The 121,896-nt window shown below is 41.9% G+C and overlaps 1 protein-coding gene across 1 annotated transcript; it reads left to right on the top strand.

Annotated features, from left to right (window-relative positions):
• Nucleotides 1-1,767: 1,767 nt before the first annotated feature.
• Nucleotides 1,768-110,335, top strand: opn7d (opsin 7, group member d). The gene is made up of 7 exons (XM_079826877.1): nucleotides 1,768-2,299; nucleotides 81,162-81,249; nucleotides 85,428-85,590; nucleotides 87,431-87,558; nucleotides 97,977-98,115; nucleotides 101,954-102,149; nucleotides 107,309-110,335. The coding sequence occupies exons 2-7, from the start codon at nucleotides 81,162-81,164 to the stop codon at nucleotides 107,804-107,806; spliced, it is 1,212 nt and encodes a 403-aa protein (XP_079683003.1). The 5' UTR covers nucleotides 1,768-2,299; the 3' UTR covers nucleotides 107,807-110,335.
• The last annotated feature ends 11,561 nt before the right edge of the window (nucleotides 110,336-121,896 follow it).

Genomic DNA, 121,896 nt, shown 5'->3' with positions numbered 1-121,896 from the left:
GACTTACTCATGATTTCTCTCAAAATGAGGACAGGAGAGCTGTCAGTCAATACATGGGAAAGCAGAGTAACTTGTATTACTCATTTGCAAAAGTAACTCAGATATTTTGTTGTAAATTAAAAAGTAATGTGTTACTTTACTAGTTACTTAAAAGTAATCTGATTACGTAACTCGCGTTTGTCTGGTGTTTTGTCTCTGCAAAAGGATTTGAAGATAGAAACATCATGTGCAGCTGCATAAATGAAGAAGTGCTCAAGGATATTCTTAAATTCATCTCTGTTGTCAACAACGACATGCACCATCTTCACAATGTTCACAGAACTACAACAACCAGCTCTTGCAAGCTAAAACCCTAGTAATGTACTGTTAAAACTGCCTATGCAGTTTAATGCCCGAAACACTAGATGGAGACAAAATATTTAAGACAAACAAACGCCACCAATTTTGCTGTCTGCCAAAGGTAGCCAGATATGAGAATTAATTAAGCACATGTATGTGGGTTTCTGGTCAAATTATTTTACAAAATAATAGCAATATGAATGTTGGCATGAATAAAATGGACAGCTCAGATCTAACAATGCTTTGATGTAGGAACATGAAGAGTCAGCTGTCTTATATTTCATGTATCATCCCTGCAGAAATGCATATTGAAGGCAGAATTATTGAGGGTTATAAACTAGAGCATGTCATTGTGCCGTTGGTCATGTGAAACATGTCTGGTTCTGTCCACCTTTGAACATTTTAATGCGTATATTGATATCTTAAGATTAACAAGTTATATTGCAAAATACCAACAATCAAAAGAAAGTAAGAATTAATAGTAGTCTGCAGTAAAGCAAAAATATTCATTCTCTTTATTTTATTGTATATAAAACAATTATATATTGTCAAAATTATAAATTAAATTGTGGTTAATTGTCATTAAATAATGTCACAAAATAAACGATTAAAATGTATATATTAATGATAAAAAAAATAATTATATATACACTACCATTTAAAAGTTTGGGGTCAGTGCCATTTTTCTTGACACCGAAGACTGGATAATGATGCTGGAAATTCAGCTTTGCATCACAGGAATAAATTATATTTACAAATATATTCAAATTAAATTGTAATAATTTTCACAATATTTTACTGTATTTTTGATCAAGTAAATATAGCCTTAATGGGATTTCTTTTTAAAACATTTAAAAAACTTACCAACCCCCAACTTTTGAGCATTAGTGTCATTTTGTGTTCTTTATTTTTTTTTTTAGATTGGAATAGAATAAATTAGAATAGAATAGAATAGAATAGAATAGAATAGAATAGAATAGAATAGAATAGAATAGAATAGAATAGAATAGAATAGAATAGAATAGACTGTATGTCCCATTTCTAGGAAATTTATCTTGGACAACCATGACATGGCCAGTGCACAACAATAGACTCATATAACATAACATATATAATACATACCATAACACACAATAAACTGAAGAAAATAATGCAACAATCCAAACAGTTTTGGAATTGTCTATTTAATAATTTAACCCGAGTTGGCCCAAAATAATGTTTATAATGATTTGATTTACACATCAATATGTTTATATATGGAATATGTCCATACTCATGTTAAACATAGTGTGGCAGAAAAGGTGGAGCGAAGAAAAAAAAGATTTGTGCTAGGTAAAGTACAGGGAAATTGTCTCTAAACCCAGTAGAAGAGAGTAAATCAGAGAGACAGGAAAAGGAGAACGGTAGAAAAAAGGGGGTGGACCTGGAGAGACATGTATGATACATCTAGGATGAAAGATACAGAGGAGGAGGGAAAACAGAGAGCGAGAGAGTAAGATTGAAAGTGAGAGAGACCATGCTGTTAGGTAGACAACAAGCCTCAGTTTCTTTCTTGCCATGCTTGGACTGTCAGCGTTCTGGACTGAGCCACTCTTCATACCATACGGGAAAACATTTGAGAGAGAGAGAGAGAGAGAGAGAGAGAGAGAGAGAGAGTGTTTGTGTGTGCAGCCTGAATGAGTGAGTCAAACCCAATGCACATCACACCTCTGCAATTGTCTGTCCGAACTGTCCTTACTCCTGTGTGGATGTGTGTGTGAGCGCACATTTCTCCATCAGTGTGTCTGTATGCGTGCCAGACGCTGGCTTGCTCTGCGCAGTCTCTCCGAGCTCCAGTCTAGCGCTCTTTCTGCCTCAGTCTGAGGACCGACACATCCTCTCCCCTCTCGCTGCTGCTTTGCCCTGGATCACCTTTGGCCTCCATGAGTGCAGCTGAGGAAATCCAGCCTCTCCCTGAAAGGTAAGCCAAACCTGGAGTGTCCGAAGAGCAGGCATGTGGGAATGTTTTATCTTATGCTTGATTTATGCGTTTCCACTCAAAGTTCCTCTGGGACAAATTTCGGGATGCATTGGAGAGCCGGACACTTCCACGACCTTCTAGAGTTTCCCTGATGCACATTTGTTTCATGTGCAAAGCAAAAATAACATAAAATGTAAGAGCTTGAACTGGTATTGCATTGAATATTGAATATATTTGATACAAAAATACAGTCAAAACAGTAATATTGTTACAATTTAAAATAACTTTTTTTTATTTGAAAAATGTAATTTATTCCTGTGATGGTAAAGCTGAATTTTTCAGCAGCTATTACTCCAGTCTTTAGTGTTATTGTATGGTACAGATAAGGTAGTATAAATATAGAGTGTGTACAAGTGATTTATAACACGCATGAATAATTCTAAATTAATTGCTACTGTGTGAAGCCGAATCATTTTGGCCTTGTTTGGAGCTTTCAAAAAAAATGTGTTTAGTGTGAAAAGTTATTGATAAAAAGGCATTGTAAAACATCTATGTTGTGTTTAATTCCCTAGACAAATGTTGTAGCTTGTCTCGTTAGTTTTTTTTTTTTGTGTGCAATGACTTCCACATGACATGCTCCTTCAGATGAATGGACATTTTGGCATCTAGCCTGGACGTTGTGACAAACAATGATAGCAAACTGCTTCCTGACTGCTGACATGCGTCACCATCTCCTATAGCAATATACTTTGCGGGCTTTATATTTAGCTAACCATTTCAGAGCACAAAACCCTACTTATATCCTGATCTAAATGTTATTGAGTGTGAAGATTATGGGTATTTGCAAAGCAAATCTCTCTTTTCAAAAGTAATTGCTGAAGTGGCTCTTCTGGAATCTATTGTCTTCCATTCAGTATTAGATAGGCAACATTGCAACACACTTGTTTTGAAATACAAGCAACATGTGAATTTTCATACAAGTATACAATATAGGCTTTCAAATAATCTAATTTAACTGCGGACCCTATACAGGGTCCGGAATTACATCATCAAGTATATACTTTAAATTTTAAATGTCTGTGGTGGAGTTCTGACCTCATATGTGGTACCATTTGAAAGCTTAGAGTCTCTACTTTCTGGATATGCATCACTTTTACACTTTTTACACACATTTGTTTTACACAAAGTAATTTATTTACACTAATTTACACTGGGACCATTTCCACCTGTATTTTGTCCTCCCTTCAGATCCATTTGAGTAAATCTTGCAAACAACATGATACAGACAACATTCTTTTTTCCACTATTTTCTGGAATCTAGTGGAAACAGCCCAAACTGTCTGCAGGGTGCTAGAGCACACAGGGCCTGAGTTACACACTTTCAAAAGTTGTATTAAGACCATTGTATGTGGGTATGGGAAGCTTTTCAATTTGGGTAGACCAAATCCAGACGGAAATCCCAAAAATGGTCGCAGAGCTTAAGAGGTTAATACAAATCCCATTTAAAATGTCGTCTGTTAAAGATTACTTTTTTTAAAGCATTTAATCTCCAAAGAAATTACTGTAATGTGATATTTTGTTACAAAATATTTGTAACTATCATTTTAAAAATGCCATTTGAAAAAGCAAAAGCAATTAATTTTACATTAATAATGTAAATATGCTGTTTGCTTTTGGGATACAGTAATATTGTGAATATTATTACAATTTAAAATTTGTATTTGTATTTCTATTTTAATAAATGTAATTGTAATGTAACGTAAAATGTTTTTATTATAATGGCAAAGCTGAATTTTCTTTTTTGTTGATTTGTTGCTCAAGAAACATTTCTTATTATCAGAGTTGAAAATAGTGCCCTATCTGACGTGGTGTTGAATGCTGACACTAAGGGTCGCACTTGGAGCCCCAAACACCTCTGATACTTCACAAAACTAGAATTGGCGAGTGGAATTTGCAAGTAGTGCTCACTGCAGAGCATCTGAAGCTCAAGGGTGGAGCTTAACTTCTTTAATGGATGGAGAGATGGAGGGTTATGGGTAGGGTCAGGGTGTGGTTAGGGGACGCAGCTACACCCATCATGCCCACAGTAGGTCAAGAGAGGGGGGAGCTGGAGGTAATGGCTCTGCAGTGAGTAGCTTCTCGGAATTTGTTCCTCCGGATATACAGGTATAAATGGAGCTGGCGTTTATCCATTAATTCAGATTTGTTCTTTGCAGCAGAGCGGTGTTGATGCATTTGCTCTGCCATTTCACCTCTGCAAGGAAGCTGATTCGCCTGGTCATATGGCGCATCACAGCGGTCTCTCCCACACTGACATAGATAAGTGCAGAGAGTTTATCTGCAGAGAGTGCAGATAAGCTTTCGTGGATGGATCATGTTGAGTGAACATGGCGATGTTGCGGTCGTTACTCTCCTTTCTGGTTAGAAAGGGAAACACCTCAGCCACTCCCCTCACTGGTCCTTCTGGCATCCACAAGGTGGCAACAGATAGAGCTGAGGGCGATATGAGGGCAACAAGGGTAATGTTTTGGCTGGGTTAATAACCCACGGGCCTCCCATTCCTGGTCACGCACGTTGTGCCCGGTGGAGCTTCTGGATGAGTTTGGCATTGCGTCATATGATGCACCTGATTTCTCATTCAGGGCTCCGGATGAGGATGAGTTATCAGATTAGGATGAGATGTAAAGTCACTGGAGACGGACATCCCAGGAGAGCTAAATCGTGCTGTCGACACACTGTCACAGCAAGTGGAGACTCCACCCCCCAGGTCCAGATGATCTGGAGTCGATTCGGCGAAGCACAGTCCGCTTCCCAGGAATCCTCCCATTGACCTCTATGGTATTCCCTTACCGAGGCCCCCCTCAATGCGGACGCACTGACACACAGCTGGCCCCGGGGTCTGCGCAAATATGTGTTTCCCCCAGTAAGCCTGCTTGCAGAGACATTGTGCAAGGTCAGAGAGGACAAAGAACAGGTCATGTTGGTTGCACCATATTGGCCCACCCGGACTTGGTTCTCAGAGCTCATGCTCCTGAAGACATCCCCTAGCTGGCAGATCCCTCTGAGGTAGGACCTCTTTTCTCAGGGATGGGGCACAATTTTTTACCTGCTCCCTGACCTCTGGAACCTCCACGTCTGGCCACTGGATGGGATATGGAAGACTTAAGTGGGCTATCAACAGCAGTGATAGACACCATCACTTTATGAGGCAGGCCTATGTTTTGAAGTGGAGTCTGTTTGCTTACTGGTGTTCATCCCGAGGGGAATATCCACAGAGATGAGCAGTCGTGTCAGTGCTCTCCTTCCTGCAGGAGAGCTTGGAGGGTCGGCTGCCCCCCTCCACCCTGAAAGTTTTTGTGGCCACCATAGCGGCACATCACAATGCAGTGGATGGTAAGTCTTTTGGGAAGCCCTTAGAGCCCTGGCCATGCCTTATTCCCTCATTGGATCTCTCTGTTGTCTTGCTGGTACTAAAGAGAGCTCCCTTTGAGCCGTTGGAGTCAGTAGAGCTAAGGGCCCTCTCATTAAAGACTGCGCTCCTGACCACACTCACTTCCATCAAGAGGGTGGGGGACCTGCAGGCGTTCTCTGTCAACAAAAACTGCCTTGAGTTAGGTCCGGCATACTCGTTATCCTGAGACCCGACCTGGCTACGTGCCCAAATTCCCCACTACCCCTTTCAGGGATCAAGTGGTGAACTTGCAAGCGATGCCTCAAGACGAGGCAGACCCAGTCTTACTTTTGCTGTGTCCATTACGCTTCCTGCATATTTACTTGGACCGCACACAGAGGTTTAGAGACTCTAAGCAGCTCTTTGTTTGGTTTGGGGGACAGCAGAAGGGGAAGGCTGTCTCCAATAGTGTTGTCACAATACCAAAATTATTACTTCGATACGATACCAGACTAAAATACCTTGATACCGAATCGATACCACGGCAAAAAACAGTAAAAGTAATTGAATAATATGACAGACCTTACTATTCATTGTTTTATAACACAGACAGCACCTGCTAACGTTGTACTTAAGAAGGTATACCTTAAGCAACCTCCTAAGATATAGTTCGGGGAACACGCCTAGAAATGGAATACCTTTAGTTAAGTTATACCTTTAGAGTCTTTGTAGCGCACTAAGAGACAACGTTATCGGGAAATTTAGCCCTGGTCTGCATCAGCTATAGATCCAACATCCACCTAAATAAAAATTAAAAACAGAAAAGGTCAAAGAAGTCCGGTCTACAATTCCCACTGTAAGTACAATCCTTCAGTCCCCAAATGGTACAAAGGAATATGCGCCGTACGTAGGGTGCTAGTTAGGTTACGATTTCACAAGTGCACTTGTTACCCGGCACACGGTGGTTTGCCGACATATGCATCGCCAGAACCTTGTAACTCACTTCAGCAGTTGTGCCATTTTCCATAGGGACCCCTAATGTCAGCATTTGGCACCACAAAGTCTCGGTTAATATTGTAACCTCCATCTGATTGAGGGAACGAGACATGGTGTCCCTTCTGCCACACCACTGAACTACCCGCTCTCGGCTCCTCTGCACAAACCTAAAGTAGTGGATGCACGCCAGCTCCTTTTTTACCTGTATGTCCAGGGAAGTGGCACATGCAAATTCCACTCACCAATTCTCATTGGCCTTTTCTGAAGTATCAAGGATGTTAGGGGCTCCCGAGTGCGATTCCTAGTGTCAGAATTCGACACCACGTCTCATTCCCTCCATCAGGGAATGGAGGTTACAATAGTAACTGAGATGTTTTCCTGCTTGAGATTGAGTTTTCAGGATTCTTTGATGAACAGAAACTTCAAAAGAACAACATTTATTTGAAATAGAAATCTTTTGTAATATTATAATGTCCTTACTGTCACTTTTGATCAATTTAATGTGCCATTGCTGATTTATTAATTAGTATTAATTTCTTTAAACACACTTAATTACACTTTTGTAATATAATGTATTTCCACATGACCAGGGCTGCTGTTGTTTCTGCGGTTTCATGTGATGTCACCACAGAATGACGCTATGAGCTTATTACAAGGACAGGCCCCCTGGAATAACCCGGGGTTGAGTGCCCTGCTCAAGGGCACAATGGTGTTGACTTATGGCTCACTTCTTGGGGGCATTGATCCAGAAACCTTCCAGTTTCCAGCCCTGAGCATTAAGCACATCTACGCACCACCCCATTAGATGCCATATTAGATCCCTCAATTGTACTGAGATCAGTTTAATTTAGCCTTGACCACTGTCCACAGTTGATTAAAACTGGATGTAGATTGTCACCACACATATTGCTTAAAATTTATGATGAAAACCGCGTTCTCTCATATAGTCACACAATATTTTCCTAAATAAGTCATTATTATGCTATTTGGCAAACATCAGATATGATTATTTTGAATAAAATGTTTATTGTGCGATCCTCTCTGACTACTGGTGCATCTTTATTCTGTTCTCTGCTATTGAACTCTGTGGACTTGAAAAAAAAGGCTCCAAAAGTGAGTCATGCAAAGCAAAAAAAAAAAAAGATGCAATTGAAGATTCATTTTAAGTTTCTCCAAAAAAAATCAGTAAGGAGTTCTTAAAATAACTATTTTCTAGAACATTTTAATTATCTAAAGAACCTTATGCAATGGATAGAATCCATGGATGTCAAACGCTCTTCATTGAACCAAGGATGCCAGTAAAAAAAACTTTATTTTTAAAAGCGTAGCTTCTTCAAAATGATTGTCAGTCTCTCTGTGGTTTCTCTCAGAAGACTTCCTCTTGTTTGTGTAGAAAAGTCTAAAGGACAACCTCTTAAGGCATTGTCTATATGTGATGTAGCTTCCACATCAATTTGAACCAATTAACTCATTCTATGAACTGAAATTGACATTATTTACGGAAAAACCCTGACTGAACACCAATGCAAACTGAGATTCATGTTTAATAATAATATAAATAATAATAATAATAATAATAATAATAATAATAATACAAAAAATTTAGTTTGAGATCATATTTAAAAAAAAGACTGAGAACATGGTGAACAAAAAAAAAAAAAACCTGATCTGATCTCCAACAAGCCAAATGACTGTTCCGGTTCAGTGGTGTGTGGAGACAAGGAGAACACTGTCCACTGACAAACAGACAAACACATGCTGGGGTACCTCTGGATGTTTATGGATGAAATATGATTCTTACAGGCAGTGTGTGGGAGCAATATTTGTTGTAATGCAATTGTGAAAAACAAAACAATTAAAAACAATTGTGGGCTTCTGGGTACAACTTACTATGTTTTGAATGGGATACAATAATGCTTTCTGCACAGTATAAACAGTATATACTATACTGTTTTTTGATTACAGTTTATTTTAAGGTGTCTTTGTTACACTGTAATTATACATTTAAATACTGAGTAATATTGAGTAACTACTGTACATGTACTTACTATAGGGTTAGGATTAGGGTTTGGTTAAGGTTTAGTGTTACCTGTCTTTTTTTTAATTTTTTTATTTCATGTGAAGCTGAACCCAATATGCTACAATGAACATTTCAAACAATATACTGTAGCTAAATTATTAATAAAGCAGTGGCTTCAGCTCCAGCATGTCCAACGCTATCTCACGACCAATTCGTTAACAGTTTTGGGACACCCCTCCAATTCATTGAATTCAGGGGTTCCAATCACTTCCATTGCCATGTCACAGTTATGTTCTGTTTTGTCCTTGGACTTTCAACTTGTTTTCATTTGTCACATGCCTGTCAGTTTGTGTTGTAGTTCTGTTTCCTGATCACATGTTACTTTGTTCCAGTTTCCCGCCACTCATCTGTCACCATGGTAACCCTCGTTAGTTAGTTCTATTCAGCTGTGTCTTGTCTGTTATCTCATTTGTGTTCCCTATTTAAGTTCTGCTGTTTCCCTTAGTCTTTGTCCGATCTCCGTTGTGTATGTGTGTTTTGCTACCTTCCTGTATGATTCACCTGAGAATCTTCGACATTAAAACTTCCTTTGAAATTATATCTGCCTGTCTTCATCCTCCTGCCTGCAAATACTGTGAGAAGCCACAGTTGTATAAAATCAAGCACCCTAGGCATGCAGACGCTTCTACAAACATTTGTGAAAGATTGGGTTGCTCTCAGGAGCTCAGTGAATTCAAGCGTGGTACCGTGATAGGTTGCCACCTGTGCAATAAGTCCATTCGTGAAATTTCCTCGCAACTAAATATTATACTGTATACTATACTGTTAGTGGTATTATAACAAAGCGGAAGCAATAGACCCTTTTCACAGACTGTGATGACGCGTTTTAACGGTCATCAATATCGTAAAACCTGCAACGTTTTTTGTATTTTCATTTAAAAAAAATATCTGTACATTTATAACACTAATACTTTGTATTTTATTACTTTTGCATCAAATTACAATAAAAATTGTTTTTAAGGGGGTTGGCTTGGCCCCTTAGTTCCAGTGAAAGGAACTCTTAATGCTTCAGAACACCAAGACATTTTGGACAATTTCAGCCTCCCAACTTTGTGGGAACAGTTTTGGCCCCTTCCTGTTCCAACATGACTGCGCACCAGTGCACAAAGCAAGGTCCATAAAGACAGGGATGAGCGAGTTTGGTGTGGAGGAACTTGATTGGCCTGCACAGAGTCCTGACCTCAATCCGATAGAACACCTTTCGGATGAATTCGAGCGGAGACTGCGAGCCAGGCCTTTTCGTCCAACATCAGTGCCTGACCTCACAAATGCGCTTCTAGAGCAATGGTCAAAAATTGCCATAAACACACTCCTAAACCTTGTGGAAAGCCTTCCCAGAAGAGTTGAAGCTGTTATAGCAGCAAAGGGTGGGAAAACTCCATATTAAGCCCTACAGATGTCATTAAAGTTCATGTGCATGTAAAGGTAGGCATCCCAAAACTTTTGGCATTATAGTGTATTTTACGAGGTGGCTAATCCGTACAAATTCATATGATTTGTTTAGGTTTAGGGTTTTGGGGTAGGTCAATCATACTAATTCATACAAACTCGTAAAATATGTGCAATTTAGCAAAAATCATACGGATTCGTATGATTTGCTGTGAGATCGGGTTGGCATGCCACAATGACCACAAAAAATTTTGAGATGCTTTGTGATGATATTGGTCCTACTATATATATATATATAGTGAGGAAAATAAGTATTTGAACACCCTGCTATTTTGCACGTTCTCCCACTTAGAAATCATGGAGGGGTCTGAAATTGTCATCGTAGGTGCATGCCCACTGTGAGAGACATAATCTAAAAAAAAAAAATCCAGAAATCACAATGTATGATTTTTTAACTATTTATTTGTATGATACAGCTGCAAATAAGTATTTGAACACCTGAGAAAATCAATGTTAATATTTGGTACAGTAGCCTTTGTTTATAATTACAGAGGTCAAACGTTTCCTGTAGTTTTTCACCAGGTTTGCACACACTGCAGGAGGGATTTTGGCCCACTCCTCCACACAGATCTTCTCTAGATCAGTCAGGTTTCTGGCCTGTCGCTGAGAAACACGGAGTTTGAGCTCCCTCCAAAGATTCTCTATTGGGTTTAGGTCTGGAGACTGTCTAGGCCACGCCAGAACCTTGATATGCTTCTTACAGAGCCACTCCTTGGTTATCCTGGCTGTGTGCTTCGGGTCATTGTCATGTTGGAAGACCCAGCCTCGACCCATCTCATGCTTCACAGTAGGGATGGTGTTCTTGGGATGGTACTCATCATTCTTCTTCCTTTAAACACGTTTAGTGGAATTTGAACTTTTTGGTCATAATTCCACTAAACGTGTTTGGAGGAAGAAGAATGATGAGTACCATCCCAAGAACACCATCCCTACTGTGAAGCATGGGGGTGGTAGCATCATGCTTTGGGGGTGTTTTTCTGCACATGGGACAGGGCGACTGCACTGTATTAAGGAGAGGATGACCGGGGCCATGTATTGCGAGATTTTGGGGAACAACCTCCTTCCCTCAGTTAGAGCATTGAAGATGGGTCGAGGCTGGGTCTTCCAACATGACAATGACCCGAAGCACACAGCCAGGATAACCAAGGAGTGGCTCTGTAAGAAGCATATCAAGGTTCTGGCGTGGCCCAGACAGTCTCCAGACCTAAACCCAAGAGAGAATCTTTTGAGGGAGCACAAACTCCGTGTTTCTCAGCGACAGGCCAGAAACCTGACTGATCTAGAGAAGATCTGTGTGGAGGAGTGGGCCAAAATCCCTACTGCAGTGTGTGCAAACCTGGTGAAAATCTACAGGAAACGTTTGACCTCTGTAATTGCAAACAAAGGCTACTGTACCAAATATTAACATTGATTTTCTCAGGTGTTCAAATACTTATTTGCAGCTGTATCATACAAATAAATAGTTAAAAAATCATACATTGTGATTTCTGGATTTTTTTTTAGATTATGTCTCTCACAGTGGACATGCACCTACGATGACAATTTCAGACCCCTCCATGATTTCTAAGTGGGAGAACTTGCAAAATAGCAGGGTGTTCAAATACTTATTTTCCTCACTGTATATATTTCAAATTTACAAAAAACACTCTACATACAGAACAAATTGTATCATGACAGTATGCTATTTTGAATGTAGCCTTTCGGAATATGAACTCTAGAAATACGTCTCCAAGAGACCTACTAATACTTTCAATTGTACAGTATATTTAAACAACTGTAAATGTCATATGATTATGATTCACTGCAACCTAATGCATGTTCCCTTCAGAAATTCAAATAAAGATAAAAAGTCAATAAACAAAGATAGGATTCACTGGGAAGGCCCCCAGGCTGAACAGTTCTGGTTGAGTGTGCTCATCTTTATAACAATTCCAGGCTTGGTTTGGTAAGATCAGGAGATAGTAGGGTTCAGAGATCTGTAAACATCCACAGGGCTCGATTTGACGGGGGATTTAAAAAAAATTACAACAAGTATTCCCTCTGTAAAAGCACCATCCCCATTAGTTTAATAGTTTTGAGTAGTTCCCTTTCAGTCGGTCACGTTCGACGTACGTCGGAACTGACCGACGAATTGGGATCTGTCTTCAGAGACCAATCTACTTCGAGTGTATAGAAACAAGCCAATAAACATTGGCATGCGGTTCACGCACCGCCCCGCAGCGCGGGTATAAAACACGGACGTGAACAACGCATACCGCTTTTTAACTTCGGAGCCGAACGGTTTGCTGTATCAAGCTGTTTCTACGAAGAGTGTTTAAACGAGTCTCGAGGAGGATCGCTCTCTTACCTGGGTGCTGGTGTGACGGCGCGAGTCAGCGAGTGGCCGCTGCAACATACACTTGTTCCTGTGTTGGTTGGCTGGGCGTTCCGTTCATGAGTGCTCACACGCAGGCTTGCATTCGGACTGCTGTGAGCCGCGGTCATCTCCCTGAGTGCTTCAGCACTTCTAAAAGAGCATTTCCTTCTAAAAAGAGCAACACGGTTTGACTGTGTCTTTTTCAAGATGTCATTCAAACCGTTTGTTTCTGGATGCGGTTGTTTCCTGTCCTCATTTGACGGCCACGATCTCTCTCGCATGTAAACATGTGAGATTAAGTTTGTGGGTGATCCGTGTTCTCTCAGGAGGGCGTGGTCACGTCGGCGCGTTGTTCGTCTCAGGCCTTTCTCGTAAGGGCTTGAGTGTTCAGCGCGCCGTGTGCCGTCTGGCGCGGCTGACAGCGGGGGTTGCCACGGCAACTCAGCGCGTCACTCGCGCTCTGGTGCGTGGTCGAGACTGTGAAACCTCTAACGGGGTTGAGTCCCATTGCTTATTCCCCGATATAGTTCCTTTTCTGGTGCACCAGAAAATGACTGTTTTGGCTAATAAGTCTTGGTGACCTGAGGATTTCAGTGGGGCTTCCCCGCCGGGTAACCATTCCCCGTGGGCCCCCACTCCTCTATCGCATCAGCGTGCTGAGACTTTGTTCGTGGGTGGTTCATGTTCCCTTATGAGAACATGACCACGTCGGCGCGTTGTTCACCGTGCTGCCTTCTTAGGGGCTTGTGTGTTCAGCGCGCCGTGTGCCGTCGAGTCTGGCGGCCACGCCCACTGTCTCTCATGCCTGCTGGTAGCCCAGATGGGATTGCTGGTCCTTTTTTGAAAAAAGGGGGGACCTAGCATTTCATTTGTGTCTCTGGCAGAGGACAGATGTCAATTGCTGCATCGGAGAGAGGGCTGTTATGCACTGGAGATGATGACGCTGAGTTTCCCACTAATAGTGTGTGTGCTCATGCTGAATCAGATTCAGTGTTGACAGCCATGCCTTCCAGGGTGGCTGCCTGGATGTGCATTGGAAAAATTTAACAGTGTGGAACTATTTGGTGTCAAAATATGGAACGCCAAAAGGGCCATAATCTGTATAAATTTTTTCGCTCTCTCACTACCCTCTCTCCTGCATGCACGAGGGTAGTCCCGACTCAGGGGTTATGCAGGAACTGCGTGCAGTGATGGACCTCGCTCACCGGGTGACGGAAGTCACTGCACGCTCCCTGGGTCAGGCGATGTCCACATTAGTGGTCCAGAAAGCTGGGGTTAAACCTGGCAGATATGCGTTAGCCCGACAAAGTTCGGTTCCTCAACGCCCCTGTCTGTCAGGCTGGCCTCTTCGGCGACGCTGTCGAGAACTCGCCCAGCAGTTCTTGATGGCCCAGAAGCAGATGGAGGTGGTAAAAAAAAAAAAAAATCCTGCCCTGACGACCAGCTGCTGCCTCCACCCAGTCGTCGGCCGCAATGCCTCCATCTGCTTGTCGCCGAGGGCATCTCCCTGCGTCCGCCCCTGCTAGCCAAGCAGCAGCCTCCACCCAGGCAGCAGGTGGCCAGACGCAAGGGAGACGCCCAACCCGTCCAGGGTCCCGCGAGTCCGCTAGCAAGCACAAGGGCAAGCGGCCCTGAAACGGGCAGTCCAGCAGGAGGGGAACTGCTCAGGGAGACGGTGTCCGCACCCCTCCCTCCCCCGGAGGAGGACCGGGGGGGAGAATATTTTTTGGTTTCGGTTCTGCCGCTGGCTCTCCGGAGTCCAGCGGTACCCACATTCTCAGAGCAGTTTTCTTCCTCCCTGGGCCAGAGAGGCTAAAGCCGGCTGTGTGCGACGCCCACAGGCCTTGCCACTCCTGGCTTCCCCTCTCTTCTTCGCCAGTGGGCGGTGTGAGGCTAGAGGACGCCCCCGGGCCTTCTCTCCCACACACTGCCCCACCCTGGAACGCTCAGACAACACTTCGGGTCGCCTCCGGGCCGTCCGGGTTGGGTCTGAATGTTCCACCTCGCTGCCCCACCCCGGGTACGTCTGTGGTGCCGTTGGTCCGGCTGGTTCAGTCTGAGAGCCTGGCTAGCGCTCCCGGACTGTCTCGCTGGCTCTTCCGTACTATCAGTCTCGGCTATGCGATTCAGTTGCGTACCGGCTTCCCAAGTACAGGGGCATCCTTTTTCACCTCCGTGTGGAGCTGCGATGCCCATGTCTTGCGGTCAGAGATCGATGTCCTACTGGCGAAGGACGCGGTCGAGCCGGTTCCTCCAGCCGATATGAAGTCGGGGTTCTACTGCCCCCACTTCATTGTACCCAAGAAAGGCGGTGGGTTATGGCCAATCTTGGACCTGCGTGTTCTGTATCGGGCCCTGCACAAGCTTCCGTTCAGAATGTTAACGCAGAAACGCATTTTTGAATGCATCCGTCCCCAAGATTGGTTTGCAGCGATCGACCTGAAGGACGCGTACTTTCATGTCTCTATCCTTCCTCGACACAGACCGTTCCTACGCTTTGTGTTCGAGGGGAAGGCATATCCGTACAAGTCCTGCCCTTCGGGCTGTCCCTGTCGCCCCGCGTCTTCACGGAAGTCGCTGAGGCGGCCATTGTTCCACTCCGAGAACGCGGCATTCGTTATCAACTATCTCTAAGACTGGCTTATTCTCGCCCAGTCTCGAGAGCAGTTGTGCGAACACAGGGACCTGGTGCTCAGCCACCTCAGCCTGTTGGGCCTTCGGGTCAACCGAGAGGAGAGCAACTCTGTTCCACGCAGAGGATCTCTTATCTCGGTATGGAGCTGGATTCGGTCAACCGGACTGCGCGCCTCTCAGAGGAACGAGTCCAGTCAGTGTTGAACTGCTTGAATACATTCAAGAGCAGGACGGCGGTCCCACTGAAATTTTCAGAGGCTCCTGGGGCATATGGCATCTGCAGCCGCGGTAACGCCGCTCTGATTGCTTCATATGAGACCGCTTCAACGCTGGCTACACGACCGAGTCCTGAGGTGGGCGTGGCAGAGCGGTCAGTATCGGGTCTCAGTTACCCCGTACTGTCGCCAAACCTTCAACCCTTGGTCCGACCCCTTGTTCTTACGGGCCCGAGCGCCCTTAAGACAGGTGTCCAGGCATGTTGTGGTATTCACAGATGCCTCAGCCACGGGTTGGGGGGCCACGTACAACGGGCATGCAGTCTCGGGTCTGTGGACGGGGCCCCAGCTGCATTGGCATATCAATTGCCTGGAGTTAATGGCAGTGCGTCTTACGCTAAGTCGCTTCAAGAAGCTGCTTCAGCACAAACACGTACTGGTCCGCACGGACAGCACTGCGGCCGTTGCGTACATCAACCGTCAGGGTGGTCTGCGCTCCCGTCGCATGCTCCAACTCGCCCGCCACCTCCTCCTGTGGAGTCAGAAGCATCTGAGGTCGCTTCGTGCCATTCACATCCCTGGTGCGCTGAACCAGACAGCCGACAAGCTCTCTCGTCAGTGTCCACTTCCGGGAGAGTGGCGACTCCACCCCCGGAGCGTCCAGCTGATATGGGACCTTTTCGGAGCCGCACAGGTAGACCTGTTTGCCACTCCGGACTCGTCCCATTGCCAGTGGTACTATTCCCTGAACGGGGGTACCCTCGGCACAGATGCACTGGCGCACAGCTGGCCCCGGGACCTACGCAAATATGCGTTTCCCCCAGTGAGCCTTCTAGCACAGACTCTGTGCAAGGTCAGGGAGGACGAGGAGCAGGTCTTGCTAGTTGCGCCCTACTGGCCCAACCGGACCTGGTTCGCCGAACTTACTCTCCTCGCGACAGCCCCACCCTGGCCGATTCCCCTGAGGAAGGACCTTCTTTCTCAGGGAGGGGGCACTCTATGGCACCCGCGTCCAGACCTCTGGAAACTCCATGTCTGGTCCCTGGACGGGACGCGGAGGTTCTAGGTGGCCTGCCACAGGCAGTGGTAGACACCATCACTTCAGCTAGAGCCCCCTCTACAAGGCGCCTCTATGCCCTGAAGTGGAACCTGTTCGTTGACTGGTGTTCTTCTCGCCGCGAAGACCCCCGGAAGTGTTCGATTAATGTTGTGCTTTCTTTCCTACAAGATGGGTTGGAGCGAAGGCTGTCTCCCTCCACCCTGAAAGTGTACGTTGCAGCAATAGCGGCGTATCACGATGTAGTGGAAGGTAAATCCTTAGGGAAGCATGACTTAATCGTCAGGTTCCTCAGGGGTGCGAGGAGACTAAATCCTCCTCGTTCTATCTCGCTACCCTCTTGGGACTTAGCCCTGGTGCTCAGCACTTCAGGGCCCTCCTTTTGAGCCTTTGCAGTCCGTTGAGTTAAAAATCCTGTCTATGAAGACGGTACTCCTGACTGCATTGGCCTCAATCAAGAGGGTGGGGGACCTGCATGCGCTTTCGGTCAACGAATCGTGCCTAGAATTCGGGCCCGGTAACTCTCACGTCATCCTGAGACCCCGGCCCGGATACGTGCCCAAGGTTCCTACCACTCCCTTTCGGGACCAGGTGGTGAACCTGCAAGCGCTGCCCTCGGAGGAAGCAGACCCAGCCCTGGCTTTGTTATGTCCCGTCCGCGGTCTTCGCGCTTACGTTGACCGGACACAAAGCTTTAGGACCTCAGAGCAGCTCTTCGTCTGTTACGGAGGCCAGCAGAAGGGAAAGGCTGTCTCCAAGCAGAGGTTAGCCCACTGGATAGTGGATGCTATAGTCTTAGCGTACCAATCGCAAGACGTGCCTTGCCCGTTCGGGTTGCGAGCGCACTCCACAAGGAGTGTTGCCTCCTCCTGGGCGCTGGCTCAAGGCGCCTCGCTGACAGACATCTGTAGAGCTGCGGGCTGGGCGACACCTAACACGTTCGCTAGATTCTATAGCCTCCGTGTGGAGCCGGTTTCTTCCCGTGTACTCGCCTCCAACGGCCGGTAAACGCGAAGTGCCCGTTCCTGTGTCGGCTTGCTACGCCACTCCCGCCTATGGCCGGATACGTGCGTTTTTTTTTTCTCCAGTTGTGTTCCCCAGAAATGGTGAACCCTGTCGAGCTCCTCCGTCACCCCTTCGGTGTCAAGACGTGGCGGCCGTCTGACACCAGGCCTGCACCCGTATGCTTGTGGAACGTGTGTGTTAGGCTGGGTCCATATGTAGCGGTTCCCTCACGGTGACCCCATATGTGTATTCCACGGTACCTGCTACCCTACTCGGCTAGCCCCGTGTCTTTCCCTTGACAGAGCCCGCTCTGTCGTCTCTGGGTGTGTTCTTTCCCCCCTGGGACCAGGTTGGATCCACCCCAGAGACTGCCATATGTAGTTGCTACCCAGTCAGGCTAGTCCATATGAGTATTTCCACCTCTCCTCCGGAGGAGGACGTGGCTCCGCAGCGTACCATCTCCCGAGACGGGCACGCTTTCCCAGCGTTATCCAATAGTCACACTGAGTGGGTCTTGCAGAAACAGCAGTGTCGGACCTCCCTGCCTTAAGCCCTGTCTGCTGCTCTAATGGGAGCACCCAGTGAGCTTAAGCAGGGCGCTGGAAGGGCCAGCACCCTGGCGTTTTTCTAGGGATCCCAATTCGTCGGTCAGTTCCGACGTACGTCGAACGTGACCGACTGAAAGGGAACGTCTCGGTTACGTATGTAACCCTCGTTCCCTGAAGGAGGGAACGGAGACGTACGTCCCGTCGCCAGGCGCTGTGCTTCAGCTGCAGGCCCGAGTCACATCTCGGCTCCTCAGTTGTAAAAGCGGTATGCGTTGTTCACGTCCGTGTTTTATACCCGCGCTGCGGGGCGGTGCGTGAACCGCATGCCAATGTTTATTGGCTTGTTTCTATACACTCGAAGTAGATTGGTCTCTGAAGACAGATCCCAATTCGTCGGTCAGTTCCGACGTACGTCTCCGTTCCCTCCTTCAGGGAACGAGGGTTACATACGTAACCGAGACGTTATTATGTAAAACTTATCATGCAAATGAAATATAAATATTCTCTATGTATGATAAATAACGAACTATAGACACCAGCAAGTTCAAAATGGCCAAGAGAATGGTTCAAGGCAAGCGCATCTTTTGACGTTCTTTAAAAAAAAAAAGAAAGCAGAAGGTATGATATTTCTTTGATGCCAAGGACCCCCAAATATGACAAACCTTTATGAGGGACCCCCTTCCTAAAATCCATTTATATATTTTTATGGATGAAAAAAACATTTAAACTGTTAGATAAATGTGTCACATTATAAATACAACATATTGTTTCTAAACATAAATTGGCTATACTCAATGTTGGATGTATAAACCTGAAGAAGAACATTTTTCAATGACAAATAATTTGTATAAGCAACTTTCACAATAAATGTATGTAAGCAGCGTATGTACTGTGTTAAGAATATTGCCTTACAACCCCAGTGAGCAAGATAAAGGGGACTATAGTGAAAAAAACTCACTAAAGATACAAAGCAAACATATACATTTCTGGAAAGTATGCATACGGCAAGAAAGTAGAGAAACATTTAGAACTGAAACAGTTTGAATGTTCTGTAGACTTGAACCATTTTTGCTTTGTCTTTTTATTCTCTGATAATGTCTGGAGACCCCTTAAAACCTTCTGGAGGAAAACCCCTGTTTTAGGACATTCCCTGCTTGACATAACATTACAAAGAATAACAAACATAGCTAAAGTGTGTTGATTGTAAGGAATCGTTGTCAAAGTTGCATTGAACAAACACATTTATCCAGTTTTTAACGTATTACAAATTTGATTTAATAAAATAGTAACATATTTTAAAAGCAACATTTTACCATCGAAAATATGGAGCCATGTGACCTGTGCACATGCTGAACCAGGACACAAAATGGACCCCTATGGGTCATGTGACCACATTTCTGCACTTTCATTGATTAGTATTTGAGTTCTTCTCCCATGAGATAAGTTTGACAAATAAATTGGTGCTTCATTAATAAAAGTAAACTAAAATAGACTATGATGCCTGGAGGCAACACCGTACCATACATGCACAGGAACCATTCAAGCCACAGCTAACAAAGACTGTAGCCTACCGCTTATAGCTTGACATAAGCACTCAAGCAGCCGGCCGCTAATAGCTCGAAATTGGCACTTTTGATGCAGTTTTTGGCTGTTTCTATCCAGTTATTTATAATAAAAGGATGTGTGCTGTACATGAGTCAGTGAGGGAGAAGAGACAATTCTTAGAGAAAGCACATTCAAAAATGTTCACCCAATTCTTTTCATCTTTACCATCCACTGTTAGAGCTTAATTGTCATTTGAAACTTATTTATAGAGTTATTTAAATTTTGTCTAAAAATCTGTTGATAATTGTTAGGCTATAATCACTTCAGTGCCTGTGTGTGTGTGTGTGTGTGTGTGTGTGTGTGTGTGTGTGTGTGTGTGTGTGTGTGTGTGTGTGTGTGTGTGTGTGTGTGTGTGTGTGTGTGTGTGTGTGTGTGTGTGTGTGTGTGTGTGTGTGTGTGTGTGTGTGTGTGTGGGCATGTTTTCGTGAAATATCAGGACACAAATGTGTATAATGACATGGGTATGACACAGGTATTACAAAAAGAGGGTGAAATATGAGGACGTTCCCCATGTCCTCACTTTTCAAAATGCTTATAAATCACACAGAACAAGGTTTTTTTCACAGAAAGTGAACTGCACAGTCTCCTGTGAGGGTTAGGTTTAGCGGCAGGGGCAGTGTAAGGGGATAGAAAATACGGTTTGTACGGTATAAAAACCATTACGCCTATGGAATGTCCTCACATTTCACAAAAACAAACATGTGTGTGTGTGTGTGTGTGTGTGTGTGAGAGAGAGAGAGAGAGAGAGAGAGAGAGAGAGAGAGAGAGAGAGAGAGAGAGAGAGAGAGAGAGAGAGAGAGAGAGAGAATTACACATTTACATTAAACATTAATTCAAAAATTAAACATTTTATTGTGTAAGGTTAGCTTTATTTGATCAAAAATACAGTAAAACACAGTGATATTGTGAAACATTATTACAGTTTAAAATAACTGTTTTATATTAAAAATGTAATTGATTACTGTGATGAAAAAACATTTTCAGCATCATTACTCCAGTCTTCAGTCACATGGTCCTTCGGAAATCATTCTAATATGCTGATTTGCTGCTCAATTATTATTTAGTGCACAGTAATTAATAATGGTTCTTATTATTATCAATGTTGCTGGTATCATGTGACACTGAAGACTGGAGTAATGATGCTGAACATTCAGCTTTGATCACAGGAATAAATTACATTTTAAATATACTCGAATAGAAAACATTTCTGTTAAATTGAAATAATATTTAACAGTATTAGTGTTTTTACTGTGCTTTTGATCACATAAATGCAGCCTCATAAGACACTTCTTTCAAAAACATAAATAAATCTTAATTATTCCCATTTTTTGACCAGTAAAGTAAGTCTAAATATTTGTTATATTTTTATGGACAGACTCTATATACTCAGATATTCTCTCTTTCCACAGTCATACGTCAGGAGTTTTTCGGACAGCCCTTTTGGGATTATTTACAGGGATTTGAGCACACACACACACACCACACACACACCACACACACCACACACACCACACACACACACACACGCACGCACGCACGCACGCACGCACGCACGCACGCACACACACACACACACACACACAATTGTAGTGACATTGCGTAAGTGTAATGGTTTTTGTACTGTACAAACCGTATTTTCTATCCCCCTACACCCCCTACACTTCCCCTAAACCTACCCATCACAGGAAACTGCGCAGTTCACTTTCTGTGAAAAAAAAACTCATCCTGTGTGATTTATAAGCATTTTGAAAAGTGAGGACATGGGGAACGTCCTCATATTTCACCCTCTTTTTGTAATACCTATGTCATACCCATGTCATTATACACATTTGTGTCCTGATATTTCACAAAAACATGCCCACACACGTTTTATGAGGACTTTCCATAGATATGATGATTTATCCCCTCACACTAACCCCACCTTTAAACCTACCCATCACACAAAACATTCTGCAGGTTTACATTTCCAAAAAACATCACTTAGGATGATTTATAAGCTGCTTTCCTCATGGGGACCAAAAGATGTCCCCACAAGGTCAAATATTTCTGGTATTGTCATTCATGTGGTATTACACACACACACACACACACACCTACCTTACATCATATAACTTTGTAATGCTAATCTCAAACTTTCATTCAAAATCCTAGTAATTAAAGTACCGTCTTAACATTTACTCTGTCAGACATAAATATGACACCCAGAAAAGAGCAAAAAGAGAACAAAATGTCAATACCTCCCCATGATCTCACACAAGGTCTGCTTGGGATTAAACAGAGCCCATTTTGGATACAAATTAAATCTGTTAGTCCCTCTTAATCTTGACCATGACAGTCTCTGAGTGTCAGGATTCAGTTTTTTTTTCTTCATGACTCATCAAGTTTCTGTGCTTGATCGGCTTTAGTAAACTTCATTTTCTGAAGTGTAGAGGCGGCTGACATGATTCTGATGTTTCATGTGGCGCTGGTGCTAATAATTGTGTGGTTATGTAACTCAGAGCGTCTCATTGAGAAGCCTAAAGCATGGTGCTTTGAGAGCAAAAGAGAACTTCCATAGCAAAGATCCAAAGGCTTAGAAATCAAACAGAAGGCCCTGCTATCTGGAGAGGATGTCTGCGAATGTTGCAATTCTAGCTTCTATCATTCGTGATATTCTTTCTCAAATGATGCATATCTTTTCAATAGCCGTCTGTGTGGTCAACCTGCCACAATAACATAAATGACTCATCTGTAACTGGTAATCATCCCATAAGCACTTTGATGCATTGCACTCAGCAATGATAATTAGCTGATTTTTGAAATACACTTGATGGCTCATTTGTCAGAACTGGAGAGTTTAGTATTAGATATGACAGAGTAGAACTTTGGCTAATTTGCTTATTGTTATGAATAAGCATGTTGTGCTTTGGTGTTAAGACAGTTGTGCTAGTGTTAGTTGACAGCATCTGCCATCTCAGCTAAATGTCAAGTGCATTTCCAAGAGAGTGCTTCATGCATGCAAGATGAAGATTTTTTTCCTTGTGACTTAATACAAAACACTGTAAGACAAATCATTACAAATATAAACTGTGAAATATTAAGGACATACTTTTAACCCTATAAAGCCTACTGGATAATTTTTGATACACAAAATACTTAGGCCTCTACATTTTCAACACGATCAAACACACAATCTACTACATGCCTTGTGTCGTAGCATGTAAAAAATGTTTTTTAAATAATTGTAAAAATGTCCCCCTTCGGGACGTGGTTCACGTGTAAAAATAACTTTTATATCATTACTAATATTGGACCCACTTTATGTAGGAGGCCTTAACTACTATTTACTAACATTTCAATTAATCATTTGATACAATGCACTTATTGTGTACATACATGCTTTTACATGCTTACATACTTACATTTGAAAAATTACTTGCATTTAATTACATCTGTAATTATTTTCTGTATTTACATATATAATTACACTGTTGACACTTCCCTTACACTTAACCTTACCCAAAAGTTCACCCAAAAATGAAAATGATCCCATGATTTACTCACCATAAAGTCATAGGTGTATATGACATTCTTCTTTCAGACGAATGAAATCGGAATTATATTAAAAATGTCCTGGCTCTTCAAGCTTTATAATAACAGTGACTGTTGGGTCTTTTTTTAAGTCCATAAAAGTGCATCTGTCCATCATAAAAGTGCTTCACACGGCTCCGGAGGGTTAATAAAGGCCTTCTGAAGCAAAGTGATGTGTTTGTGTAAGAAAAATATTCATATTTAAAACTTTATAAGGTAAATTTTCTAGCTTCCGGCGAATCGCCTTCCGTATTATACTTAAGGAAAAAGTGTAGTGCCTCTCGCAGTTCAAAATGCTTACGCTATGTCTGGCTCTGCTTACGCTACTACATTGTGTTACCGGCCTCAGACCTATAGGGGATATCCAGGCCGGCAGCAAATGGTACACACGCAGTGTGCACTGTGCATCGGGGAATAAACTGTGAAAAACACAAGAGGACAGAAGTTATGTCTTTCCACAGCGGCAGTCAGTTTATTACTGAAATAATTTCTCTTTAAATCCTTTAACTTCTGAAAAAGATTCAACATTTCAAAACTTAAACACTCTCAAAGTGCATTTGGTGGAATAGAATTTAACAATCAACAAATCCATTAAAATACTTGACAAGCGTATGCAAAATATACCTTTGTACATAATATTTGTATATGAAAACATACATATAAGTTTATATGCATGTCCGCATTATATGCATTTAGAATCTTACATAGATTTACAATAATAATCAAATACTGTACAATACAAAAAGTGTGTCAAAAATGCACATTTATCAAGAGACCAGAAAGTGTTCAAGACCAGGGGAAAGTAAATCTCTCGCGTCTTTCATCTGGTGGTGTGGTGGCGTAGTGCCACAAAGATGTTTAACCCGGAAAAATTCTCCTTTTGTGGAAAGGAAAAAAAAGAAAACATAAGGAAATGTGTGCATATTAATGGGGGGGAAATTAACTTATAAATTACATTTTCTCAACCCATTACAATTGCACACCAGTTGCGCTCGTCAGATGTAGCTTAAGTATTTTTAACTGCTTACACAAACGCATCACTTCAGAAGGCCTTTATTAACCCCCGAGCCGTGTGGAGCACTTTTATGATGGACAGATGCACTTTTATGCACTTCAAAAATGACCCAACAGTCACTGCCATTAAAAAACTTGGAAGAGCCAGGACATTTTTAATATAACTCTAATTGTATTCGTGTGAAAGAAGAATGTCATATACATTCAAGCCTAGGATGGCTTGAGGGTGAGTAAATCATGGGATAATTTCATTTTGGGTGAACTAACCCTTTAAACCTACCCATACCACCACAACTGTCCCTAACTTTACCCGTATACACATCAATATCAGCAAAAGTATTTTGCAATACATGAACACAATGAGTACATTGTACTTATATTTTGATGTAAGTACATAGTAGTTAAGGCCACCTAAAATAAAGTGGGACCGTAATATTTTAAGTTGAACATTTGCTGTAGTGAAGCAACTTAGATTTACTTGATTATCCATACATCATATTTGAGATAAATCATGTTTAAATCTGGGCAATGCACAGAAATCTGTGCACCAAGCCAAACTTTATGAGACCGCCCATAGATTTCCTTTTCCTTTTCATTTATTTTGATTGCATAGAACATTTGGATTAAATGTTATCATACTTGCCCTAATAATGGTCAAATCCTAACCGTAATTAGCAATGCTGATATGGTCGTCTAAAGCAATTACAGGCCAATCTTGATAAAATTTCATGATTTCATAATTAATGACTTCCCTTCTTTAATATCTTCCCACATTGACTCTCTTCTCCCTGACCACATGAGGCCGAGGAGAGTTTCAGGAAATCAGCACATGTTTATAAGCACTATAATATGTTCCCTGAGAGTTTGTATGGGAATAATGAAGCGATTCTAGAGAGATTAACTGAGTTAGGAAGGATTAAAGAGAAAGGTCGGACGATATTATCTCTGGAACTCTTGAAACAAATCATGTGTCCATTTGAAAGTAGCTCATAATTTAATACAAAGACCTTCATATAAAGACACTGATGACCTTTCAAAAGATTAAATGACACGAAGACAGACAATGACATGAAAGATTATTAAATACAGATTATTAAATACAGATACTTAAAAATGGGTAGTAGAAAAACCAGAGGGATACAGAAAGAGTGGAAGAAAGATGAATCCGGAAAGTGTTCATTTATTTGAAGTAGAGGTTTTACTTTTTGTACTTCCAGGGGTTTCGGTACCACTTAAATATATGGGATTCAGGGGTGCATTTGTCTTATGTTTGCTCTAGACAGCAGCACTTTGCAGGAAGGGAACAAAATAGGACTTTAACCCTCTGGAGTCTGAGCTCTTTTGGGGCCCTTTAGAAGTTTTGACATGCTCTGACATTTGTGTTTTTTTTTTCAGTTGCTTATAAACACATTGATGGCAAAAGTGTAATTACACTGTATTCAGCACAAACTGGGCTACCATAATATGTGAGCAACATGTATGTACATGCTTGTATTTTTGAGAGAAAAATGTTTATGCATGATTTTTGAAAAAACAAAAAATTTTGTTTTAAAATTAAGGCCTCAAAACACACAATAGATATGTGTTCACAAGACTTTTGACTCCAGGATGTTTTTGCATAGAGTTTTTTCTTTAAACTAATGTAAGAATCATTGAGCCTACTCATTCACATAAAACAATATATTCATTTACAATTTGTAAGACAGATTTTCTTCACAAAGCCAATATGCGAGAAGGCGTGATAGCTAATGAATAATGCTGGAGATCACCTGAGAGGACAAAGGACATAATAGCCTGCATAATAAACTGCACAATGAATGAGCTTCAGGTAGGCCTATGTGACAGAGAGCAACAGAGCAAAGGAAATATTTTTTTTGTAGTTTCTTTTATTTGGAATGTAGTCAACAAAGGCCTATTATATTTTAAATGATCAAAAGATTTAACTACACTGCAAAAAATGCTCTTCTTATTTGGCAGCCTATTTTTTCTTGTTTCCAGTCCAAATATTTAAAATTCTTAAATCAAGATTAATTTACTAGATAAGTAAAAATTTCTGGGGGGGGAAATCAAAATGATTAAAACAATCTATATTATCTGCCACAACAATTGTTTTATATTATCTGCCACAAACAAGTCAAATGTTTTAAATAACCTTATGTGATCTCATTTGGCTTTGGATCAAAAAATCAGACAGAAATTATATCATTTTACAATAATCTGTATAATTATAAAAGCTTGAATAGCATTGCGTTATAAATATAATCTATTATGAAAACACCCAACATGGTATAAATAACCCAGATAAGCCATATATTGTCGCGATTGTGTGTTTATTATCTTCAAACGTGTCTATATGCATGTTATAGCAATTTCTGGAAGCTATTTATGGAAGGGAGAATGTCACATGGTATCTTCTTCGTCTCCCGTATATGGACTACATGTGCACCTCCGGCTGCCAGTATGAACTGAAAACACAACACATTAGAGTATCCAGCGCTCATAATGATTACATCTGCAATTTAATAAATAACACTTCTCTGTACAGAAATTTGACACAGACATATGAGAATTTATCAATATTTCTCCTCATCTGCACACTTTTGAACTGTTTTGAACAGTCTTCATGAGGAGTTTTTTATGAATGAGATCAGCTGACGCTCATATTACAATCTAAGGTAGGCTACCGATGCGGTTTTCATATTCATAACTCCTGACACATATTAACAAATTACGGTCACTATATGACTTTGAGAATAAAACAGATCAAAAATGGAAGCTTGAGTCTTAGATCTTTTTAATGATGTATAGTTTGTCAAGGTAATTACTTACATCTGACAGTAATTTTGAGCTAATTTAAACAAAGAAAGCTTCAGTGCGTCCTCGCGCAGCTTTTTGCGTTTAATATTCACAGATGCTTATAGAGTAAACATAGCCTACCAACACAGCGGTGGAATCCGTTGCTTTCAGAAATGAAGTTGAAGTTTTTGGTAATGCAAAATGGCTCGATAGCACCACCTACAACATTTCAACGAAGTGCCCCTCCCGCTACGTTTCACGTACAGGTATGAAATTCGGTACACACATGTAACGGCCCAATACCTAAAAAAAATCTCTTGGTACAAAATCAACAACACAGAGGGAAGATAGTGAGGGAAGGGCATGAAAAAGTGAATTGAAACAGTCATTCGTTTTTGTCCACTTGCCCTCAGCTTCTTATTCTTTAACATCAGGAGTTTATGCAACTGGCCACAGACCTACATTGTCTCAAATTTCCCCCCAAAATGTCTCTAGGAAAAATGTGTGATGCAAGAAGAGTTAACAGGACCAAGTCTGAAGTTAATGATGGCACACTAAAATGGACAAATATCATTGAACTGTTTATTTCACAAACCAAATACACCAACATTTAGCTCTTCAAACCAGTTTTAATATAATTAAAATGGGATGAATTTCCTTGACAGCATGAATACTAGTCAAATTGCCTTCGACGTTCTGTTTTTAATGGTGCAACAAGCAGCACAGCCAGGTAAACAAAGTAGCTTATTGTCCAAATCTACACAAGCGACATGGTTTAGATGGTTAATGTCATGCTCTGGAAATTGTTTATAAAGACCCCTTTCATGAATGAAGTTTAAAACATTTTAGTCCCCATTTACACCTGTATTTGACAGTCCACTTGTGATTGGACTGATAAATGCTTTAGGACCAGGTGTAAACAGGCCCTCAGACAGCAACCCAGGTGGGATACACCAGTTAAGGGACTAAACCAGCTTTTATTAATGCACCAGTCAACTTTTCAATAAATATTGGTGCTAGCCTAAAGAAAAGTCACAATTTGGGATTAAAAAGGACAAAGCAGGTTGATACTGATTTTATTGCAGACGCAATGCTGTACTTGCATGATGTCAGGGGGCTTTCAAATAGCATTACCAAAAACTTACCAGGGACTTGTCATGCTTGAATATCAAGACAAGGAGTTATGTTAGTCCAGCCATAAAGCCACAAGTAGAGACCAAAACAGATTAAACAAACCCTAATTTGATACCATTAAGAACAGGGACCTAGGTTAGCAACTGAAACTTGGCAAAGGTCAGGTTTTGGGCAGAAACTTGGGTCTAGTTCAAGTCGAGCACAACCTTGAAGCAAAAAAAGGGAACTCTGGTTTAGTAGTGTGGCCCAAAAAAAAAAAAACTGAAAACAGTCATGAAAGATCAATCCCAAAGAGACAGTTGAGTTAAGTTTATTAAAACTACTAAAGTCACATGACCAGGTTAACTTCTCCACTAGACACCACAGTTTGCCCACTAGAGATGGTCTTGATGTTGGCATCTCTTCCTGGAAAAGAAATGGTAGAATTGTGAGGCATTTAAAAAACAAATTCTCTTGGTCCCTGAAGTCAGTTTACAACAAGCACTCACTTTTCCTAGTGCAGCCTTGCTCACAGGAGCCAGAAGAGGGATGGCACACTGCTGTACTACAGTGGATGAAGATCTAACAGAGGGGGAAAGGGTTAAGCCATAGACAAAAACGCTGTTTAAGAAAAAAAAGATTCAGGTAAGGCTGCATACGGTTTCCTGTAGAGGAGCCAGTGATGCTGGATCCACAAATGTGAACATCTTCACAACAAAGCGCTTGTATTTGTCATATTGAAGACAAATAAAAAGGTTCATGCTCAGGTTTGCTACTGAAATTTTTGCTACAAAATGATTCCTAAGTTTTTCTTGTGGTGTTCAGTTGTGTAGGTGTTTGGTTACACCTAGTTTCTTTTATTTTTTTTTCATTCAGAATATATCAATACGGTATTACTGTAAAAAAAATTTTTTTTTTGCAAATCTCTGTCTTATTAGGGCCCGAGCACCAATGGTGTGAGGACCCTATTAAAATTGCTCTGTCTATTCTTCTTCTCCGAAATTAATCGCATTTTTGAGGGCCTAAACATGCTCGAAATGAAACTTTGCACACGCATCAAAAGTGGTGGAAATCTACATCTGATATGGGTTTCAGAATTAGGTGTGGCAAAATGGCTCCACCTGCAAAATTTCAATTAAGCGTAATTCGCACTACATTTCATACAATTTCACACAAAAATTACCTACAAAAATGTCCCTGAAAGCAAAATCTGAAAACCCAACAGGAAATTAGATATTTTGGATTTTCTCTGCAAACTTTTTGCAGTTTTTCCCATTTCCAGACGTAGTACTTTAACAAACTCCTCCAAGAGATTATATCAGATCGACATCATATTTGGTCAGTCTAATCTAAAGGCCTTGGTGATGTTAAATTGTGAAGATCTTGAGTTTTCGCTGAAGGGCGTGTCCGTGGCTGGACAAAGTCTGATGTTTCGCCATGACACAGGAAGCTGTTGTAAGTCAGGCATGCAATGTCCGATCTGCCCTAAACTTCACATGTTTGATAAGAGTCCTGGCCTGAAGACATCTACATGCCAATATTCAGTTACTTATAGCACCACCTGCTGACAACAGGAAATGGCATGCTTGACACTGTATTCACTCCCGGGAACACATTTAAATATGCCACGAAGTACCAAATATGAATATAAAAACACGTTAAATCATGCATCACTTGGTTCAGTGCTAATATATGCGATTAACGCCACAAAACAGCAAATTGTTGTAACTCAGGCATACAATGTCTGATCTCAGGCATTCACATGTTTGATAAAAGAGCTGGCCTGAAGACATCTACAAGCCAATATTCAGTTATAGTCAAAGCTGGCAGCAGGAAGTGTTGCACATTGAAGTGACTTTGCCATATTTCTCCTATATTTACCACTATTCACTATTTTCCCAAGGCCACCGGGTGGCGGTGGCCCCAGTTGCGAGGGCCCTTTCAGTGCTGCTTGTTTCTTATTTTATTCTTCCGTTGCTGTGGGACATTTGGCTCTGCAAAGTTGTCACTGATGTTGTGTTTACATTCAGTAACTGAAAATCATGCATAGTGCACTTTAAAGAAGTAGTACAGACATTAATTGAGTTCAAAACAACCTACGTTTTAGTTGTATATTAGATAATAGCTTACAGTGTTGGGGGTAAGGCGTTACAAGTTATGTAATCAGATTACTTTTTTCAGATAACTAGTAAAGTAACGCATTACTTTTAAATTTACTTTTTCAAATGAGTAATGCAAGTTACTCTGCTTTCCCATTTATTGATTGACAGCTCTCCTGTCCTCATGTTGAGAGAAATCAGGAGTAAGCGCTGAGTCGTTGTGTGCGCTGTGTGAACATGATGGCTATTGTAGTTTTAGACTAAATGTGAGCATTTACTCATCTCACTTACTAAATAGATTCAGTATTCCTCAAAATGAATAAAAACAGTGAAATGCAAATTTGGAATATTACGCAAACCTGCAATAATTAAATGTTGAATTACACAAACATACTTTATGGATTTAATCTCACTTTATTAACCAATGTCTGCGCTGCTGACCTTCAATGATCCAATTCAACCATACTAAAAAGCAAAAACTATTCTTCTGTAGTTGAGAATGGCAGCACAGCTGAAAGGTTTAAGCTGTGCCATCTACTGTACAGGCATAACTTTATATTTACTTCTGCCTGAGGCTCATTCATTCCCCTTTTGTATTGAAATGGTCTTTACATTTGCCAAAATATAACTTTTTTTGTTTATTAAAAAACAAACAGGCAAGCCCAGCCCAGGTGAGAAAAAGTAACGCAAAAGTATAACGCATACTTGCCATAAAAAGTAACTAAGTAACGCAATTAGTTACTATTGTAGGGAGTAATGCAGTATTGTAATGCATTACTTTTAAAATAAACTTTTCCCAACACTGATAACTTATCTAACATATTTAGTTATCTCTCTCCAAATATCATTAGATTTGTTTCTTTACAGCTTTAATGTATTGAAACACCAATTTGTACCCTAGTTGTGGAAAGTGACTCTTGCTTTCCAGACTCACATGCACTAGAGTTTCAGAAAATATCTCAACAATGTCTCAAACTGTGCTCAGATTTGCTGAGATACAAAGTCTGCAATCAAATGTCAGAGATCCTAATAAGAACTGAGGCATATTGCAAATGAAATAAAATGCTATCCAAATTCATTACACTTGTACAGTAAATGAAAACAACTGGCTCATTTGTTTTTATCTTACCTCTCTGATACAATTATTATTTAATAAAGTAGAGATCTTTATTAAGTCTTTTGAGTTGTGAAGGAGCAACCTCTGAGCAATTAAACCATCCTCCCTAAGGATGGTACTTCAGTCTAGCCCAGTAGGCAACACACTGTAGTGTTTAGCACAGTAGCATATACTCTTAGCAAGAGGCACCGAAGGCAATTACAGAAAATTACAGTAACAGCTCAAAAAGCAAATGATCATTCCCAGGGAGGCAGTGATTGCAACAATCCTTCCAAACCCTGCATGGGAGCCAACAGAACCGAGACAAAGATGCAGAGATGGTTATAATAATTACTCTTGAATGTTTATGGATTAGCTCTCAGAGAAAAAAATGGTGACACCATATTGATAATTTTCTAATCCACATGCAAAAGCTAATTGCTCGACATTCTGCCCTCAAAGGAAAAGAAAACAGTGTTTTGAGCAGACATAAACAGACAGTCACTGTCAACAATCATATTTTCAAATTGCAGTCTTTAAACTCTATTTTGGCACACTTTTAATGTTAAAGGTGTAACTCTTCCAGTTAAATATTCAAAGATGGTCATTTGTAGGTTGATTTCCCAGAAGGGTGTAAATACTGTATCAAAACATTGCACTGTCTTTGAGTCAAGGAGGTCTAGATCAAGGGTTTTCAAAATGTATGATGCCAAGGACCCCATGATGAACCTTTTATGAGGGACCCCCTTCCTAAAATCCATCTATATATTTTTATGTATATTTTTATGTAAATGTAAAAACATTTAAACTGTTAGATAGTAAGTGTGACATTATAAATACAACATATTGTTTCCAAACTTAAATTGGTTATACTTAATGTTGGATGTATAAACCTTAAAAATGATTTGTATAAGCAACTTTCACAATAAATGTATGTAAGCAGCTTGCGTACTGCGTTAAGAATACTGCCTTACAACCCCAGTGAGCAAGATAAAGGGGACTATAGTGAGAAAAGCTCACTAGAAAGATATGTTTGGACAGAAGATGAGACAGAGTTCTTTATATTTTGCCCTATTGCATTGCACAACTCAAAAAAGGTTGATCTGATCACCCGGAAATTCTGAATCCAAAGTTCCTCTGTGAAATCATGTAGTGATAATTTAGACCTATGTCACTTTCGAGTTGTAGTCTATGTTTACCACTACAATGACATGTGGCCTGTTGCAAATTTAAGGCAGCTGAAAGAAAATATTTGACTATATCAATCCAAATGAATCAAATTTAATTATTGATTTATACAGGTTCACAAAGTGCTTAAAGAAAACACGCTTAAAGGGGACCTATTTCACTTCTATAAGGTGTTTGAACACAGACGTGTGTCCACAGTGTGTGTAAACAATCAGGCTAAAATCCACTCAATATTTTTTATAATCCCCATCAATCATTATCAATCTCTCATAATGCGCTGTTTCATATTTCCACCCAACTCCTATATAAGATCAACCTCCTATATAAGAGTAGGGAAACCCCGCCCATGACTGGTGATGATCTGCTCTTTTAGCATAGACACACCCCTGAGTGAGAAACTCTCCATCTGTGTAATTCATAAATGCACATTTATTATGCATTGTATGGTCGGTTGACGGATGTGTTACTTTCCCACACGACCTATACAACAATTTATAGATTAACATGACGGTACATGCTAGTCGCTGAGTTGAATCAACATAACTATGTTACATAAATGTATCCACTAACCATTCAGAAACGTCCAGGTGCAGTCTAAAAGTTGTAACCTCTTCCTGAGTCTCTCATCTGTGTCCGACTCGGGTTAAAACATGTAGGGCTGCCCTCCACAACTGGTTATTTCTGACATTTTGGCTGAGTGAGATTAATTTTGTTGTTGGCATTGTTTCCGAAGCTCATGTAAAGGATTGGCCTTCTCCTGGAAGGGGGGCAGGGAGCAGCAGCTCATTTGCATTTAAAGGGACACACACAAAAACGGTGCGTTTTTTCTCACACCCAAATAGGGGCAAATTTGAAAAGCTATAATAAATGATCTGGGGGGGTATTTTGAGCTGAAACTTCACAGGCACATTCTGGGGACACCAGAGCTTATATATTACATCTTGTGAAAAGGGGCATATTATGTCCCCTTTTAAACAAGCTTAGACATTTTAAAAACTTAATTTCAATCATGACAACTATCTAAATATTTTAGCATGTTAATGAATAAGGAAATGTTAATGTATTAGGCTTGGTGGACTGGATCTACTATGCTGCTGCTACTGTTGATTATTGCAGTTGCTCATATAAATAAATATAATCAATAATTAGGAGGAAAAAAGTTACTACTACTAACTACAAGTTAACAATGATTTAAAGTTACCAAAGAAATCATAAGTTACTTATAATAAAAAAATTATAACTGTACACTCTGAAAAATGGCGGGTTATTTTTTTTCAACCCAGTGAAATGTACAGGTAGGTGGAATTCCTGCTAGGCATTGCTGCCGGTCGCACCTCCTCTGGTGCCCATGGGTCAGCTGCAGGGTCATCAGCCAGGAACCACCGTTCACCAACGTTTCGCTCCTTTAATCCTGGAACGTCTCCTGGTGGCAGAGCAATGACAGGGACGTCTCCCTGTCACCCCCTGCAGCTGATAGGTGTTACCCTCTGCGGCTGTTGTCGGGGTTAGTTGTTCTTTCCCCAGCTCTTGTCTTTCCTCCTCAGCCAGAGCCAAAAGCTTCCCTTCTCTGCCTCCTCCGCTAGCTCTTTGGTTGCCTTCTTTCGGTTCCTTCCGGTCAATCCTACGTCCCTCAGAAGGCGTGTGGTTGACAGCCCCGTGTAGCCTTGGCATCCAACCTCCACTGGATAGATGGTGGTCTTCCAGCCAGCCTCTCTGCACTCAGCTCAGCCAGCTCTGAGTACTTGGCCATTTTGCGTTCGTAGGCGGCCTCCATGCCCCCCTCCGCTGGTATTGTGAGCTCAATGAGGAGCACAGACTTTGCCTTGGTAGACCAAACCACTATGTCAGGGCGGAGAGATGTAGCTGTGATCTCTGCTGGGAAACGGAGCTGTCTGTCGAGGTCCACTCTCATGTTCCACTCCTGGTCAGGGGAAAACGGCCTAGATATTTCTCTTGGCCTGATTTTTCTTCTCCCCCCGTCTTCCGTGACGAAGCTGATGTGGTTGTAGTTCTCTGCTGATGGTACCCCTTTGCTGCCCTGTCGACACCCCTCCAGCACCTCGGCTAGCTTTCTCAGGACCTGGTCGTGGCGCAATCTTACAGCCTGACAAGATGTGCTGGAGGCTTGCGTTAGGGGTATTGCAGAGTGTGCAGCCTTCCTCACTCCCAAACCACTGGTGAAGGTTGCGAGGACAGGGAAGCGTGTCGTAGGTTGAGCGAATGAGGAAGCTGAGCCTTGCCTGCGGGATCTTCCACAGGTCTGCCCAGGTGATGTTTCGGTTGACAACTCCCTCCCAGGTTGTCCAGCTTCCCTGTCGGCCCTGTGACACAGCCTTGATCTTGTAGCGCTCTTCCTCCATTCTTGTAACCTCCGACACCACCATCTCCTTCCTCTCCTTGTTATTGGCCTTAGACCAGAAGCGTGGCGCTTCTCCCCACCCTAGCCCTGTCTGGGCATTCCACTTCCGGCCTGTCAGAACCTTGGGGTTCGCGTTCCTTACAGCCTGGTCAGCAGACTCTTTCAACTCGAGGACAAGCCTGGTCTTTTCCTGCTTGTAACCCAAAGTGATTGATTGAAATGGCAGCTGGAGGATGTTCCTTCCAAAGAGGCCCGTTTCAGAAAGGCACCGTGGCAACCCCAACCACTTTCGGATGAAAGCGTTGGCTTTTGCATCCATCTTACTTCCAGTGGATGAGGGGATCTCACTCATTTTCAGTGGCCACATCACCCTCATGTAGAGTGTAAATTGGTGGCACCAGACCTTATACTTCCCTGGGAGTTGGCTTTGATCGATCTTTGCCAGGCCTTCTGAGAGCTGTTTCATCACGGTTCTCCCCATCTGTTTGTCCGTAAGCTCTGCCGTGTACTGCCTCCCCAGGCTTTTAATGGGTTTCTCAGAGAGTAGTGGGATATTCTCTCCCCCTACGACGAAAGTGGTACTGTCATTTCTGACTCCTTTTCTGAGAGAAAGGCTCCGTGATTTTGATGGCTTGATCTTCATTCGTGCCCACAACATCAACCTGTCCATCCTTTTCAGGAGTCTTGATGTACATGCTGCTGTCTGAAGTAGGCTGGTGACGTTGTCCATGTACACCCTCACTGGGGGTAGTCTCTGCCCAGATGGTAACTTGGTCCCTCCGACCACCTGTCTTGCTCCGATGAGAATTACTTCAAAGGCTGACACGAACAGGATGGGAGAGATGGCGCACCCCATGGCGATTCCTACTTCTAACCGCTGCCACCCAGTGGTGAAATCTTGGAGGGCAAAGCACATCTGCAGGTCATTGAAGTAGGATGCAACCATGTTCTTTATGCAGGAGGGCATATGGAAGAACTCCATGGCATAGTTTATCAGCTGGTGTGGGACTGATCCATATGCATTAGCAAGATCGAGCCAGACAACGTGCAGGTCTAGCTTCTCCCGCTTGGCTTTCTTTTTTGGCTTACTTTTAGGTTAGGAACTTTGGTTGATTTGACCCAATCTTGATAACTGTTCGTAATCAGTAACTCAACAGTACTGGCTTGTTAATTGAGATGCAAAAGAGAGCAAGCATCACACAAGTTCACCTTTTTGCCTAGCCGTATTTTCATTACATGAATATGTATGGAAAATACAAGAAAATTAATCAAACAGAGAGAGAACATTGAAGCTGACTGCAGTGAGGAACATATTCTTTTAAAACTCTGCATGTTTTCTCTCACAACAAAATTGAGCAGTGACTCAGCAGGAACTGAAAAAGCCGGAATGGTACTTGAGAGGAGTGATTAAAAACACTTTAATCTTGTTGATTTAGTTTAATACACAGTTTATTTCCAACTTTCAGTGTTTATTAAAGCCTTTGAGTCCATGTGTTTCTTGACGGCACTCAAAGCTCTCAAAGCTTTAGTCATAGTGGGACTATTTTCATTGGTGAAAGAAAAATAATATTCCATATTTATTTAACAATATGTTCAGTGAATGTTCACATTTAGATTATTACTGTAGCCTATGTTGAAGTGATTTTATTTTACAACCCATTTTGGGTTCATTTTAAAGCTTTTCTATCCTTTTTCTACCTTTCTATAAAATCAACATTGTAAGTGTTTAAATAGTGTATCAAAACAACCTACAATAAATTGAATCAAGCTTTCAGCTGTGGTATATGCTGCTGTAGTGGCGTGCACATCCACAGGCTGTTGGCTGCGGATGAGATTCTGATATTGCACAGGGAGATTAAAACTACTGACGTTCAAACAACTGCCCCCTCTAAGAGCAGAAATCTACATGCAAATCATAAACATGTGGCTGCTTATTTTTCCAAGCTTCCACCTCCAGCAGTGCAGAGAGTGTTATTTTCTACAGAAAGAAAACATCTAGTGTTACGTAGGAACCCTGGTTCCTTGAGAAAGGGAACGAGACGCTGCGTCAGCTGCTGACATTATGGGGACGCGTCCTCACGGAACCCAGTGTCTGAGGCACGTGTACAAACATGTCACACAATGGTCAACGCAGTGAGATTGCGGTACAAGGTACACCCCAGCGTAAAAGAAGGGCGCCTGAGAACACTGCATCATATTCGTATTGTCTGAAGGAAGAAGTGTAGGAATGCCTGAAGCATGGCAGCGCGACCCAGTGTCTCGTTCCCTTTCTGAGGGAATCAGGGGTTGCATGCGTAACCCTAGACATTCCCTTTTGAGGGAACTTCTATGCTGCATCATCTGCTGATGCTATGGGGACACCATACCAACTACGCCATGCTGACAAATGCCTGCTTGTTGTTCTCGAACTAACAATCTAAGCACTAAAGTTTAGAGTACTCAGCCCGAGCCATTAGTGTGTTGGTGGGCGAGCGGGCCTTGCAACCAAAAGGTTTTCAGGTTACAGAAAGCATTATAGCTCACTCTTCGGGTAAGGAGTGGGCCCAACCTCAGTTTAGACCGTCCCCGTCCTACTAACAGACACAAGAGCCAGGCAACCAAACCCTACTTTAAATTCCCTCTAAAAACAACTTCTTGTACCCCAACACCCTCTTAAGAGGGGGAGGGAGGGGACAGGGTAGACTAGAAGAAAGGAAGAAGGAAAAGAATGAAAAAGTAACCCGTCTCTTCTTTTTTTATCAGCACCCAAAAACTTGTGACTTGATTCGCTTCACCCCGGCCTGGTTCCTCAGAAGGAGTGCTAGCTTTAGCCACACTCGCCTTTTTGCCCTTCTCCCCAGGAACTCATTCCTGGAAAGGGCACAGACGATTTATGAGGAGCTGAAGGAAATGAAAAAAGGGAGCAAGAGCTTAGGCTGCTCAACCATTCTCCTCTTTCTTCACCACACCCACAGCTCCCCGATCTGTGTACGGCTTTCTCTTATTGCGCCACCTTTGCCCCCCACTCCTTGGAGGGGGAGGCCAAGCAACCACACTCCTCTTCTTCTCTTCTCCCCAAGGACTCGTTCCTGGAAAGGGCACAGACGACTTAGGGGTCTGAACCCGGGGTCTGAACCTGGGGTCTGAACCCGGCAAGCGATATACTTCCCAAAGACAGCAGACTACATTCTCACCTCTCTAAACCTGTTCACAACCGTCTCAAAGGCAGTGCCAAATAGCCCTGAGGGAAAGACAGGGGCATCAAGGAGGACAGCTTTATCTGACTCCTTGATCCCTGACAAATTAAGCCATGGACCGGCCAATAGAGTGGGCCGCCTGCTTGGTGGCATGGAGAGCTAGATCTGTGGCCATATGCAGTTCAGAGACTGCCTCAGGAGATAAACCCTCCCCCTGATCCAGGTCTTGAGCAGATCTGCCTGGTAAGCATGCAGTATTGCCATAGTGTGAAGAGCTCCACCAGTCTGTTTGCTCTGCCTACAAAACTTGATGTTGTGTGACATGGTTTAGAGTGCAAATTGGCAGCCTTGAGAATGAGGATGTCCCCGGGAAAAGTTAATTCCCTAAATTCCTTTCCACCCGAGGCATCCACCCATAACCCTGCTCGCTCAGCCCCTCTATATTCAAACAACTCAAAGCCAACTGGAACATGCAGGCAGAGTATGGATGTATCCACGCACCTAACACCTCAGTGTGCAGGTCTGGGAGAAAGGGAAGACTCACTGGAACTGCAGACCGTGAGGGTGCGTCCCCATAGAGTCAGCAGCTGACGCAGTGTCTCGTTCCCTTTCTCAAGGAACTGGGGTTACATACGTAACACTAGACATTTTTATTTCTGTAGAAAATAACACTCTCTGCACTGCTGGAGGTGGAAGCTTGGAAAAATAAGCAGCCAAATGTTTATGATTTGCATGTGGACGCAGCGTAGAAGTTCCCTTGAATAGGAACAACTAATCTGGGCTTATGCAAACTCAACTGAGCTGACAATAATTGGAAGACATATTACATTATTTGTGACACTTCAGTTTCAAATTCTGCCGGGGTGTACTCCGTCTGCGTGTAGTTGAATGATTGCAATTACTTTGCCATTCACGAACATCTAATCAAAATAAGCATGGTGAACTCTGAGCAATTGTGAAGTACATCAAATGCACAATAATTTTCTGAAAAATAGCAATGTTCTGTGAAGTTGGTAATGTCATGCTAACAATCATGATCCAATTTTCTGTGGATCACAAAAGAAGAACGTATAGAAAATACATACACAATCCTTTCCAACAACACCATGAATGTGATGTATTATAAGTCATATAAATTGTGTGAGGAACAGATTCAAAGAGTCGTTATTATAATTATTTTTGTATTTTAATCTTTTTTATGGCAAGCATGTACAGTATGCAATTCAAAATCACTAAGGACTTAAATGAGTTAAGGATTTAATCTTAAAAATTATATATATTTTTTGCACTAAAACAAACAAACAAATATTTAGAAAAAATAATAATAATTACAATTCTTAATTATTCTTTATCAGTATCTTGTCTACGGCAGAACATGTTCGATAAATGGTTCCCATGGGATAATTTAATGAATTTAATTAAATTAAATTATTTTTATTCATTCATTTTTAATTTTAACAAAATTTTATTAACTAAAATGCTTGTAAACATACTTTACCACAAAAATAATCCAATAAAAACAAAAGCATTATGCAATAATTTAAAGGATTAGTTCACTTTAAAATTAAATTTTCCTGATATTTTACTCACTCCCATCTCATCCAAGATGTTCATGTCTTTCTTTCTTTCTGGTCTGTCACGGTGGATCTAAAGAGGACACATACTTCCATGTTCCATCCTTCTGTGTCACGGGGGATTCCTGAGGTTCGCTTTCGGGGGCGAAGCGTATCATTATCAGGTTCCTCCATTCGGGCATCACTGTACAGCAGTTTAGGACTGCTGGGACTTGCGGCAGCTGCGTCCAACAGAATTTCTCTTGGCCTGCTGCACGAGACCCCTACAGTGATGGCTGGGAACCAGGGAGGTTTTCCTTGAGGGGAAGACCATTCTGTATGATCAGGGTAATGCGCAGATGCCTTCGTTCCCTCGTCATATGGAAGAGACCTTGGTTCCTGTCCCGGGGGCCAGTGCTGGGAGCATCATGTTGCTGGGAAACCGTTTCAACAGACGCATCCCTCACTGGTTGGGACAAGGTCATGGAAGGCCGCTTTTTCAGAGGTCTGTGGGAGACCCGGCATTCTTCCTGGCACATCTACTGCCTGGAAATGCTGGCGGTCTACGAAGCTCTGAGGAGCTTCCTCCCGGACCTCCGCGGCCACCATGTCCTGATGCGGAAGTGAACCAGGGGGCTTTCCTTGAGGGGAAATTCATTCTGTATGATCAGGGTAACGCGCAGATGCCTTCGTTCCCTCGTCATATGGAAGAGACCTGGGTTCCTGTCCCGGGGGCCAGTGCTGGGAGCATCATGTTGCCGGGAAACCGTTTCAACAGACGCATCCCTCACTGGTTGGGACACGGTCATGGAAGGCCGCTTTTTCAGAGGTCTGTGGGAGACCCGGCATTATTCCTGGCACATCAACTGCCTGGGAATGTTGGCGGTCTACTAAGCTCTGAGGAGCTTCCTCCCGGACCTCCGCGGCCACCATGTCCTGATGCGTAAGTGAACCAGGGGGCTTTCCTTGAGGGGAAAATCATTCTGTATGATCAGGGTAACGCGCAGATGCCTTCGTTCCCTTGTCATATGGAAGAGACCTTGGTTCCTGTCCCGGGGGCCGGTGCTGGGAGCATCATGTTGTCGGGAAACCGTTTCAACAGACGCATCCCTCACTGGTTGGGACACGGTCATGGAAGGCCGCTTTTTCAGAGGTCTGTGGGAGACCCGGCATTTTCCTGGCACATCAACTGCCTGGAAATGCTGGTGGTCTACAAAGCTCTGAGGAGCTTTCTCCCGGACCTCCGCGGCCACCATGTCCTGATACGATCCGACAATATGTCGGCAGTATCGTATCTAAACCACCAGGGGGGCCTGAGGTCGCGCCCTCTTTGCAGACTGGCGCATCAGGTTCTCCTGTGGTCCCAGGGGAGGTTGTCATCCCTCAGGGCGATGTACATCCCCGGGGACCAAAACTAGGGAGCAGACATCCTGTCGAGGCAGGGGCTGAGGCCCGGGGAATGGCGACTCCACCCCGAGGTGGTGGAGGCTATGTGCGAGCGGTTGGGCCCGGTGGAAGTGGATCTATTCGCGTCTCAAGAGACGTCCCACTGCCCGCTGTGGTTCTCCCTCACTCATCCGGCCCTGCTGGGGCTGGATGCCATGGCACAGATGTGGCCGAGGCTACGTCTGTACGCTTTTCCCCCGATCACTCTGCTCCCGGGAGTACTGGAGCGTGTCCGCCGGGAGGGCATCAGCCTTCCCTTAGTAGCACCCCGGTGGCCCACTTTAGTATGGTTCTCCGACATCATCTACCTGCGGGACGGTCCCCCATGGCAGGTCTCTCTGAGGAGGGACCTGCTATCTCAGGCCGAGGGCACGATTTAAGCCTACCCCCGGCCAGAGGTGTGGGGTCTCTGGGTCTGGCCCTTGAGGGGGCCCAGTACCTAGTAGAGGGCCTGTCGGCGGGTGTCGGAGAGACCCTACTCAGCTCCAGAGCTCCTTCCAGCAGGAGGTTGTACAGCCTGAAGTGGAATATTTTCCACTTGGCGTAGAGAGCGGGAGGTGAACCCAGTTATCTGCCCGGTGGCTTCAGTGCTGGAGTTCCGTCAAGACCGCTTCTCCGCCGGTCTTTCCCCGTCCACACTTAAGGCGTATGTGGCTGCCATTTGGGCTTTCCACGCACCTCTAAGTGATGGGCCGTTGGGAAGGCACTATCTGGTTGTACGATTCCTCCGTGGGGCTCGGAGGATGAGGCCTGCGGCTCATTCCAGGGTCCCAACCTGGGACCTGGCAGTGGTGCTCGAGGGTTTGGCTGAGGCCCCCTTTGAGCCGCCGGAGTCGGCTGAGGCGAGAATACTGACCTTCAAGGTGGCTTTTTTCCTTGCCATCACTTCTCTGAGGAGAGTGGGGGACCTCCAGGCCTTGGCTATCACGCCGACTTGCCTGGAGTTTGCCCCTGGCATGGTAAAGGCCATCTTGCATCCCAGTCAGGGCTACGTGCCCAAGGTGCCATCTATTGTGGCACGGTCAGTGGTTCTCCAGGTTTTTCATCCTCCACCTCACGTGACGGCGGAAGAGAGCAGACTTCACCTCCTCTGCCCCGTGCGGGCATTGAGGATTTACTTGGAGAAGTCTGCTCAGTGGAGAAAGTCAGACCAGCTGTTGGTGTGTTTTGGTTCACCCAAGAAAGGGCTGCCTGCGTCAAAGCAGACGATCAGTAACTGGATTATCCAGACTATAGCCATGGCTTATCGGGTGCGCAACTTGCCTTCACCTTTAGCCGTGAGGGCCCATTCTACCAGGAGCATGTCCTCCTCGGTGGCCCTCCTTTCTGGAGCCTCTATGCAAAAGATCTGCGAGGCGGCTGGGAGGCCACCCCTCACACCTTCATTCGTTATTATAGTCTGCATCTCCCTGAGACGCCTGGCGCGAGAGTGCTCGCCCCCTAGTTGTGCCTGGTTTCCAGCTTCACACTGGGATGGGTATGATTGGTGCGGGATAGTTGGTACTCGTTCCCCGAAGTGTCATCACGATGACGCAGTTCGAGTTCCCTCGAAGGGGAACGTCTCGGGTTATGACTATAACCCTTGTTCCCCGAGAAGGGAACGAGACACTGCGTCTCGTGTCCACCCAATCATCAGAGCGCTCGCTTCATCGCAAAGAATGCTATCTCTGTTACGTTCAGACGTCTCTTTGTATCTTCCGGGTATGCCGTCACATACTACGTCATCACGCAACACCAATCGTATTGGGCTGATTCTACAGTTTCTTCAGACGCTTTACGCGAGGGGCGTTCCCCGAAGTGTCATCACGATGACGCAGTGTCTCGTTCCCTTCTCGGGGAACAAGGGTTATAGTCATAACGCGAGACGTTTCTATGTGGGAGACAAAGAAGTCAAGAAGTATTTTCTCCTAGACTCTTTTCACATTTTGGAAAGCGTAAGTTACCGCAAAAATACAATAAAATGTCTAACAGTGTACCTCTGCCTACGTCTAGCGTGACCTTTCAGACGTGATTACACAATACATGGCGCGCCGCAGAGCAGCACAAGATGAGCAATTTAGGTTAAAAAGTATATTATTATTATTTTTTTTTTTAGAAAATGACCGATGGTTTCAATAGATAAGACCCTATTCCTCGTCTGGGATCGTGCATAGCCCTCTGAAGCCATTCAAAGCCCTTTGAAACTATTCAAAGCCCTTTGAAACTGCATTGATTTGGACCTTCAGCATTTTGTTTGCCACTGTGTGGAGAAAAATCTTGAAATGTTTTCATCAAAAAACTTAATTTATTTTCCACTGAAGAAAGAAAGACATGAATATCTTGGATGGCATGAGGGTCAGAAAATTATCAGGACATTTTCATTTTGAAGTGAACTAATCCTTTAAAACATTTCTCCTTATATAGAACATTTTTGGCATAAAGAGAGGAAATTGAGTCAATAACCCTAGGGTTCTATATTGAACCCAATTGAACCTTTTTTTTCTCATCGCTTATTTGGTAAAAATAGCCGAGTTTCACAAGCACAGACAGGCACACAAGAACCTTCTATTCAAATCTGACTGCATCCAGTTGATTTTACAGCTACATTTTGGGTTTCATTCTGTGTTGAATATTTTTGTCATACCTCTTCTCATGAAAATGACATTACAAAATATCATGTTTGCAATAGTTATACAATTTTTATAAGGATGTTTAAATATTTATACTGGAAAAACAAGAAAAAGATACAGCTGAAGAATATTTTGTGGCCCACCTTATGGTCAAAGAAAACCAAAAAAATATTAAAAAGAGTATAAAAGAGTTTCCTTAATCAGTGTTATGCAATAGAATGAAATGTTTTTCTTAATAAAGATCTTGGTTACACTTTATTTTGATGGTCCCTTTTGAACATTCTGTTGACTATAAGGAGCGTTGCACCTAGATGTCTACTAACTCTCAATAGAATATTAGTAATGTATTAGTAGACTGGTAGGGTTAGGGTTAGAATAAGTTGACATGTAGTTGCAAAGTTACTTAAAGTCAGTGTAATGTCTGTTGGAGGACCATCACAATAAAGTGTTAGCAGATATTAAGCAGACGGTCCACTAATACTCTAGTGAGAGTTAGTTGACATGTAGTAGCAAAGTTACTTATAGTCAACAGAATGTTCAAAAGGGACCATCGAAATAAAGTGTTACCAAGATCTTGGTGAATTTTCAAGCTTCAGTGAAGTAGCAATAGGAATATGTCTTTTGCGTCTCAATTTGTGCACTTAGTATAGGCCCAAAACAGTACAAAACTCATTTTAAAAACTAATTGATGAACCTCTAAACCTCCTTTTTAGAGTGGTGTTAAGAGACCATGTAAATGCTGACTATCAGTTCATTTGAGAGGTTTACGCAGAAGTGTTCATTACAGTACATATTCGCCATGCTTGCAAAGCAGCTCAACAGTACCACTGACACTTTTTTTATTTAAGAATAATTTGCCTTCACTTCCCTCTGTGGATAAGAGCACATCAAAGCATCCCATTCATTCGATATGCATTTTGCAACAGTGAGGCTGTTGACCGTTAAGTTCAAATGCTAATGTCTCAAAAGCCGATTATTTGTGGAAAATTTAGATTAAAGTGGAAAGGAAGGAGGGGAAAATAAAAAAATGTGTCTTTAATGTTTAAGCATGGGATATATGATGGCAGTTTACCATGTACCACTGTGGTTTCTTTTAGCATTCAGACTGGAAAGGGGTGGTGGGGTTAAGTCAATTTAATCAAGCAGCAAAGATGTTAGATTTGAAATTATATAACCATGCTGATTGAGCATATTAAAGGGAGAAGTGCAAGGAAAGAATTGCATGAAGGAAAAACTGCAAAAAAACTCAAAAATGTATGTATATACATGTAATGTTTATGTCATTTAATTTCACATAAAAATTCCATCCATTTAGGTTACACTGTTTTAACATAAATTAATAAACTTTATGTGATGCATATTTGTCAGTCATGTATAAATTAAATAGGAATGAGATTTCTGTATTAGTACTAATAAACTGAATGAGTTTAAAATACAAAATAACCAGGTTTATCATCATTAAAACCAATTAATTTAATCTAGCTTGCTCAAAAGCTAGCCAAATTTAAATCATGTTCATACTTTTGAAATTATTAAATGTATTGTTTTCACAATTAACAGATTTGAATAAATGCATTTGAAAAATTGAATTACACCACTATCACAAGCTCATCATGTCTATGCCTTAACTAAACCTATTTGGAAATGATTTGTTCTTTGAGTTTATTTGTCCTTTGAAATCATTCTGATCAATAAACTAGAGATCCATGACTGATTAATAATTCCCAGATTAGCTCATGCTGAAGCTTTCATCAATTCATCAATAAAGTAAATGCTTTTAAATAAAAATTTATTTGTGAGTATATCTATCATGTATAGAACAGTTCAGAAGTACAGAATAATTAACTATGGAGATAAATGAAGCTTAATTTAAATACTGTCAATGGATTTGTCTCCTATATATTCATTGTTATTTTCAATAAGGCTTGGTATGCATATCATACCATGTAAAAGAAAGATTGCACACTTTAGCATATTACCATATTCTTATCATCACTGGGCACAGCCCCCCAAAAATTGTTAACTTAGTACTTACAATTTTCTAGGTGTTAGGGAATGTGGATTCAGACAAGAAGAGGATGTGTGTGGAACAGGTTATTTACAGCGATGAGCATACATGGGTGAAATAGGTGCATGCTGGAGATACACACTGGAGATACCGCACACATATGACCCCCACTCCCCAAATTTTCTTGGGGGGAACTATGGGTTTTTGAATGGGAGCGGACTTTGGAGTTGGCTTGTGGGCTGGAGCGGACCTTGGGAGCAGGCTCATGAGCTGGAGCCGACACTGGAGCGGACTCAGGGGCTGGAGCCGACACTGGACTGGACATAATGGCCAGAGCCATTATGGTTAGAGTTGTACACTCTGGGTTTAGCTCTGGAATTATTCTTATGGGAATGGACTCACTCAATTTTACTCACTGGAACAGGTTCTGGAACAAGAGCAGGCACTGGGCTGAGCTCTGGGATGAGAGTGGACAATGGGCTTAGCTCTGAGAAGCCATCACTGGACTTGAATATAAAAGTCCATAACAGTGACAGTACAGGACAGAACAGATAGTTTGAATGTGGAGGGAGAGAGGGTGTTTTGAAGGAGGATGCGGAGCTAGGGATTGACTGGGATGAGTCACTGGAGAGAGACACCACGGTGGAGCAGACAGAGGGAGGAGCCAGGGTGAAGCTTTGACTGACTGCCTAGGTGGAACTCAGGGTCCAACTGATTGAGGTGGAACCAGGATGCATGGAGAACCAGGGTGAAACCCGAGGCCAGGAGGCCCAAGGTGGAGCTGCTGGTTTGCGGGACCGACACTGGAGCAACAAAGGAGGAAGTGTGGACGATGGGGAAGCCAGAAAGAAAGAGAAGCCTGGTGGAGCCAAAGGGGTGGAGGCTTGAGGTGCAGCCAGAGACCCGGAAGTCCGTGGCAGAGGCAGAGCCATGACAGACTGAGACTAAGGGCGTTTTCACACCTACCTTGTTTGGTCCGGATTTTCGGACTTTTCAGTTTGGTCCGAATAAAATTTTCAGGTGTGAAACCTCCCCCGTACCACGGTCCAGACCAAACAGACGAAATTTGGTCCGGCGAAAAGAGGTGGTCTCGGTCCGGATCAAACTGATCAAAGGTTCGGTTCGTTGTTAGTGTGAAAGAATTTTCTGTATGGTTCGGACTTTCAGACCATTTACAGGAAGTTCCTGTTTATGTTTAAATATTATAACGTTTTTTAAAATTCAATCTAGGCTACATTGATTATGAAAAGTGAAAATATGCGCAATATGTCAGTAGACAGAAAGTCAGAAATAATTTTGAACGAAATTTTGTATGATTTTGCTTAGAAAGCATTTCTTTAATGGGAATTTCGTTCTGTATAAATTGTATCTTAATTTTAATCAACGTTTAATCAGATAATTGCCTGGATTTAATAAATAAGAAGCAAATAGTCTATAGCAATAATCACGGGAGCGATCACATGCTTTGCACATGAACTGGACCGCGTCTCAAATAAACCCAAACTCAGCAGGCTACTTGCCTCACAAACATGAGAAATATGTGTATATAAAGCTTGAAATGTCATTTTTTAAACGTAACGAATAAAAAAATAGTCAAGCAATGCGCACTGTTCAATAGTGGCAACGATATGCGTCCGTTCATTCAATTTGTCAAAGACGCTGACGTCAGACGCACGTCCGTTTACAAACCAATCAATGTCCAGATGCAGCCCACATAGATGATGACGAGTGGACGCAAGTGCGTCATGTAAAGTTCTTTAGTCCGCTCACATAATTGCAATGTGAAACCAAACCAAAACTAACCGAATATATAAAAAGTATCAAAACATGAACTTCGTTTCGGACCTTGGTGCGGACTTTCAGGTGTGAAAACGCCCTAAGTCAGACGAGGGAGCCCGGAGGAGTCCTATATTACCCCTTTACCACCAAGGCAGTGCTAGAGCTAGATCAGAGCCAGAGCCTAGTTTCAAATCGGTTCTTTGTGTTTCCACACCCAAAAAGCCCCAGCTCCGAGCCAGGAAAAGTGGTTCTTAAGTAGCACCAAAACATTGCTGGGCTAGAATAGGGCTAGAAGTAAGAACTGATTACGTCAGGCACTGGGGGCGGGGTCAACAAGACGAACACAAACTTGAGATCCGCCATTTTTGAAATAGCAGCTAATGGAGCTAACAGCTGCTGCTCGTTTGTAATCTCCGTCTGTACTAATTACGGCGAACTGCATGAATGCGTTGGATTCGCTGTGTTTTCGCTGTGTTTCCTCAGAGGAATCTCCCACGGCTGACCTGTTAGCAGAGCTATGATATCCGAGAACCAAACTCGAGTCGGCCAACGGGGTGCTACCAGAAGTAGACTGACCCCCTGTTGCCGGACCCTCTCCAGGACTCCCGGGAGCAGAGCAATCGGGGGAAATGCGTACAGACGCAGCCTCGGCCACGTCTGAACCATGGCATCCCCAGCGGGGCTGGACGCGTGAGGGAAAACCACAGTGGACAGTGGGACGTCTCTCGAGACGCAAACAGATCCACTTCCACTGGGCCGAACCTCTTGCATATGGCCTCCACCACCTCTGGGTGGAGTCGCCACTCCCCGGGCCTCAGCCCCTGCCTCGGCACAACCTCAAACCCCCCTGCCATGCCCCAACCAGTGAGGGAGGCGTCTGTTGAAACGGATTTCCGGCAACAGGACGCTCCCAACACTGGCCCTTGGGACAGAAACCAAGGTTTCTTCCATATGACTAGGGAACGAAGGCCACTGCGCGTTACCCTGATCATACAGAATGGATTTCCCCTCAAGGAAAGCCACCTGGTTTACTTCCATATCAGGACATGGTGGTCCGGAAAAAAGCTCCTCAGAGCTTTGTAGACCGCCAGCATTTCCAGGCAGTAGATGTGCCAGGAGAAATGCCTGGTCTCCCACAGACCTCTCGCAAAGCGGCCGCCATGACCACCTCCCAGCCAGTGAGGGAGGCGTCTGTTGAAACGGATTCCCAGCAACAGAACGCTCCCAACACTGGCCCTTGGGACAGAAACCAAGGTTTCTTCCATATGATTAGGGAACGAAGGCATCTGCGCGTTACCCTGATCATACAGAATGGATTTCCCCTCAAGGAAAGCCACCTGGTTTACTTCCCATAACCACGTCCCAGCCAGTGAGGGAGGCGCCTGTTGAAACGGATTACCGGCAACAGAACGCTCCCAACACTGGCCCCTGGGACAGAAACCAAGGTTTCTTCCATATGACTAGGGAACGAAGGCATCTGCGCGTTACCCTGATCATACAGAATGGTTCCCCCCCCCCCCGAGGAAAACCCCTTGATTCCCAGCTACCACTGTAAGGGTCTCATGCAGCAGGCCAAGAGATATTCTGTTGGACGCAGCCGCAATGAGCCCCAGCAGACCTTAAACTGCTTCACAGTGATGCTGTGGCCTAGCTTCATTTTAGAGACCACCGCCCGTATGGACTCGATACGTTCGGGAGACAATTGTGCCCACAACGTAGAGAATCCCATACGACTCCCAGGAACACAGTTCTCTGAGAAGGCGTCAACACGCTACTGCGTGTAGAGTCTCAAAGGGCTAGGCCGCCTGGAAGAACCCGATATTGGTACGCTTTGCCCCAAAAAGCGAACCTCAGGAACTTCCTGTGACACAGAAGGATGAATACAGGGAAGTATGCGTCCTCTTCAGACCCATCGTGACAGACCAGTCCTCAGACTGGATCTGAATCACAATGGAGGAATTTCTAAGCATCTTGAATCTGAATCTCCTCAGAGAACGATTCAAGTACCTCAGGTCTAAAGTTGGATGCAACTCGCCATCCCTCTTAGGAACTATGAAGTACTGGCTGTAGAACCCGGACTCCCTGTCTGGCGGAGGAGCACATTCTGTGGCCTCCTTACCAACAGGGAGTGAACTTCCTGTTCCATTACCCGAACCTGCCCAGGGACCACTGCCGTCCAGACCACCCCACTGAACTTCAGGGGAAGGTAACCGGACTGCTGTCTGTAGGCCCCTTTCTACAGTCGCAGGCCCCAAGCTGATATATTCGGAGGCATAACCATGCGCCAAGATAATCTGCTAAGGGAACCAGCCTCTCGAGGCTGGTCTCGGGTGTCAACCGAGCCTCCTCCCCGACCCCCTGAAGCGGCTAACCGGCAGGGCGAAATCGAGGAAGATTTTCGGTGTGCGTACGCGTTTGCTGGACCACCGCAAGTCTTCCTAGAGGCGGCTGGTGCAGCACGCGTGCACGGGGAAACGATGTGGCCCGAAGCGTACTAGACGGCGGGAACACAGCACCGAAAACTCCACAGGGGAGACGACCTCGATCGCTCCTACCCGGGAGAGGGGGCTGGCCAGCAGGGGCCTCATCTAAGGGAGCAGCTCAACAGGGCCACAACACTAGAGCGGACACTGCGATTAGCAATTGCCTGAAACTGATGTGTCCCGCAGGCCACAAGGCGGCGAGAACGACATCAACTTCAGGAGGGCTCCATCTTAGATGAATATCCAGTTCACAAGTTAAACACGATTGGGTGACAGAATTAAAGTATCCAACTTATCAAAGTCGGATAACATGACACTTAATTCCTCTGAATTAAATGCCATCATAATCACCAACCCCGTGCAACCTGATCTGAATAATAGGCTGAATAAAAAATATATCTAACTCCTCAAAGTCAGATAATATTTTAATTTAATTCCTCAGAATTAAATGCAGCCACAATAAGGTGAAACATAGTCTGAATGATAGGCTAAATATCTAACTCCTCAAAGTCAGATTATATTTTATTTAATTCCTTAGAATTAAATGTAGCCGTAATTAATCAGACAACACTGTTTTATTTGTATTATACGGACTCATAGACCCCGCGTTGCCTCAGCAACATGGTTCAAGCCTTCATAATACAATTGGTTTTCATCCCTCGAGAAAAAAGCCAAACAGTGTCACACAATACGGTGAAACATGGTCTGAATGACAGGCTGAATATCTAACTCCTCAGAGTCAGATCATATCACATTTAAATCCTCAGACTTAAATGCAGCCATATCAGACAATACTGATTTAACGTACTATACGGACTCGCCGTTAAGCCAACCAGTATCTCATGCACACCGATCGCGTGTGTTCACTTTAATTGCAGACCCATAACCTGCGCGCTGCCTTTTTTTCCAGCAATTGCGAGATGGAATCTTGCATATTTAAGAAGTGCTTATTACTTCGACTGCCTCGATGCTGAGCACGTCTAATTCCTCAGAATCAGACCGCTCACACATCGGGTCCTCCGCCCCGGGGGAAGAAGCCGCAGCGCGGGCTTCCACACGGGGAAGGAGAACATCTGAACTGTCAGATAAAGACTGGGAAGATGCCTCAGCAGTCCCAGTCCCGCTGACAGTCCATCCGTGAGCCCCATGACCAGCCTCGCCGCACCGCCTCGGCGGATGCGGGACCGATCCACGGGGCTCACGAGGCTGGCCGGCCTCATCGAGCACGGCCAGCCGAGAGCGGAGCACCCTGAGCGTCAGCTTCTTGTAATGCTCACAAGCGGCTCCCTCGAGAGCCGCTCGAGCATGCTGAACGCCCAGGCAGTGCACACACAGCAGGTGTGTATCCGAGCCCGACATGTAGCGAGGGCAAGGATGCACACACTGCTTATACTCTCTCACATTCTCACATTTTTCCATTTTCACACACTTTCACTGACATACAACAGTAAATAGACAAACAGTTTGACAGATAGCGCTTGCTGAAGAGCAATAACTACCGCCATTACGTTCCAGCTCCCCTTTTATACTTCCGGGTATGCCGTCACAATGACGTCATCACGCACGCCAATCGGATTGGCCTAGTTGGCATTCTGGTTTCAGATTCGCTGATGCTAAGGGAGCATCCCCAAAGCGTCGTTCCGATGCAGTGCGAGTTCCCTCGAAAGGGAACATCTAAAAAAAAATTATTAAATTTATAGATTAAATGTTACTGACAGAAAGACAGACAGAAAGTCACCAGCTATCTGTTTTAACGACTAGTCTGTTTGGATAAAATTAAACAACATGAAAAGATGCAATGTTGAATGTTGTGATCAATTAAAAAAAATTCTGCACTGGTTACACTGCACAGCTTATACAATACATTTTGGTCCAAAAATGTGCTAATCTGCTGTCGCACCAGATAACACGTCACAGCGTCTTATGTCAGCAGCGTCACTGTGGCGCGTGAACGCGGATTCAAACTAAACCGGAAGAGAAGACAATGCCTAATAAAGTCTTAGTTTTTGTTATTTTTGGACCAAAATGTATTGTCGACGCTTCAAAAGAGTCTAACTAACCAAATGATGTCACATATGGACTACTTTGATGATGTTTTCATTACCTTTCTGGACGTGGACAGCAAAGTGTTCATACACTTACATTCAAAGGACTGAAAGCCCTCGGACTAAATCTAAAATATCTTAAACTGTGTTCCGAGGATCAACGGAGGTCTTACGGGTGTGGAACAACATTGGGGTGAGTCATTAATGGAAGAAATTTCATTTTTGGGTGAACTAACCCTTTAATCAGGTCCCATCTAAGTGTCAGTGGAAATGCAGCCATAAATGCAGCACATTGCCAGAATCCCTTATGACTTCAATACTTTAACTCAATTGCAAGACTACGTGATAATGTTAAACATCCTTTAAAATGTGTGTTTGAGCTGTCTTAACTGGACACAACTTGCACTGACATATCTTAAAATGTCAGTGACATTGTTTTGTCTCAAGATGCACACCAGTAATTAAAAAAAAAAGATATTTTTATAAAAGGTGCTTAAATACCCTAATTTTACTAAGGTCTACACCTGGCATAAAAGGATAGGTCAGTCAAAAATGAAAATTAGCCCATGATTTACTCACCCTCAAGCCGTCCTATGTGTATATGACTTTCTTATTTTAGACAAGTACAATAGGAGTTATATTAAATAATGTTCTGGCTCTTACCAGCTTTATAATGGCAGTGAATGGCTGGTTTAAAGTTGATGACCTAAAACAGTGCATCCATCCAATATTTAAGTAATCCAGACAGCTTCGGGGGTTAATAAAGGGTTTCTAAATGAATTGATGCATTTGTGTAAGAAAAATATACATATTTAAAACATTATTAACTGTAATAACTTGCATCATGCAGACTGCCCTAAACATTGATTTGCGCCAAAAGTGTGAACTTTGACCCACAAGGCATGTCGATTTATTAACCCCCAGAGCACTTTTATAATAAATGAATGCACTGTTTTGGGACTTCAACTCTGAACCAGCCATTCACTGCCATTATAAAGCTTGGATTTGCAGGACATTATTTAATTTAACTCCGATTGTGTTTCTCTGAAAGTAGAAAGTCATATACACCTAGGATGACTTAAAGGGATAGTTCACCCAAAAATGAAAATTCTGTCATAATTTACTCGCCCTCAAGTTGTTCCAAACCTGTATGAGTTTCTTTGTTCTGCTGAACACAAAAGAATATATTTTAAAGAATGTTTGTAACCAAGCAGATAGAGCAACCATTGACAACCATGGTATTTTTTCCCCTAATATGGTAATCAATGGTTGCTCTGCTTGATTAAACATTCTTCAAAATATCTCCTTTTGTGTTCAGAAGAACAAAGAAACTCATACAGGTTTGGAACAACTTGAGGGCAAGTAAATGATGACAGAATTTTCATTTTTGGGTGAACTAACCCTTTAAGGGTGAGTAAAACATGGGTGGATTAAAATTTTTGGGTGAACAATCCCTTTAAAATAAGCCCCGTCTGTGAAACCAGGGCCATGTTTTTCATCCCTGTAGTCAGCTGTACAAAACGTTTGTGAACAAAAAATGAAGTCCTTAACATATGCTGTCAAGACGAGGTTAGTGACAATTCAATCTAAAATATATTAATGGCAAATATGCTAATGACTAACCTCTGAACAAACTCAAGGGTGCATGCTGGCCTCTTCCTTGTACTGCAAGTTGAAGTTAGACGGAGACGGATAGAAGGAGACAAACAGCGCTGCCAGGCCAGTGATGAAGTTGGGCTGTGCTCCTTCACTTGACATCCAGCGCTGGTTGCTCAGAGATTTACCTGTAAATGAAAAATAAAATAAATGAATAATTAAAAGAATGTTCTATGTAGTTGTCTATTCACAGTTCTGCATAACTATTAAAAGAACTGATGCTTTTAAGCATAAACTCACTTAATGTTTTTTTTTTTCAGAAAACAAGACAATACTTAACTTATCTAAAAAATTCTTACGTGAAGAAGCATTTAATAGACATCTGGACTGGAAACAACACAAAAATATTAATGAATAAAAAAATTAAAAAAATTGCAGTGGGGTGAGTAAATGATAACTTGCTTTTCAATTTAGGGTGAAACTACCACTTTAATTTTAACATACCAAGAAATATAAGGCGTGGACTCTCTGGCAAATGTACAGTTTGCTGGACATCAGATGGATTTGCAAATTCCTGAAACAATTTTTAAAAAGGACAGCACAAATATGAGTAAACATAAAACATTACAGATGAATGAGATTTGTTGAATAATCCTTACATCTGCTTGAAGGATAACACCCTCTAACTTCTCCTCTGGAGAGTATGCTCCGAACGTCATCGTTGGTTGGTTTGCTTTTAAAAAAACAAAATTATGGAATATACATTTGAAAGAAGTATTAGTAACATGACTATGGATTTTCATGTGCTGGCAAAATGCTGACAATGATTCAAAAGCACGATCACAAAACTTACACCATAGCATTTTTGTTAACAAATGGACTATAACTAGCACTGATGTGAACTTGCCTACTAATGCTGCATTCCAGGCAGGTTTTTGAGCCCGTAAATTACAACTTCAAATCACGACTCACGACTCACGACTTTTTAGTGTTCCAGGCAAAGTCACGCCAAACTGCCTGAGCGCAAGGAATTGTGTGGTAGTTTGATGTAAACAAAGCGTGGCGGACCGTACGGGGTGTATGCTCATTTACAATCATTTCTATCGCCAAAGGTGCTTACTCCTTGCTTATTTGAGGGAAACGGAGGAGAAAAACAGCGCAGACGGCAAGAAAAGCTGTTATACCTTTTATTTTACGTTATTTGTTTATTTGTTTCATAAACACTGCATCCGTAGGAGGCTGCCATTGTTGCTTCGCGGGCTATGTGACGTCAAAACTCGTAACTGGGAGTACATCAATCTAGTACGAGTTCACGGGTGGGAAGTCACGGGTTTGACTGCCGTTCCAGTGCACTTTCACGGGTAGTAGGTTGGAAAAACACGGGTTACGGGTTGCCTGGAACACGGCATAAGCACTTGCTTGTTTACATGCACTGGACCGTCTTCGGTTTATAATACAAGCCTGAAACGGAGGGAAGAAAATACAGATCAAAAGCAGGTCATACAAATGACATGGTAAATGTTGAATATTATGTGAAATATTGCATAAATATTGGTAAAGAGGTGAAAACAGATTGTTTTCGCGGTAACAAATCGCGTTCTCAAAATCAAACCATTCGTGTAAACAATGTCAAAATGCGAACGCAAAACCTAGTTGGCTTACCGTATCAATACTCAGTCGAACAATTTTCCATCTTCTTAAGCTCTAAACTCCTCATCGTCTTCTACAGATGACACATTTTTTCCTCCCATCTTCATGTAACGTTAAACGTCCTCCATTTTCTGTTGCGTCACAGGCAACTAACGTAATGTTTTGAAACGCGAACTGATTCAACCAAAGCACACAAAAAACGTGAAAACTGCTCACATATTCACAGATATATACAGGTTTAACATGATAACAGGATTAATGATTCTGTTCAGTTGAGTGCCGCTGACAAGTCGAGTTTGCTGTCTGTTCTGTTCGCATCTAAAAGAGCACGAAAGAAATCAATCCCACAATCCAATGTCTTTACAGTGTGATACTGTATTATGAATTTAGCGGGCTGAATACAGAAAAGTGCTGTATATTCACAGATGTGCTGGGAAAGATACAGTATATTACTGCTTTATGGAAATACAGTACAATACTGTTAGAAATTCCCTGTAAATTTACAGTAAAGGGTTACAGTGTAATGCTTTTGATTCACTCATGTTTTTTTTTATATCATACTCTGTCTGCGCAGCACCGATGCATCTCGAACAAGCCTGGTGTGTTTGTGTTCCCTTTCGTTCAGTCACTACGACGTACGTTAGTGACTAACGAATGGGGGTTTCGCTCAGAAGCCAATCATCTTCATCGTGTTCAACAGCGCCCAATGGCAGTGCCAATGCCATGGGCATGCGGAATTTGCATGCGTAACTCCGCCCCACCTCGTGGGTATATAAGGAAGTACGCTGCGAACATCGCATTATGTTTCTGCTTTGGAGCCAAGAGGATCTCTTCACTCCTACAAGCCTGATCTGAGTCATCGACAGCTTTCGAGACGAGCAGCTTTCCAGAGGCGTTGGTGTTACGGCGCGTTCCAGTGATCATCATACTGCCTGCCTGCTGATCTGCGCAGTGGTCCGCTAGACAGCTGGTGTGTGGTCCCTGGGCGCTTCGGCGTTCTCTGCGAGGCTTTCCTCTCATAAAAGAGCTTACACGTGACGCGTCCTTTTCAGGATGTCTCGTCCGTGTACTTCTGGGTGTGGTCGGTTGCTTTCCTCCTCTGATGGGCACGAACACTGTCTGGTATGTTTGGGCTTTCAGCATGCTCAGACAGCGTTCGCGGATGAGTCATGTTCTCACTGCGGGAACATGACCATCGCAATGTTGCGGTCAAGACTCCATGACCTTCGTTCTGAAGTGAGAGTCCCCTCTACCACACCCCGATCTACTGAGTCCCAGAGGCCCAGTACTTCGGCTGGTGGTCAGGGTGACTTGACGGTTACGGTGTGGAACAAAGCCCCGACGCTCATGCCTCGGGCCACACCCCCGTCTTGCACATTGCAACCCGCGAGCGTTCAGATGCAGATCGCGGGGCCGGCTCCGGCCCCCCCGCGCATCTCATTTGGCGCTCCGGAGGAGGATGCGATGTCGATCACCGCATCACAAGGTGGGCTCGAGTCCTCTGGAGATGACGACTCGGCTGTGCTGCCGCCCTCGGGCGTGCCAGCATTGCCCGAGTCAGATCCAGAGCTGACAGCCATGTTGTCTCGGGCAGCCGCGAGTTTAGGGATCGAGTGGAACCCTCCACCCTGTCCCGAACGCTCAAGGCTCGATGATTGGTTTTTGGGGGCTCGCGCTGACACCCGTCAGTCCTTGCCCTCAATACCTTTCTTTCCCGAGCTGCATGAGGAACTCACGCGGTCCTGGAAGTCCCCGTTGTCTTCCCGTGACCGTTCACTGACTTCCTCCGCCTTCTCCGTCCTCGATGGGGCGGCAGCTAAAGGGTACACTGGGGTCCCTCCAGTTGAACGTTCTGTTGCGATGCAACTGTGTCCTCAGAGCGCTTCAACCTGGCGTGGTGATCCTAAGCACCCCTCCAAAGCCTGTCGATTCACATCAACCTTGGTGTCGAAATCGCACAGAGCCGCGGGGCAGGCTGCCGCTTCGCTGCATGCCATGGCGATCCTCCAGGTCTACCAGGCCAGGATCCTCAAGGACATGCACGAGGGTGGAGTTGATCCGGGGCTCTTAAATGAGCTGCGTGCCGCCACCGACCTCGCTCTCCGGGCGACGAAGGTGACCGCACACTCCCTGGGTCAAGTGATGTCCACAAATGTGGTCCAGGAGCGTCACCTGTGGCTGAACCTGGCCGATATGCAGGACACCGAGCGAACCCGGTTCCTCGATGCCCCCATATCCCAGGCCGGCCTCTTCGGCGGGGCGGTTGAGGACTTTGCCCAACAGTTCTCAATCGCCCAGAAGCAGACTGAGGCTATCAAGCACGTACTGCCCCGGCGGCCAGCTGCTGCCTCCACCCCGCCGCCGGCACAGTCAACTCAGTCTGCTCCACGCCGAGGACGCCCTCCTAAGGCTCCCGCCCCTCCCACCCGGTCCAAGCAGCAGCCTTCACCCGGGCCGGGTCGCGGAGGAAGCCGTAGGAAGGCGTCCAAGTCCCCTCAGGCCGCCCCGCGCCCCGCTAAACGCCAGGCCAAGCGGCGCTCCTGAGACGGACGGCTCAGGGATGGGAAATTCTTTCGAGGAGATGGTAGCAGGACCACTCCTTCCCCCGGTGGAGGGCCGGGGGAGAATCCTTTGTTCAGCTGCTGGCCCCCGGGTCAGCAGCACCCTATGTTGGTCAAAGAAAGAATTAACACTCCCATCCCTGAGCCCACAGAGTCCGGTGATGACGGTGCGCGCCACCCACGGGTCCCGCCACTCGCATCCCACTCTGTCGCCAGCCTCCTGGCAGAGCAGACCCCAGTGGAACGCTGGTCCTTCCCTGGTCTCCTCTGTCAGGACGCAGCTGTCAACCGTGCCCCCGCACCGGGACGCCCCACAGCCTCCCATGTCCGGGCCGGTGACGCTGCATCGCTGCAAGCCCACACCGGGTACGTCTGTACACCGTATGACCCCGCTGGTGCAGTTTCTGGATGTCTGGCTTCAGCTTCCAGGGCTGTCCCGCTGGGTCGAGCGGACCGTCAGGCGCGGCTACGCGATTCAGTTCGCGCAGGTTCCTCCCTGCTTCCGGGGAGTCCGTTCCACCATGATCGGGGCCAACGCCCCCGTCATGCGAGCGGAGATTGCCACCCTACTGGCGAAGGGTGCGATCGAACCTGTCCCTCCAGCCGAGATGAATTGCGGGTTTTACAGCCCGTACTTCATTGTACCCAAAAAGACCGGTGGGCTACGGCCAATCCTGGACCTGCGCGTCTTGAACCGTTACCTTCACCGGTTTCCGTTCAAGATGTTGACAGCGAAACGCCTTTTCGAATGCGTTCGTCCACACGATTGGTTTGCAGCGATCGACCTGAAGGACGCCTACTTCCATGTCTCCATTTTGCCTCGACACAGACCGTTCCTACGGTTTGCTTTCGAGGGGCGGGCATATCAGTACGCAGTTCTACCATTCGGGCTATCTCTGTCCCCTCGCGTCTTTACGAAGATTGCCGAGGCAGCCCTTGCGCCCCTTCGGCAGCACGGGGTCCGCATCCTGAACTACCTCGACGACTGGCTCATACTGGGTCCCTCTCGAGAGCAGGTTTGCGGACACAGAGATCTGGTGCTCCATCACCTAGCCCGTCTGGGCCTTCGGGTCAACTGGGAGAAGAGCAAACTTTGCCCCGCGCAGAGGATCTCTTTTCTCGGTATGGATATCGACTCGGTCGCCATGTGCGCGCAGCTTTCGAGCGAGCGCGCGCAGTCTCTGCTGACTTCCCTTCGACAACTCGAGGGCAAGAGTGCGGTTCCACTGAAACACTTTCAGAGGCTCCTGGGGCATATGGCATCTGCAGCCGCGGTAACGCCGCTCGGATTGCTTCATATGAGACCGCTTCAGCACTGGCTACGCGATCGAGTCCCGAGATGGGCATGGCGGTCTGGCACGCTCCGGGTCCCAGTGACCCGGGCCTGCTTACAGACACTCACCCCGTGGTCGAACCTCAAGTTTCTACGGACCGGAGTGTCCTTAGAACGAGCTTCCCGGCATGTTGTTGTGACAACAGATGCATCATCCACGGGCTGGGGTGCCATGTGCAATGGACAAGCAGCCGCGGGCTCCTGGACAGGACCCCAGCGCCTTCTGCATGTCAATTGCCTCGAGTTACTGGCTGTACGGTTCGCCCTGCACCGCTTCCGAGCGTTGCTGAAGGGTCAACATGTGCTAGTCAGGACAGACAACACGGCCGTAGTAGCGTACATCAACCACCAGGGCGGTCTACGCTCCCACCGTATGTCTCAACTCGCCCGCCATCTCGTTTTGTGGAGTCAGAAGCGCCTGAGGTCCCTTCGTGCTGTCCACATCCCTGGAGACCTGAACTGTGCAGCCGACGAGCTGTCACGGTTTCAGCCTCTCCCCGGAGAGTGGAGACTCCACCCCCAGACGATCCAGCTGATATGGGAACGGTTCGGCGACGCACAGGTAGATCTGTTTGCCTCCCAGGACTCTTCCCATTGCTCCCTGTATTATTCCCTGACCGAGGGCACCCTCGGCACGGATGCACTGGCGCACAGCTGGCCGTCCGGGCTACGCAAGTATGCGTTTCCCCCAGTGAGCCTTCTTGCACGGGTACTGTGCAAGATCAGGGAGGACAAGGAGCAGGTCGTCTTGGTCGCCCCGCTTTGGCACGGCCAGACCTGGTTCCCAGAACTCTTACTCCTTACGACAGCCCCTCCCTGGCCTATCCCTCTGAGACCAGACCTCCTGACTCAGAGACGGGGCACCTTTTGGCACCCGCGTCCAGCGTTCTGGAAGCTCCACGTGTGGCTTCTGGACGGGACACGGTAGGTTTGAGTAGCCTTCCACCTGCGGTGGTCGCTACCATCACTTCCGCTAGAGCTGAGTCTACACGACGTCTCTACGCGTTGAAGTGGAACCTCTTCGTCACATGGTGCTCTTCCCGCCAAGAAGACCCCTGGAAATGCCCGATCGGGTCCGTGCTATCGTTTCTCCAGGAGGGGGTGGAGCGAAGGCTGTCTCCCTCCACCCTGAAAGTGTACGTGGCCGCAATATCTGCCTACCACGATCTCCTGGGAGACAAAAAGGTAAGTCAGCACGACCTGATCATCAGGTTCCTGAGGGGGGCGAGGAGACTGAATCCTCCTCGCTCTCCTCTCGTTCCCTCTTGGGACCTCTCAGTAGTCTTAAGTGCTCTGCAGAGGCCTCCCTTTGAGCCTTTGCGGTCGGCCGAGATTAAGTTCTTGTCTATGAAGACGGCTCTGCTGACCGCATTGGCCTCGCTTAAGAGGGTCGGGGACCTGCAAGCATTTTCGGTTGACGAAGCGTGCCTTGAGTTCGGGCCGGCTAACTCTCACGTGATCCTGAGACCCCGGCCCGGATATGTGCCCAAGGTTCCTACCACTCCGTTCCGAGATCAGGTGGTGAACCTGCAAGCGCTGCCTTTGGAGGAGGCAGACCCAGCCTTGGCATTGCTCTGTCCAGTACGCGCTCTCCACGCCTACGTAGACATGACGCAGTGTTTCAGGACCTCAGACCAGCTCTTTGTCTGTTATGGTGGAGAGCGGAAGGGAAGCGCTCTCTCAAAGCAGAGGTTGTCTCACTGGATAGTGGACACCATTGTTTTGGCATACCAGCAGCAAGGTCGACCATGTCCCCTTGGTGTGAGGGCACACTCCACCCGGAGTGTGGCCTCCTCTTGGGCTCTAGCGCATGGCGCCTCGCTAACAGACATCTGCAGAGCTGCAGGCTGGGCGACACCCAACACATTCGCCAGATTCTACAATCTCCGAGTGGAGCCAGTGTCCGACTATGTACTCGCCCCTACGGGTGGCCGGTAATGGGCCAGGCTCAGGTGTCTTCGCTTGCTCGCCATTCCACTCCAAGGACTGGATACGTGCGATATTTTCCTCAGGTGAGCTCCCCGAGAGCCCTGAGCTCCTCCAGCACTGTCGACGCCGACATCAGTTCAGTCTGCCCTTTCGAGCCCAGACCCTCATGTCCGGCCAGGTGCTCCGTGTGCATGGTTCCCTTCCGGCGACCCCCACACGAGTATTCCCACCGTAAGCCTCCTCAGTGAGCAGGTGTCTTTCCCTTGGCAAGTCCCTGCCACCCCTAGGGTTAAAAATCCACCTTCGGCTGGTACCCTAGAGATCTTCCATATGCAACCCTCAGCGGGTCATATGTGTATTCTCTAAGTCCTCCCTACGGTAGGCATCTTGGCATTCCCTCACTGGGATATGCTTCCCAGTGTACCTTGGTAATCCTGTGATAAGTGGGAGTCCTAGGGCCTTAAGTGGCGGGATCTCACACTTACGCAGGGCACTGGATGACAGCTGAGTGGCGTTGTTGAATAGGATCCCCCATTCGTTAGTCACTAACGTACGTCGTAGTGACTGAACGAAAGGGAACGTCTCGGTTACGTATGTAACCCTCGTTCCCTGAGGAGGGAACGGAGACGTACGTTTCCTTAGCCACGTCAGCTGTGCTGCCTGGAACGCGAGGAGTTCAGTCTTGGCTCCTGCAGCAGTAACATAATGCGATGTTCGCAGCGTACTTCCTTATATACCCACGAGGTGGGGCGGAGTTACGCATGCAAATTCCGCATGCCCATGGCATTGGCACTGCCATTGGGCGCTGTTGAACACGATGAAGATGATTGGCTTCTAAGCGAAACCCCCATTCGTTAGTCACTAACGTCCTCAGGGAACGAGGGTTACATACGTAACCGAGACGTTTCCCGCTGCCCAGGGTTGCCAGGTTTTCACAACAAAACCCGCCCAATTGCTACTCAAAACAAGCCCAATTGCGTTTCAGGGGGGCTTCCCCGGTAAAAATCATATTTGGGGGTAAAATATGTTTTTTTGGCATGGTTGCCTACTAAAATTCGCATTCCCGGGGCTAAATATCACATAATTGGGGTCGCTTCAACCCGTGGACATGAAAAACAGCCCGTTGCAACAGTGATGAAGTAGCGACTTGGCAACACTGCCGCTGCCTCGCTAGCGTTGCTGAGAAAGATGAGACATATACAGTGACGTGAGACCTGGCTCTCTTGTGGCTCCCAGCATTTGGAAAAGCAAACGGTTCTTAGAAGACTCCTCAGTCGAACCAACTATGAACTGGGACTAGCACTGGCTCTGAACTAGCACCCTGTTCATTCTGGTGGAAAAGGGGTATATGATGTCAAGGGAGCCCAGAGCCAGGGTGGAGCTGACAGGCAGAGGTGGAGACATGGGCCAGGAAGCTTGAGGTGAAGCAGGGGAATCTTCATCCACTTGTCAAGGTGGTGATTGGGAAGCCCGAGGCGAATTCGATGAGCTGCACAGAGTTGACAGTTGGGGAAAGAGGCGAGGAGCAGGACGACCCCAGCGGAGCCAACAGATCCAGAGGACTGGACGTAACCAGTCGAGGGGATTGGTCCAGGAAGTCGGGCGGGAATGTTGGAGGAGGAAGATATCCGGTTGGGACCGGCGGAGAAGGTAAAGACTCAAGGGTGGGGAATAGGGAGGGAACTGGATCCACCGACCAAAGATCTATAAGGCAGAGGTCCACTCTGTAATGGATTTTATATTATCTGCAAATACAGTTTGAATTTTTGTAGTTATCAACTGTATTTGATTTGGTCAGAATGTATTGTGATAAATCAAGGGTTCATGGTTTGGCAGGTTAACATGGTCCAGTCAGCCCTAGCCGGTTGATGCCATAACTACACCATCTCACTACAAAGAACACTTTTCTTCATTGATTGCCATTGAAAAGTATAGCTTTGTAATTTTACAAATCAGCCAATCAGTATTGTCAGGACAGCTCCTTCCAGTCATGCAAGGACAGCTCCTATGTACTTGAATAAAGATTGAAATCTCGAAAACTGTTTGTCAGTGTCACATTTGAATACAATTTCTAACCAGCCATTTGATATCTGACAAAATGGTATTAAGGTCTAGACAAGATACTGTAGTAACAGTACAATTGAAAGACAAACCCATTAGGTTATCTGGGCTGACAGTGAACGGTCAGGATCACAGTGTGTTTACAGACTGGCACAGCTCCTTTATTACAGCCCACCTCCTAACATCCGCACCTGTCTAGACATCTGCACAGCCTCTCTCCCCTTTACTGCCTCCAAATTCTCCTCGTAACATGTGTTCTGCTGTCTCAGAGCATTACTGACTATACTAATATAGTTGTAACTCCAGCATATTCTGCCTCTACTTTTAAATCTCTTTTATGTGGAATTGCTGCTATCAACAGTTCTATAGGTTTCAACAAGCTATAATCAAATAACCCCCTGAGGAATATTGTATTGCTGACATTTGAAATATTAGTTTGTTAAATAAATAAATAAATATTAGAAATTGAATAGTGTATTGAACCTCTAGTCTAGACATTTAAAAAATCATAAAAAAATGCAAATGTGACTTTGTAGAGGATCATATTTGATAAATCAGGCTTTTATGGTTGAAATTTTATTCAGTGGCCCATAGAAATATGCAATTTGGTGCAGTTTCTGATATTTATATGCACAAAAGTAAGATGAAATGCTGATATCTTATAATGTATGTAATTGAGAAATTTATAACAGTTTAGCAGACTATTTACATAGAATGCATATCAATATCTGCTGTCATTCTATATCTCCCATTAATATGTCTTAGTAAGATTATGTTTGAATGCTTAGTTTTATGATCAAAGCTCTGCAGTTTTTTATTATGGGGCAAAACATATATATGTAATGTGATACAATGATGATTGAGAGATGAACAAAAGCTTGATGAATCATATTTGATACTCACATTTTTGCAAGATTTTTCTAAGAACTGATGTATGAATAATCAAGTTGCTTCAGTCCAGTAAATATTATAATATATAGAAATATCACAAACAATAAAATTGACTCTTATGTTCATTTCATAAACATCTGTAAAGAATTCAGAGCAAAAAAGCATGACCTAAATTGGGACGTTTCCACAATTATTGAAAAAGTATAAACTATCAATCAGATGGCGGAAGGCATGTCAGCAAAGTTTTGATCACTTTGATAAATTAGAGGCATTAGAAATTGGCATGTATCAAATATGATAGAGTAGGCTTTACAGTACATGGTTAACTTTGGCTCAGCTGTTTCTACTTTTTCCCACATTAATTGCACATCTAGTACAATTATGTGGTTTTGTTTCATTAATGCAGTGTATACTTTTTTCTTGATTTGCCCTGAAAGAATGGAAGTGAAATGTGACAACATGCCCCATAGATGGGATACATTGTAACATGTGAGGGGCTATATATACATGTGAGGGGTATATATATATATATATATATATATATATATATATATATATATATATATATATATATATATATATATATATAAGACAAACTAAAATATTTTGTCAATAAAATACAATTATTAACTTTTTTAAATAAAATAATGGCATTTTTTAGTTTGACCACAAACACATTGCTAAATAAAGCTAGCATAGTTAAAACATAAAAAGAATTAAGCATTTCTGAACATTAACTCTCAGTCTTTATTTACCGTTTTCTCCTTGTTTCTCAATAGAATTCATAAAAGTATAGAATAGAATAGAATAGAATAGAATAGAATAGAATAGAATAGAATAGAATAGAATAGAATAGAATAGAATAGAATAGAATAGAATAGAATAGAATAGAATAGCTCTAACGCACATTGTTACAACATGACTCACCTGCGCAACTGGGATTTAAACCCGGCTCGTGTCTTCTGCTGGTTAGATCAGCATTAAAGAACTCAACTTAAATAACAACTGTTAAATAACAGATATAAGATTACAATAATATCAGATTTGTCTTATTTTAAATAAACACAAAAAACAGATATGAAAAATTTACTTAAGAAATGTACTTTTGCTATGATTAAATAAATGTTCAGTGATATCTTCCAATTTTATATTTTTTTATTTTGACGCAATTTGTTCTCTACGTAATGTTGTTATGGCAACTAGTAAATACAAAGTTTTGTCATCCTGGTATGTGCGGAAAGTTTTAAACCATGTGTGTTACAACTAGTTAGGTTGTGCCCAGCTCTCCCCTAAATCATTGCATTGCCAACCCAGCCTGAATAGCCATCCCTCGACCCTGCTGATTGGTCAGTGGTCTGTGAAAGATCACACACTGCATCGTACATGTGTCATGCTACATGTGACACAAACCCATTGCATGTCACTGCGGTTACACAAGACTTCTTAAAAGCTTAGATTCCAGCAGGTTTAGGCTAAAACCATAAAGCATATACTAATAAAAGTTAAGCAGGGCATTTTCTGTATATCAAATACACAAATAAATTATATTTTCACACTTTTTGCATAGTTGCTGCTTGGCTGAAAATATTCTGCTCACAAGTGATATTTACTTTTACACATCATGTCTCATATTGTCACAATTATGTTCTGTTTAGTCATTTCAGTCATGTCTGTATGAGTTCTCATTAGTTACTAGGTTTCTGATTAGTTCATCTTTGTCCAGCTGTTCCTGTTTAGTTCGCTCATTTATAATAACTAATAACTAATAATTAATAACTACACAGGAACAAATGAGTAAGGCAATATTAACATTCTAGTAACTACTATTAAAGGATTAGTTCACTTCAAAATGAAAATTTCCTGATATTTTACTTACCCCCATCTCATCCAAGATGTTCATGTCTTTCTTTATTCAGTCAAAAAGAAATCTTTTTTTTTTTGAGGAAAACATTCCAGGATTTTTCTCCACATAATGGACTTCAATGGCAACCAAAATGTTGAAGGTCCAAATCAATCCAGTTTCAAAGGGCTTTGAAAGGCTCTGCACTATCCCAGATGAGGAATAGGGTCTTATCTAGCGAAACAATCTGCCATTTTAAAAAAAAACAAAACAAAACAAAAATATACTTTTTAACTAGAGTTGTTCTGATTCCGATACTATCGGAAATATCACCGATACCACAACAAATTCTGGCATCGGTATCAGCGAGTACTTGAACCCATGTACCGATCCGATACCATTTTCTTAAACAAGACCTAATTATTATGACTGCTAGCTTTGCCTAACCGCTGCACGGTTCTTCTTTGCTGCTCAGAATGCATTGCAAACACAGGAAGTTGTGCTGTGTTGCCACAAGCAACCACTGTTTAGAGCAGCGAAGAAGAAATGAAAAAGCATTAGCAGTGTGTCCACTGTTTAGCAGTATTTCGTCTCTGTGTAGATGGCGGGCGCCCGCGCACACACACGTGCGTGACACTCTCTCGCTGTCTTGGTCCTCCCCAAGTTTCTCTACGTCTACGTGCGTTTTTACAGTCTATGGTCATTATATGAGGACACGAACGCATAAACTGTCACTTCATGAGAATTTACTGTTTCATATAATGAAAACAGACAAAGCTGTTCACGGCAACCCGTCAAAACAAAAGTTTGGTTTAATGTGAATACATTTTCGGAATATATTAGGCTACTGTTGTAGCCTACAGTAAATTTAGTTACGTCTCTATAATAATAATACGTCTCTACTAATAATAATAATAATTATTCCTAGAAAGTTGTTAAGAGATTATTAGCTGGTTAATATATAATTTTTTATATTCCTACGTTTATTTGTTATTTGTATGTGTTTTTTTATATAGTTATTGTAAAACTAAAATACCTTTCAGTTTGCTGTGTTAGATTTGTGGCTGCATTTGAAGTTCTTTTTCGCTTAAGAAAAATTAATAATATTACTGTCAAATGCATGTCAGATAATAAAAATACTGTAATAAATACAGTAGTTCACTGTATGTATTTGTTCATGTTTTATTAAGGGATAAGTCTGAAGCACACCATAAAATAATTCTAGTAATTCATACAGAGCTAGTAGTACAGCTGTATACAGATACACACCTAGGAATCAAATAAGTACTCGGTATCGGCCGATACCCTGAGCCCAGGTATCGGAATCGGTATCGGGAAGGGAAAAAGGGTATCGGAACATCTCTATTTTTAACCTAAATTGCTCATTTGCGCTACACTGTGACGTGCCAAGGATTGCGTAATCAAGTCGGAAAAGTCACGGTAGACGTAGGCAGAAGTTACTAGAGTGTTAATACTGCATTACTCACTTGTTCTTGTGTAGTTATTCATTAATGAAGGAATAGTATTCTAAAGTGTTACCACTATGTGTATTTATACTCCCTGTTCTGTTCAGGTCGGTTATTGTTTCGTGTATGTGGAGTTCTACTTATGAGTCACCAGTAAAGTCTATTTTGATGTGTTATCCAGTGTCTATTTTCTTCATTCCTTCACTAAGAGGTACACATATATTCATCTCAAACATGCTCTTCATCTCCAACGAATAACAATTTTGTATAAAAATGATTGTAGTGGAAATTATGTCTGATTTGTGCAAAAAAAGGATATTAAAAGTGTGTATTCACACAATAAATATGAAATGTTTTAGTGTATTAATGTTTATTTCTCTCTTTGTTTTCATATTAATCATAGTTGAAAGTGTAATATTTAACGGATTTTCATATTTTAAGCAATACAATTTATATATAAAATGCAATTGATAAACAATAAGCCACAATTACTTTTTTTAAATCAACCTCTGGTACATAAAACTGCTTGTATTTGGAGAAACAGCCCAAAACAGCTGCAATGTGCAGTGATGACAACAGAACCTAGGACATATGAGTATGAAATGTTCTGGACTGTAATGCAATGACTTCATTGCTATGAATAAACAATTCTTCCCAAAGGGCAAAGACGCTAAGCATCCACAATAATACATGACGCTTCACATTCCCATGCTCAGAACAAAACAAACACTTTGCCACCCAGTAATAAGGCGCTTGAGTATAGCCTTCCTGATGTTATCGCAACTATTAACATTTTGTCCTTCTGATGCCTTAGCCAGCGGATTAGTGAAGGACAGTGCGGAGCGGCCGCCCTTGGGCTGAAATGAAGCCAGGCTATGCTATTCTATAGCTGCTTGCTTTGACACACTCTGAACATAAAAGAGCTCTAATCGGATGAGAATTGAATGTCGAGTGGAGCTTTTAGACAGTTTGTTCACTCTGTCCCACATTTTCATGGCCACCATCTATCTGATGACGTTCAAGATGCTACAAGATGCTCCAGTACAGCTCTGCACTTGTACATTACACAATATGTGTGTTTTGAGAGGTCCATTATGTCAATAATAAAGCATTTTTAGAGAAAGAAAATTGCCTTTTGACTGTTCAATATTTCAATACCTTCGGTACTGTTTAAAAAGAAACCTATGCACCTCATATAATTGACTAAGTGAATACTCAGATGTCACTAATTCCTGTAATTTGAGTTTTTTCATGGTTGGTTGGTTGGTTGTACTTGAATTTATTGCCATATATATCAGCTTGACAGACTATTCCATGGAAGATACAGATTCAACATTCAAAAAACAAAACAATAAATACAAATATTTTATAAGCATTCAACTTCGTAAATCAAAACAAAAAGTCTATAAAAACTCTATAAAAGATTATTTAAATGTACTTGTGATAAATATTGTAAAAAGTTCCTGAGTATACTTGTATTTGTGAGAAATTAAGTCAGAATTGTGAGATATAAACTCTGACTTTTTTTCTCACTGTAAATCCTAATGCTCAAAATAATAAATTGGTTTGAGTAGGGCAAACTAATTATACAAATTATTTCAATCAAGTTAACTTTTGTGAGTATATAGAAGTAATCTGAATTGTTACATTGTTTTGAGTTTTGTGAACTTTTTTTTAAAGACAAATTTAGCTGAAACTGGGCTCAGATTTCTATTTCCCAACATGCTTTGCCATGACACTCAAAAGGGAGAGTAGATGCTAAAATTAAGTGTTACATAATGTGTCTTTAGTGCAAGATTAATGTGGGATATTTAGCAGTGTTTAATGTTTTGCTAAACATGAAACATTTGTTTTTAATAAAGCCTGAACCTCGTCGTCGGTCCATCGTCATATTTTTTAAACTATGTTGTTGATTCGAATAGCAAACAACTCTTATTGCGCGCACCGCAACAATGCTGCGTGAGCTCAACCAATCAGCATGTTCAGCGCCCAAGTCCCACCCCTGAAATTTCCTGAACTTTGAAAAAGTACTACCTCGCGAGCAGGGCCATTTTGAGGGGGAAATCTTTACCCGGAACTTTATTTAGACCCTGGTTCCTGCGGTCGAAACACACCGAGTACCACCCCAAAGTCCCTAGTTCCCGGGGAAAGTTCCTGCGGTGGAAACGCGGCTTATGTTAAATATTCTATACTGCTGTACTCATTCAGCAATTGCTATGCTAATGCTATCAAAGCATTGTGTAACCAATTAGCAAGATAGCATTTACTGAATTAATGAGTTAAAGCTAGCCAAGCTTCCACTACTAAAAACATTTAAATTGAGATTACCTGATAATTTTAAGTTAAATGTATGAATTAGTTTACTAAAAGTCAAATATTTGTGTACAAAAAAAGTAAATCAAAAAAAAATCTATCAGTTCTGCTTACTTAAACCTTAAATGTAAAATTATTGATTTAACCGATTACCTCAAAAGTTTTCCAACCTATTTGGGTTTACAGTGCGAGTTTATCTCACAATTCTGACTTTTTTGCAAAAAAAAATAACAAATCGCAATTTGAGAAAAAAGCTCAAAATTTATTTTGTATCGCAATTGTGAGTTTAAATCTCACGATTCGGAAAAAAAATTGAAAGATGTAAACTCGCAGTTGTGAGGAAAAAAAAGTCACGATTATTTTTTTATTCCGTGGCGGAAACAAGCTTCCATATTTTGCATAAAGTTAGTGCTACAATTGACAGTTTGGTGGTTTTTGGTCAATAAATGTTCACGAGTCAGTCTTGCATTTTGTGTTATTTCATAGTTTTGATGATTTATTAAAAAATATGGAAAATCGTCATTATTAGAAGTGAATTGGTGTGACCAAACATATCGTCTTAGTATATATTTTAAAATAAATTTTTACATTTTCGCAAGAAAATTTGAGTGTTGCTGTCCCATGCAAAAGTCAATGACACAGTGCTAAAGTGTTGTGGATGGCTGGCAGGGCTCAGTGGTTTTTAGGGCATTGCTTTTCAGACCACCACGAGTCAAAAGAGCCCATCCGCTAGTCTCTATGATATTTTGGTCTCTAGATATAACTTGGATCCCACTTTGTAAATCTACAGGAATCTTACATCCATTTCATCACCTGTCATAAACCGGATCACTTAGAAATATTACAGCACACTTCTACTCAACAAGTTGCCTGAGTTGAGGTGTTATTCATGCAGCAGAAACAGTATGGGACTAGTTATGTGCCGAAGATTAATATTAGGGATAGGGGTTTGTTCAAATCGCTAATCCTATGAGATATAATAGTAGTGAGGCCTGCCTTAGCATCTGCCACAGCCACAGCAGGATAAAATATCACAATGACCAAAATGTCCTTAACATCTCTGTCAAGCTCTAGCATTTCATTAGAGATAATAACTCTCCTGAAAGCTCATGTAAATGGCCTTAAAGACCACATTAATCATTTCAGCATAGAAATGGACCCAAAGAACCAAAGACAAATCCCGTAAACACTCAAAGCACAGTTCAAAGACACCCATGTTATGTTCATTTGCATATTAAAGGACATACTAGACAAAAACAAACAATATGGTACAAACAAGTAAAAATCAAACTTAACGAATAATATAAAGAGAGAGAGAGAAAGAAAGAGCGAGAGAGGGAGAGAGAGAGAGAGAGAGAGAGAGAGAGACAACTTCACAGCCCTTTCACAAGAGACCTCAAGAAATTAACAGTCCCGTGAACAGGAATAATTCAGACAACTTTTTACACGCCGTTTGATTGTGAAATAAAATACTTGCATTACTATGGCTTCTCGTTTGTAAGTGTCTGAGTTCGAATCGTCAGGGGATTTTGGAACGGATCTTCGGGTCCCAGGAGAATTTGTCTGAAGCTTAGGAAAAGTCGTTAGAGGAAGCTGTCGGTCTTTCTCTCAGTGGCGGGGGATGCCTTCTCTCAGGGTGGCGAAGACCAGGGGTGGTCTTTCTCTCAATGGCGAAATGCCATGCGGTCCTTCTCTCGTGGTGGCGAAATGCAAAGAGTTAATGGTCGTTCCCGTTCTTATAGATGGGATGGCCGACGCCCAAAGAGTTCAACGTTCCAATCTCTTGCGGAGACACGATGGCGCCTCAAATCTAATCTGCGTAGATAGTCACATCAACACACAGGCCCTTTTTTTTAAGTAAGATTTGATTAGAAAAGTCACGAGAGCTGTGAGGAGTTCAGGCTTTGGCCATCCTGCCAGATAGCTGATTGAATCAGTACTGTTACGACAGATCTTTTCTTCCATATTTTGATGAACCAAGTGTAACGGATTATTGAACAAGAAAAAAAGTAGGGCGGGGACTTGGTTCTATGCATTGGTTATTGATTGGATGTTGAGATGTGGGCTTGGCACTGAAATGTGCAGCCAGATGAACGTGAGTTTGATTTAATCTAAAAAGACTAAATGTTTGGAGAATCCGGCATACGTCACCAGAGAGAAGTCTGTTATTTTTACTGGAAGATCCAGTTTTGACATTTTGATTATACACTATGAGATACAATAAGAAGCATGTGAACAGATGAATTGTTCACATGCATTTACAAAATAGTGAATTTTCATCTCAAGCCGACTTTCTCAGTCCCTTTCACTGCATGGAAAACAGTAGTTGGGACAGTCCATCTCTGGTGGTCCAAATATGTCACATTTTCCTTTTTTTCTTTAATAATTTCATGTTGATGCAAGTACATCATGTCCCAACTAGACTACAGATGTTGAATGTTAAAGGTGGGGTAAGTACTTTCTGGTAACCGATGTTGATTTCAAATCACCAAAACAAACACGCCCCTATTTTGATAGCGAAATGAATGGGTCTTTGATTTTGAAATGAATGGGTCTTTATCATCGCTGAAGTGAACGACAATACGATCGCAAATGGACAAGCAAGCAAGCATGACACATGAGCATATTCAAGCAAAAGCCAGCATATATTAGTTCTGTGAAACAAAACAAAATCAATGTTACTCGCCTATCGAGAAGAAATAGAGCAACCTCGGCCTTCGCTCCTTGAGTTCTCTCCTGCGCTGGAAAGCTGGTATTTACACGGGTCCTACTTATTTTGTTCCACAGCTTCCATATTTGTGTTTAATCTGCCTTATCTCTCTTTCTGTTGTTGCCCGGCTAATGTCCGTCCTGTGTCGTGTCTTTTGAATAATGACGTGCATTGAGCGCTCTCTTCTCCCCGTCATTAGTAGACACGCTATAAGTTTGTTTTGGTACTCGGCCTGAGACACATTTCTAAAGCAGTTTTGAAATACCACTTGCTCCACCTTTAATTAAATAATCACTCAAATGCTAAACACAACCAGATGTTAGTTTTGTATGTTTTCATGTTTCTCTAGCAAAATATCAAAACACATTTCCGAAAAGTTTAAATGCCTAGTTGTGTTCTTTTCGAACCCATCTGTGTGGACTCATGCCAGGGCTCATCTGTTTCTTCTGCTTATTAGGCTAGTACTCATTACATTCTATTCAGGTCTTCAGCAGGAAACTGTTGGCATTGTGACAGCTTTTTGATGGAATTACTCATTCAGGAGTTGAATACAGGAGGAGAGACATGCTCGGTGTGAACTGGTAATGAGTCTTCCTCTCAATGCCACAGAGGGCGAATCGTATAAGATAAGCATGCAGGAGTTCTACTTTATTTTGTCATTTCATTACATAGAGCAAATAACAGTGCGGTGGTTAGTGTTATAATAACTACATTTTATTCAGCATTTTATCCAGTCTTATTGGAAATACATGACAAAACTGCAAAAATGTACCTGTGCATACATTTCACTGCATTTTCCATTTGAAATCAACACTAGAAGCAGTATAATGGCAGCAACTTCTATTACGCTTTGCACATATTATCGTTAAATAAAGAGTCATTTTTGCACAGTTCCTTGCACAACACTATGCTGTGACCTCAAAACAATTTGCGTCAGTTGTAAACTAATACATTTTGACGTTTGCATCACATAACTAGCTCCATATTTATTTTCTGACGTAGTAAACTTGCTTGGTAGCTCACCTGTTACAAAGTTACACTTGCAATAGAGAGCTTGGATATGAGTATCGAGAAACATCCATAAAAGAGCTTGAAGACTTGTAGAAGCAAGCTAAAATGGCATGGTTGGTTCAGCAAATTCGTTTTTATCTTACATCAGCTTTTGTTGACACTATTGGTTAGGTTTAAAGTATAGTGAAGGTGTTACGATCATTTCAAATGCAATAGAGCATTAACCTTTCAGCATCATTCACAGTCAACACATTCTCGCACCCAACTCGTCACATATTGACGCTTGGTCAGGACCCCTTTGGCGTCACTTTTTAAAGTACAGGGTACCCCTTTAGCGTAATTTTTCAACGCGCAGGTGCTCCATTGATTTCAATGAGAAAACCTTTGCCATCATACAGAAGCGTTGGGCATGGGAATGTTATCGTCATGATGAAATTATATTGGGTTATGATTTATGACATGTTTGAGTGTGATTCTCAATTTAATCAGCCAGCATACTTTTATTTACATTTATAACATTTTTTTATTTATGCTATTTAGACACGTTTGAACACGTAACCCAACCCCATCCCTGTATTATATGATACAAAACACAGGATATAACAGGCAGATATGACTGCAGGCACAATTTATTCAAAAAGTAAATATTCCAAGCATTCCGAGGCCAAACAATTTATTTGTGTCAAGAAAATCCCCAAATGCGATCAGTGTCTCCATCGGCCGAAGATCATGCACACATTCAAAAATTGCCGCCCGAAGAAAAATTACGTCAGCTTTTATAGTGAAATTGCATTGGCTTTCGTGTGTCTCGTGACAGATTGTGTCATGCTAAAGAGTCGGTGTATCTTTTGAATGAGATATGACTGAGTGCGTCATCATTTCAGCGATTAAAACATTAAAAGTCAACTCTATTCGGATGTCATATGACTTCAGAAGATTTGGAATGCAACACGAGTTAATACTTTTATATTGTTTTTGGTCAGTTTTTGCAATAAATATCTGTGACTGTACTTTTATTTGCCTGTTATCTGTTTTATAGTATTGAGAATTGGGTAGGTTTAGGCTAGGAGTGGGGTTAGTTGCTTTAAAATATAAAAGAAGCCTACAAATATTCATAAAATCATGTCAACTTTTACAAATGCAAAGAATTAAATGCGTCTTGATCTGACACATTGGGCAAACAACTGAAATCAATAGAGCACCTGCGCGTCATATGCCGCTAAAGGGGTACCCTGTGCGTTAAAAAGTGACGCCGAGGGGTCCTGACCCAGCGTCAATATGTGACGAGTTGGGAGTGAGAACGTGTTATTGACGCAGTACATTTAAATTCTGAACTGTTGTACAACAACCAATGCAATAAAACTTTGCCAGTCACGTCTAACTGGGAATTTGAACACAATATGTAGTACCAGTCACTGGACATTTCACTTTAAAAATCTCCTGAAACATGCTACAAGAAATGCAATATAATTCTGCAAAAAAAATGTCCACAGGTTTAGGAGTATTTCAAGTAAAAATTTCATGTCTTCAGCTGAAATAAAATGTTTGGGAACTCATAATCTAGACAGACATAGCTGTCTGAACAAATAGTTTAATAAGGATTAATGTGTAGATTTTATTAAGGGTTTGCTAGCTTTGCAGCATGAATAAATTATGTGTTTACCATTTTGCACTTACCACTTCATATTGACAATACTGTATGAACAAATTAAATTGTGAGAAATTAAAATGGTCTTGTTTTGCTAATAAATGTAATAAATTCTTAACAAGAAATCATTAGTTGCTTTGACAAGAATGTATTGCACTTTAATTGATGAGCAATTAAACCTTTTAATACAGTCATCTGACTTAATTTGTTATGCTCTGTTGACATTACCCATTTTGAGTTCAATTTTATTTTTAAGGTAATATTTCCTTTTTATAAGGCAATATTTCCTTAACACGTTTCATTCTCTAGGATGTGCCTGTGTTGATTCACCATTAAAGGGTTAGTTCACCCCAACATTTGAATGATCCCATAATTTACTCACCCTCAAGCCATCCTATGTGTATATATGACATTCTTCTTTCAGCCAAACATAATTGGAGTTATATTAAAAAATGTCCTGGCTTTTCCAAGGTTTATAATGGGAGTGAATGGTACCATTTTTTTGAAGACCAAAAAAGCGCATTCATCCATCATAAAAGTAATCCATACGGCTCAAGGGTGTCAATAAATGCCTTCTGAAGCAATGCATTTTTGTAATTAACACATTTATAACTTTATAAACTACAATCACATGACCTCTGACCTGATGCATGACATATTGACAAACGCGGAAGCGCAGAGGTTAGAGCGAAACAAAACATTGGTTATGATTTAGAAGTCAAAGGGCCAGTGCCCGGTTGCATAAAGCACTTAAGTTTTTCCCTCAAGTATGATACTTAAGGGGCGATTTCCCCTTACTTAAGATAATAACTTAAGGGTGTTGCATATAATCTCTTAAACGGTTATCTTAGGTAAGGGAAACATTTAAGTGTTTCACGACAGCGATCCTGGATTCACGTTATAAAAGTCTTGTTGCCATAGATACACAAAACACTAACACTAATGCTGCGTTCACACCAAACGTGAATAGAACGTCAAATTCGCGTCTAGTTTGACGCTTGAACTTTGAATGCATTCGCACGTCCAAAGCGAGATGGACACGCGTAAAGAGCAAGCGTTTGAAGCGAAATTGACGTGCGTCCTTTTGCGCTTTTCATAGTGGTTGTGTGCAGTCGCGAAATTGAAAAATACTACTGTTATTGTGTCATGAAATGTAGTTTTAAGAGTTGTTCAGTCGAGAATAAAGTTGTTTAAAGCTCAAATCTGTGGTTTATTTGTAAAGATAGCGCCTATTTAAAAATGTTGTGAGAGCCCGGCGATCACCGGGAGCTCGCGCTCATGTAACCCACCTGGAATAGCCTTACCTCGGCTAGTCCTGCTGACTTTTGCCGCTGGTAAATGAGAAATGTTTAAATTCACAATCTATAGCTTCGGTTCTATTATATGAAACATATAAGTTCAAAGACATTAATGACTTGATATAACATCAAACGACTTATTTAATTATGTGAGTTTTTCTTCATCTCAAATGTAGGCTACATATGACTGCAAGTGTTCAGTGTCACAGTGGTTGCGATGTGTGACGGTCAAATCGGTGTTCTTGCAACAATTTTTCATCGCTAAGATGGTCCAAAGGGTTCTCCCTATCCCTAAAAATTCTTCTTGGCACATAATGATCTTCAGCTGGTTCCATAAATTCAGCCATGTCTCTTATTTTTGTCCGCGTTACTCTTAAGGTTACAATTTCCAAACCCTAAGTTATACTTAGGGAAATAACCGTTAAGGGGTTTTATGCAACACAACGCTTTTAAGGGATTACTTTAGTGAAAAAAAACAGCATTTAAGGGGAATTCTAAGTGTTTATGACGTTTCACTTAAAGAAACCCTTAAGTAACACTTAAGGTTTTTTTTCTGCAACACCCTTAGGTTTAAGGGAAACATAAGGGCGAACTTAAGGGAAAATTACACTTAAGGTGCTTTATGCAACCTGGCACTGATTGACTAACATCTTGCACCAGCACAAACCCTCTTTTGGCATTAAAAAACTACTATCAGGATTTACTAAAGACACGCAGTGAAAAATTTGAGCTGAAAAGGCCTGGACAGGGTTATTTTTTGCATATGCATTTGTAGGAGTTTCCCTTTCAGACACTAAAAAATTATGGGAGTAGAGTATTTAAATGAATCATGCAAGTTGATTTACTAAGGTTTGCACTTGTCAATAACCCTACCCATACTGTGACGTGGGCAAATCAGGTAATGCAGTGAAAAATGCCCCTTTGTTTATGGCACTGATCTATTTACTCCTATTACTCTCCTGCAGAGACCTATACTTGATAACACTACTCAGGCTTCCTCTTCTCAACATGGCCTTTGTTGCGTGTTCCCAGGGGCGGGTTTATGTAAATTTTGGGGTTAGTAATGGCTGCGTCCGAAAGGCAGCTGACTCGTTGCCTCGCTGCCTTATCAGACAATGGCTTGTTTGTGCATGAAGGCACCTCACCAAACTAATTTCGGACAGACTTCTTAGGCAGTGTAACCGTTTAATGATCTACAGCAAAATAGTGAGAGCTTTGGTGAGAACTAAACAAATATTTAATTACTACATTAGTAATTTCTCGCTAGAAATGACATCAGAAGTAGAAAATGTTGGTAAAAAACATACATTTACACACAAACTGACCAGCAAACGCAACTTTCAGACGCCATCTTTTTTTTTCAAGCTCAACTGTAACAGAATGGAACGCACAGGATTGTGGGATATCAAAGGCAGCGAAGGATACAAATATGCTGCCTTCAAAAATCGATCAGATGAAGGTTCTCTCAGGAGACACGAAGTGAAGCTAACATTAGATACGGACGTGCCTTGGTGCCTTCCTGTCTTGAAATGTGTCTTCCGGCGGCAGCATTTTCCAGGTTTCGGACGCAGCCAAGGTCACTAACCCACAAGAAGCTTGTTGTAGTCCCTACCAGCCATTTGTTGTAGTCCTTAAAAAGCAACCTCTTTAAAAGAAAATATCTCCCTTTTCTTTTAACCTTGAGCATCGAACTTTGCAGATGTTGTTTATGTTCAAACAGCAACATTACACACTAACTAAAGTTAAAAAAGTGAAATCATAATCAACCACCCCTTTAATAGGCTTACCATAGCAAATAAGGTTAAGACAAAAACAGGTTTTGATTGAAGGATTTATGTATTAACTCATTTAGTTATTTTTTTTAACAAAAAAGTTACATAGTGTACCTTTAACACAATTATTCTAAAATCTCATTGCATCATGTTGCCTTTTTTGTACTTTTCTTAACAATTTCCTTTTATGTAGCAGTAGTTCTTCCCTCTTTAAAATGTACATGTGCATTTTTTAAACATTTATTCTGTAAGATGCCAGTTGGAATTTAGAAATTCTTAGCTTTGATACTTTACTGAAATATGGGTCAAATCTTCTAATAGGAACATTCCCAGCAAATTCCATGAAATATCAGAATATTCTAAAAGAACCATCTGTCCTCAAGTCACATAAAAAATATGTGTACTTTGAAGTCAGAATGCATGTGGTTGCAGACAACCTTTAAATAATAATAAAAGAATAAAATAAAAAAATTAAAAAACAGAAAAACAGTCTGTGAGTGGATGCAGTGATTTAGGAACAAATGGAGAACAGCCTGTGTCAACATGAGCCGAAACATGGTGTTGATAGTGTGAGTTTTTGCTGGATTTGGCTGTCAGCACATTAGTGATGCACCTATCAGAAACATGTATTAAAGAGAACTGTGTAATAAAACAATATGTATTAATATTTTATGCTGATTACACTGTGCTTGTTATTTGTGTCTGCTTGCATCTGTAAAGATGACTCATTACACAGACAGAGAGGCAAACTGTGTCCCTAAACCTCAGGCACAGGCTAAAGCATCACTCCTCTATTTCATTACAGCTGAGTTGACATCTATCAGCCTCCAGAAACTAGGCCATTTGCACAATTTGGTCATTGACTCTTCCAGTCGTGTATAGATACTATGAGGCTTTACAGTAATATCATTGTACGAACATCTTTGTCTCCATACTGAATAAACTATACACACACACACACACACACACACACACACACACACACAGACACACACACACACACACACACACACACACACACACGCGCGCGCACACGCACACGCACACACACACACACACGCACACACACACACACACACACACACACATATACACATACACACACACAGGAGGAGGTTTTCAGGAGAATTTAGGACAGGAAACTAAGAAAGTGTTTGTGACCTTCTAGTGGAAAAAAGACAGCAGAAGCAAAACAATGTGTTTTCTTTTGAGAAGCAAAAGGCAGCTCTCTGGGATACTTGATTCTGATTGGACAATCGTAGCATTCTGCAGTCAAATGTTTGGTTTAATGACCATTAAACCATATGAACAATTTCCCCAGGCAAAAAGTTTCCTACTTTGCTGTTTTTAGTTTCATGCTTTTCCCGCTTTCAGTATTTATCTTCTGGTATGTATGTCTCACGGGATGATTTTTATAAGAACACATTAAATATGAACTAATATTTTTTTTTCTTTTTGTTACACGGTCACACTGACTTTCATACAGTATAATAAACTGACTTGCCAACTTTTTGCTATACCTTCATAATTTATTCATGCTACTTTCAAATGTATAGTTTTTGCAAGGCATGCGGTTGTCAAATTATATATTTTTTATTTTTTGTCCATGCAAAAAATCTACCCACCCTCATGTCTCTCCAAACATACACAGATTAGGCATAACATTATGACCGATTACTTATGATTAAGTGAATAACACTGATTATCTCTTCATCACAGCACCTGTTAGTTGGTGGTATATATTAAGCAGCAAGTGAACATTTTGTCCTCAAAGTTGATGTGTTAGAAGCAGTAAAAATGGGCAAGCATAAGGATTTGAGCTAGTTTGACAAAGGCCATATTGTGTTGGCTAAACGACTGGGTCAGAGCATCTCCAAAACTGTGATGCTTTGGGCAATGTTCTGCTGGGAAACTTTGGGTCCTGCCATCCATGTGGATGATACTTTGACACCACCTACCTAAGCATTGTTGCAGAGCATGTACACCCTTTCATGGAACCGGTATTCCCTGGTGGCTGTGGCCTCTTTCAGCAGGATAATGTGCCCTGCCACAAAGCAAAAATGGTTTGAGGAGCACAACAACGATTTTGAGGTGTTCATTTGGACTCCAAATACCCCAGATCTCAATCCAGTCGAGCATCTGTGGGATATGGTGAACAAACAAGTCCGATCCATGGAGGCCCCACCTCGCAACTTACAGGACTTAAAGGATCTGCTGCTAAAATCATGGTGCCAGATACCACAGCACACAGGGGTCTAGTGGAGTCCATGCCTTGACGGGCCAGGGCTGTTTTGGCAGCAAAATGGGGACCAACACAATATTGGGTCATAATGTTATGCCTGATCGGTGTATATGACATTTTCATCCATGAAGCACAAGGATGCTAGGATGGTAACTGCAACTCTCAAGCTCCAAAAACACCTTAAACATAGTCTATATGTTTTGTGTACATTATTCCAAGCCTTCTGAATGCTTTATGAGAAAAACAGACTGTAATTTAAAACCTATTCCCTCAAAATCAGTTTTTTTACGTAAGTGCAGAGCAGTAACCGAAGAATAACAGTACACAAAGCTGATCGGTTCTCTCATCTATCGTCTACTATATATTTCAATTTTGAAAGTAAAATTATGTTATGTTAATTACGTTAAACAATGCATATTGTGATGTGGTGGAAATTATATTTGTTGGTTAAATTATAGTAAAATTTCAGAAACAGATTACCAAAATGATTCTCCATGTTACTGGACAAAAATAAACTAGTGAGAGTGTGTTTTAGGAGAGTTTGTTTTCTAAAAGTCATCAGAGCTAAAAAAGCACATAGCCTTAAAAAAGGAATTCCCTTTCCCTCCTTTACATGTTCCATAAAATAATCGGACTGGACATTTTTGTGCTGGCATTAGCTGTGAGTGAGATTCTGGCTCTTTTCACGGAGAGATGAGCTGCTAATCTCAATTGTAATGGTCTCACCAAAGAGCTCATTGAACCACAAAGTCCCCTGAAAACCCTCATCTCACTCATAAATGCTTTATACTTGTTCTTATTTTACCACGGTTTCAGCTTTATCCTTTTTCCACTGTTCGTCTAAACTTCTTGTCTTTCATCTTCTCTGCAGATGGGAAATATCTCGGAAGCTACCCTTTTTGTTTCCAAAATCCCAAAGGAACATGATGTCTTCATGGGTTCCGTATACACAACCTTCTGTGAGTCCACTCACTTACAAGTGATACCGTTTTTATATTATTTATGGACTTTTTTAGCTTTTATTTATAGAGCAGTCAGGAGAGACAGGAAAGTTGAGGGAGAGAGAGGATAAATGGGATGAGGATTTTTTCATGTTAGTTTCATATGTTTTTGAGACTTTTAAACAATTTTACATTAAATGGATCTAAATGGTCTAGCCATAAAGTAAAACATTTTTTCCCTTACACTTTTAATACATGTGTAACCATCCTAATTCCTAATTCATCCTAAATCATTGTTCCAAAAAGAAAAGATTTAATATAAACTTTACTCTTTTTTTTTTTTTACAAAAATCATGAATTATTATTAACATGTAACATGTGATATTTAACAGCCAGAAGTAACCTTGCCTTGCCATAAAAAGTTAAAATTATCTAATGTTTTAAGGGACTTGACCTTAACACACAGGACGCACGGAGGACACATTTCAGTGTAGGAAGGCATCAAGGCATGTCCAAATTCAATGTTAGCTTCACTTCCTGCCTCCTGAGAGACCTTCATCTGATAGATTTTTGAAGGCAGCATAGATGTATCCTTCGCTGCCTTTGATATCCCACAATCCTATGTGTTTCATTCGGTGACAGTTGAGCTAGAAAAAGAAAGATGGCATCTGAAAGTTGCGGTTGCTTGTCAGTTTGTGTGTAAATGTACGTTTTCCACTTCTGATGTAACTTGTAGCAAAAGATTACTGAAGTAATTAAATATTTGTTTAGTTCTCACCAAAGCTTGCTTTATTTTGCTGTAGTTCATTAAACTGTTATGCTGCCTGTCCGTTTCGTGAGGTACCTTTGTGCGCTTGTGCTGCCTTACAAATCATTGCCTGATAAGGCAGCGAGGCAACAAGTCAGCTTCCAAGGTTTTCGTATGCAGCCATCGTCTGCAGGGGTCCTATTATTTTTTTTTCATCTGTATGTTGGTTGGACCATGTGACTACTTATATAACAACAAACTAATAAAGTTTTCTTTTCATGAATTTCATTCTAATATCAGAACAGTTTTTAATTCAGAAATGAGAAACATTCTCATCACAATAGATGTTAAGTAATTGTATTTACAGTTTGAATTACATTTTTAACGTATAAATTAATAAATGCCATTAACCCAGAAAGCAAAATGTACTTCACATTAGAAAGCATAACCTTAATCCTTGCTCTGATGGTCTCTCATGTTGCTGCTAAACTGCTAATTCCTTGAATGGTTAACTGTGATTTGCACTTGGGGATGACCTTGAATTGTCTAAATAGCATGCAATTATTACATAAAACATCCCAACATAATGATAGAGGTTTAATCACACTACAGCATTGCTAAATAAGCATTACCACAAGGATGTGAGGTTACATGCTTGATGAACTGAACATTAATAAATCCGAATCATAAAACCAAAACCATCCTTCGAAATACCCACATGGAATTTCTAAGAGAAACCAGGGTAAATTAGCCGTCGACAGTTGGCCTACAAATTGATGTCACAACTGAAAAGTTGTGTTTCATTCCACTTCCTTAAATTCAAGTTTAAAGCACAATTCTGCTTGCTACCTGAATTCAAACTCTGGAATTGAACTACAATTTTAGGCAACACTATTTTGATAGTCCACTTTAGACATTCTACAAACTATAAGTAACTTTTCAACTACATGTCAATTAGCAGTCATTGGAGTATTAGTAGACTGTCTGCTTTATATATGCAAACACTTTATTTTGATGGTCCTCCACCAGACATTTTACTGACTATAAGTAACTTGCAAGTAAATGTCAACTTATTCTACTAACCCTAACTCTAACCTTGACGCTTGGGACTTGGGCACTGAACATGCTGATTGGTTGAGTTTACGCAGCATTTTGATAATTTTGGTGGAAATGTGGCTTAAATCTCTTGTCATGTTATGATAAAGAAGATGACGAGGTGAGGCGTGGCAGATCTTTAGCAGCATAAACATAAACAGCATAAACAACAAAGGAAACAGGAAGTAATGCACAACAAACAAACAAAAATTAAGCTGAAACTACAACAGAAAGCGACATAACTCAACCACTCTGAAAGGCGCCTCCTGATGCCTAAACTGGACCAGCATAGGAGGAAGGAGAGTGAAAGTCTTGGTGGAGGGAGTGTCAGGACCAACGGCAGAAGAGACCACCAGGGTGGAGCAGCCAGAGCAGGAGACCGCTAGAGCGGAGCAGAAGGAACAGGAACCAGAGCGGCGCAGAAGGAACAGGAACCAGAGCGGAACAGAAGGAACAGCCAGCCAGCCAGGAGGATGGTTACCCACAGCCTGGAAGTCTGTGGCAGAGGTAGAGCAACCAAGGCGAAGGTAGAGGGATGAGGAAGCCCCGGTGCAGCCGGAAGGATGATGGTGCCAGGTGGAGCCGAAGGAGCGAGGAGTCAAGGTAGAGCCAACTGGTTGACGGGCTGAGGTGGCACTTTAGGCTTGGAGGTCTGGCACACACCCTGGCAGAGCTGAAGGACGGGAGGCTCGAGGCATTGTAGTAACACTGGTCTGAGTCAGCGGAGGAGCCGAGGAGCCATATGAGACTAGCATAGTTGACATCAAAGAACTGGATGGCCTACTTGGTGGAGGGAGGAATGGAAGACTGGGTAGGACAATCAATGATGATGGAGACTTGAAGTAAGGCAGGACCAACGGAGACAAAGGAGAAGACTAAGAATACTTGGAGCAGGGAAGGACCACTGATGGCAAAGAAGACTTGAAGCTGTGTGTAACCAGCACCAATGAAGAAGAAGACTGAGCCACAGCAAGAGGAAGAGGTTTGTGGTTGGGGCTCTGACGAATCCCAGGCAATAAGCTGTTCTTCGTCATCCAGCTCCCCTAAAATTCCCACTAGCATAGATGTATAAACCAGCTCACACACCTGGTCAGACACAGACTGGACGGTAGGCTTTGTTTCAGGGATGGACGAGGCTGCAGGCTCTGGCTCTGTTGCAGGAGCACAACCTGTCATGTTTTTGGTTTAAGGACTCTTAGTTTGTTTATTTGCTTTGTTTTCTTCCTTTGCTATGGTTATTCGTTGTTTCGTTGATTAACATGCACCTGTTCCTCATTTCCTCATTAGTCCTCTGTGTATTTAATGCCTTCAGTTCAGTGATACTTTGTCTGGTGTTCTTTGTGTTTTTTACATGCTATTACTGTCACACGCATTCAGTTTTGTTTGTTCATAGATCTTTTTTCAGGTTTGTTTTCGTCAGTCACGTGTTCTTTGTCTTCATTTCCCGCCACTCATCTGTTTCCATGAACACTAATCACAGCTGATCATCATTTAGTTCCTCACCATCATGTATTTAAGTTCCTAGCTGTGCACTCTCAGTTGTCGGTAGATGTTTACATGTTGTGTGTGTTTACCCTTGTTTCACGCACACACTGTTACACATTCTGTCTGTTCCTGTGTTTATTGTATTATTAAAATCACTTCATATTGGATCCTGTGTACCTTTGTCTTCATCCGTCTTCATCTTCGTGACAGTTATGTTGCCTTTTCGCTTATTTGGATTATCTTGTTTTATACTCTTTTATTTTATTTTAGACTTTGCTGCATTTAGATCCTCTATGTCGCCCTTCATCATCATCTTCAGCCTTCCGTGACAACTCTAATGAGAGTTAATTAACATGTAGTTGCAATGTTACTTATAGTTAGTAGAAAGTCTAAAGTGGATTATCGAAATAAAGTGTAGCCTAACCGAATTTTAAAAACATTCAATTAATTTCTGAATAACAAACAATCCTGGTGTGTAATATTTACATCTATGCATTTGGTAGGTGTTTTTCTCCAAACTAACATACACTACCTCCCACATATACATTTTTTTCCTTTCTTGCATTTCAAACCCGCAACCATGGTGTTGCTAGAGCCATACATTAATCTTGGAGCTACAGCTTTACTGTATTGTGAACATTAAAGCATCAAGGGATGTTAGATCAAAACTTCAGAGGTCACTGGCAAGCAGAGTAAGAGCAGCGTCAAATCGTAAAGTGCCAGAATAAATCATTGCCGTTTCGCTTCTTGCCAAGCTGTCAGAGCAATAACAAAACAGTAAAATAGGGGTTGCAGCGAGTTAGAACAAGGAAAAATAAACTGTGTGTGGTACTGACTATTAACTTAATGCATTTATTTCTCTTTTTAGGTATTCTGTCACTCTTGGGGAATGGCATCCTGCTCCTTGTTGCGTATCGTAAGAGATCATCTCTGAAGCCGGCAGAGTTCTTCATCATAAATTTATCTATTAGTGACCTTGGAATGACGGTTACACTCTTTCCCTTGGCGATTCCATCAGCCTTTGCTCACAAGTAGGCAGATACCACAAAAAATCTGTGTTAGAATATGACCACCCCATAGTATCAGAGATAAAGTCTAAGGCAACTCTGATGTGCCATTTCTTTGACACAGGACCAAAGCTGCCGCAGAACTGCCTAACACTGTGCCACAACGTGACAAACTTTATATAGTTGGATATTACAGTTGAGTAGGAACATCTACTAATAACCAACAGTACTTGCTTGTCATTTTATCATGTTGCGGTTGGTTGAGCCACAGTGCTAGACTTTGCTGTTTTCATGGCAATCAGAATACGTCTTGATTTTTGTGCTATTACTGGATTCAACAATCTATGGAAACCTTTTTTCCTTCTCAAAAATTAAAAATAAAACAGGTAATTGTGAGATAAAATAATAAAAAATCTCATTATGATATTTAAACCACAAGGAATAAAGCAATTACAAAATATAAAGTTGCAATTATAAGAATAAATTCGCAAGAAATAAAGTGGTAGTTGTTAGATATATAATTAAATTGTGATGTATGAAATCATAATTACGAGAAATTAATGTGCAATTATCAGAAATAAAGTAGCAATTGTGAGATATACAATCACAATTTCTAGAAATGTATTTGTAATTGTGAGATACACAATAAAAAAAATCAATTTGTGATTCTGAGAAATAGCTAATTCGTTTTTAATTGTGATATAAAGTCACAATGTGGGATAACGAATTACTAGAAATACAGTTTCAATTATTTTTAGCACCTACTGTCCCACATTTGTAATATTCAGATGGCTATAGTGAAAACTACGGAACCCCTAAAGGGACATGGTCAGGGGAAAAATATGAGATGGGAGGAAAGTCTTTAGCCGCATTTCCACCGCAGGAACTTTCCCCAGGAACTAGGGACTTTGGGGTGGTACTCGGTGTGTTTCGACCGCAGGAACAGGGGTCTAAATGAAGTTCCAGGTAAATATTTCCCCCTCAAAATGGCCCTGCTCGTGAGGTAATACTTTTTCAAAGTTCAGGAACTTTCGGGGGTGGGACTTGGGCGCTGATCATGCTGATTGGTTGAGCTCACGCAGCATTTTATTTCAACCGGCATTTTTAAAAGTCTTGCGAGGTTTGTTCTGCGTTCAGTAAATATCTGTCTTGCTCTTTCTGCCCGATGGCGCGCGTTGTCTCAGCAATCGCACGGTCAATGTCCGTAATAGCTGATAATAACATACGTTGTCTTATTTTAAATCTAGCTTTACGAGCTTTCAGAATACGCTTTAGTACCAGTGCTCGTCTCTTTTCCGCCGTTTTGTTAATTACATATTTAGTAAACCACTACATAACTAGCAAAAGCAGCGCTGCTTGCATCTCCTCCATACTTGTTATTGTTGCAGACGGTATCGCACAAAAATGATTACTGTCCGTCGCTGACTGGGAGGAACAGTCACGCGCAGTCCCACGTCTCTAGACTAATTTGCCTAATCTTCACGGTACTTTAGACCGCAGTGGAAACGCAGACATGCAGGTCTGGGGGAAAAAAGTTCCTGTAAAAAATTGTCCCGGGTAATTTCGGTGGAAACTGGGCTTTTGTGTCTTTGTGTTCTCTCGCCAAACCTTTGCGTTGCCCCGCAAAAATGTTTGTTCCCCCGAAAAACTTTGCGAGCGAATGGGAAGTTTCTCAGGGGAACGCAAGCACAAGCGAATATAAAAACATTTAGTTTCAAAACATTTGACATATTGACATATTGCAATGACATTTATTTTTTCCTCCCATCTCATATTTTCCCCTCTCTTATAGGGGCAAAAGTCATTGTACCTTGATTTTTCAGCCTGCCAAATGCATAAATGTAAATCTCTCTCATTATCTCAGGTGGTTGTTTGGAGAGCTGGCATGTTTATGCTATGCTGTATGTGGCGTCCTCTTCGGCTTATCCAGCCTGACAAATCTCACTGCTCTGTCATCCGTCTGCTGCCTCAAAGTCTGCTTCCCAAACTATGGTATTCTTCCTCGACACCTTTCACACCACAATACATTTATCTTCCTCCCTAGCCCTCCTCTGTATCTTAATTAAGAATCGGATGCCGCTGCATGCAACCCTTCTGTCCTGCTGTGATGCACCCTGAAGGGCAATTCATTACCTTATGGCTTTCTCCAATGTGTTCAATGAACATTCTCGTTTTCATGAGTGTCTAGATGCCCAGTCTCCGTTCGGCTTCTGGTCTATACTCATACGTATGGACAGGAGCAGTTGGCCTCATTAGAGTTCATTAGTTTTGTCAGTTTCAACTTTTGATTGACTTTAAAAGATGAAGGTGTTTGTGAGAGAGAGGAGATAATTCAAATGGGGCAGTTTATCAGCATGTGGGTGGGCTTGAGAACAGAGATTACGAAAGCAAAAAGGACAGCAGGTGAACAGATGGATTCTGTAGGTGGAAGAGAAGCAAACAGATTTGGGATGCAGTGAAAGACTTTAGAGGGCACATTGCCAGATAAGTTGTGATACTTTATCTTTAGTTGTGATCAGTCTGGTACTTTCAGTACTTTACTTTACAATCCTGCTTGATTTAAGTGCAGAATTTGACACAATAGATCATGACATCCTTTTATAAGATATGACTTGATCATGTAGCTGGGTTTGAGGGATCTGTGCTGTATTGGTTTGCATCTTACCTTAAGGACAGAACTTTGTTTTCGGTAACACTTTACATTAAGGTTCCCTTTGTAAAAGGTTTATAAGGGTGTTTGTTAATGATTAATAACTCATTTACAAATGCATTATAGATCTTTGATAAGCAGTTATAACTGCATGAATAAAAAGGGTGAATTTAATGCAGTACCTGCCAAATAGTGAGCCCTTTTTAATTATAAATGCTTAATAAATGTATTTATTCACACTTGTTTAACTCAAAACCAGATTCCTGGTTTATATCATGATGCAGCTAAAATTGTCTTCAGTGAGACTGAAGTGTTGTATTTGTTTTTCTCATTGATATCTCATGACTGACACTTTTCTTAAAATGTCCCTTACCAGAGTTTACTGCCTTACCCATGATATTCCACAAAGCTAATTTCTTGCTTTTCAAGGTAAAATTATCAAACTTTTTTGGGGAAAAAACAAGCACGTTTTTTAATACAAACATTAATAACCTGTGAAACCGAACCTTAATGTAAAGTGAACACGTGAGCCATTTATTAACGAGTTACAAACATTAATAACCTGTGAAAGTGAACCTTAATGTAAAGGGAACACATGTGAACCATTTATTAATGAGTTACAAACATTAATAACTTGTGATTGTGAACCTTAATGTAAAGTGAACACATGTGAACCATTTATTAACGAGTTACAAACATTAATAACCTCTATCTCCTCACGAAGATTCGCGACAAATCAACATCCCTCAGGGCTTTTAGTTCAAAAGTGTGCAGATGAGGAGACATATTGATAAATTATCATATGTCTGTATCAAATTTCTAAACAGAGGAGTATTTTTTATTCAATACTTTCTCAAAATGCGCAGATGTAGCCTAATCATGAGCGATTGAGTCTCTTATGTGTTGTTTTCAATTCATACTGGCAGCCGGAGGGCGCTCTGTGCACATGTAGTCCACATATGGTACAGACAGACGAAGAAGATACCATGTGCCATAATAGAAGTCCATAATAAAAGCTTCCTGAGATCGCGAAACATGCAAATAGAGACATTTGAAGACTAATAAACACACAATTGCGGCGATGTATGGTTTGTCTTCAAGCCACTTAGTCTTCAAATGCTCATCCTTGGGCACATGAAAAAAGTTTGCTTTAGAGTCGCACTTCAGAACACAGCGTCTCGTCGCCATGATGTTTTCTTGTTTTCACTGGCGTCTTGGAGCGCAATAAGTGGGCGTATCGTATTCAAATAACTTGACAAGTTGACGTCATCTAGTCAGAGAAAAAGCTTCGGTCTTCTAACGATTCTTAAAAATGACTCAGAGTCGACTCTTACTTTTGAAAGAAAATAACTATATATACGGTGCAATGTCATATTTCAAACTTTGCAGGATGTTTTTGTTCACTTAGATCTATGTTACACACTACATGAAAGGTACATTTCAAAATTCCATGATAGGTGCTCTTTAATGTAAAGTGAACACATGTGAGCCATTTATTAATGAGTTACAAACATTAATAACCTGTGATTGTGAACCTCAATGTAAAGTGAACACATGTGAACCATTTATTAACGAGTTACAAACATTAATAACCTGTGAAAGTGAACCTTAATGTAAAGTGAACACATGTGAACCATTTATTAACGAGTTAAAAACATTAATAACCTGTGAAAGTGAACCTTAAAGTGAACACATGTGAACCATTTATTATTGAGTTACAAACAGTAACGTTACATGCGCTTGTCTGAGGGAGTGCCAGAGCCGTTATTTGTGTATGATAACTACAAACTTACACAGTGATTACACAATTAATATAAACACTTGAAAAACGTAGTCTGTGATGTCACCTTAGTTAGCTTACCCATCAAATCAAACACTATGTTAGATTATTATTTCTCTTCAAAGTATGAACAGTAACAGCATGTCTTCCTCTCATGAAAAGAAAAATCTCTATTGGATGCTCACCAGCGCCAACTCCTGTCACAACTCCTGTCCACTCATCTCTATGCCGACAACACTCAGCTTTATTTTTGTTAAAAACAACAGCTGTTCTGTGTCTAATCTGTTTGCATGTCTTCAAGATATTAAATGCTGGATGCACTTGAATTTTGTACAGTTAAATAACGATAAAACTGGAATAATTGTTTTAGCCCAACAGTTCTGTCTTCTGGTATTGTTAATCAGCTTGGTCCCCTCTCTTCTAATGTGCGCTACTGTGCTAAAAACCTTGGTGTTGTTTTCGATCCCACATTGCCTTTGACTAAGCAGATCAGTGCTGTTGTGAAAAGCAGTTTCTTTCAGTAAAGAAGATCAAGAAAATAATTTCTATGAAGGACATTGAAACTGCTCGGGTTATGTATATAACCCTTGTTCCCTGAGAAGGGGAACGAGCACTGCATCGGAACGACGCTTTGGGGATGCTCCCTTAGCATCAGCGAATCTGAAACCAGAATGCCAACTAGGCCAATCCGATTGGCGTGCGTGATGACGTAATCGTGACGGCATACCCGGAAGTATAAAAGGGGAGCTGGAACGTAATGGCGTCAGTAATTGCTCTGAAGCATGCGCTCCAGGCGCGCCGAGGTGTGGCGTCGGGATGCAGTGCTCGTTCCCCTTCTCAGGGAACAAGGGTTATATACATAACCCGAGCAGTTCCCTTTCGAGGGAACTCGCACTGCATCGGAACGACGCTTTGGGGAACGAATCCCAACTTGGCCACACCGAAGGGTAGCACCTGCCCTAGTGTGAAGCCGGAGACCGGGCACAACTAGGACTGGAGCACCCTAGCACCAGGCGTTGTAGGGAGATCCAGGCTATAAAACCTGATAAATGTGTGTGGGGTAGCCCACCCAGCCGCCTCGCAGATATCCTGCAAGGAAACCCCAGAAAGAAGGGCCACCGAAGAGGCCACGCCTCTGGTGGAATGAGCCCTCACGGCCACAGGTGAAGGCAAACTGCGCACCTGGTAGGCCATGGTAATCGCCTGGACAATCCAATTACTGATTGTCTGAGTAGACGCAGGCAATCCCTTCTTAGGTGAGCCAAAACACACCAACAGTTGTTGCGATCTCCTCCACTGTGCAGACTTCGCCAGATAAACTCTAAGAGCCCTAACCGGGCAGAGTAGGTGAAGCCTCCCCTCTTCCGCCGTCACGTGAGGCGGAGGATGGAATGCCTGCAGGACCAATGACCTGACCACCCTTGAAGGCACCTTAGGCACGTAGCCCGGCCTAGGGTGTAAGATGGCTTTTACTCCTCCCGGGGCAAACTCCAGGCAGGTTGGCGTTACCGCCAAGGCCTGGAGATCTCCCACTCTCCTGAGAGAGGTGATGGCAAGGAGAAAAGCCACCTTAAGGGTCAGGTCCTTTGGTCCAGCCGACTCCAATGGTTCGAAGGGGGCCTCAGCCAATCCTTCGAGAACCACTGCCAGGTCCCAGGTTGGAACTCTGGACCGAGCCGCAGGCCTCATCCTCCGAGCCCCACGGAGGAATTGTACAACCAGTTGGTGCCTACCCAGAGGCCCATCACCCATAGGAGTGTGGAAAGCCGCAATGGCAGCCACGTACACCTTGAGTGTGGACGGGGTAAGCCCTGCAGAGAAGCGATCTTGGAGGAACTTCAGCACTGAAGCCACCGGGCAGTTAACTGGGTCCACCTCACGCTCCCTGCACCAAGTGGAAAATACATTCCACTTGAGGCTGTACAGTCTCCTCGTAGACGGAGCCCTGGAACTGAGTAAGGTCTCTATCACCTCCGCCGATAGGCCAGCCTCTAGGTACCTGGTCCCCTCAGGGGCCAGACCCACAGGTTCCAAATCTCCGGGCGGGGGTAAAATATCGTACCCGCCGCCTGAGATAGGAGATCCCTCCTCAGAGGAATCTCACACGGCTGACCTGTTAGCAGAGCTATGATATCCGAGAACCAAACTCGAGTGGGCCAACGGGGTGCTACCAGAAGTAGACTGACCCCCTGTCGCCTGACCCTCTCCAGGACTCCCGGAAGCAGAGCAATCGGGGGAAATGCGCACAGACACAGCCTCGGCTACGTCTGAACCATGGCATCCAACCCCAGCGAGGCTGGATGCGTGAGGAAAAACCACAGTGGGCAGTGGGACGTCTCTCGAGACGCAAATAATCCACTTCCACTGGGCCAAACCTCTTGCATATAGCCTCCACCACCTCTGGGTGGTATCGCCACTCCCCGGGCCTCAGCCCCTGCCTCGGCAGGAAGTCTGCTCCCTGATTTTGGACCCCAGGACATACATTGCCCTGATGGACAACAGTTTCCCTTGGGACCACAGGAGGATGTGATGCGCCAGTCTGCAAAGAGGGCGCAACCTCAAACCCCCCTGCCGTGCCCCAACCAGTGAGGGAGGCGTCTGTTGAAACGGATTTCCGGCAACAGGACGCCCCCAACACTGGCCCTTGGGACAGAAACCAAGGTTTCTTCCATATGACTAGGGAACGAAGGCCACTGCGCGTTACCCTGATCATACAGAATGGATTTCCCCTCAAGGAAAGCCACCTGGTTTACTTCCCATAACCACGTCCCAGCCAGTGAGGGAGGCGCCTGTTGAAACGGATTACCGGCAACAGAACGCTCCCAACACTGGCCCCTGGGACAGAAACCAAGGTTTCTTCCATATGACTAGGGAACGAAGGCATCTGCACGTTACCCTGATCATACAGAATGGTTTTCTCCCCGAGGAAAACCCCTTGATTCCCAGCTACCACTGTAAGGGTCTCATGCAGCAGGCCAAGAGATATTCTGTTGGACGCAGCCGCAATGAGCCCCAGCAGACCTTAAACTGCTTCACAGTGATGCTGTGGCCTAGCTTCATTTTAGAGACCACCGCCCGTATGGACTTGATACGTTCGGGAGACAATTGTGCCCACAACGTAGAGAATCCCATACGACTCCCAGGAACACAGTTCTCTGAGAAGGCGTCAACACGCTACTGCGTGTAGAGTCTCAAAGGGCTAGGCCCCCTGGAAGAACCCGATATTGGTACGCTTTGCCCCAAAAAGCGAACCTCAGGAACTTCCTGTGACACAGAAGGATGGATACAGGGAGGTATGCGTCCTCTTCAGACCCATCGTGACAGACCAGTCCTCAGACTGGATCTGAATCACAATGGAGGAATTGCTAAGCATCTTGAATCTGAATCTCCTCAGAGAACGATTCAAGTACCTCAGGTCTAAAGTTGGATGCAACTCGCCATCCCTCTTAGGAACTATGAAGTACTGGCTGTAGAACCCGGACTCCCTGTCTGGCGGAGGAGCACATTCTGTGGCCTCCCTACCAACAGGGAGTGAACTTCCTGTTCCATTACCCGAACCTGCCCAGGGACCACTGCCGTCCAGACCACCCCACTGAACTTCAGGGGAAGGTAACCGGACTGCAGTCTGTATGCCCCTTTCTACAGTCGCAGGCCCCAAGCTGATATATTCGGAGGCATAACCATGCGCCGAGATAATCTGCTAAGGGAACCAGCCTCTTGAGGCCGGTCTCGGGTGTCAACCGAGCCTCCTCCCCGACCCCCTGAAGCGGCTAACCGGCAGGGCGAAATCGAGGAAGATTTTCGGTGTGCGTACGCGTTTGCTGGACCACCGCAAGTCTTGCTAGAGGCGGCTGGTGCAGCGCGCGTGCGCAGGGAAACGATGTGGCCCGAAGCGTACTAGATGGCGGGAGCACAGCCTCGATTCCCGAAAACTCCACAGGGGAGGCGACCTCGATCGCTCCTACCCGGGAGAGGGGGCTGGCCAGCAGGGGCCTCATCTAAGGGAGCAGCTCAACAGGGCCACAACACTAAAGCGGACACTGCGATTAGCAATTGCCTGAAACTGATGTGTCCCGCAGGCCACAAGGCGGCGAGAACGACATCAACTTCAGGAGGGCTCCATCTTAGATGAATATCCAGTTCACAAGTTAAACACGCTTGGGTGACAGAATTAAAGTATCCAACTTATCAAAGTCGGATAACATGACACTCAATTCCTCGGAATCATAATCACCAAACCCGTGCAACCTGATCTGAATAATAGGCTGAATAAAAAATATATCTAACTCCTCAAAGTCAGATAATATTTTAATTTAATTCCTCAGAATTAAATGTAGCCACAATAAGGTGAAACATAGTCTGAATGATAGGCTAAATATCTAACTCCTCAAAGTCAGATTATATTTTATTTAATTCCTTAGAATTAAATGTAGCCGTAATTAATCAGACAACACTGTTTTATTTGTATTATACGGACTCATAGACCCCGCATTGCCTCAGCAACGTGGTTCAAGCCGTCATAATACAATTGGTTTTCATCCCTCGAGAAAAAAGCCAGTGTCACACAATACGGTGAAACATGGTCTGAATGACAGGCTGAATATCTAACTCCTCAGAGTCAGACCATATCTCATTTAAATCCTCAGACTTAAATGCAGTCATATCAGACAATACTGATTTAACGTACTATACGGACTCGCCGTTAAGCCAACCAGTATCTCATGCACACCGATCGCGTGTGTTCACTTTAATTGCAGACCCATAACCTGCGCGCTGCCTTTTTTTCAGCAATCGCGAGATGAAATCTTGCATATTTAAGAAGTGCTTATAACTTCGACTGCCTCGATGCTGAGCACGTCTAATTCCTCAGAATCAGACCGCTCACACATCGGGTCCTCCGCCCCGGGGGAAGAAGCCGCAGCGCGGGCTTCCACATGGGGAAGGAGAACATCTGAATTGTCAGATAAAGACTGGGAAGATGCCTCAGCAGTCCCAGTCCCGCTGACAGTCCATCCGTGAGCCCCATGACCAGCCTCGCCGCACCGCCTCGGCGGATGCGGGACCGATCCACGGGGCTCACGAGGCTGGCCGGCCTCATCGAGCACGGCCAGCCGAGAGCGGAGCACCCTGAGCGTCAGCTTCTTGTAATGCTCACAAGCGGCTCCCTCGAGAGCCGCTCGAGCATGCTGAACGCCCAGGCAGTGCACACACAGCAGGTGTGTATCCGAGCCCGACATGTAGCGAGGGCAAGGATGCACACACTGCTTAAACTCTCTAGTGTTCTCACACTCCATCATTCACACACTTTTTTACTGACGTACAACAATAAATAGACAGACAGTTTTGTTACACAGAGCGCTATGCTGAAGAGCGATAACTGACGCCATTACGTTACAGCTCCCCTTTTATACTTCCGGGTATGCCGTCACGATTACGTCATCACACACGGCAATCGGATTGGCCTAGTTGGCATTCTGGTTTCAGATTCGCTGATGCTAAGGGAGCATCCCCAAAGCGTCGTTCCGATGCAGTGCGAGTTCCCTCGAAAGGGAACTGTAATTCATTCATTCTTTTATAACATCAAGGTTGGATTACTGCAATTCACTCTATCTCGGTTTGCATAAATCTTCTCTAGAACGGTTGCAGTTGGTGCAAAATGCGGCAGCCAGATTATTGACTGGCTCTAGAAAACATGAGCACATTACTCCAGTGTTCGCCTTTCTACACTGGCTACTAATCAAGTTCCGTGCTGGTTTTAAGATTTTGATCTTTGTTTTTAAAGCTTTACATGGTCGTGCTCCCCAGTATATTTGTAATCTCCTCACTCCACATACTACCTCCCGATCTCTTCGCTCTTCTGGTCAATTTCTACTCAGTCCCTCGTTCTCATTTTAAAACTAAAGTTGACCAGGTTTTTGCTGTGGCTGCTCCTAGGCTCTGGAATAGTCTTCCCCGTCACATAAGATCTCCCCCTTCTATTTCTATGTTTAAATCCTCTTTGAAGACCAATTTTTACATCACCAAGTGCAATGCAAAGTGTCAGATGCAGTGGTGTAAAGCACACTGCCATTGGACTCTATCACGCTTCTCTGTCTGGCAATCCGATGGACGAGTCTGGATTTGGGGCTTGCCAGGAGAACGGTACTTGCCTGACTGCATTGTGCCAATTGTAAAGTTTGGTGGAGGGGGGATTATGGTGTGGGATTGTTTTTTCAGGGTTTGGGCTTTGCCCCTTAGTTACAGTGAAATTAACTCTTAATGCTTCACCATACCAATACATTTTGACAATTTTGACAATTTCATGTTCCCAACTTTGTGGGAACAATTTGGGGATGGCCCCTTACTGTTCCAACACGACAGTGCACAAAGCAAGGTCCATAAAGACACGGATGAGAGATATTTGGTGTGGAGGAACTTGACTGGCCTGCACAGAGTCCTGACCTCAACCCGATAGAACACCTTTGGGATGAATTAGAGAGGAGAATGGTCAAAAATTCCATATGGAACCCTACAGATTAAAAATGGGATGTCATTAAAGTTAATGTGCATGTAAAGGCAAAACATTTGGCAATATAGTGTATGTTTTAAGTTTGTTTTAATTTGTTGTACAGCACTTTGGTTTCAACATCTGTTGTTTTTAAATGTGCTTTATAAATTAATAAACTAAACTTATAAGCAGTGTAGGGGGTAACCAAGTAGTGCATTCACCCATTCATCTCAATGCAGTTGCTCAGTACTCTTTGCTCTGCTAATAATTTTAGATTGTTTTACATTTTACACTCTGGCTACGGTGTCATAAATATTTGGGTCCACCCAATCAAATGGGTCCTTGTAAAGATAGATGTCTGTGTTAAGGATTTGTGAATACTTGTAGAGTAAATGGCTTGTGTAGAGTATAGGCCAAGCCAGCAGACTAATTAATAGTCTAGAAATATGTTAAGCTACTATGTTGATGCTAATGTTTAATTTGACTGTCTATAGATTCAGCAATTTACCATTATACATCTATTTAAGGATATTCCAAGGTTACCATTAAAAGGTAAGCCTACAGAACTGCTTTGGCAGATCCTATAAAGTGCTGCAGTGATTTTTGTAGGTCAGCCTGTAAGTTGGCTTCACTCTTGTTTCCTTGACAAAATCCCAATTGGGTTTTCATTTTTCTTTTTCATTGGCCTTTTATGGATTATTATAGAAAATAAACTCAACTAAAGTTTATGATTCTTACACGTTTTGTTCATGATAATCTTCAGAAATGAACACACCTTTTATGAATTTTAATGCCTAAATACAATTACTGATGTATTTTATGTGGTAGAATAAAACATGAAGTCGGCTTGAAACAGAAGTTGCAATACTTGTTACTTCCTTATTATGATCTATACAGTATCCGATGATCATGTGATCTCATGTGAGTGACAGGTTGTCCCACCCTCACGAGTTATTTTGATTAAATATTAAATTAAAACATAAAACAAAACAAAAAAACATTGACTTTGGGACAATGCAACCAGAAGTGCTAAAATGCTAACTTGTTTCTGGGTATGGGCCTATACAAATACATAAACCCTTACCCTGCCACACTATTGTTTATGACTTTGATGTTCAGTGGTCACCTTTCCAAAAGGTAAGCATTTAAAAAACATTTTATTTGTGTACTCTTGACAACATTGTAAGAATAAGGATGACTGATGTCTGATAACTCATTTTACCACAGCATAGCTTTATTGGTACAGAATACTTCCCTCTTAAGAGCATGTGGGAAATAAATGGATTAGGGTAACAGGAAGTGGTGTGATTCTAAACGTTTACTGTTAATAAAAATCTTCTAAAAAGAGGCTTTGTTTTCAAAGTCCATACATTTTCAGTTTTCAATGTCTATTTACTGTAACATTCCCCAACACAGTACCAAAAAATTTGTATGTGATCAATCAATACTTTGTGCTAAATTAATGTTTATATGTGTTTGCTTTCTTTTAACAGGAAACAAATTCTCCTACTCTCATGCCTGTCTGATGATTGTGGGGGTGTGGTGCTATGCCATGGTGTTTGCTATAGGTCCCTTGGTAAATTGGGGCCGCTATGGCCCTGAACCCTATGGGACAGCATGCTGCATAGACTGGTAAGTGCATGGGAGGATGTTAATGGAAACACTAAAGGATTCTCAGAAAACCAGCCATAGCAAGCCAGGTGTGTGCAATTTATACACCATTAGTGGCATCAGCGCTTGCTGTCGCAATACTAAGGTGTATTGTGTGATTGCCTGGGTGATTGCCTGGACATTGCAGTTGTTTAGGTGTGCTGAGTATTTTTAAGTGTGTTCTGGGTTATTGCTTACTGGCCCAAATCAAAATGAAAAAATGTTTTGTCTGTTTTATCATCTGCCAAGGGAAAATTGTAAATGTGATCACTTTGATAGTTTTTATAGAGCAACAGAACTGCATTGTACTTTTCACTCTTTGAGAAGTCATCCTACAAATGGCGTATTTATAGTTTCAACTTAACTGGGATATGATAAATTGTTTTAACATCAAACAATGACACACTTTTTAAAGTGATCTAATGCACTGTGTTCTATTGAGCTCACATGGCTGCACTCTAACAACAAAAAAAAAAAACATTATTTTTAAGGATTTTATTTTTAGATTTTGTTTGTTTATAGGATGGAGTGTAGAGAGGAAATTAGGCTGTGTCTTATTTGTCCCCTAAGTCTGAGTCAGGTGGCTCAGTGACAAATGCTGGTCATCTGGGTGAATGCACACTTCAACAGCTTCTCAGAACATTTCCCTTAAGAAAATTAACCATGGTTTTTAAGTGTAGTAACCATGTTTTTTTTTTTGGCTTATTGATTACCATTTATATAACCACAGTTTTACCACAAATACCATGGTTAAACTATGGTTAGAGTAGCAAAGCCATGGTTCTTTTGTGGTTACCATGGTTTAACTATAATAACCATATTTTTTTATTTTTTTATTTTTTGTAGTAAAACCATGGTTCATTTTCCCAATGCTGTTCCTGGAGGTCTGCTGCAAAATTTAGATCCAGCATTAATCAAACACACCTGAACCAGCTAAGGGGGGCACGTTCAAGCTCAAACGGTGCACAACGATTTGCTACGGTTTCCGGGTTAAACAACATGTTTCTTGGAAACGGTGCAATGGTGTGCAAGGGAGTTTGGGATACGTTTTCCCTTGTTTGGTGGGTGTGTCAAAAATATCAGTAGCAACATGTATATAAACCACAAGGTCCAAGTAAAGTTGTTTACAAATGTGTCTGCTGCAGCTCTGTATATGCAACAGTTGAAGATATTGGAAGGCATGTTTGTCTTTTCATCCTGAAATGCGAGGCAGATTATGGATCACAATAATTAGGAACCACAGTTTCCACAAATCCCTTCACTCGATTGGGATGTTCTTTTTTATTCTGGATGGCAAGGAAAGTGACTGTAACATTGAGCGTATTTTGCAGTATTAAACACGTTATCATACCGATTTCATCAGGCTCTGAAAATTCTTCAAAAAGAACATAAAGAATGGCCTTCTCAGCTGCCATAGTTGCAACACTTGCGTCATCAGAACCGTCAGCATTGAACTTTTTGCAATGCTTTGTCGGGGCTGATCGCAAACAGATGTTACAGATAGGAACTCTGCAGGAAGTTTGCTCTCCAGGAACAGGTTTGGGCACCCATATAGCTATAGCAGGGGTGTCCAAACCTCCTCCTGGATAAGAGTCTTTGTGTTTTAGTGTGTAGTGTACTCTATTCAACGGTTTAGATGTAAAACACAAAGACTTTTAGTCCTGGAACTATAGCAATACTGCCTTAATGTTCTGAGAATCTGTTGAAGTAGCCATTCACTTAGATGACAGTGTTTGTTGGCCTTGTTCATATATCCCGATTGTTGGTTTCACTGGGCCATCTGACAGATACTGGGAATTATTGGAAGCATGTGAGCAACAGCCCTAGTGGCATAAATGGATGAGGCACTGGCCTCCTAAACTTGGGATTGTGGGTTTGAGACCCATTTGGGGTGGGTGGAAACATGCTGGGCCTAGAGGCTGAGGTCCTGGATAGAAACAATCCTCGGCTACGATCATCTTCATAATTAAAGTACCCAATCCAAAATAAGAAGTATTTTCCATAGATCAGGCATAAAACACAAAGCATATTGCTTAAGGGGTGTCCAAACATCCTGCAGAGTTTACCTGACCAAACACACTTTGGTTTCTAATAATCCTGAAAAAAATCTAGCTGTTTCAGGTGTGTTAGGGCTGGAGCTGAATTATGCAGGAACCTTCAGATATCCAGAAACATCACTGGGCATCCATGCATACAGCATGAGTGTTCTGAGAAGCTGTTGAAGTGCTCATTCACCCAGATGACAAAATGTTTTTGCTGGCCTTGTTCAAATGCACAGCAGTTGTCACTGAGCCAACCTGACTGAGACTTAGAATTATTGGGGAATGAGTCCTGAAACCTGGAAGTGTGTAAGCATTTTTGCACTTCTGGTTCCATCATCCCAATGTCAACAGGTTTGTATTCATGGGTTTTGGTTAAATACCTAAAATAAGGTGTGTAGTTAACACTAGCTCAAGAATTTGCTCCGTAGTTAGGGTTTGGGCCATATAAGGAAAATAATTCAAAGCAGATTTGACCCATCAGCCTCTGGGTTATTGGCCTAGCACACTTTCGCTGTGCCACTCTGCTCACCTTAAATCAGATCCCATACCCAGTTGTCTTCAAAACAGCTTGTGTTTAGGCCCACATTACTGTTTCTTTTTCATAGATAAGGTTTGGCAAAAACAAACTTGGGTCGCGGGTCGATGACAGATAAAACATTAATGTGTTGATTTTAATAAAGACACGGAACTCTCATTTCACAGTAAAATATGAGAGAAATTTAGAAAAGGAGAATTAAAAACAAAAAATGAAGGAAAGAAAAGAAAAGTACTGTGTGGGAGCGTTTTACTGAAATAGTTAACCAAGACGAATCAAGTGATGGGCATGTTATATGGGCCCTGCTTAAACGCCAGATGGAACTCAAACCCTCCTGGCTTAGGAGAAAAGTTCCTTATCCGTTATTTGGCTTATTTGTCTCCAATGATTCTCAGTCTTAGTCAGGTAGCCCAGAGACACCAACAAACTGGGCATTTGAACAAGGACAACAAACATAGTTATCTAGATCAGTGTTTCTCGACTCCCGTCCTCAGGACCCTCCCCCTGAATGTTTTACATGTCTCATTAATTGAAAACTCGCTAATTTAACTCATCAGCTTGTTAAATAGAAAAACATCTCAGACTTTCAGGGAGGTGAGTCCCGAGGACTTGAGTTGACCTAGATGAATAGCTACTTCAACAACTTCTCAGAACATTAATGCAGTATTGCATCAGTTCCAGGATTTTGTGTACAGTGGAATTCAATCCTTATTAAGGGTCTGGGCATTTTTATGCCATATAAGGTAGTAACAGAAGATGGTTTTGATCCATCGACCTCTGGGTTATGGGCCCAGCATGTTCCCACTGTACTATTCTGCTTGAAGGGTATCTAAGTAAAAAAAATCTTAAAAGATGACGGTTTTGTTTAATCAATTTCTGTATTATGCTCTTTAATCACTCTGCTTAAACCCACTCCAGATTGGACTCAAACCCACAATCGCTGGTGTAGGCTGCAAGTGCCTTATTCATTACGCCACTGGGCCTGTAGCTCATTTACCTCCAATAAATCTCAGTCTCAGTCAGGTGACCCAGTGACACTAACAAACTGGGCATGTGAACAAGGGCATATCAGGGGCAGTGAAATGGAGAGAAAGGTTGGGACGACTCTTAGGGCCCTGATCAGACGATCAGTATTCAGTGATCCGTGATTACAGCCAGAGGCAATTAACTGTACAGGGGGGTCAGAATCTCTAGCGGTGCACCTGATTACCATCACCATGATATGTCCTGATCTCTATTTCAGGTATGCACCAGGCCAGGACGCTCTATCCATGTCCTATATTATCTGCCTGTTCCTCTTCTGCTATGCCCTGCCTCTTACCATCATCCTACTCTCCTACATCCTGATCTTCATCACCGTACGAGAGTCTCGGCAGGCAGTACAGAAACACGTGTCGCCACAGACCAAGACGACAAATGCACACATCCTCATTGTAAAGGTGAGAGGAACATCACAGAGTCAATGCTAAAAGCCCGGGACACACCAAGCCAACGGTCGGCTGTCAGGCAATGTTGGGCCTTGTTTGAGCGTCGGTTGTCTTCGTTTTTTGGTGTGTTCTGCACGGTTGGCTCTTGTTGGACACTGACGCTATTTCTGCATTTCGAATTGCCATCGGAGCTTGTCGTGAGAGAGATCGCTTAGCGAATCAGTGCAGGAGGGCCAAGTAATAAAAAATAACTTTCCAATTAATTGCTAGTGGGTCGCGGCTGAGACATTAATGTGTTGATTTTACTAAAGACACACAACTCTCATTTCACGGTTAAACGCAACATGCGTCACTCTTTTACTTTCGTTTTCAACAACAACAACGTATCCTCAGAGAAATCCAATCAAGGAAAACATATACACAAGCTTAACAGAAATTATTCTGATAAAAGTGTTTTCCAACATAATGATGGAAATATTCATGTTTAAAGCTTATTTTTTTCATAAGGAACTAATGTGCAGACTCTTTTTAAGCTATGCAGTTACGGGGTCCACTTGTTTAAGCATAAAACAAACGGAAGGAAGGAAAGAAAAGTATAGTGTGGGAGCATTTTTTGAAGTAGTTAACCAGTAAGGAATCAAGGATTGGGTTTGTGATATGTAATGGCTGTGAATCACGCTTAACACTGAGAATTAGAATCGATCCCTACCTTAAGGGACTTGGTGTAATGACATGCAGAGTCAGTGAAGATTTTTAATCTGTGTGTATATAGGGTCATTCTCTATTTGGAGTGACAAATGAGAGGCAGAAATTTGTCAACATTTTTCTCATTCTTTTCAATAATATACTTTATTGATATGGTTTTTAAAATAGTTTTCATTTGCTAATTCATTCATTTAATTCAAAATGAAAGCTTAATGACAATTCAAGTTCCAAGTACTTTTAACGAAATCCTGTTGACAAATCATGTTTTTATTTATGGTGTTAATGTCTTTCGAGGTAAAATGAAAAATGAACGCCATCATTGTGCTAGTTTCAAAGGCAGTGGGTATTGTGGAAGTATTTATAACATTATTTACTATATCATAAGTAATGAACCATTAGGTGTCAGGGTTCTGCTCACTCTTGGTTTTGTGTCAGAGCCCTGACACTCCTGTATTGTTTGTCTTGTGTGAGCGCGCAGCTTCGAGCATGCTCGAGCTGTGTGCTCTTCTGTCCTTGTGAGTTTTGTGTGTGGGGCGTGGTGTTCGGATCCCAGCACTTCGGTCTAGTTTGGTTTCGGTTTTGTGTTGGGATTCGGTCATTCATGCTCCGCGTGTTTGTCTTCTATTGTCAGAGGTGTCAAGTAACGAAGTACAAATACTTCGTTACCTTACTTAAGTAGAAATTTTGGGTATCTATACTTTACTGGAGTAATTATTTTTCAGCCTACTTTTTACTTCTACTCCTTACATTTACAAGCAATTATCTGTACTTTCTACTCCTTATATTTTAATAATAGCCTCGTTACTCCTATTCCATAACGGCATGTTTTCATTCCGGCTTGACGTCAAAAAAAAAAAACTATCCACTGTATCCAGATAAATCGCGCCATCCGGATAGAGTGAATTTGATTGTGGTTGGATGAGAAGGATAAACACAAACCATTCCGACACCCTATTGGGTTGTACGCGATCAATCACGCCTGCACCTGCACAAATCACACACCATGTTGCCAGATAGGGCGGGTTCTCGCCGACGAGAGCACGCACTTTCAGCCAATCAGCGATCAGCAGGCAGACGAGCTCATTCATGCCTTTAGCCGGGTTTTTAGCGTGATAACTCGTAGCTGTATATTCTAGAGGTGTGCGATACCGCTAGATTTGGTATCGATCCGATACCAAGTAAATACAGGGCCAGTATCGCCGATACCGATACCAATATCGATACTTTTTAATAATTAAGGTGGATGCGTCTTCAACCTAAATCTAAATGAATTTTCATGACTTTTAATTTGTTTTTGTGATTTGCATTTTGGGTTATTAATCAGTAGGCTACTACAAAAGCTTTTGTTCAGAAACAACTTTTGGTTACTTCTGTTTTATTTAAATAAACAAAGTTACAAAATGATTACTTCACAAATATAAAAAATGTAAAAACAAATTCTCTTTTCAAGTAGCATGTTAACAAAAAATGTTTCTCCTCTTTAGTGCACTTCTTTTCAGGATTTTTTTCTTAAATAAAGAAAGTCACAAAGTTTTACATACAATGCTCCTCTTTCTCTCTGCTGCCATTCTGCGCCTCTGACTGACTGCTGACTGCTGGTGGTAGCGCTAGTGGTGAGTCACGTGACGGTACAACACAGGAGAGGGGGAGGAGAGCAGTGTCGGGCACGAGCAGCACTCTTGAGAGCTTGCTCTGCTCTGTGACAGCAGCAGCATTTTGACAAACACGGCCAGGTCGCAAAACGAGAGAAACTGAAACTTAAGTATCGATATTTTCACGTTGGTATCAATCAATACCGATACCAACGTTGGTATCGATATTATCGATATTAGTATCGATCTGCCCACCTCTAGTATATTCCAGTGATCGCTATGCCAGTGGCATAAATACACAGTAAGTTGTATCTACAGTAAAGAGTGGGAGAGTGACTCAACTCTCAAACGTGAATTACACCTGTGACTCGAAGACTCTTTATAAATATAACCGTGACTCCTGTCCATCGTCATATACACACTTAGGACATCTGCAACTCAACCCTACAGCTGCTGAAAGAGGTTTAAATAAACGATTAATCCGTGTTGACTGTACTAAGTGCATGTGCCATGTACTTCACAAAAGACGTACTGTAGTTTTGTCAAAGCAAAGTGCAACAGTGGTAAGCGCATTGTTGTTATTTTTACATGTAACCTGTTTATTACATTGCTTTTTCCAATCTCTATATTGGGCACTTTTTGCACATAAATTAGCTTCTTACTGTTGACATTGTGTTTTTCTGAGGGATTGCCGTTTTGACAGTTTCTACCTGGACACAGTCATATTTGATCCGTTTTACTAGGAATTTTTTGTATCATCAATGTTATGTTTTAAGGAGATAAAATGGTAACTTACTTATCAACATTGATTGTAATGGCAATAAAATAATATCAAATTATTTTGGCAGTTAAAGTTTTGGGATTTTTCTTGGAGTGACTAGTTGCCTATAAGTATTGTAAAGGTGCAAAAAGTCAAAATTCAGAGGCATGTTATCAATAACCATTTTTTGAATATAAATGTTTATTTGGTGAGTTTTTGGGCTGGAAATCGTCAACCCAATCTGGCCACACTGATCACACATTCAAATAATGGTTATTGATAACATGCCTCTGAATTTCGACTTTTTGCTCAGTAGTACTCATATGGTTCTTAAATGTATTTGCATTGTCATAAAATGCGTTGATTTTCAATGGGAATATATGCAGCTGAAACGGGTAGCCTATGCATCTAAAAAATTTCAACATTAAATTTTTAATATAACATTATAGTCATTATGGCCTTTAGAAAAATGTTTTTTGAGGAGGTGGGGTATGCACTGTGGCGCGGCCTAATCTTTTGTCCTTAAAGGGATACTTCACCCAAAAATGAAAATTCTGTCATCATTTACTCACCCTCAAGTTGTTCCAACCGGTATGAGTTTCTTTGTTCTGAAGATATTTTGAAGAATGTTTGTAACCAAGCAGATTATATGCAACCATTGACTGCCATAGCATTTTGCCCCTACTATGGCAGTCAATGGTTGCTCTATCTGCTTGGTTACAAACATTCTTCAAAATATCTTCAGAACAAAGAAACTCATACAGGTTTGGAACAACTTGAGGGTGAGTAAATGATGACAGAATTTTCATTTTTGGGTGAACTACCCCTTTAATGGCATTTTTTCCCCTTACATTACTTTTACTTTTATACTTTAAGTAGTTTTGAAACCAGTACTTTTACACTTTTACTTGAGTAAAAAGCTTGAGTTGATACTTCAACTTCTACAGAAGTCTTTTTAAACCCTAGTATCTATACTTCTACCTGAGTAATGAATGTGAATACTTTTGACACCTCTGTCTATTGTGCATAGCATTCTATAGCATTCGCTCGTTCTTGTGCGCTCTGTCTTGTAGTGTGAGTCTGCGCTCTTCTGTCCATGTGTGTTGTTTTCTGTGTAGCATGCGGCCGATATAAACACAACCACGTGCTACACAGAACACAACACACATGGACAGAAGAGCGCACGCTCACGCGATAAGACAGAGCGCACGAGAACGAGCGAATGCTCATTTCATGTTAAATTTTGTCTTGTGTTTTATAGCACACGGCTTATGAGTTCTTATTGGCTGTGTGTTCATGTTTTGTTTGAGCACATGGCTTGTCATATGTTTCTTTGTGCCATGTGCTCTCATGTCTATTGTCGAACTATTGGTTCATTTGCCCCACCTGTCTTCCCTCCTTACCCTCTTTTGTTTGCTCCCTATTTATTCCCCTTGTGTTTGCAATTCTGTGCTGGATCGTTGCGCAGTGCCTCGCGTCTTGACCCCCCCCCCCCCCCCCCCCCCCAGTTTATTTTTTATTATTAAATAAAAAGCCCTTTATATCAGCATTTCTGAGTCCTCGATTCATCCCTTACCCCATCCATGACACTAGGCTGTTGTGGCGATTCTCAATAAAGGAAATGACTGAGATGCTCTTGAGCAAGGCACCTAACCTCCAAACGTTCCCCGGGCTGCTCACTTCTCCGGGTGTGTGTGTCTACAGTTTGCAGTGTGTTCACTACTCACTACTAACATGAATGGGTTAACTGTACCATACTTGGCCATCACATATCACTATAAAAATAATTTTAATTCAAAATTTTTAATATATGCAAGCACCATAAGTTAATAAAGAGTGAAACATGATATTGTCAAAACACTAGCAAAATATATGGAAACTATTAAGAAAGAAGAGTAACCGTCACTTTCAATAACCTTTATAAACAATAAGTACTTAAAATATATTTCCCTGTTTACTTAAAGTATCAATTTTCATTATGGTAACACTACAGACATGTTAAATATACTGTAGCAAAGATAAGGGACACCATCTGTTACCACAAATGAAGAATGACCCATTTAGACGTTTTCTCCAGAACATGTAGAAATGAGTTATTTTTGTTTCTCTTCTAGCTCTCTGTGGCTGTATGCATTGGTTTTCTGATCGCATGGAGCCCCTATGCTGTTGTGGCAATGTGGGCGGCATTTGGAGAAGCCAATAATGTCCCACCTATAGCCTTTGCTTTGGCAGCTATCTTTGCCAAATCCTCCACCATCTACAACCCTGTGGTCTACCTGGTATTTAAGCCCAACTTTCGTAAATCTCTGAGTAGGGACACAGCTCAGATTCGCAGACGAATTTGTTCCAGCCCATGTAAGGGAAGCCCTGTGCCTGGAGAGAAGGATCTTCAACGGCAAACATCTCTACGCTGCAACAAGGATGCTAGCCACTCCACTCGCCTCTCCAATGGCCTGGCAGACAGTCACGGGGCTTGTCTTCATTGCACTGAGGCGGACCCTCAATGTCAAAAGGCCACACCTCAAAGGACTGCCTGTGTGCTGATCGGTACATCCTACAGCGAGGTGACTGTGAGTCAGATGCCGGAGAAGATGCAAGCTGACCTTCTGTGAAGGCCCTGTAGGCTCTCCTCGTGCCAGCATGAAAACGGATTTAAGGAATAGATGAATGGTCAGCCTCAAATGAAAATTCTGGCCACTAGAGACAAATTTGTCAGACAAGCTGTGATCAGAAAACACTGATGTCATGTATTAGAACTGCAAAACAATTGACCCTGCACAAAGTCCCGCCTTAAAAGGTTACTGACCAATCTTACCATAGCAGCTGTTGCCGTCCACCATTTCATCAGACTAGCTTGTGCTCTTTCACTGAAAATCTGTTCACAGAAATATGCAAAAAAGATTAGTTAAAGTTAAAAAACAAAAATCCAAATCATAGTTGTTTCCCTCTTAGTATGAATATGTTAGCCTTACTGTTAGCTATAAGCTAGCATGCAAATTTGCATTTAGAAGATATACGCATTCAAAACTTACAGTCTCTCACTTCTGCCAATATGGATCAATGAACTTGATGACATCACTCTGCACTTCAGCATCTCATCAGCTTTTCTGTCCAATCAAATGTTCTCTAGAATCTGAAGCCCCGCCCCCTACATTATAAATAGACACTGAAGCTGCGGCTGAAAACGGTCACTTGTTCACACATTTACTGTTTTCTAAATGGTGAATGGCACATAGTGCACTATATAGGGGATAGCGGGATAGGGAAACATTCATTCAGACAGTGTAAATATGATTTCATAGGGGAGAATGAAGTCTGGTTTCACGTTAGTGTCATGCAAACCGCTGCAGCGCGCACAGTCTGCTCCAGTCCAGATACACGATAGCACAAAGCGGATCCCACCCTGTCTTCCTCTTTCAGTGGAAATTACGTCAACACATTGAATAATGCTGCACGTTTCAAGGCACTTCAGTGGGCCTTTAAATAAGGCAACCAGCTGCAAAGCATTTTTTAGTTTTCGCAACTTCCGTAGTTAGTTGTGCCAACAAATTCTTTTAAAGGTAGACTCAAACTTCCTTTTTAAGTTAAATCAACCTTCCTCAGAAAGTACATCTGAATAGTAATTGTTAAGAATTTGTTTAAAATTAAGTATGTGGTTGAATAAACTACTAGTCTAACTTTAAAGTTGGTATGAAATAAAAACCTATTTATTTTCTATATTCTAAATGCATGTTATTGATGTTATTGTGAATAATTCATCCATGAATATGTTTCTTTTTTTTTTTCTTTTTTAGTTAGGGTTAGGGTTTTGACCTCCTAATTTTATTTAACATATCATAACTTTAGATCTTCCGGTAAAATAACAGATTATGCCAGACTAGTGATGGGCAATTTTGAAAGAACGCTTCGTGAAACATCAAACCTTTGTGACTCATTTGTTTTGACTGAGGATTTGGAGCTGTAATCAAACTGCCAAAGTCACATGATTTCAGTAAACAAGACTTTTATGTCATGGCTGTTTCAAAATTTTAATGGTCTGTCACTAGGGGGCAATCTCACTCTCTCATGATTTTTATCTGGTCTCAGATCAATTGTATTTACAAATTTGTCATTTGAATTTTGGCTTGCACTTCTGAAATTATATTCCCATGTAAGTCATCAACCATCGTCCCACACTGACTAAACACCCCCTGGCTTTGCCTACTATCCACACCCCAAACTTTCACTATAGGTTGAGCTGGAAAGAGATTGATGGATCTGAGCATCAATGTTTTGATGGTGATTGGTAGACCATCATTTAGACTTAAAGGTAGGGTAAGCGATATTTCTAAGTTGTTGCTGAACATTGTTGATATTTGAAATCAACCCAAACAAACACACCCCTCTCTTCATTGCTCCGCCTACAAAGCTCACTCTTCAATCCTAACCGGCCTGCTCCAAGTTGGTCTCGAACCCCGATCGCTGGCATGCGAGGCTGTCATGCAGTGCACTAACAAGGACGCTAAACAGTACACACAGCCTTCTGTCGCTGTCCTCAGCCTGCACAACTCTCACTAGCTGACCTCCATTACACACGCAATGCAAGAGTGGATGTCTATTTATAGTGAAAGAAGCGGAACAAAAAATTGCTTCACGAAAAATAAAAGGAATGATGAACGAACTATAAGAAATCACAAAAAATGTCCATACTGTACAGTACACAAGAAGAAATACAAGCAAGAGTCGGTTGTTAGTTGCCAACAGCACAGCAGCTCCAGACAAACAATGACACTCAAAACCAGTGTTACTCTTCGTCTGTTTTCAGGCCTTCCTGCTTAGCTCTCTCCAGCGCTGGGAAGCTTTTCTAATATTAACGTGGGTCCTAAAGCTCCTTCCTGTTCATAACCCTTCATTTTCCAGTGATATTCTTATGAGCTTTTGTAATGTCTCTCAGGCATCTCTCTTTCAACAGTCTTTCTTCAAATCTCCCTCTTGCTCTTTCTCTGTCCTCTACCATCATACGCCCCCTAAACTTTCAAACAGAGTTTTTCAAATATCGCTTACCCCACCTTTAAGTTAAACCCATAAATAACATGCTCATAGTAGTCAACGAACAATAAACTGTAATAAAACTGCAATAAAATCACCTTTAACTTTTCTGTTAAGAATTTTCTGTTATTTGTGAGAAAACGCTTCCCTGCCAAACACGAAATTTTCCGTGTTTCCTTTTTTTCACTGTTATATGCTAAGGGGCGCTATTAAGCATCTTCTGAATGAGTACAGAATCTCCTGATCAAAACAAAGACAAGGAAGACGCAAAAAAACAAGCGATCATACACTCTAAAAAAAAAAAGGTTCTATATTGCACCAAAAATGGTTCTTGGCTCGTAATCATAGGGGAACCTTTTTTAGTGCTATATAGCACCAATTTTGGTGCTTCAGTGGTTCTTCAGCGGTTCTTCAGAGGTTCTTCAGCGGTTCTTCAGAGGTTCTTCACCGGTTCTTTGACTAAGGTGCTATATAGCACCTCTGAAGAACCGCTGAAGAACCACTGAAGCACCAAAATTGGTGCTATATAGCACTAAAAAAGGTTCCCCTATGATTACGAGCCTTTTTTTTTAGAGTGTATGTAAGCTACGGAAGCTACTTTGCGGGGCTTCCGTAGTAAGCAGATGCATATAAAATAACGTGATCATCAACATTAAACATCATATACAGTAAATCAAAACTGCCTATAATGTTATTGAATGAAATGTTGACCCAGAACAAACTATAGGACTGTGAAGCTTTGGAGGTGTTGATGGACTCAATCTACTCCATCTGTTTGATCATCGTTCTGAATCTGATCTGGATGTAGTCTTTGACAAAAACGTGTTTTTCTCAGCTTTTTGTTCAAAATTAAACTTACCCATATTTAACAGTTGATAAAAAAGGAATGCCTAAAGCTAGACGCTAACGCTAATTTGACCTGTTTAGTCAATCTGGCCCTTAATAGCTTGAAATGGACTTCAGAAAAAAATCCCAGGGCTGCTGACTTTGACATTACAGCTTAAAGGGTTTAGGACTGTGCACGTTCCCAGCCAACATTTCATGGTGGCGCCAATGTTGGCACGATATGGGCTTGAGATATGTGTTTGTCCAAAGGTTTCATGTCGGTCATCTGAATAAGCCCAATGTAAGGCCCATACCTTAAGCCCATATCATGCTTACATTAACCCTTCCATGAAATGTTGGCTGGGGTTCTTGTGAAGGCATCAGCCAACAAGCGTTATCATGGTGTCATCTTCCTGCTGCTCCCGATCGGTTAGTCACATGGCTTTTATTGGTCAGGTGATTAAAAAAAACAACATATACACAACTGAGTGCCTATATGCAGTATTGGTTGATTTAAAATCGCATACATGCACCAGCTGAGCAACTGTCATTGAGATGAATACGAATGCTAATGATTAGCTTTCTCCATATATTAAACCTCTTTGGTCTGAGAGAGCGACAGTAACCAAGGGGCCGGAACTTAGTGAAGGGTCAATTCTGGAGAACAGGAACTGGAAAATCAGTGAAATCAACTACTCCAATTTACTATCCACTGAAAACCATCATAGATCGTAAACATTTTGTGTGAAAATCTCTCCTTAGCTTATTGTGGTGAACCATGGCTGTGCCACCATCACCAACTTAACAAGAAACAGTGACTGACTTTGTTTAAATAATAGCACAGCTGATGCCTGATCGGATCTTGTGATATGAGATGAAGGTTATTAATCTTTCAATGAAGCAGTGTCTTGTTTGCTATTACTTTATAACCTTTTCCAGAACACCAACTTCTCCATGGAGAAAAAAAAGAGCAGATGAAAGCAAGACAAATGTCAGCTAGAGGAGTAAAGCCCTGGGGAGGACATGGAGTTCAGCAGCCGTCTATATGCTGTACTGATATCAAAATCCTCATAAAATTGTCTGCGTTCTACAAAAGTATCTGTGAGTTCCACAATGAACTGTGTTTTATATATACTCTATGTATATTGTTGTAAGTTATGCAAAAATACATGATTTAAAACTTGCATGCAGTATTAGATTTTTTTAAAAAGCAGCTGCAATTTAAAAAAAAATCAGATGACCATTACATGAACTAAAAGACATTTCTGGATGTGGGAATATGATATCACATGACATTCTGTAACAATGCAGCATTTATTGCTGTTTTCAAGAGTAAAGCACACACAGTGAGCTATGATAGACTAAAGCAAGACTAGCTCACTGATTCTAATCGGCCATTCGTTTCGAAAATAGTTAAATAGTTTAAAAATTAATCAGAGATGATCAACAAATTTCCATTTCATTTGATTACCTCTTTATTTGATCAAAAATACGATATTAGATTGCTACTCACTTTTCATACAATTTATATTATAGTTAAAGTGCCCCTATTATGCTATTTTAAAGGTTCCTAATTTTGTTTAGGAGGTCTTCAGGTTTACATGTATCAAATGCTTTAATTTTCTCATAATATACATTGCACATCACCACATTTATCAATGATTCTCAAATGACTTGTCTGAGGATTTAGTCTCTCTAAATCCCTCCTTTCCGAGAGCCTGCTCTGCTCTGATTGGCCAGATGGCCCAGTCTGTTGTGATTGGTCTACCGCTTACAGTGTGTTTCAGAAGCTAAATGCTCATTACCATAACTGAACTTCAGCTCCAGAGGCTTCCTAAAGCTCAGCGATTGTGCAGACAGTAACGATGCCGCTGATTTTACTATATCAATCCCAGCCTGAGTCCGATGATAAAATATTGGATGAACTATTTATTCAACCAAAAACCTCCATCGCAAGGAAAACTTAAGCAGGACATTTCTCAGTGATACGCTACTCATTTTGAGGTACATTATGAGATGTTGCAGCTACAATTCCTTACCAAGCGTGCCACACAAGTCCTGAAAAGTGAAGCCAAAACGTCTCGATCGCCCCCAGGTGGCTGGTCCCAGTATAGGTCATAAACCCCACCCTCTCTGTGGATTCTAATGGGATGTGAGACAAACTAAACAATCAAATTACACATTTCAAATAAATTTTTTCCAAAGATGGTTTCCGTCATTTTAGGTCATTTTTATCACGCTGATGTTAGTTCATGTGTTCGTTTTTTAAAATAAGTTTGGTTTTAGTTAGTTATTTTCAGTGTTGGGTAACGTGTAACAAAAGTAATGCATTACAGTAACATATTACCTTTTGCTGTAATGTAGTATTAATAATCAATTTTCAATAATATTTTACTCGGTACATGTTCAGTAACGCTTGCGTTACAACACACTTTTAGCCCAAAATGTAATTGTTAAAAAAAAAAACAAGACCACGAGACAACGAATGAAAAATGCAAGTCAGTTATTACCTGTTCGTGGTCAGTCAATAGCCGCGTGTGGTGTCCAAGTTTGTAAATAAAGACTAAAAGCGGCTAAAGAAGGCTTAAAGGCTTAAAGGCTGTTGGCAGAGAGCGTTATGCGCGCTGCTTATGCGCCCCGGGCGCCTCGCGTTTTAACCGCCTGCTGCGCCTCGCGTTTTAGAAGGAGCAATCTGAGCGCCCTAAAGTTGAAAAAAAAATCAACTCTGAGCGGAAAAGCACCCAACGTTTTTTTTTCTATTGTCCAATCGAATTAATGGAGAGGCGGGTCTTCCGTTGTGGCGACCGTTACCTTGATTAGACTGACAGGACAGCTGATTCGAGGGTTTCCTATTTTCTAAATGAAAAAACGTCAACCAAAAAAGGCAGTGCCAGATCATTATGGAATGATCTGTGTGTGATCGGGGCCTTAATGGATGAAGATGGCAGAAGACGACTGTACATTTGCGAGATGGACGTATGCGCATTACTTCGAGTTTGTCAGAGATAAGGACAAGAAGAACGTAATAGTCAAATGCAAATGCAGTCAAATGCAACCTTTATCTAAAACCGACAGAACTATCGACGTCGCGAAATAGCACTAGCAATTTAAAAAAAACATCTCTTGCACTTTGTGCATGACGGTTTTGTGTTGTGAACCTCTTGAATTCAAAGAGAATAAAATAATGACAACAATAAGAAAAGAAAAAATGTGCATCTTGTAATGGCATTAGAGTTTACACAGTTATGTTGTGTCTAATATGAATAGACCCAAGCTATTCCCAGATATTGCCAGATAATCACTTTACCTCTACCATACTTTTAACAGACTTGGTTCGTTTGTGATTCTGTCTGTCATCCTTTCTTGCTTCGTCTCGAGCCTTCACTTTGCCAATTATATGCTATATTGTTGGTAGCCTAGATAGCCCACAGTCATTATGCTACATCATATCGCCTTCTACTGGATGTACAACGCTGTATAGTAGCCTACATTTTGACATTTTAGAATGTTAAGTTCTACTTCTGTAGTTATTTTGGTGAAAGTATAACTCAAAAGTAATACAGGGGTAATGTCACGCATTCAAATTCTGAGACAGTAATATTGTAAGGTAAAGAATTACTTTTAAATAACAGTAACAAGTAAAATCTATAATGTATTACAGTTTGGAAGTAACTTGAACAACACTGTTTTTTTCGGGAGGAGATAAGAGCTTTAAATTTAATTTCTATATTTCCACAACTGTTTATTTCACACCAACATAATGAGTTGTTCTGCAGCTAACAGATACTGTGATATTGCGGCTGTACTTCCTGCTCTCTACTGTGCAGACTTGGGTCACAAATCAGCGCAAGATGTCAGCTCTATATTCGGATGTTGGCGGCTTCACTTTTCTCCAATAGAAGATGGTGAAGGGGCGTCGTCCATCTTTTTTACAGTCTATGTTCCTCACCATCAGCATTAACAAGTGTACGTCCATCAACAAACCCATATGTATATTTCTCATTTATTTCAGTGCACATGCGGGAACTGTATCAATAACTGTATCAATAACAGCGCATACGTTAGCCGAGCACTAACGTGAATGACTGCAATAACGGGTCAAAGTAGACATTGTTTGCGGGCAGCCAATGAAGACCATAGGAAGGCATTATGCAAATGTGTTACCCAGTGACGTGTAGACGTCACGAAGTGGGATATGAATTCCTAACGACTCGCATAGGCGGTTCAGAGTCGATTCTTTCATTTGAGAGACTAACTTTATTTTTAGCGCACTTTCGGATTTGAAGACCGTTTACATCCACAAACAGCTTTATTACACACTGTGGGAAAGGTAATATTCAAAAAAGCATAATTGGGGCACTTTAAGATAAAGACAAATATAAATTTATATTTTTAGAAACATTTCTACATGTTCTGACAAACCGAAGAATTTTAAACTTATAGGCCTAAGTTTTTCTTACTGATTGAAAATCAGGCAAAGTCAGATTTCCATAAGTTAAAATGCCACGGCTTCAACAAGGTTCTGAAGAGTTTTCTAATTTTATAAATGAAGTAATTGTGTTGATATTTTTTGTGTCAACCACGATTTGTCAGTTCATTCACAAATTGTAAAGAAATGGCAAGTATTTTCAAGTAATTTCTCTCATTTTAAGAATGTCCTATTAATAATAATAAGCTACATAAAAAAATGACTTCTTTATGTCAACACCATCAGGTTTCAGTAGATGGAGCTGACGGCGTTTGAAAAGCATTTTAAAATGTTTTGTAATTTGTATTTGAGATTTGTTATTTTCACACATATTTTATATCTGATGGTGTTGAGTGAAAAACACATTTATTGAAGAAGCATGAGGTTGCACTAAAAGGTAAAATAATCCAACTTGGCTATCTATTAATGCCAAAAACAGTATAGTATACATATTATGCAGTAATCACGTATTCCTTCTGATTTATGGAAAGACACTGTGTGACAATAAGACAATCATATGATAAAAGGACATAATATGGTAAATGGATTTCTCTCACATTTCACACCAAAATTACATACGCCCCCGCCCTGCTTGCCACATTCATTTTCTTTAAACAAAATATTTTTGGGGGAAACATGACCTGGAAACGTTCTTGACCGATTTCGTGAGATTTCACCCATGTGATTCCCTCAAGCTTGGAGGGGATCTGGAAAAAAGAGAGTGACCTTGCCGTGTATCCGAAATGACTCCTTGTTTATTTCAGTATGGACTAATCCTTAGCCTGGGTTCCGGTTTAAAACAGCTACGGCCCGCGGGATCTGTGAAAATCCTCCTTCAGCACTTGCACTCAATTTTGCCCCTTGATTTAAAACCTGAATATTTTCAGGCTGTGAGCTTTCATTTCTGACTAATGTCACACTGGCACTGTGTGGAGTCATCTTTACTCAGAGGGCAGATTTACAAAAGGCTAAGCCTGTCTCTAAACCTCGCCTTAACCCATCATTCATTCCATTTGGATTGCTAATCTGCTCCCAAAATCATCCCAGAATGACATTTATCTCACACAGTATTGATCAACAGTTTCTGTGTATTTCTCAGCTGTACGTGTCTGCACTGCTGTGCTGATATCATGTTCAAACAAAAAGTGTGTCATGGTCACCATAGGTTTAGCTTTCTTGTTAGGTATTTCTGTTAAAGGGACAGTTCACCCGAATCGTAGAGTTCTGTCATCATTTGCTCACCCTATTATTGTGATATTGTGCAGAATGTTTATGTTTCATGTGACGAAAGTTAATAGGCGTGTCAAGCTCCAAAAATGATATTATTCACTGAAAGTCTTCTCCTGAAAGATAGTGGATTAAACCACTAAACTGATATGCAGAAGGTTGCTGGTTTGATCCCAGCAGTCGCCACCACCAGTGTGTTCTTGAGCAAGGCACTTTACTTACTTATGTTGCTCCAGGGGGATTGTCCCTGTAATAAGTTCACTGTAATGCAGAGTTCAGACTGCCCGATTTTTGCCACGATTTTGACTCGCCGACAGGTTTTGCTAAATCGCTGACAAATACCCAGAATCATAGGCAAATTGGTGCTTGTGCATGTGAGTGACAATCACGCAGTGTGAATGATCAAAGACGCGAACAGAGAGAATCACAGATGAGTCGCCTATGCCCGTGAGATATTTGGCATGCTAAATATCTGGACCTGTCTGCGATTCAAACTCCTGCTGTGTGAAATGTGTTCTTACGGAAAATTACATAAAGACAGAGCAACACGCTTCATAATCTGAAAACCACACCCACCGGGGGGGAAAACAATCCAACGCTCTCTATTGACTTTGTATTGCGTGAAGTGGCCTACTTGTCATTTATAACAAAAAACAGAACAATGTCTAAAAGCTGATATGTGACAAAGTGTACAGCAAACAAGCTAAACAAAACCCAGAACCAAAAACCCAGACGTTTTTATAAGCTGTTGACCCAAAAAACGAGCGTGAAACGTAGCTTGCGGACAGGACAGAGCTGTCGGCGATTCTTCCTCTTGTACAGTCATGCAGTGTGAAACCCCCTGTCGCCGTTCTATTGTGCAGTGTGAACACAGCAGTGACTGTATGCTGGCCCAGATAGTCATGCACTGTGAAAGGAGCAGTGATCCGACGAGTTTGAAAATCGTGCAGTCTGAAGTCGCTTTGGATAAAAGCGTCTGCCAAATGCATAAATGTAAATAGTCATAGTTTTTTAAAAGAAGTAAATGTTGACAATTTTCATTTTGGGGTGAACTATCTCTTTGATTTCTGTGATATATTGTGTATATTCTGTAAATAAGATTGCAATAAAGGTCATAATACTGACTATTATCATGATTAAGCTTTGGAAGGCACTGTGCAAAGAAATGTTTACACATCATGCAATAGTCAATTTGTAAATAAAAGTTTATTATAATAAAATATAAGCTGCATCTTGCAGTTCCTGAAAAATCTAGAAACATTTAGTCAGCAATATGCTGTTCACACAGTGCTTGGTATAATTGAGATAGCTTGTATTGTTGTCAGTTTATTTTTTGTTAGTTTTAGTCATTTTTGCTGTGTGTTTTTGTCGTTTTTATTAGTCTTTTTTGTCTTTTTTATTTGTGTTTTTGTCTTTTTAATATGTCTATATTATTACATTTGATTTTAGATTTAGTTTTAGCTATTTATGGCAGTGTTAATTTCGTTGACGAAAAATTTTCGTCATAATTTTCGTCAACCTTTTGTCACTGACGAAAACGAGACGATAACTAAATAAAAACTAGTGTTGGATGACAAAAACTATGACGAAAATCAACTGTCATTTTCGTCAACAAATAAAAACGAGACAAAAATGTTAGGGAGGGACGATTAGGGAAGAGATCCAGTCAGAACTGATATCCTGTGTCACAGATGCGCACATTTGATTTGAAACGTGCTGATCTAACCGCTGGAGAACACGGCGCTGTTGCACTTCTACAGGCTCAAGCATCCCCAATACAGCACTGATGAATAATGACAATGTTTACTTTACGATGTTTATATAGTAATATGTTTTAGACGGTTGTAACAATGCATATTTTATGTCATCTGAACTTGAATAAGCAGCTGCAACTGCAACAGAGCAGTATTGCCAACTATTTTCCAAGGAAAGTAGCTAAAGCCTGCCCAAAAAGTCGCTAAATGTCGCTAGATGACGTCATGCGTCAATTAGCATATCCGTGACGTCACCGCGTCGTCCTTGCGTTCTGCCTGCCTAATGTGCTTTCTCTCTTAATCCGTGCTCACATACTGTATTTTAAAATAATAAAATACAGCCAACTGTCCAATAAATGTTCTAATTTCCTATATCTTTTTTTCATACAGTAGAACGAGTATGATATAGTTAATGACTAAATTTTTTTTAACAATCTGAATTGAGAGATGTCTGAAACTGGATGAACTAAAGCTCTGTGATAGTGAGTAATATAAGTGATAAGCACAAAAGAATTGAAATCATAACAGGTCAAACTAAATTCTTTAAATATAAAACAAAGGAAGCAGATAAGTGAGTGGTCCGTGGCAACCCTGTGTGCTCATGTGTAGCTCGCTCATTCACGTCTGTCAGCTGCTGTGTATTTTCAACAGCGCTGCTCCTCTCAGCCACAGCCACTCACTGAACAGGGTAAACGCAGAGAGAGGTGTGATAGCAGGGAGAAAGCAAGACCTCGCACTCGCAGAACAGGGGCCGGTTGCATAAACCGTTAAGACTAGTCTTACAAGTTAGACATACATTTTTTTCTTTAAGACTGTTCATAATTTTTTTTAAATCAGTTACATAAAAACATAGACTGGCCTAATTTGATACAAAAAGTAAGACTGAATGCCACTTGCCTAACTGCTAGTGGCTCATACTAGATCTTAAGACACTGTCTTAACATAATGGCTTAGTTTATGCAACTGGCCCCAGTAGCCTACTGGCGACATTTGTAAAATAAAGTAGCTGACGTTTGTCCAAAAAGTCGCTAGATTTGTCGCTAGTCGCTTTTTTAAAAAAAAGTCGCTAAAGGTGTCTGAAAAGTCGCTAAGTTGGCAACTCTGCAACAGGCGCAGACATTTCAAAATAAGAGTCCCAGTGTATTTCGAGCTTGTTTATAATTACAAGTCACGCATATGCTCGTTTTTGGTTACACAATAAACTGAATTTAATTTCATTCCCATTTAATTCATAGTCAGGAGGAAAGAACAGTATTTGACACATATTCAATAAAGTATAAGGGTTATAATTAATTAAAACCATTTAAAAAATCTTCATTACTTGAAATTAAATAAATGTTAACTGAAATTAAAATTAAATAAATAAATAAACAAACTTATTTGAAGCTTTAGCTCAACCTGATATGGCCTACTGACTAAAACCGAAAATGCAATGTTATAAAAACTATATAGCGGTTTTTAAAAAACGAACAAAAAAGTGAATTGAGCTCTCTTTCGTGTATTTTTTATGTCAAAAACAAAATGATGTCAAAATGTCAGTTCAAGTGACAGTCGTTTATGTAAGGCTTAAATGCTTAATGTATAACAATTTAACTAAACTAATTAGATTTTAGGAGACTAAATCTACTGTATTTATTCAACTAAAATCTTATGATATTTAGTCGACTAAAACTAGACTAAAACTAAAAACAATTCAGGTGACTAAAATATGACTAAAAGTAAATGGCATTTTAGTCAAAAGACTATGACTAAACCTAAATTTTCTGTCAAAATTAACACTGATTTATGGAAGCTTGTTTCCACTATGGAATAAAACTATTTAATCAGAATTGCTCACAGCTTTTTTTTTATTCAGTGGTAAGGTTCCATAATTATTTTAGTACATCAAGTTAAATTAAATTAAGGGAGAAATTGTCAGAGATACATCAGCGTCAGCGCCAGACCTCTACACTCCGCCCATTCGCTCCGCTTCACCCGAGTTCTGATTCATCACACCTGTGTTCATCACTGTCCCTAATTCCCCATCACTGCACTTCCTGTTATAAGCACCTTCAGTTTCTCCAGTCATTGTCAGGTCTCGTCGATGCTACATCGCCATACTGACTCTCTCACTCTATCCTTACCTACGAAAGACTTACCTGTGTTCCTTCATCCGACGATCCTTCCTCAACCAGCCTGTCTTCTTCAGATCACCTGCCTTGTACCATCACCATCCCGACTTCCATCCTGCATCAGATAAGAGACTCACTCAGAACACTTCATCAGTTACCGCTCCAGTTATCTCATCACTTCTTCCTGTCTGCCGTGACCATTATATGTTGGTGTTTAATAAATATCCTTTCAACTTACCTGTTTGTGTCATTCAGCAACCCTGACAGAAATGTTTCCCTGGCAATAAAATAAGTTTAAGTGTATTTCATATTTACATTTTATTTCAGTTAACATTTATTAAGTAGCATTTTTTTTTATGATTTTAGTTTTAGTTTAACTACAATAATCCTGGTACACAATACAAAACAAAATGTCAATGTCCTTCAAATCAAGTGAAAATATTAATGGCAAATGTCAAACTGACCCACTTAAAACCGTTATATTAAATGAAAGACTTGAACTTGATCACATTTATACCCAATCTAAAAATAATGAAAGATTCTCTTTCCAGGGTTCATTAAAGTTCTTTCCACTTGACTTTTCTGGGAAACGCACCTGCTTGGACTTCAGCAGAACGAACCAATGTTCAACACCCATTAGCAAACATTTGGAATTGAATGGATTTTCTGTAAAGCTCTTATAAAGAGGTCTTTCTCTACATGCAATTATCAATATGCTATACATTCTTAATGCTTCTTGTATGGCTGTGAGAAATAAATCTAATCCAAAAGTTCATAATAACAAAGTACCATTTGATGTGTAACATCTGAACTCTATTCCGAGACAGAAGGGAGACAGAACATGACTAGAGAAAATATGAGTCTTAAAACAGAGGCTCTTCTAAAAGCAATGCAGTGAGAAAGTCATCTCTAACTTATCTGTTAGTTTATAGGCTGTTTGGAATGGCCTTTTTACAGTATAATTGCAGGTTTACCATTATTTATTAAATGGGGGTTTACTACCGCTGAAGAGTTTGGGGTGATTACGTGTTTTTTATTTTATTTATTTTTTACAAAATGGATACTTTTATTTCAGATGGGATGCATTAAATTAATCAAAAGTGTCAGTAAAGTGAAGATTTCTATTTCAAATGAATGCTGCTCTTTTGAGCTTTCTATTATCAAATAATCCTGGAAAAATTATTTCCACAAAAATATGAAGCAGCACAACTGTTTTCAACAATGGTATTTATAAGAAATGTTTTTCGATAATCAAATCAGCATATTGTCATAGAGTCACAGCCCACGCC

The sequence above is a fragment of the Gobio gobio genome (genome assembly GCF_949357685.1).
Source record: "Gobio gobio genome assembly, chromosome: 10".
In the NCBI taxonomy this organism is placed as follows: Eukaryota; Metazoa; Chordata; class Actinopteri; order Cypriniformes; family Gobionidae; genus Gobio; species Gobio gobio.
Note: the sequence above shows the minus strand (reverse complement) of the source record. Positions and strands in the feature narration are given on the sequence as shown.

Bases quoted from the DNA above. Each gene is read 5' to 3' on its own strand.
- opn7d (XM_079826877.1), top strand. From the start codon at position 81,162: ATGGGAAATATCTCGGAAGCTACCCTTTTTGTTTCCAAAATCCCAAAG. The intron at 81,250-85,427 runs GTGAGTCCACTC...TTCTCTTTTTAG, and splicing joins TTCCGTATACACAACCTTCT to GTATTCTGTCACTCTTGGGG. The intron at 98,116-101,953 runs GTAAGTGCATGG...TCTCTATTTCAG, and splicing joins ACAGCATGCTGCATAGACTG to GTATGCACCAGGCCAGGACG.